Consider the following 144,179-nt stretch of genomic DNA (forward strand, 5'->3'; position numbering starts at 1 on the left):
TCAACTAGGTCACCCGGGCTTCTACCCACTTCTATCCATGTTGTTGGTTACTTTTAGAGAGCATCATTGTTAATCTTAAATCTATTCATCCATCCACTTTCTAAACCCGCTTAATCAGATCGAGGTCATATGCAAGCTAGAAGCTATCCCAGTAATCTTTTGGGTGCAGGGCAAGAACAAGTCCTCTACCGGGTGCCAAACAATCAGTGGTTGAATATACACACACACACACGTACATGCACACTAGGACCAATTGTCTAGTTCACCATTCTTTAGGCTATGGAAGAAGCATATAATATATAGGAAATGGCAAGAGGAGACAAAAGTCAATTGAATGCATATGATGAAGTGATAAAGTGCAGTGATTGTCATTGAGATACACAGCAGCCCAGCACACAGTTCACACAGTGAAATGTTTCCTCTGCATTTAACCTTAGTGAGCAGTGGGCAGCCGTAACAGGCACCCGGGGAGTGGGGACGGTGCTTTGCTCAGTGGCACCTCAGTGGCACCTTGGCGTATTGGGATTCGAACCAGCAACTTTCTGATTACGGGAGGGGAGCCATAACAGGCACCCATAACAGTGGGCAGCCATAATAGGCACCCGGGGAGTGGGGAAGGTGCTTTGCTCAGTGGCACCTCAGTGGCACCTTGGCGGATAGGGATTCGAACCAGCAACCATTTGATTACGGGGCCGCTCCCTTAATCGCTAGGCCCCACTGCCCCATCTATGAGGAAATGCATCTACAGCCCACTGCCCACTGGACATCTGTCAGGCTGAACAGACATTACAGTAATCACATCTTTAGATGCTACACACCATGGGTGGTTAAGTTCCAGTTATTGATGAGGTGTCCAGACTGAACTGAACAACCCACGTGGAAGAATGTCCATTGGGCTAAAGAAAAGCACAGAAAGGGCACGACTTCTAACCACACCAAAAAAAACCTGTCATTTTGAAGCATTTGGCTGATTTGAAGGAAGCGCTCATCTCCCCGAATCTCTAAGCAATGTTCAGAGACAATAAGGCCTTTCCGCAAAGCAATACCCCCAGGGTGCAACATTCAAATGGTTTGATAGCTGAAAAGTGCTTCTCTGTAAATGGAGTAAATTGGCAAATGCGAGAGATGAGATAAAAAAGGAACAGCGTGCTCTAAAGCCTTTAGAGATAAAGTCAAATGCTTAAGAAAAAAAAAAACAAGAAAACAGTCAACCTTAAAATGCAATAGGCCTGGCAGGGGTTTGCTGCAGAAATGAAGCTCTTATTTAAAATTAAAACTGAAAAAATCAAATCTTACTGTGGTGTATTTCAGGAGGGTCACGGTTCCGATGCAGAACAGAAAGAGAGCCGTGTTGGTAAGTTTCCACCTGTTTGCTACATGAACGAGAGCCGACCTTAGCCGCAGCACCCCATTAGCGTTTAGGGATGAAGAAGGATTGAAAATAAGGTCGGTCTTATCATCAGATAGCTGGATGACAAGAGTCGGCCCTAGTCGGTTGCTGTTCAGGGCAAACAATGACCGTCTTCCCAATTCATGGGAGTCGCGTTACCTGGTTTCCACAGTATTTCCACCGGAGTCATGTGACAAGGAGGGCAAATGAGCTCACGGACAGAAGACGCAATGTCTGTAAGCAACAGTTTATCATAGTTTACAGCACATTTACATTTACAGCATTTATCAGACACCCTTATCCAGAGCGACTTACAATCAGTAGTTACAGGGACAGTCACCCTGGAGCAACTTAGCGCTAAGTGTCTTGCTCAGTGACACAATGGATTTGAACCTGGGTTTTCTTGTTCATAGGTGAGTGTGTTACCCACTAGACTACTACCACCTATGTGATATGTAGTCCCTCAGGCTACTTAGGCCACTAAGTAGATCTGCTTTACTTTAAAACCCACATGTTTGGTCCTTAGCAGAGACCAAAGATCAGAGAGGTGTTGTAATGGTGGCCAAATTGGAAGGACCCAGTCAGTGTTCATAATAAAAGTGGCCACTCAGTACGAAATCGGCACTTGATATGTCATCAGTATAGGCATCTAGGAAATGACAGGTTGAAACATGTTCATAGACAGCTTTAGGACCATGACAAAGACAGGTGTCTCCTTCAGCATCAATTGCGTAGCCATCATACCATCACTATGCTCAAGAGGAAAGAAGGAATTCAGAAAGTCTGTCACCATGACTGCCACTTGCTCACAGCCATCTCAATGTCCGGTGTTCAGGACCATCTCACTTGATATGCCTGACACTAACCCCGGAGATCTGGAGAAATGTGAAGAAATTGTTCCTCCTGGGCGTTCGCTCATGGTGAGAATGATTTGAAATGCATGTGACTCTTGTAGGTAAAACCAAAAAAGTGACAGAGACAGACGTCGAGCCTGCGGGGGACGTCGGAGTTGAGGGCAGATTAACAATGCTGCGTCCCGTACTTTCAAACCACCACCTGCCTTCCTCTGCTGATTCCAGGAGTATAATGTGGCCTGCAAGGCCCAGAGCCCGCACTGCCTTCTGACGTCTGAGGTATGAATCCTTCAGCTTTGACCCTCCTTGTCACTGTGTAGTCTTTCGAGGAGGAGAGATACGTGCAACTCCGGTCCAGAAACAATGGACTCCAGTAGAGCAAGCCTGATTAAATTCATTGAAGGCTTGATAATTAGCTAATTAGTGGAATAAGGAGTGTTGGAGTATGGAAAATACTGAGCTGCAGGCCACTATTCCTTAAGGACCAGAGGTTTGAATCCTTGGCTAGGACAGAAAAAGAAAATCCTTTTCTTTGCAATAATACTTGATAAAACACAACATTTCATATGGTGCAAATCAATGGCCAGATGAAAGATCATGCCCCCCCCCGTATCCCACTACACGCGGCTAGACTTGGCAGAGCCACGAGACTCAATCAGAGTATTGCTAATCCGTGACCTTTGTTAATAACATTAGTGGGGGTTTGAGAGCCTTGATGTTGGACTTGGCCTGGTAAATGTGGTTCCCCCCAGAGGCCTCAGATCCATGCACAAAAAAAAAAATGTAAAAAGCGTTTTGATGAATAGTCTACTTATAAAAAAAAAAACACGTTGTGTTGTACACCATGGCCAAAACCATCATTCTCCGAGCGACTTAAGAAAATGAGTATTGCCTGGAGAAACTAATTGATAAGTAATTTTGGGCAATTTGTTTTGTAGGTTACACGTGGAGGAAATTAAAGAAAATGATCTGCTTACACAGTGTGTGCATGTCTGAGCTGCACATTTGAGCTTATTTTGGTAAACCGTTCCCATCTACCGCGTTTATTTCCGTCTAATATAAAAGCCCAGAAGGATTCCACGCGTCCTTCGTTTCCTCTAAGATCCTCTGTAAATGGGCTACCTGGATAGCATTCTTCGACGCCCTTTCTATTGTTGGTCATGGGATTATGGCATCATCACAATGTAAACCCTGCCATGATGTTTTGGAGGCATATTACAGTATTTTACAGTTACGGAGGTGCAGTTCTGATTTTACATCTGTGGGACTGAACAGATTTCTGATGAATTTCTATTTGCTAAAAAAAACTGTACGGATTAACGATGATGAACGGGCGTGGTTCCAAGATAGAGAAAGCCGACCTCTTCCTCGTTTGTTTCCGGAAGGCGGGGCGGGGAGGTTATATGTTATACTTATCGTTTGCTGAAACAGGTTATATTTTGCAATTGAGTCTTGCGCTTCCCTTATTTATATGAAATAATTTATATGACTGTATGAAATGATGGCAATATATATGCAGCGAGAGTTGAGCCTCTCAAAGAACCAGGCAGAATCCAGCCTTTTTTTAGGAGAAGTTTGGGGGCCGCTGCGCTATGCTGAGTCTCGGCCAGCCCACTCCAACTCACTGGCCTCTGTTCTTACTCTCTTAAGCACTGACTTCCTCCTTTTCCTACAGTCAATCGCTCCTTGCACCCCTGAGATGGACATCTATGGGCGCCTTATCTCTTTTATCACCTCATGTCTCCACTTTGTGGGTCGCTCTTTTACCTCCTTTTGTTTCCTCCTTCCCGTCCAATCCGAAATTGCTGAATGACCCGCTTAGCGAGATAACACGAGGTGCACTCGGTCTTTAGAAGCACGGCCTTTGTGGCAGAAAGACTCTTTCGGAACGGTCCGTCTCCACTCAATACTTTCCCTCAGTTTCGGAGGCACTTTGGAGGCGCAGGTTACGAACGGAACTACTGCAAAGACTGGTTTTCAAACTGCAACTTTTATTTTAGGTAGTCCTGTTAGTGTTTATATAGGCTATATTTTAAAATACATGGCATCAATAAGCCTCATCATCATAATCATCATCATAATCAACTTCTGCAAATTTGTTCTCATATTGAATGGAATAATATAAATTGCTTGAAAAATTCCCTTTTACAAAGATAATATATTTTTCTTTGTCCCAGTAAGTTTGTAATTCTGATTCATGTACGTACGAAAAGAGAAAATGGAGGATGGACAATGGAAACATGCAACTGGCTGATATGATGGACTGGAGGAACCATTCCAGTCTGTCTTGGCTCATTCTCCAGAGTAATCTTGCCTTTGTTTGAGCCTAAGCTGATGAACGCGGCCAACCTTAAAATCAGATCAAGATGGGTACGGGCAGCCCCTCGGAGCCGAGAGACGGGCCAGTGACAGCGTAGGCGGTGATCTGATGGAAGTCTTATTCTGTGCATCACATGTTGGCTCATTACTGCCTACGAAGTCCGGTCTCGGTGCTTATAATGCAACGGTCAAACCGACTGACGCGGACGGAGATAAATCATCGCTGGGAACCCCGTCCCGTTTACTTTCTGGTGATACCGGCCTCGGGACCTTTTCCAGCTGAAACCGTACGACAGCCAGTTGAGGGTCTTTCCTCAGTACATTTACATTTACATTTACAGCATTTATCAGACGCCCTTATCCAGAGCGACTTACAATCAGTAGTTACAGGGACAGTCCCCCGGGAGCAATTTAGGGTTAAGTGTCTTGCTCAGGGACACTATGGTAGTAAGTGGGATTCGAACCCGGGTCTTCTGGTTCATAGGCGAGTGTGTTACCCACTAGGCTACTACCACCCCTCAGTAAACTCCGGACTGTAAGAGAACAGCCCCAAGAGGCTTATATTTAGTGTCCAGATGCTTTAATCTCTTCAGAAACAGTCCCAACACTAATGACACCACATCTGCTGTGCTCCATGTTTACATTTGTTGTACTTGATATTAAAGCGCACGCCGTCGTCAAGAATCATTAATTAGCTTGTCTGCGGTTAATTGTGAGGGAAACCGATGATCCCACATAGGGGCTGTCTTCAGTAGAGCCTGTTCGCTGGTAACCGCCAGACTGTCCCCGTAGGGTGAAAACTATGCTGCTATACAACAGATGAGATTTGAAAAATGGAAGGTTTGCACATTTGCAAGATTTGAGTTGTGAAACGCAAGCAAACTTAATTTCACCCAAGAGCCTATTGGCGTGTAGAGTTTGGCTGAAGATTTTGAAGCTGTAACCAAGATGGCTGATTTATCCTTGTGTGCCAGTGTTTTCAAAGGCGTCTTCGTTTAAAAATTATTTCAAACGAGTCTAACATTAACACACGCTCACACACTCACCAAAAAAAAAAAATATTCCCTAGCATGTCCTATTCTTGACAAGTTTGGCCTTACCATGGCTCTTACTTTTGTAACTCAAAATTTAGGAAAGATGAATGAGAATTGTTGGTTTCTTCCTCTTAAAATAAAAAGCATCTGCCAAGTAAAGTAAGTAAGTAAGTATTGGCACATTTCATCCATTTCAAGCAGTTTTATGGGGACAGACAGATTAAAGTGTAAAGATACATATGTAAATATACATATTCTAGTCCAAAGCGATTAAGTCTAAGCCAAACAATAAATCTAGTTCTTTATCTCAAACATAATTAAAATCCAGTGCTGTGGCGTTGTGAATTACAGTGAAATGCACAGTGAAATGTGGGCTGAGGGAGTTGTGGGCCGCCATGAAAGGTGTGTGAGCAGTGTGTGGGGACGGTCCTGGGATCAAGGGGACCTCGAAGCGGCAACCTTTGGTTAGGTCAACCACTGCCCTGTGGTTGTCCAAGTGTGTGTGTGTGTGTGGTTAAATCTTAATTTTGTGTTCTGCTGACTCATTGAACGCGCCCGTTTCTGCAGAACTTGAAAGTGAAAGCAAAGTTCCCTTCATGATGTAGTTCATGTAAATCTCACAGATTTTGGTACACATCTCCAGGTACAAAAATGTTTTATTTGTCACGCCATTTCAACTAAATGCCTCGATCGAATGTCTGGTGTTGACCCACTGTGTTATGCAGTTGGGGGCAGCATTATAAACCACGCTGGGACATTTGGGGACGGGCGACCTCCACTTCGTCCATGTATAATGAGACAGGACATGGCAAGTGTGATGGACGACCTGGGCTTCTCCCCACACCACCAAACTGCTTCAACCTAACAAATGAAACCGAACTCTTATGAACTGTAATAACTCTGCAGTCTAATTAAAAACAGGCAAATATATACCAGACATTTCACTAATTTACATTTACCGCATTTATCAGACGCCCTTATCCAGAGCGACTAACAATCAGTGGTTACAGGGACAGTCCCCCCCTGGAGACACTCAGGATTAAGTGTCTTGCTCAGGGACACAATGGTAGTAAGTGGGATTTGAACCTGGGTCTCCTGGTTTATAGGCAAGTGTGTTAGCCACTAGGCTACCACCACCCAGTACGCATTTCGGACAGAACCCCAAATCCTGTGCACGTTTCTCTCCAACGGGCACAATAACTCAAATTAATAACTTACAAGGGGCAAAATCCGGTCTACTTCACGTACAGTCGGTCGAGCCCCCAAAGTTGGGCGTGGTTAACCGAGGTGGGTGTGGCCTATTACGGCCGCCACACGGTGTCCAGCCGCTGGCCCCCCAGTGTCGTGCGTGCGTGGCGGCCCCTCTTGTAACCTGATCCGACCCGCAGACCGCAGGCCGCAGACCGGCTCCACCCGGGCGTGGGTGCTGATCATGGTGCAGCATCACGGGTTCTCGGGAAGGACCTATATAAGGACCTGTGATATGTGTTTAAGTATATTTTTTATATCGATTTAAAACTGGCCATCTGTTGCGAACGGCCCTCTCTCTCTCTCTCTCTGTCCCTCCCTCGGTCGCGCGCGCGCCTCCGCGGAACACCCACCGCGCGCTCGTCGGTAGACGCTCCGCCGCAGCATCAGGACCGCCGGCGGCCAGGATGAAGTTCCGGGAGGACTCGGTCGGTGGGACATCTGCTGCACCCGCCGGGGCTCCGGACGCCGAGGACGGACCCCGCTGAACCGACGCGCCTCCCGTTCGGCTTTTTTTTTTTTTTTTTTTTTGAGGGGAGAAGCGGGACGAGGCGTGCGTGCGTGCGTGCGTGCGTTCGTGGGGGATCCGGGTCCGGAACCGTGGACAATTCTGAGTTCGAGTTGACCGGAGCAGGTGCCCTGGCGCTGTAAATCACGGAAAAAAGAAAGAAAGAAAGAACGAACGACAGACGGACGGACGGACAGATGGAAGGATTGACACCGGCTTCGTAAGTGGAGTTTGATCCGACCCACGTCGCGCCACCGTGATATTCCGGGCTGTGAAGTAGGAGGATCTGGTCGGATGAGAGGTAATCGGAGAATTACTCGCACTTTACTCTTCATCGGCCATCTCGGAATCAAATAACGCCGAACTTGAATCTTCTAGTGCTGTTATGTTAAGGAAATATAGAATATTTTATAATATGTCTATATTTTTGGAAATATGCCTACCACATAAAGAGACGATTTAGAAATGTTTTTAATGAAGCTATGCGACTCGTAGGCGTCTCAGATAAAAAAAAATCCACCCTCTTTCACCTTTAGCCGCCGTTTTGCAGAACTCTGGGCTGTGAAATGATGCCCGATATTGGGAACATCGAGCATCAATCACGTGGTGTCCTGTCGCTCCCTCCTTCAACAAGAGCTTTTATTTTTATATATAAATATTTTACGTTCCCGTTTTAAAGTTTCACGACGGTGTTGTACCTCCGAGAGTCAGGGACGAGGTATGGTTCGAAGAACATCTCATTCAATAACACACCTACACGTGGCAAATAACACGTACGTGCCCGGACTTTGTTCTAATTCGGTTTAATGGTGGGAAAGGGGCTTTCTGGGTAGTATGGGGCGCTTTGTTCGTCGTGCATTCGGCGAGGGGAGCGCCGGACGTCAGGCTGCGGAGCCCCGAATGTCTTATTCTGCGCTGCAGGTAGGGGGCCGCGCTGCGTCCTTGTCGCGGCGGTGAAACGGGCCACGGGCGCGGTTGCCAAGTCCGCTTAATGTACGCGACGTCGGGGGCGGTGGTTCTTTGTTACGCCGTAACGCGGCTCATCTCGTAACTTGCGTGGATCCCTTCTTTTGATCAAAAGAAGATACAATTCTTTTTTCTGCCTGCATGTTATCCAGTAAGCGCTAAATATTTTTTAAATAACGACGCGAAATGAGCGAAATGCATTGATTTCGACGTGTTAAACTTGTTAAACATGCACACTTCATATCCATTCGTTCATACAGGGCGTCATAGTCTCTCCGTGCTCTGGCTTTTTTTTTTTTATTATTTATTTCAATTCCGACTTGTGCTGGACGGCGCGGTCGCCGACGAGTTGCGCGACGTCTGCGCCCGTTTCTCTCGCGAGATCTGGCAACGTCGGCTTCTCCCGGTGAGCCGTGCGACATGCGCCGTCAGGGAGGTGCAGGTGGCCGTGTTGGCGAGCGATGCCACTGGCACCAAGCAAAACTAAAATGTGCTCGAATAAGCAATAATGCCTCAGGTACGATGTTCTCGTTGGAAACGAAACGAGGTGTGCGTGTTGGAGGGCGTTACACAGTGAACCGCACGTGGAAACGCGTCTCGCCGCGCCGGAGTAACGCTCCTGTCCCCAACGTGGCGCACGGGAAAGCCATCTGCTCGAGGAATCGCCATTCAGCTCCGAGAAGCGGCTCAGCTGGACGTTCTGGCGATGCCCGTGACGTCACGCGGGCCACCACAACGGGTCTAGATGGGTTAATATTGTCAGATTTAACAGTGGTTAAAAACACATCACTTTGTATAAATGACTTATCGATATGCTTGTCATACTCCTGTTATGTTATGCTTGTTTCCATTTGAAAATTGTAATCATGACGACAACTTTTCACTGAAAATTGGAGCATATATTCTAAAACTTGCCATCTTCACATCTACTGATGCCTTGCACTGTTTCTACATCACCACATCAGCGACTTAACATATCAAATACATGAGTTTTCCACACTGATCAATTGCACGGTCGGAACTAGCAATTAAAGAGATGCCTGATTGGACGAGAAGGCATTGTTACACACATAAACTGCACCTTGTTCCAGATTTTACGGTTTTGTCTTCTTACATTGTTTTAATGTAAGTGTACAGGATGTTGTGGTAATTGTACTGAGAGCTTAAACGGTTTATTACGTTGCACGCTGTTGTTTAAAATGTGCACTGGTTGTAGTGTAGTTGGTTAACAGAAGCATAGTCACATTATTCTTATAATCCAACAATTCTACCTGCATCAGCAGTAATGGGTTCATTTGTGCCCTGCTCTGAAGTAAAATATCATCGTGTCTCTTTGCAGAACCAAGATTGACTTTGATCGGGGTTTTTTTTAAACACCACAAACGTTTTTAGCGTGAGGTGGTAGAACCGATCTGGTTTGTCAGGGATTTGAGACTGGGACTGAGGTTCAACTTCCAACAGGACGATGGCCAGATTGACTTGTCCGTTCTAACACATTTATACGTTTCCCCTTAAACCAAAGTCCAGACCTCAATCGAATGAAGAATCTGTGGTCAGACTTGAATATTGCTGCTCCCAAGCGAAAACCATCTAAACAGGAAGGAGCTGCTGCGGTTTTACCTTGAAGAATGGGCATGAATCCCAATGGCAAGATGTGCCAAGCTCATCCAAAGCATCTTGCAGCTGCAGAAGGGGCCTCTAAATACTGACTTTAGGGCGGGGGAACAGGTTTTTTCTTTTATTTTCTACGGTCTGAAATTTGTTGCAAAAACCCAATCAATCCATTTTAATCCAGGTTATATAATCAATATAAAGCAGTCAGCGCTGTTACTGAGCATAGGCCATCTGACCTTGTCTTCTTAATACCTTGTTGTCTTCCCCAATGTAAAGAGGGAAATGGTTAATGGCCTACGCTGCTCATTAATGCACCATTGCAACCACTCCAGTTTTCTAACGCTGTTCATTAGGGCAGGGCTATATAACCTGACATTATTTACCACTCTGTCCACGATGTTTTATTGTGTGGAAAAGACGGGTGGTTTTAGTCAGTGGGCTCTTATCTGCACACAAGTTTCATCTTCATGCTATATTAATAATAACGCATAAATAAGGTTTGATCCTCTTATGCGTGATCGAAAATACCCACCCAGCGCTGCCGATTTAAAATGCCTATCCCCATCCGACCTTCCCGATAGAGCCGGCATATTTAATAACTTCAGATTTTCATTGGTTCCGCTCACCTCCTCTGGCCTCTACTCGGTCGTTGCCACAACGCGCATCCAGGCCGCGGTTCAGTCGGGAAAAAACGTGCCTGAGAGCCTCATTAATGAGGGCCGCTGATGAGCGCGGCCTGTAATTACCCCGCACCGAGACCACCGTCACGCCGGGGCTGCGGCGACTCGCGGCCGCGTCCTGTCCGCCCGGATTAAACAGGCTGCCAGCCTCCGCGCCACGAGCCCGCTCGGCAATTCCACTTTAAAAGCCTCGCAACCGAACCTCCGACAATGGGCCCGCGATCAGGGGCCGTGTCATTTTCCAATTGATCTCGATCAGGTCCGATTAGGCGAACGGGCGGCCTTGTTGGACCGAGAAGCGCACACACTGTAACAGAGCAGTCCAACAATCGGAGCGTTTTACACCTCTAGGAATGAATCAATCAGTAAATACATTAATGTGGGTGGTTGTGTCCTAGTGAACCTGAAGACCCGGGTTCAAACCCCACTTTCTACCATCGTGTCGCTCAAGCAAGACACTTGACCCTGAGTGTCTCCAGGGGGACTGTCCCCGTCACTCTTTTACTGTACGGCGCTCTGGATAAGGGCGTCGGATAAATGCCGTAAATGGGAAAAGCTAGAGCAGTTGCCGGGCCGTTTCCAGACACCCTTTTTAGTTGCAGGATCCCATTTTTTTAATTCCTACACTCGACTGAGCATTTTAAGGATAGGTAGACGCCGGTCCCACTGCGGCGAGAAAGTGCAGGCAAGGGGAGAATAATAATGGGCCGGACGAGTCTAATTCTATTTTAGTTTACCGTCTCCTTCTCTCTGTCAAACACTGATGACTGTTTCTACATTTTAAATATAATATTCACAGTATATATCCAGATTTAATGACTTGTCCCATTATAAAAAAAAAAAAGGCTGTTGGATGCTGTGGGATCTGGGCAGAGGTCCATTGGGCTTCTTCAGTGCAGAATTGGTGGGTGAGAAATGGGAAGAGGGATGAGAAGGTGGGATTCGCACTTCACACGATATTTTTGTGTCTGGGATTCTGTTCCGTTTCCCAAGCTGCAGAGTCCGCCAGGCCGATTCAGTGTAGTTATGTGCAGTTTAAAATGTTGTTCATCTGTGGGTTTTTTTTACAGCAATATTACGGTGTTGAGGCAAATTCCAAAACTGCTTCACTTCGTGACGTTCAGACATAAGTCCATTTGTGCTCACTGTGAGGAGTTATGGATTTTGGTAATTCACACTGAAATTAGTCATAGGGATAAATGATCTGTCCTTGCCCTGGTATACAAGCACGGGAGGGAAATCGACGTGTGCCTGACTTTGCTATGACAGGTGGCAATTCCAGCTGGTTAGTTCTGGTTGACCTGGTACATCATCGGCCATTTAGCTGGTAGCACATACACGTGGAGCTTTGAATTTGGACAGCTTTACAGCTCTGTACATTCTGGACTTGGCAAATGAGATCCATAGACGTTACTGCAATATCTGAAGGCAGACGCATGCTGCCGCTTCTGGAAGTTCGATTTGCTGTGGTTTCTGTCGGACTAAAATGAACCGGAAGTGTGGCTTTAGTTGGTTTTTGTCAACACATTTAGAACACAATTTTGGGAAGAGACATAGGAATGATTACAAGATGAAAAATAAATTGTGGGACCATATTTTTGGTATTTTTAGTGCAGCCAAATGGTCATGGATGCCACTCTGTACCACGGCAGCAGTTAATGCGATTATAAGTTATTTCTTGCCACATACTGAAGCAGGGTTTGTGTCACCCTTCTTTTTCGTCACCGTCCTGTTTTAATCAGAAGCCTTTCCTCACCGATGAAAAGCGGCCCAGTAATGTAATGATGCCACCATCCCTACAGTGAAGAGTGGTGGCGGTATCATTATGTGGCTTTTTTTTTCTTTTTGCCACAGGGGTCCAAATTTTGATGTGGTTGTTATCTTGGTCACAACTGACCATAAAACAGATTCCAGATTTTGGTCATTAAGGGAAAGGGGCCTTTTATCCAAAATCACAATGCATTGACAGGGACTTTTTTTTTTTTTTTTTTTTTTGCTTGGATTGCTCTGGATTTTGTATAAATGCAATATCACAATATTTAGGTAAATAAATAAAGGTTTACCTCTTTTAATTTTTCCCATATGCCACAAATAATGTCACAGAGGAGATAGTTAATGATGAGAAGAATTAAGGTGCATTTGAACAGGCACAAAAGCAACTGTAATTTTCATGACAGGTTTTAAAAGAATAAAATACGAAATATAGGGAGTAGAGACATCTGCTCTACTATCATCAGAATGCTTCTCATCACAAGAAGTGTGCAATCATTTTCCATGTGTGACTGACACCATTTTGTCTCTCCTGCAATGACAGCACCACAGCGGTGTTGTACCTGGGGATGCACTGGTTAAAAAAAAAACTCCCCACTCACAAATCACTGTAAACTTCCAAGGTCTTGTGAACTCATCACTTGGGAGTTTACATACGTAGGTAGTTCTACTACAAGTTAGGATGAAGTAAATAAGTAAATCCGAATATTTTGCGATTCAGCCTCAAATGTTAGAGAGCTGAATTCTGCTTCTCGGCTGTCACTGAGTACATATGGAAAATGATATAAAATTGTGTGTGTGTATATACACACACACATACCTACCGTCATACATACAAGGCCACGTCAGGTTTGGGTTATGAGATTTTTAAGACAATTGTCTTATGCACAGTCGCCTCTCTCTACCCTCTATTGTGACACCAGCGATTAATACCTGGAAGGACGCATTATAGAATAATTGCAGAATTAACATCCGTGCAGATCCCCTGAACTTCTGTCCTTCAGTTTATCATTGCGTAATAAACCATTCAAGGTCATGCTGTACTGCACTTTGATGATGGGCTAATCAACAAGGTCTTTTCTAGAGTGCTGAGTATTGAACGGTATTGCTGTTAGCTTACAAACAGTTTAAATAGCCAACTTCCAATAGCGTGCATCTTGTGTCGGTGCTTTTATTGAATCATGTACTTTGTTTAGGCCAAGGCTACGATTACATGGCCTCCAATCACCAATCTTTTTTTTTACAGCCATAGGTAAATGTATCCTGTCTGAGCAATCTGCATATTGCCGTACAGACTGACGTACGGTGACCTAAATTGCATTTATGGAAAATGACTTTATTGATTTGTATGTTTTTTTTGGCCCATAGAGTCAAATCTCCATTCAACGTTTAGTCAGAACCTAATTTTAATTTCAATTTGCTGTGATGGACAGCTCAGTCTTATCCATTTTCTCAATCTGTGTATCGCCAAAGCAGCGGACGTTTTTCACTGCTTGCGTTTAATTCGCCTTATCAGAGCAATTTGGCAGCAGCCTCCGCACAAATGAATTCCTCGTCTCAGGCCAACAGCGTTGAAATACAGCTGCAGGACGGGACTTCGGGGCTATTACTAATTCGCAGCATGTTTTCGTGCCTGGGAGCAGATTCCACGCCACAAGACGCCATCACTCGGAGGGGCGGGCACGTGGCACAGCCACCCTGACCAGATGAGCGCCAGCCGGGGCTTTGACCTTTACTGTCTGCGATATGTAGAACGCTGACAGCCTCCTATGATGCAATCGCCTTCCTCTTGAAAGAGTCAGATGATGCATCTCTGTGTGACAGGGAAGAGACGTAGTTGTCAGTCAACAGTCAAAAAAAAACACGCACACAAAAGACAAAAGTTGATTTTTATATGTGCACACAAATTGTACATGTTAAAAAAAAAATAGTTAGCGGACCCGTAGTCAGAAGGTTGCCGGTTCAAATCTCGATCTGCCAAGGTGCCACTGAGCAAAGCACCGTCCCCACACACTTCACTTTCACTTTCAAAAGTGTTAGATTATTATTTAATTCACATTTTAATGTAAACGGACAATGACATCCAATGCTTATACGGCACCACAAAAATATTAAATGTGTCAAAAATGTAACCAAATGTAACCAAACCGAATACAATTCCTTCATTTTATGTGTGTGGTAGTGTTAGAATTGAATTTGAATAGCAAACCCTTTTTCGTGGACATCACAAAAGGGAACGTGTAGGTTATAAACACTTTAATTCAGGCATTCTGAGGCACAAACTAATGAATTCAATATTCCTGAAATTCAATATTCCCCCCCGGCTCTGAGTGCCTTAGTGAGATGATGATTCCTGTCATTGGGGGCATCATCCTCATCATCATGATCCCAGAAGTGTGAGGTCACTCAGAACCACATTGTGGATTGATCTGCGGTGACTCTGTCCCCTAAAGAGACAACCGAACCTAAAATGTGCCACCGAATTGAGTTCCGCCACTGAGCTGTAAACATCTTCCCCTTTAATTCGTCCTTCTGTATATTGTATAAATTGGGATTAATATTGGATTTGCCACTTTTGTTTTTGCAAATTAACTGAACATTTACTTACAATTTCCCCTAACATGTTTGTTTTCTGTCATATTTGTTTCCTCTGAGAGCCATCTGGAGTTCCAGAGCTACTCGGATGCCCCCAATACGCAGCTTCCCTCACGCAGCCAGTGGCGGTTGCGTAATGCTTAATCTGCAACCATTAACACTCAGGCATCTTTTCTCCAGGTTGTTCGCTCAATCCAGCCTATCACACACAGCAGTTGGCTGGGCCATTAACCGGCGACCACCTCGTCCGTAATCCCCGCCTTGTAGCCGGCATAAATAGCGCCGTTTTTCCGCAGCCATCTGTCCCCCGCCGTGTCGCCGGCAGCCTAGATTATAGGTTCCGTGCAGACCTCCAGACTCACTCTGCCACATCTGAGTCAGGCCTGATTCCGGCGCTCTTGTCTGGGTGGCGAGGTGAAGTGGCGGTCAGGTAGGCCGGCGTTGGCGGGAGGCAGCGCTCTCCTCCTCCTCCCAAAACTGGCGCAAAAAGGCTCCCGTGGCAATCGACTCGATTTGCTAACAAATAAATATATAAAAAAAAGAGGGGATGAAAGGGGGTTCCAGCTGCTCCTCCTCGCACGTTTAGTTTGGCTCAGTGACTTATCTTACAATTTAGTGCAAGATTAATCAGTAGTAGTCCAGATCACGTCACTGCAGGGTCGCGGCATCAGCTTCATTACTCACTTGGCATTTGGGGGGGGGGGTGGATAAAATAATAAAAAAGGCTCTACCTGGAGGATAAAACCCCCTAACAGCATTTTAAATGACAGGCCTGATCATTTGGGAGGCTCCTCACATGATCGCCTGCCATCTCTGAATGTGAACCTGCATATTTATGAGAGCCTGCTTTCTAAGCCCGGGCGTGGTGTTAACATGCCACGCAGCCGCGCCGCCCGCCGGATTCCGAGGCACCTGAGCATGTCGAGGATCTTGGGTGGGCCGGTCTTTGCACTAGCCTAATGTTCCGCGACCGCCGTGGCTGTACCGATTCGGGCTGCTGCTGATCACCTTCATGCATAAACTTCAGATTGATGTGCGTCACAGTCCGTATGGAGTCTCTTGTGCAAGGAGTCACCAGCAAATATTTCAAATCTTCACTTTGGTCAAAACTTTCAAGCCAAAGTATAATCCGTTATTCCTCTTGAATGCACTCAAAGATGGTCAGTGGTTGTGGTGGGAAGGTAAATAATAGTAAAAGTGAAAATGAACACGAGACACACACATGAATTCGATGGGGACGGAATGATGGCTAGACAAGGACCGGAATCCACAAAGGACACACACACATACACATATACTCGATACGATCATTGATACAAAAACTGAAACACTGAACCTCTGGTAGCTGGAAATGGCTGCTAATGAAGGAATATCTGCATACAGGAAGAGAGGAACCATCAAAATACTGTTAGTCTTGAGTTCCAGTGCAATGCAGTGCAAGTCTGTGTTATTAGACAGTTCACCGATTTCAACAAATTTACACATATACACACAAGTACTTTGACTGAATACTTGATAATGCTAATAAATGTAATAATAACAATGAATTAAAATAGATTTTGTAGACAATTTCTTCTACATTTTTTATTTCTTTTTTCCCACTAGTGCAAACAAGGACATTTCATAAAAAATTAGGCAGTGTACAAAAAAATTGAAGTGGAAATTATGTCTGTAGAACCCATGTACAAGTAGACGCACTTATTTTTGCATTTATTTTTCTACCTGACAAGCAGACGAGTCCCAACATTTCTCGCTGCAGGTAGGGCGCAGGACCTCAACATGCTTCTTACATCAGGGCCATGTTACTGTATCTGCCATTTCATTATTCATATTCAGCAAATTTGGAGGAAAAATACATTTTTTGGGGGGGATTTTGGATCTGACTTTTTGTGGTTGTGACAAATTTGCTTAATGCGGCAGTTATCTCAAATGTCAATCGGCCCAAGATGAAATGGTTGTTAAAACAACACATCATAGAGGAATATAGCTCTGTGTTGCTGAATTTATGATGAGGCTTCACCGACAGTGCATCTGTGCGTCTCTCACAGTGTCTTGACAGGGACAGATGCGCACATGCCTGCTGTCCAGGACTCGTGGCGCTACACTCGAGCGGATCCTTGGCTCTTCGGTGAGACCCCGAGCAGTGCGGACAGTGGAAATGCAACCCCTCATTAAGCCAACGGCAGCCGGGCGTACTGCGGCTTTAATGCAACCACACTTCTGGCAAGAGCCGGTGGATACCTACGGCCACAAAGCTGAGGCGACGGGCGCCTCGGTCGACTTTGGGCCAGTGGTGGCCTAGCGGTTAAGGAAGTGGCCCTGTAATCAGATGGTTGCCGAGGTGCCACTGAGCAAAGCACCGTCCCCACACACTGCTCCCCGGGCTCCTGTCATGGCTGCCCACTGCTCACTCAGGGTGATGGGTTAAATGCAGAGGACATATTTCACTGTGTGCACCGTGTGCTGTGCTGCTGTGTATCACATGTGATAATCACTTCACTTCACTTTGATGTTACGTACAAGGGTTATTTATTTATTTCCCCCTGTTACCCGCCTTCACTGTAGCTGTAGCTGTTTATCGGTGTAAATGTCGCATCTATGTCCACGGCAAAAACATGAAATCCCTGTGGCACGAAAGACATGCTTTATGATGACAAGGAAGGCCATGCTGAAGTTTCTTTCTTTCTTTTTTTATCTACACAAAAGGCTGCTGTAATCACTGGCCGGTTCAAAGCCTTGCGTGAGGATGCAAATATTTACCAACGTGAATATTTAATGGACGGACTGTTTTATTCATGGGCCTGGCAAAATATGCATGCCTTGAGAAACAGCGGCCCGCTGTGCGTCAGTAGCCGGCGCGATAGCTGAGCACCGCAGATTATGACCCCCGTGTATGAACAAGGGGCTGTGCGCGTCTCGTGATATTTCCGCCTAACGTTCTCCGTTTATCTCACGCTCTTGACTCACATTAACCAATTAAAGGTCCGTTCCCCCTGCTGCAGGTCAGGGTTAAGTGTGCCGGACGGGGGCCACTCTCATGAACAAATCGGCGGCCCTTCACTGGTGTTTACTTACACACGTGAGCTGAGGTATTGCATTGTAGCATACATTTCTGGCATTTTCATGGCTAACGTCTTCATTCTAATTAATTGCCGTGGTAGTACCCTAGTGGGTAAGATACTTGCCTATGAACCAGAAGGTCACAAAGGTCCCTGAGCAAGACACTTAACCCTGAGTGTCTCCGGGCTGACTGTCCCTGTCACTACTGATTGTAAGTTGCTCTGGATAAGGGGGTCTGGTAAATGCAGTAAATGAAAATGTAATTGTAATGTAGTTTAGTTGTCCAGTGTTAAAAAAAAGTGATGGCCAATAAGTCGTGTGCACATGTGGGTTCAGAGAATTCCACTCCAGGAGTTATTATCTGGCACTCTTATGACCATAAAGGCTATTTCTTTTGAATGGGGATTATTGAACCCATTTGGATGATTACTGTGTTTAACTGGTGTTTTGTGAAATCAAATGTGTTGCATTGACATCAAAGTCAAAGTTTGCAGTTTGTTCTGCTTTGTCCTTCATTGTGCCAGACAGATAGACAACTTGACCATTTGCATCTGGTCACCCTTCAAAGAAACTGTCGCTGGTGACAGGTATGAGTCTGTTCTATTCGTCTCTGATAGTTCTTCTCTGGATCCAACCAGACACCTAATCTGTAGCTCATAGTGATTTACTTTAGGCAGATGCATTCAGGGAAGTGCATTTTAAGGTAGATGGGTGCATTAAGAGGTCACTATGTAATTAATTCAGCCAATGAGGTGTCCTGACTGCCTGCTCCTGTCTGACTCCTGCTCCATATCAGATCAGTTGTGATTACGACCAGTCACATGATCGCTCTGGACAGCGTCTTACTTCGCCTGGCCTCATTTCAGCCAGCTTGGGACAGCTGTCTGCTTGCCTTGCACTGGTTCTCACTGTTGATGAGGGCAAAAAGGCAAAAAAAAAAAAAGCGCCACTGCGGCCCATAGTGTTCAAGGTTGGGATGCCAGAAAGCTACGCTGGAAGCACATTCTTATCATCAGTGAAGTTTTCCGATTAGAAGAAATTGAGTATTTTGAATGGGAAGTTCAGATTCAAAGCATTACCAGACGAAAGTGATTTGCAATGTTACTTGTAAGCACCATGGGTCTGAGAGTAACGTAATTTCAATTCTCTGCATGTCCTGTACATGTGGCAGAATTGACAATAAAGCTGACTTTGACTTTGACTTACATATGTTTATTGAAGAAAAAGATACAGCTTTATTTAAGTATATTGCAATGTTCAATTTAATTTATTAAAAATTGTGTTTAAATGTAATTTTGTAATATTTTTTTTAACACAAGTGCAAGATTATTTTTGAATTAAAAGACATTAATCTGCACAAAGCAAACATTTGTCTACTCCTATGTTGATAAGAGTATTAAAAACAGAACGTTTAGGAAAGACTTAAAGGACGGATTAATGTGCGATTAATTGCGAGTTAACTATGGCAAACATGAGATTGATCACGATTAAATATTTTAATCTACTGACAGCCCTAATATATGTATCTAAATAAACCAGTTTATAACTTCTATTCTTCAGTGTAATGGATAATGGTAGTTTAAAAAAAAAGTGCTTTATTAAAGTGCTCTGACATAAAAGGGAAAAATGAAATTGCACAACCAAGACTTGTCATGGATTGTTTGATCTCGGTCTCTGATGTGGCGACCTAAAAATGTTTTATTCCAACGAAATATATTATTTAAGGAGCCAGACTCCGCGGGTTAAAAAAAAAAAAAGAAGAAGAAGACAAACAAAAAAAAAGGTTATTTACCTGCTTGGTGCTTGGTTGCTGCCCCTGACCATTTTTTTTTTTTACTTGGTTCCACGTTACAATTTATGTAATTAATATCTCCGCGCCTCTCTGGATTTCTTGTGCTTCAGGAATATAAGCGATTCGCATATCCTTCTCATATCTAGGTCACTTACACAAGCAGGAGGAGAGTTTTTACCCGGCATCACCTTTTTCCGGGCTGCATTTACTTTCCGCTGCATTCGGTTTTTGACAGTGAGTCCACAGTTCACCACCACTAATTATTTGAACCCCTGAAGTTCTAGAATTATGCCGTCGTGCCTGTGGCATCTTGTGTCTGAGAAAAGGCGCTAATGAAGGTGACGGCCGCGCCGCTGCCGGTTTATTTGGGGTTTCGTGTTGTAATGGCGTGGCACGTTCTGAGGGTCATGCCGGCTTCTCTGGTGCGGCGTCCCACGGTGACGGTTTTCCTGATGAAAACAAACGCACAGCTGGGGTCAAGCAGACCTAAGCGCGTCGCTCCATTAGGCGCAAAGCATGAGGCCTAAACATTTTGTTTTCTCTCTCTCTCTCTCTTTCTCGTTCCTTCGTTCTTTTACTCGCCGCACTGGAGAAACTTCAAATTGGCTCTTGCCTCTTCCCTTTAATAGGCTTCAGCCATTGACGGGTGAATAGAGGGGGAAGAATCCAAAAGAAAAAGTATTTCTCTTTTTTTTCTGAACGTCAAGACAACGTTGACAATGACAATGACAATGTTGGCTGCAATGTTCGGGGCAGTGGTGGCCTAGCGGTTAAGGAAGCGGACCCGCAATCAGAAGATTGCCGGTTCAAATCCCGATCCGCCAAGGTGCCACTGGGTTGCCACTGAGCAAAGCACGGTCCCCACACACTGCTGCCCGGGTGCCTGTCATGGCTGCCCACTGCTCACTCAGGGTGATGGGTTAAATGCAGAGGACAAATTTCACTGTGTGCACAGTGTGCTGTGCTGTGTATCACATGTGACAATCACTTCACTTCCTCCACAATAGAAGCTAATTCTACCATTCCTTTAATGGGGTAAGTGAGTGAAAGTGAGTGAAAATGATTAGTTGTCACACTGACACACCACAGCACATCACCCAGCGCACAGAGGTCTCTGCTTTTAACCCTTCCCCTTGGTGAGCAGTGGGCAGCCATGACAGGCGCCCGGGGAGTAGTGTGTGGGGACGGTGCTTTGCTAGTGTCACCTTGATGGCACCATGGCAGTTTGGGATTCAAACCTGTCACCTTCCGATTACGGGTCCGCTTCCTTACCTGGTAGGCCACCACTCCCCTCTAATGCAGCAAAATAATGACACTGATTACTTTCATAACGCACTATAAATATGATTATGATATTTTAAAAGAGATATCAGGACGATACTGTGGGTTTCAATGAATCAAGGTTTTCAAATTGCGAGCATTTTATAAAAGAAATAAATAGAATGTGCTAAAAGCTGTTGATGTTAAAAGCCATTAATTCAGTGTGAAAACACAATTATAAAATTGTAACTTCAAAATACTACTCAACATTGCAATACCTTTTTGTGATCTCATTGTATGGTGCGGTACTCTGACTGATTGATGTATCTGGACCCACTTTCCTTTGGACACTGACGGTTTTAGTTAGGCGAATGAGGATGTGTGCTAATGGAGTGGAGTGGGGTGGCAGGCAAATATGCGTCTCCCTGCCTGTTTCCTGTCTGTCACATTGGCTGCTTAGTTGTTCAGATGCCACTCACACAAATCCATGACCCTACCATGGCTCACCTCGCTTTTGGTTGCTTATTTTCATCTGTCAGGAGCCCTGGCGATGGGGTTGTTGAGGGCTGATCAAAACTTGCTGGAAATTGCAGGGGATTGTTGGATGGACAGGGGCCTGTAGTGATGACAAGACGAACGTCACATAGCAGGCCCGGCATAGTTGCTGATGAGTCCTGTCACCATGACAGCGGCTGGATGTGTGCCTGGCTCTGAAGGGGCTGTTACAGTAGACAGAATGGGCCTAAAAATCATCTGCCACCCTGTACCATTTTACATAGTGGCTCTCTGAGTCAGGCTCTTTTATTTGCCTTGTCTTTTCCAATGGTGAGTGTGCTCTGTTGCTCCTGATACTGGCACAACACCAAATTTATTTTAATTTTAAACTGATGAGTTTCAGTACAGAGTAATTCTCTAACCTCTAGGGTTGAGAAACAAAGTGTGTTCTCATCAAATGACAGATTCGAACAATGTGAAAGTGAAGTGAAAGTGAAGTGATTGTCATTGTGAAACACTGCAGCACAGCACATGGTGCACACATGGTGCACACAGCCTCTAGAAGGATGGTTAATGACTTTATGTGTTAGAATGATTACCTGTCGAATATAGCTTGAGTGCACCAAGGCGGCGGGACTAACACCATCTCCACACATGGCATTAACACTCCATTAATGTCATGTTTTTTTCATGTCATGGTTTTATTTTCACGTCTCAGTAAGGTGCTTAATTTTCATGATTAGAGAAAAAGCAGACAGATGGTCAAAGGTGTTTAAATGGTTAGACCACAGTCACTGCAAAATTGACATTTCTCAATACTTTAAAAAAAATGAACATACAGTGTTTCATTACTAAAATGATTTTATATAAATATATATACTCACACACACACACACACATACATGCACACACACACACGCCAATGTGTTTTCTTTATTTTCATGACCATTTAGATTCTCACTGAAGGCATCACAACTATGAATGAACACATGTGAAATTCTGTACTTTTTATATATATAAATTATATATATATTTACTAGGATTAGGTGTTAATAATCCCTTGATGACCAGTACGGCATGTCAATTATATATAGAAACTCATGTGTGAGAATTGCATATTTCAACTCATTATGTGGCAGATACACCCAGATGCCTTGCAAAAATGTAAATTTGAATTGAAATTAATTACAAACAAAACTCAATTCTGGCATACCACAGTGCTTAAATACCTTGGCTCGCTAGTATATTGCAGTCTACTGCTGCCGTTAGCAAGAATGCTGAGTTGTCATGCTTTTGTATGTAAGATTCTTTTGTACTCAAAGCCATTTTCCAATGGTGTGCAATTCACAGAACTTGCCACTGTTCAAGTGTGCTTGCGAGAAACATTGTTAGTCTCATTGTGTGAAGTCCCAGGGCCCATTTGAAGGCCTGGGAAAGCAGAACGGGGGCCAGATTTCCTTTCTGGAGGCGCTGAAATTACAGACAAGGAGAAACACAATTAGCCACAGAGAACAAAAAGCTGACACAAGGATATGGAGCCGCCTCCCTGCCAATGATGTACAGAACTCCTGTCCAGTCTCTGCATAAAGAGCTCAGCGAGTAGGGAATGTTGAGGATGTCATGTGCGAAAGAAGCTCTTCCATGGAGCGATATCATCCACGAATTCCCAAGTGGTTTTTAAATCCTGAGGGATGCAAGGAATAAAAATTGTAACAATCAAAAAGAAGTCATAGCGCTGTCCTGATTTAGCAAATTTACTTTGACACATGGGACAGTGTATATGTGCATGTGTGAGGTATTTCAGGACTTATGAAAGACAGGATCCCAGGAGACCCCGAGTAAGTGGCCCTCAGGGATGTAGAACAGGAGAAGGCCTATTATCTGAAAGTTTGAGGTTAATAGAGAGATGGTCGCATGAGGTTAGGTCCAATGTGTTGGACCATTTATCCCAGAAAGGAGACTGCCATGCCTCGCTGAACCGACTTCCTGTTCCTTGAAAGCAGGGAGTCCCCAAAGAGCCACATAGAAGGGAGCGGTGCTAAAAGGAACAGTGCGGCCTGCCAGCAGTCACAGCTCCTTTAATCAATGGGGAGGGCCTATGGGACCCGGGTGGGATCTATCGTCGTGCCACACTCACCCTGCGCAGGGTCCCTCCAGCTGTAAGTAATGCGCACAAATCAAGGGTCTTTTCCAGCGGAAGCAACGTGCGGCATTCCTGCACGTGTTTTCTCGTCAAGATTTGGTGGTTATTTTTGGTTTTTAATTAAGCTTGTTCTTCACACTTCAGCCCAGCCCATTAGAGATTTGGATTGAGCTTCGCAGGATCGCCTCCCCACTTGTTCTTTTCTCAGCTGGGTCTCTCACCACGTCTGCCAGTGGCCTAACAGTTTTTCTTTTTTTTTACTTCTTACCGAGTGCACAATGTCAAGAAGATCTCCACATGCCTGCCATGAGAATCAGGTTGTCAGTAGGAGTCTTACAGGGCCTCTGTTTTTCACGCTTCACATGCACGATCATGGCCAGCGGGGTCGTCTAAGTCTGTCATATGCTGCTTAAGAGGGGGTTCTGGTCCTTCGTGATTCCCTTCTTAGCAAAAAGGTCCTGGTTCAGTTCCCCACATTGTGAAAATTATGGAAAGAGTTGATAGAACTGAATTTCCATCTCCTGTCACTTTCCTGTCACGCAGTTTGTTAATCCTGTTCCTCGTGACTCACTGCATGACAAAAATTATTTTGGTCATCTGGTATATACAGCGCAGTGTAAAGTGTAAGAAAAAAAAATTGTGGGTGTGTCCAGTTTAGCTACTTTGAGAGTGCACAAAACTGATTTTGCCCCAGGGCAAAAGGGTAAAAATGGTTGTCCTAACCCTCAAAGTTTTCGGTGCTCATATGTAGCGTGAAGTGTAGAACTGAGAGTTTATCATTGCAAGGACAATCTGCAGTCAGGACGGTCTGAGAAGATGGCAAAAGCTGCTATTAAAGTGTTTCACCTGAATGCTAGTCTGTCCTATCATTAACTAGTTTTGATCTGTTTGAGTTGATTCCATCCCACAGGTAATCTGTGTGGTTTTAATCAGCTGGGTGAAGTTTTTGTCAAATGTATCTGGAGCATTTTAATTAAGGCAGGGACCTTCCCATTGTTCCCCGTGTAATTACGCCAGGCAGTTTGTCATTGAGTGATCCATATTGTGAGGAGGGGGCAACACATTATGCATGCTAATCACAGGCCTTTCATAACTCTTAATCACCATGGGTAATAAAAGAGCTTTTATATTTTAACGTGTTATTATTTGATAATTGTTTGAATAGAATGGGCTTTTTAAGGATTAATAAAGGAGGCCAGTCTGTCAAATAACGGAGCACAATTAGATTTAGATTTGAGGTTGTGTGGCCTGTGGTCCGTGGCGAAAGGCTGCCCCGCATGCCTAGTTAGTTAGTGCCTCATTACAGGAGTTTTCCAATTAAAATCAGCCTGAGTTTAATTCCAACTTTCACCTGTAGCCTTTTCTGGCAGACAACATGCACTCGCAATATAGGAGAAACACAGCGTCTGCACTTGGAGCACATTGGATATTCCATCCAGCCCTATTCTTAAGGCCACAGTCATGGGGAGACATCAGGTTATTCTTGGGCACCAAATCCTGCGAGGGTTACACACACTCACAATGTCCAGCTCAGCAACGCCTAAGCAGATTTGTGGTTGAAAACTGGAACAACCAATTGGAACAAACTAGATATAAGTAGAAAGTCAGTTTTGAAAATTTTAGCTTGATTCCCTTTGAGAGAAAGGACTGAGATTGTAGCTTTTCAGCCCAGGGGGGGCCTTGCGCCCATCTGGTACAGTTCACTTTGACTGATTCCTGCCTTCTGCCTGACACAGTGCAAGGTCAGATCCTACCGGCCAGTAACTTTTCCCCAACTGACTGAGTAGAGATCCCAGAGAAATGCTCTCTGAAGCTTTCTACACTGGGGGTGCTTGGAAAACCCACTTAAGCATTCAAGCTGCAGTGGCTAGAGGTTCTAGTGAGGGTAACCCAAGAACATGGAAATCAGATGAAGAGATGATTGCTCAGGAGAACACTGTGATTTCCATTGTGCTCTGTAGGGCGTATATTTCTCTTGATCCTTAAAAGATTGATACATAAAATGTTATTTTAGGACCTTACTTTTTTGTGAAGGTCATGGATATTGGATGTATTTTTGATGTCTGCAGCACATAATGAAAAAAATGAAAAATATTATTTTCCTTCACTGCGAATGTGACAGTACTCATGCTAAGGAGTTGGTGTGGCAGTTTTTTAAGTCACCTGGGAATCATGCTATGCACCTGCTGATATTTCAGTTCTGCCTATGGCAAGGCAATTTTCTGTGTGTGTGTGTGTGTGTGTGTGTGCGTGTGTGTGTATGTGTGTGTGTGTGTCTTGGTCGTGTGGTAAAAAACAAGATGCAGTCATCTGCAAAGGGCATTCGATAATAGGATGATAATCTCCAGAGTTAGTATGTATGCGATATGATGTATAATCATGCATTTGCATTAAAACTCAGCAGTCATGTGGTGTTGAGTCACATTTCAAGGTCTCTGACAGCAGAGATGAGAAATGATTGCTCTGTCTTCAAACTAGTTATTTATTTAGTAAAGAGCAAATCTATGCTATTTGTACCAGTTAGCTAGAGCCACCATGTGTGAAAAGCACAATTTTCACTCCCGACCAAATGCTGAAAAAAAAGTGCAATTTATTTATGGTTATTAATTGAATGGTTTACTAAGCAAATCCATGGCTGAATGAGGTCCCATAATATGTTTATGTTTAAAGCAATTAGCTGGAAATCAGTGCATCTTACCTTCACAGCACATATAAATAAACTTAAACTGTGCAATAATGATCCTGAGACTATTTATGACAGCGAGAGCCCAGTCATGTACATATGGAAGTGGTGTTGTGCAATTAAAAGATTATTATGACATTATACCTGCAAATGTGACAACCCATGTTTGACCACAGGAACTACAAGTGCATCTCGAAAGGATCAAATCTGTACAGTACAGGCCTGTACAGTACAGTACAGGCCAGTACAGGCCAAAAATTTGGACACACCTTGTGTTTTCTTTATTTTCATGACCATTTACATTGGTAGATTCTCACTGAAGGCATCAAAACTATGAATGAACACATGTGGAGACCTGGCCTCCACAATCACCGGACCTGAACCCAATCCAGATGGTTTGGGGTGAGCTGGACCACAGAGTGAAGCCAAAGGGGCCAACAAGTGCTAAACACCTCTGGGAACTCCTTCAAGACTGTTGGAAAACCATTTCAGGTGACGACCTCTTGAAGCTCATGGAGAGAATGCCAAGAGTGTGCAAAGCAGTAATCAGAGCAAAGAAACTAGAATATAAAACATGATAATCTGCCAATGTAAATGGTCATGAAAATAAAGAAAACACATTGAATGAGAAGGTGTCCAAACTTTTGGCCTGTACTGTATATTGCCAAGGCATGTTAGTTATAACCACGGCCATTTGAGTAAATTTGAGAGCTGGGAGCTGCAAATGAATGGTTTCACTTCACAGAAATGAACTACAAGTTGAAAACAGAATGAATCACACTCACAGCTTCATGCTGGACTGACAAGGATGTGGCAAAAAATAAAGTCTTCTGTTCTGCGGCACAGATAAAGACATTGTGCATGATAACACAATGACACAATTACTGACATCAGTAATCCACGTCTTTGAAGCTCGTCAATTGCAAGAAAGACCATTTGGACAGTGGTGTGGCACTTAGCCCCACACCTCCATGGTTGTGACTCTGTTGCATGTTCTCCCTCGATTAGTGCGGGTTTCAACCAGTTGTCGTTTAACGGCATGCACACTATTTGAATTGGGGACTCTAAATTCTGAGTATGTCTGTGAGTCCTGCGCCCAAAATCCGGGGACGGCAGCCACGACCCAGTAATACTCATCAAACTAGGTCCTCAGACCTCCAAAATCAATTTGGTTAATTCCTGACTAGAAGTGAATGCATGTATAAAATTTCAGAATTTTAAATTCCCCCACTTTTCCATGACATTCCCTGACCAAAAAGTCTAATTTCCATGACTTCCTGTATAATGTTTGGGTGCTGAGCAGAAAAGGGCATTTAAAGGGGTTAAAGAATTCAAAACTGCATTGACGTCATTGTGGTTGAATATCGGCAGCTTGGCATGTTGAATGGAACAAACCAAAACCTTGACTCCATCTCTCACATCCTCTACATGCAGGTTTTATTTTATCCCATTGGGTGAGCAAGTCCTTAAATTCTTACATTCACAACATTTATCAGACGCCCTTATCCAGAGCGACTTACAATCAGTATTTACAGGGACAGTCCCCCCCTGGAGCAACTTAGGGTTAAGTGTCTTGCTCAGGGACACGATGGTAGTAAGTGGGATTTGAACCTGGGTCTTCTGGTTCGTAGGTCAGTGTTTTACCCACTAGGCTACTACCACCCTATTCTTCATTTTCAAGCCAAATATCTTGAAATTTACACTTGCCTGGCATGTTTGGTATGTTAGAAAGTGTGGTGATGCATGTCAATACAGTCAAAATGTTGTCTCCCTTAGAGCGGGAGAGGTTTGGAGCAAAACAAAAAAAACTCTGGGAAAAAAACTGGGAACAAAGACACGTAAACACACATCAGGTTTTGGATACTGCGCTATACAAAATTCCGTGATAATTTCATGACCCTGAACCTTTAAAATCGAATTCCAGGACTTTCACTGACTTAACTGAAATTCCCTGATATTCCAGAAATTCCCTGACCCTGAAATATTGACATATTGCTGCTATTTGCTGGTTTGTCTAATTTGTCTCAACCAGCACTGTACTATGGGCCGGTGCACGGTGTCTATTGTCATGGTTTGTGTTGTGTGTTATTCCGATTGCACTTTCATATCTTGCACATTGCGAAGCTTCACAATCGCGTCTCTCTGTGTACTTGTATATGGTGAGATGACAATAAAGGTGACTTTGACTGAGGCTCCTGTTGACACAGTCAGGTGACTTCATTTCCCCTGTGAAGAATCCAACATGTTAACATTGGAAGCACTTTTGAATCACCTGTTCCTTCTAATAAAAAAGGGAGGAAGTTATTTATAGGCCAGAAAGTCTTCAGACAGTGAAGTCCACAGACTCCTGAAGGACCTGGGCCGTGAACTGAGATCTTCCCAGCACCTCCCTACTTTGGCCAGAGACAGATGTCCCACGTCTTCTCTCGGTGGCATTTTAGAAGTAGTGTTCTTTTCAGAGTTCAGTACGGTGCAAGTTGTGCACGTTGCTGCTGGCTGCAGGAGACCTTTAGCAGGTCCGCACCCTGCGCATTTTCATATGGATTACCTGTCAGGCGGCTGATCAGCCTGAGCAATCAGGCAGGCCGAGGAGGAGGAGGAGGAGGAGGAGGAGGGTTGGTGGTGCTACTGACAGTGTTGATCAGGGACTGATGAGATGCGCAGCGCAACACACACAAAGGCCAGAATCTTCAAACTGACACAGTGAGCTAACCTCAGGGGTTCGTTCAGTAGTGCAAGGTCAAGTAACGACCCTTTTGTAGGTTAAACAAATGTAAAATGGGGCAGTGGTGACCTAGCGGTTAAGGAAGCGACCCCGTAATCAGAAGGTTGCCGGTTCGAATCCCGATTCGCCGAGGTGCCACTCAGCAAAGCACCGTCCCCACACACTGCTCCTCCTGTCATGGCTGCCCACTGCTCACTCAGGGTGATGCGTTAAAGGCAGAGGACACATTTTGCTGTGTCACCGTGTGCTGTGCTGCAATGACTTTCACTTCAAATGCAAGTGATTGACAGCTCTCACACATGCTACTCCCTCGATCTGGATGAATAAAGCTATAGCGCTGTAAATAAATAGTTTTGGTAAATATATCTCTTTTTTAAATATTAATTCACGTGTGGTCTCCCCTTCATGTTACTCTTGCCATGAGCCAGGCAGATGTAACACTCAGTAGGCAAGACTTTTACTCTGCTTCTCATATTCTCATCAGCATTGCGTATCGGATAACCCTCAAAGGGGTTATTTTGATGGCAGATGTGCCACACGTAGAGTACAGATCTGACTGGTTTTTTTGTGAATCGCTGCAAGTGAACCCGAAACAAAAATGAAAAAATGAAAGGAGCGGAAAATATGTATGACTCATCTGTCACAGAATCAGATGGAGTGCATGGTGGACCGGCAAAGTTTGGGCCTAAAAGGGTGGCATTTATTCTGAAACAGTGTCGATCTCGATTTAAGGGGAGGACTTTTCACATCAAGTGAGAAAAAGAGAAGAAGCAGGAGGAGTTTTTTTTTTTTTTTCCCTCCATTGATCACCTCGAAAAACATGGATTTGACCCCCGAGTCCCCAAAGCTGTGAGCGAAAGAGCAAAAGACGGGCGGGCAGAACAGCACTAAACATTTGTTTTCATGGCAGTCTTTTTGGCCTGGCCTGTGGAGGTCGTTTGGGACTGGTCGGGATGCATTCAATTATTAAGTGCAGTTGCTCGGCCTGCGGAGGTGAGACCCGGCTCAGAGCACCAGCTGCACTCAACGTGGCAACCTTCCTTGAGCTAGACGGGGTGTGGCTTCGTACGCCGGCCGACTGCATTGCAGTGCGGCGGTCCTGGATTTGCCAGCTCTCGACGGGTGGGGGGGGGGGGGTGGTTATCAACATACTGTGGTGCTAATGATCCTGCAAATCACGTGCGCTCTCATCCCAGAGGATAATGTACCCAACCCACACTGAGGCGCCATCCCACCTCCCTCACTCATGTGCACCGCAGATGTGTGTCCTACACACTCACAGAATAGAAATGAAGAGAAACGCTACATGAGGCACATATCTAATCAGCAGACGAGATTTGAAGCCCCCATAAGGTGCCCATCAGTTTTTTTTATTATTAAATAGCGGCGTTATGGTTAAGATAATCTAAGTTACAAATGGTATGGAGATTAAGTATCGATCTCATCAGATATAACATGAATATAAATATATGACTGATGCCATACTGACATATATACAGTTACCTAATTAAATGCTGTGCAGTACGTGGGCAATATGTATGTAAAGATCTAAACATTTTATTTACAAGAGTAAATGTTGGCAGGGTTGCTGTGACCAGGACACATGTACAATTGCTGAGTGTTTGTATACATTTCACAAAATTGGAATTCAGGTTGATATCAGAGTTTTTTTTGGACGTAGGAACAACTTGGTTAGCTGGCTTCCATTGTTTTATAGCCGCTCGGCTTATGGCACACTGTCACGATGTCTGGACATGGCGAGGAAGATGGACGCATACACACAACGTCACGAGACAGGGGTTCAATACATGGTGGACAGGACAAGGTAAACATCGCCAAACAATGACCATACAGCGAACAGACACGATCAGGGCAGCTTTATACAATCATACACAGGGGAACACGATCAGGAAACATTACCCAGGACCAACATGAAACTCCAGATCATGACACACATGGAATGCAGACCTCACAACTCAGCATTCGGAGTCTGCGTGAGTTTCTTGTGAGGACTGCTAGTTCTGGGAGAACTGGGGTGCTGAACAGCACCTCTAAATACTGTGCAGGTGACCAGCAGAGCATTTAGACAACATCCAACAACGATTATTACATTTAATTTAGGACGACATGTTGAAATGAAAATAGATAAAACGAAGCATTTTTCTACTGTTTTAAGACAGATTTATCATGGCAGTGATGTATGTACCAAGCTACTTTATTTTCCAAGTTATTGCTTTACTACCCTATTTGCAAAAAAAGCAGGAGGCCTTTCAGTGCAATTTATACCTAAGTATAGTTCTACGTAGGCATGGACTCATCACGAGGGTCTATACTGAGTTCAAACTGGCAGAACAAAATGGTTTGCTAGGATAGTTTGAGTTTTATGACATGAGTTCAAAATCAATATTTCCTTCTGTTTTTGATCATTCAAAGAACCTACTATTTTCCTTGATGGCAGCTTTAATCAGTCTTGGCAATGTCTCAAACAGATTCATGAGGAGCCACCTGGGACACTGTGCCCACACATCCTGAGACCTCTTGTTGGCTGCTTTTGTCTTTCCTTCTTACTCACCTCTTTTGGTGTTTGGGGGTCATGGAGGACAGGTCATGTTATGCAGTAGCATTACATTTACATTTACATTTACAGCATTTATCAGACGCCCTTATCCAGAGCGACTTACAATCAGTAGTTACAGGGACAGTCTCCCTGGAGCCTCTTAGGGTTAAGTGTCTTGCTCAGGGACACAATGGTAGTAAGTGGGATTCGAACCCGGGTCTTCTGGTTCATAGGCGAGTGTGTTACCCACTAGGCTACTACCACCCTACCTGGGTCAAAAGAAAGAAGAGACCTATTGCAAGGAAGTTTGCATGGCCTTTTAAGTTCACAGTTTTTTTATCATGACACAAGCTTCTCATACAGCTACTTCCAGTTTTGACGAGCCTTGCAAGTGGTGCAGCAAGGATGGAAGAGCATTTCTGTCTCATGAAGCATGAAGTAGACCATGATGTTAAAATTCATGGTGCAGAGTGATTTAAATTTTTTACCTTGTGTGGTTCAAATAATAACATGATGTAAGTGAATGTGAATTGATTGTCATTGTGAAACAGTGCAGCACAGCACACAGTGCACACAATGGAAGGTGTCCTCTGCTTTTAACCATCTCCCTTGTTGAGCAGTGGGCAGCCATGACAGGCGCCCGGGGAGCAGTGTGTGGGGACGGTGCTTCGATTACAGGGGCGATTCCTTAACCGCTAGGCCACCACTGCACCACTGTATACATTTTGCTGAAAATCAGTTTATTTAGAGAATTATAATTATATGTCTGTTTTTTTTTTCACTGAGCAAGAAATTTATTTAATCCATAAAACAGCAATATTAATCAACATTCATCATCACTAATTAGGTTTTGCGTCTTTTGATACTGCCCATACATTAGTTATCTTATACTTGACAGTTATTGGCAAATTCAGAGTCCATTATATTATGTCATACTTGATATTTGTAAATTAATCTGGCTCCTCATGCTCAGAAATTACATTTCATTTTAAACAAATCAGTTTTCTACTGCTGCTGTATTGGCATAATGACATTCTGTATTTAAAAAAGGCTGTTTTCATTGCCCCAAAATCCTTATTTACAAAAGGTCTGCTGAGAAATTTCAGGTCTGCCAGGGCAACCAGTCAATCTTAAATTCCGACCTTGAATTGTGGTCAGCACAATCTTTGATTATCACATTAATCCACCTCATTTTCAGTTCTCCTTGCTTAATTGTTTTAGATGTTAGATGATTTATATACAGAGGTGGATAGTAACAAGTTACATTTGCAAACGAGTAGGTTTACAATACAATAGTTTTTACTTTTACTCCACTTTTGTGAAATAAAAATTGTTGCTTTTACTTCGCTACATTGAGAAACATTTGACTCGTTACTTTTTTAAACCGTCAGTATGCTTTATTTTTTATCCAGAGAGACACCGCCAGTAGATTCAGACGTAGCAAGAAAAATCACATGACGCCATTTCACCAATTATCCTTTTGTCACGACTACGGACTTACGGGGGAAGGAAGCGCAGAGGTCTGACATACTGGGAAGGGGGTTTTATTATTATTCATAAACAAACAAATACAAAGAAACAATGGCGCGGTGGCCGAAAACAGTTTAACATAAATCAAGAACTAAAACTAACCCGTAGGCGTGTGGCGATTGCCAGAACTCAAATTATAAGCAGTGTTACCAACTGAAGTTCACGAAAATGCCAGCGACCCCGAACGGGCAGAAACTTCCGGCATTTATGGGGCGTCAGGATTGGATTCCGGTGTGGAGCCCAGCTGCAGGCAATCCTGACAGAGCCCCCCCTCCAAGGGCTACGTCCTCGGAGCCCCAACAGTACCATCAGTGGAGGCGGCGGGGCGGACGGCGGCAACCACAGGGCTCCTGCCCTGCTGTATCCTCCCCTTGGAGGACCCGGTCCCTCGGGCTGGCTCCCCGGCGTGGTCAGGCGTGGCGGCCCCGGTCCCTCGGGCTGGCTCCCCGGCGTGGTCAGGCGTGGCGGCCCCGGTCCCTCGGGCTGGCTCCCCGGCGTGGTCAGGCGTGGCGGCCCCGGTCCCTCGGCCTGGCTCCCCGGCGTGGTCAGGCGTGGCGGCCCCGGTCCCTCGGCCTGGCTCCCCGGCGTGGTCCCGCTTGGCGGCCCCGGTCCCTCGGCCTGGCTCCCCGGCGTGGTCCCGCTTGGCGGCCCCGGACCCTCGGCCTGGCTCCCCGGCGTGGTCCCGCTTGGCGGCCCCGGACCCTCGGCCTGGCTCCCCGGCGTGGTCCCGCTTGGCGGCCCCGGACCCTCGGCCTGGCTCCCCGGCGTGGTCCCGCTTGGCGGCCCCAGACCCTCGGCCTGGCTCCCCGGCGTGGTCCCGCTTGGCGGCCCCGGACCCTCGGCCTGGCTCTCCGGCGTGGTCCCGCTTGGCGGCCCCGGACCCTCGGCCTGGCTCTCCGGCGTGGTCCCGCTTGGCGGCCCCGGACCCTCGGCCTGGCTCCCCGCCGTGGTCCCGCATGACGGCCCCGGACTCCCGTACCTGCACACAATAATCAGGGCCGCTCCATCTGGGTACGTGTGGGCCCTGTCTCCACATGTCCCCTCTGACACATCTTGTGTCACCCCCTGCACCGCGCAGGGAGATTGTCCCAGAGCCTCCGGCGACTGTTCCAGGCACCCCAGGCTGGTGCCTTCTGGGACTATGCAGCCCCTCTCACTGCCCGGCCCTGGTGCCAAGGGGGGGGCATTGCCAGACCATCCGGCTAGCCCCTTCTGCGTCCGTTGGGACAAGCAGGCCCTCTTCCTGCCTGTCCCAGCTGGGTCCTCATGCCTACCCGGGGGCTCTATGGCGCTCCACCCCTCTGGAGGCAGACGCAGGCCCATGCCTGGCCCGCCCTCCTCACTGGCTACCGGAGGACCCAGCTCCATCGCTTCCCCACCTCCCCTCCCCTCAGGAGGAGTCCCCAACCCGAACTGCACCCCCCCAAAAAATTCTTTGGGGGAGCACCCCCCCCGGCTGGACTTAGGGGTACCTTGGGGCTTGTCCACCTCGCCTTGGACCAGCACATTCGGGTCAGGAACCTCCTCCCTGGGGTTCGGCTCCGCGGCTGGGTCGCCATCTGGTGGACACAAAGAGGGGAAGTGGGGGCGACATACGGACACATATGCCACACAGACACACACAGACAGAGACAGACAGAAGAGAGGGTCGTCTGGCTCCCTCTCTGGGCTCTCCAGGACCTCCTCAGGGGGCACAGCCAGGATCTCGGGAGGAGCGACCTTCTCGTCGCCCACCAGTGCTGTGTCTTCTTGCCCCGGATCCTGACTGGCACTGGATGTGGTGGAGGGGCAGAGTTCGATCCCTGGCTCAGGCCGATCAAACTCCGCCCTCAGTCTCTGTTGGAAGTCCCGAAAACTCCTGTCTGTCTCTCCCTGCTGCCAGAGGGTTGTGCTCCAGCCCCATGCTGATCCAGTCAGACACGTGAGGATGGTAGTGATCTCGTCTGTGTCTGCTGCCCCACTGAAGGGTCCCGGGACAATTGGGCGGTCCCACACGGGGCTGGGCACGTCGCTGGAGATGGTGGTAGGTGTGTGGTGTGGAGGGGGGTGGACGTCTTCTCCAGCAGGTGTGGACGCTGGTGCTGCGCTGCCATTTTGCTGGGGAACGTCCGGGCAGAGGGAAGGCGGGTCGGCGACTGGAGCAGGAATGGAGGATTCCCTGCAAGGCAGTCCCGGCAGCGCAGTTGCTGGCTGGCGACCTCCCGTCGCCCTCTTCCACCAGCTTTCCTCACACTGCTGGGAGGGACGTGGGTCTCCACGGACCTCGTGACACTCCTGGATGGGCGCGATGGGTGGAGCCATCCCGGCACCGACTGCCCAAACGGCGTCATCCTGGTCGTCGTCCGTGTCAACCTCGTACCCCCGGAAGTCACATGGGTCATCACGGACGCCGCGATGATCTCGGACGCGCACGCTGGGCGGAGCCATCCCGGCACCGACCGCCCACCGAAAATCCACGTCATCATCGCTTTCGTCATCCGTGTCCTCCCACCGGTGACTCCAAGGGTCGTCCACCCTGCGGACATCCTGGACCCATGGCGCGATAAGCTCCCATGGGCAGTACTCTGGCCATTCGGGCTGGAGGCTGCCCACCTCCTCGCTGGAGGAACGCCGCCGTTGTTGTTGTTGCCGCTTCTCACCCCCCTGGAAGTGACGTGGGTCCCCACGGACCTTGCGACGATCGCAGACTGGCGCGATGGGCGGAGCCCAACTCTCGTCTCCCGTGCTCTCGTCGTCGTCCGTGTCGTCCCAGTCCACGGGGAGCCTGGCCAGCAGAGCGCAGAGTTCTTGGCTCAACATGGCGAAGATCGTGGGGGTCGCATCTTCTGCGCTCGCTGCCCAAGTCACTTCCTCGCTGCTGCCGACGCCAACGTCCTCGCTCCGCCCACTCACCCGCTGACGTTGTCGCTTCCGGGTTTCGCAGAGTTTCCCGGGGGTGACGTCATCACGCGGCGCCGCGTACCACGGCTTCTCGGGGAGAAAACGCTCCACCAGAACGGGCGGCGCGTCTCTCCCCTGGCGTCCGCGTTCGCCGCGCCGGGCTGCGTCCTTCGCGGCGTTTCTTCTCCTCTGCTTTCCACCTCTGCGCTTTTGGGTGGGTCGCTGGCATTCTGTCACGACTACGGACTTACGGGGGAAGGAAGCGCAGAGGTCTGACATACTGGGAAGGGGGTTTTATTATTATTCATAAACAAACAAATACAAAGAAACAATGGCGCGGTGGCCGAAAACAGTTTAACATAAATCAAGAACTAAAACTAACCCGTAGGCGTGTGGCGATTGCCAGAACTCAAATTATAAGCAGTGTTACCAACTGAAGTTCACGAAAATGCCAGCGACCCCGAACGGGCAGAAACTTCCGGCATTTATGGGGCGTCAGGATTGGATTCCGGTGTGGAGCCCAGCTGCAGGCAATCCTGACACCTTTGTATAAAAATACCATTATGCCACTATATAGTCTGTATGCTCGAGTAAAGTAATACTTTAAGAAGATATTCATAATATTAGTAGTAAATTAGCACATTTATGTTTATTTTTGCCTATCTTAGCTCTCTCTATGTGTGTGTGTGTGTATTTCTGTCTTTCCCAGTTTTGATTTTATTGCTGTTTTTATTGCTTTCCTTTGCTTAGCAGCTTCCTCATAGTTAAGTAGATGATTTGAAAGTGATGCTGAAGACGTTGAGAAGGAAGTGTAGTCTCAGAGGAAGAAGATCATCTGTGTCTGGAGCCAACCCCTGGCCGACCCTGCTGATACTGCCTTGCCTGGAAAAGAACTGCTCGCAGCTTTGTGGGAAGTTGTGGCCTGGGTGAATGCATAATCCAGGCTGCCTGAAGTCTGCCGGAGAAGCTGAGACCGGCTTTCAGCTCTCTTATGATATTTTCCAGCAAGCTCATTGGATTAAACAATGACTTTGATGGATAAAACTGCATGGGAGACTCATTGCCAGCCAATCTATGCATTAACGCAGCATTACAGAATTGTTAATAGAGATTAGCTCCAGGGAAATAACGTCTATAAAGTCTACATTATTAGCATGGAGAGCATCCAAAAATCTTTCCTGGCTGAGTGGAAGAAGCTCACTAATGCATAAAGTAAAATGTCAAGATGGGTGGTAGGAATTCTTTGAGTTGATAAAATTACATGTACGTTTTTTTTTTTTTGCAAGCCAACAGATGTACAGTAAAACATGAATGGCCACATCTTGATATCAACATCAGTCCATGCTAACAGACTAAACTAATTGTAAATTAGGGTAGGCCACCAGTTGCGGCCTAGCGGTTAAGGAAGAGGTCCAGTAATCAGAAGGTTGCCGGTTCGAATCCCGATCTGCCAAGGTGCCACTGAGCAAAGCACCGTCCCCACACACTGCTCCCCGGGCGCCTGTCATGGCTGACCACTGCTCACCTTAAAAGCAGAGGACACATTTCGTTGTGTCACCGTGTGCTGTGCTGCAGTGTCTCACAATCACTTCGCTTTAAAGCACATTTATTTTGACGTAGTTTGCCATAGCTTCGCATCAAATGTTTGATGCACGTCACTCCTGCTATCCTGCTAACCATTTAAAACTACTCAGCTATAGATTGATGAGTTGATGGCAGCAGAAAGCCTTCTTTGGGATTTATAAATGATGCCCAGTGGAATCAGTGGAAAGGTATTACTAGTTGCCACTGTGCTTATTGCACATTATGTTTCCTGTTCCTATTTCAATGAATTTACGTAAATTGCTGATTTAATTGCTGATTTAAAACTGCTGATTTAAAACTACTCAGCTATAGATTGATGAGTTGATGGCAGCAGAAAGCCTTCTTTGGGATTTATAAATGATGCACAGTGGAATCAGTGGAAAGGTATTACTAGTTGCCACTGTGCTTATTGCACATTATGTTTCCTGTTCCTATTTCAATGAATTTACGTAAATTGCTGATTGATTGACTATGGCAGCGGTTCCCAGTGTAAGGGGGTGCGGGGGACGTCTCTTGTCACCACGTTTTCAACCGAGCCTGCTAACATAAGCAATTAGCATGATGGAATCCAAATGGGTTTGAAAAATTTAGACACATAATAGTTTGCTTTGTCGTGATTGGTCCATCTCCATCTGGCCCAGCACAGGAAGTAAACAAATGCCAGCTCTGTTAATCATTATTAATTGCAACAATTAAGATGTGCATTTTTAGAGCCTTTACGCTACGACACTGTCACTTGTCTCTAACAGTGAAGCAGTTGCAAGTACATCATTCAGTAATAAGTTTAAGACTGTTCACAACTCCCTGATGGTGCAGCGCAGATCTGTCTAGATCCAAGTTCACAAGAACAAATGGTGCGATCTTGCCCTTTTCAACAACTGCTGCGCCACAAATGGACTGGGGATGTTTTGCTAGCCGTGAATATTACATTTATCAGCTGAAATGGCTGTATGAAGCCTCCATGCCCAGACTCGGGTTAATTTTTTGAAAAATGGGCTCTGCCTTCAGCTTCTTTCTTCTCACACTGGGGAGGATAATATCCTGCGAGATCAAGGTGACTTTTCAAGATCTAATGCTGCATGTGCCCTGCTCTTATTTGGCGTGAATCATACACGTCCAAAAAGAAAGAAAAATACATTTCTACAGTTTTATCCTGACCACAAATGAGAGTCTTATGACACCATACCAGGAAAAGCCAGCAGGTAAAGCCCGGATCTTTTTGATGGACAGACAGCAAGACTGAGCCATTCAGTGTGGATCTCTTGGATGGAAGATGTATTTATTTCCACAATGGAGATGAGATTTTTTTTTTTTTTTTTGCCAGACACCATTTTCAAGATTCAGCAAGTATGTGACATTTGCTAGATGCTACCTATATCTTCATCATGTTAAAGGTCACCCTTTATTGAAGATATAAAAGAGAATTCAGTTTAGCGTATGTGATGGTTCTTTATTATAGTCATTTTACTTTTACTGTATCTTGATGGCATATCTTTTTTCATGGCTTAACAGTGCCAGATCGATGCTCATTGACATAGGCCGACTTCTTGTTTATCTTCATTTTCGGAATTTAAGATTGCATTGTTCTTTGTGGCATTGTGTACTGGTTTGTAAAGCAAGGCATTATTTCTGTGCTAATGGCTTTCACTTTGAAAAATTGTAATTGTAGAAATTAGAATGGGCGCGTTGTACTCTACAGCTTTTGTTTTCAGACTGCAGGTCTCATGCTCCCTGGTTTAGTTGTAGTTTACAGCTGTTGGTTATTCAAATGCAGTGTGTTCATCATCATAAATATACTGAATGTTGTGCGTTTAATATGCTCGCTTGCTGTGTTACAGCATTGACAGTGAAAGACATTCAGTTATAAATAACATTCATTTTGTAAATATGACTGTAAAAACTGCAGTATCTTCATGCCAGTCCACGAAGGTACTGGGAGAGGTGGTACTCATTGTGGCAATTTGAGAACCACTGGTCTGTAATCCTGCATTCAATCCTGCATTTTAGGTACATGTACATATTGTAACCTGTTGGATTTGCGACCCAAGTTTGTGCTTGAAAAATCCGATACCGTCTACTGAGACAGATGCAAACACTATCACTGTAAACTTTAAAATTATACGCAATTTAAAAAAAAAAGTTTTTCTCTACTGGGCAATTTTTTTTTCTATTGGGCATTCCCAAATCAACTTCCTCCGGAGCGTGTTCATCCACATCAACATATGTGTGTTATAATTGGCCATTACAGCCTTTGTGTACACTCTCTTCCACCATTAGCATGATGATGTAAACCCATTTTAAAAATAAATGTAAGAGATGCCTACCATCTCTCCTGAACGTGGATGATGTGTATTATTGATGGAAGTGCTCTGTGCACAGGGTGGTCTCAGGTGCTCTCTGGTGGTCTCTGTATTCGTGCATAGTGGGACAAATGACTCTCGGGCCATGGACTCTTTACTAGAATTTATCCCTCAGGCCACGCCTTGTCCAAGTCTGTAAATAATAGTAATATGTCTAAGCTCTGGTAATAATCATTAGTTTGTCCATTATTTTAATATATGTTTTCCTCCTAAAACAGTCAAACGCTAAAAGTCCTAGTGAAAAAGAGACAAAGCAAGTATAGCATTTTTAGAGTTATAAAACTGCAAGAGAAGGGAGGAGGGAATCTTCAGACAAAGGCTTTTTTGTTTGTCTGTTTTGTTGTTTTTTATGTCCAGAAGTCTGCCCTGGTCTGGATTCCCACCTTTCTTAACACGCTCTGGACCCTGCGGTGTCGGGAGCTGCCTAAAGGTCTGACAGATTTAGCTTTTAAATAGAAGCCCACGTGCAAGCCTTTATGCCCAGTGTGATTAAATCAAGTCAGTTTAGTGGAAAATTAACCAAAAAAATTTTTTGCTGTGAGCAACAGTAAAAGTAGTCATCATAGGGTGCCTGTATAGCGATACAGGATGATCTCTCAATAACTTTTGCATATCTGGTTATCTCTTATAGTATTGTGACCCTGTCTTTTCAATAAGTAGTCATCATAGATCATCCTGTATCGCTATACAGGCACCCTCTCAATAACTTTTGCATATCTGGTTATCTCTTATGGTATTGTGACCCTGTCTTGCAAACCCTGTAACTTCCAATAAAATTACAATAAATATATAGTGATAAAGTGATAAAGAATAACTAAATCATTTTAATTAAAAAAAGGGGAAATAATGTACCAGTCTATTTATTTAAATTTACAATGTTAAAGGGCATAATTTTTCACTTATTTCAGCAGTTTCACTGCAACCCTACCCAGGAAAAAACTGCCACACCTTCAGCCATTTTAGATCGCAACAATCACAAGAGTTAATTGCAAAATCCTGGAGGGACTGAACAACATGTGGTATTGGTTTTATGTATTAATTTTGTTGAGTACGAGTACCAGCATGTAAATATAGTATTGGGCCAGAATGTCATTGTTCATTCATTGTTTCATCTTTTCGTGCCTTCCTGTATCCAAGATGATTGGGAAATTTCACACTCAACATTTCGGAACTCACACCGCACTTTGGAAGCCATTACAGTCAGTGTTGATGCATGAAAAATAAACAGCTTAGATGCAGACTTGGCTCTTTAGGCATTAGCTCATTATCCAATGGAACCTGGATGTCCAGAGCCATTATCGTGCTGAGCTGCACAGGTCAAAATGATTGCACACACTTTTTTGGGCTTATGAAGCAGTGTTCCTCCAGCTGGTCAGAGGCAGAGTCTTCTCCCCTTCAGCAACGCTCAGCCGATGCCCACGTGCGACTGTGCTTAATGTTGTATCTCCTCTTCTGTCTGATGGACGTGTAGAGGTCCTCTAACACAGTGCCAGATCTACCATGGCTGATCGTGATGACTGTCATTGCTCTTATTTAAGCCGGTCTCTTTCATTGTTTAAGCCACAATGCTACATCAGTTAAACAATGAGGTACTAGTGAGTGAAATATAATGGCATATCTGTAATAACATAACTATGCATCAGAACATTTATTATTATTGCAGCCTGTAACCTTACAATTAGGTAAAGAAAGCTCATTAATCATATAGGACCTATAGCAAACTGCCTAACATAATTTAAATTATGATGTCATTAATCCTTTGACACAGCTTGACTTCCTCTGCGCACCGACAGTAAAGAAACTGGCGAGAGCCGAGAGCCGGCATGGATTTAAGCATATGACACGCTCACGGCAATATTAGGTAAATATCAAAATGGGCGTTGGAATGATTGTTCACCCGTTTTTCTGCACGTTTGATAAACGAGGTTCCACTGTGTGTGTTCTCAATGTTGTTTTGCCCCCCCGTTGTCTGACAGTGTGCAGGACTACGCAGTAACCATCAGCACGATTCGCACAGCCCGAGGAAGAAGAGTAGCTTCAAATTACTTTCATGGCAAAACACTGCTGCCATTGTCATTTCTGTAGACTGCAGGCAGTGAAGTGCAATGGTGATTAAACACAGCCAGTGTTAGAAATATAATAACCAACTCACAGTTCATTGCACAATTTACATTTCATGTGAAATAATTCTCCGGCTTGCACACTCACAGTTCCTTCCATCTATTGGGAGAAGGGTGGCCCTGTATTTAAGGCACATGGATGTAATTACAGCATATTTGACCACCTTCTTCAGTAGCTGCTGTCTGGAGGTTGGTATAGACAACCCCCCCCCACCCCAAAGTTTAAGGAGATTAATTCAGCCTATACTAATGCAGTCCAGACAGCAGAGCTTTCGGCAGTTATTAGTAGGAGGCAAGGGAAAGAAAACCACAGCATGACCCACTACGCACAGACCAGTCCAGTTTTGTGTAAATCTACGTGTCTGAAGATGGAGGTCTGTGGACTCCTGACATGTAAACCATCTTCAGGTTTGGGTCGGAATGAGCTCATCGTTAGCTTATTGTGTTAAAATGTGGTGATGGATGAATCGCATTTGCATTTTTGAAGTTAAAATAGGTGTGGTCTTGTGGAATATTGTCTTTGATAGGCAACAGGCTGTGGTGCAGTGGGTGGCGTGAGAATTCATGAGAATCCAGCACCTCAATATCAGAGGCCATGGTTCCCTCTTGGAGAAGGGTGGCTTGCTCTTTTCAGGTCAGGTCTGAGACTCTGCATTAAGGGGAGGAGTTCGAGTATTTTGGTATGCTTGAAAAAAGTATACGTTTGAGGCCAAAGCTGTTAGCCCTCCTTAAGAAACTTGACAACACTCTTGAGGGCCGTGGTGGCCTAGCGGTTAAGGAAGCAGCCCCATAATCAGAAGGTTGCTGGTTCAAACCCTGAGCCGCCATGGGGTGCCACTGAGCAAAGCACCGTCCCCACACACCGCTCCCCGGGCGCCTGTCATGGCTGCCCACTGCTCACTAAGGGTGATGGTTAGAGGCAGAGGACACATTTCATTGTGTCACTGTGTGCTGTACTGCATTGTTTCACAATGACAATCACTTCACTTTCACTTTCATTTCTCCATGAAAATTTGAATTTATTATGTATAGAGTAGGCAAAATAAGAATGTCTTCTAAGTTTAATCAGGGTATTTTATTCATACACAAGAAAGGGAAAAAATGAGATATCCACAATTTTTAACCACTCAAAGAGCCATGTGGACCCGGTTTCCACAAAAGAGAAAGCATGAAGATAACAAGATAAAATGAAGACACTCCATATATTTGCTTTTGCTTATATGCTATGTATAAAAAATCTAGGCTAGTATGTTGCTCGTTACATTTTATTTATGCAAAGAAAATAGTTGCGGTGGTGGTGGGTTTGGGGGTTCGCAAAATCACCTGCAGGGTGGTAGGAGCCTAAGGGGTAAGACGCCGCTGAACCATAAGACACAGTCACAGGCTCAAACCCCACTTGTCCCTGTCAGTACTGACTATAATGTGCTCTGGATAAGGGTGTCTGTTATCTGCCATAAATGAAAATGTGTAGTTTAATTGTCCAGTGATAAAAATTATGATTGGCAATAAGTAGTGGTGTGTCTGGTAAATGCTGTAAATGTAATGTAATGTAAAAATGTTCGTAACTCTGCCAGAATGCTGTTTTATTACTAGCATGAATATGCGTGTAGAAACGGATGACGTGACGAATGTTTAATCACCCAGAAAAACCTGACTGGACATGATCGGGGGAAAAGAGGAGATCTGGCCACCCTAACTCTACACAACATACTTATCGGTTTTAAATTCATCACATGCAACTCATTAAACACTAAATATTACAAACAACTGTTTACTCACCCTATGAGGTGTCAGAATTTGAAACCCTGCTCTATTTGAACAAACTGATGAACTGCTCAGAGATGGCAAGGCGGGGTGGTGGGCATATATTCATACAGCATTTGTGACTCATATTTTGAGGGACCAAAAAAATTAAACTCATTTAATTTTAATGTTAGAAGGTCACAATAATCTCCAAATTTCACCCGCCACAGATTCTCATTTGGACCGATGTCTGGGCTCTGTGCAGGCTACTCCAGAGCCGTGGTTTTGGTGTTCTTGAGGAACTGCTGGACTAATTTCGATATGCTTTGTCGACATTATTTTAATTTTTCATGATGCTATACACCCAAACAAGGCTTCCGGTGCCTGACGATGCAAAACAGCCACACAGCCTGATGCTCCCACCACCATGTTTAACTGTGGGTACTGTGTGCCTGGAGTTAAAGGCCTTCGTCAAACAAGGGCAACATCCACATGCCCAGACAGTTCAAGTTTAGTCTCATCAGACCAAAGCACAGACTTCCAAGACTCATCTTCACCTTTCAAATGTTCACGGGCAAACCTCAGTCTGATGTGCCGAGGTTTGCTTCTGTGTCTCCTTGCACTTGACAGTTACAGCAGTGGGGCAGTGAAGGGCTTGGAGATGGCAGTGTAGCCTTCCCCCTTGGCCTGAGCCTCTACTGTCTTCTTTCTGAGCTCCAGACTTTGTTTCCTTTGCCTTTGGCCTGGTGAGTAACACTCGTCCCTCTCATGTGTTCAAGTGCCCTCTTCCTTGGAGTCTTTTTATGCTGATTGAATGTTGTTAGGAGGCCAATTGACTGCACGGGTGCGGTTTCAGAGATGATTGGTTCATTACTGTAGATCTCATGGGGCTCATATATTTGACCACCACATTGTTTACTTTGATATAAAGCAAGCCTAAAAATTGTAGTTTATATTGCAAAACGTGCCAATAGCTTTTAAATAGTACAGGTGAATGTTAGATTATATCAAGTTTCATCAATGCGGTTAACATTTAGAAGAAGTTTATGAATGTTGGCCTCTTGACATGATCAAGACGAGAGAGGAGCCCACCAAAAAGTTTTTTTGAGCATGTCCCATGGAGTGGAGACCCCAGGGGATCCGCTGGAGAAATAATTGCTTGGCTGTCCTAGGAGAGCCTCCAGTGGCTGGAGACTATTGCCGTGTAAGGAATATCGTGTTTCCTCGATTTCAGATGTGCTCAACAATTTTTCGGGGGAAATGATGGTACCATTTCATTCCACATTCTAAACCAATGACCAGAAGCTCATTCGAAAGAGGACACCTGTAGAAGTGGAAGCTGGTGCATCTGTTGCAGATATGAACAATCAAGCCAGATTTGGATTTCCATCATCACAGTTGTCCTGGTGTGCTTACTTGGCAATGGGGCGGTGGGCTTATGTGTAGCTGGCAAGTGTCACAGACGGCCTGAAAACAAGGTCAATAAACAGAACGTGGAAGGGACGCCAGCTGCTGAGCCGTACGTGTCTTCCTCCCTCTTTGCTATATGAAAATTTTTTGTGTTTCACCAACCTGATTCAAGCTGCAAAACGCATTATGCAGCCTTCCTATGCATCACGCATGCAAAAATGGCCTTTCCGACTGGTCATAGAGGTTTACAGCAAATGAAGGCATTTAATTCCCATAAGCAAGCCCCTTTTCAATCGCCTGGTTCATCGGTTGAGCTGAAGACTCTTGTTGAGCCTGATAATGTGGAATCCTGTCACAATTTAACCACAGTACGCTGTGCGCGTCGCAAGGCTGAACTCCAATTAGAGCCTCCCCTGCAGACGCGGCACAGACGCGCCGGCGCTTATTCCTCCCAAGCCAGAATCCACATGGAGGACTGGCCAGGCCTGGCCACCGTCACGTACAACGGCCGGCCAGGAGATACGAGAAACACTTTATCAACAGTTTTTTCATCAGTATAGCTTCAGCCCCAAAAAGTCAGGTATCGATATACACACACATACACACGCATTCACACATAGACACCGACAGACGCACACGAGTTCCACAGCTTGCATGGCTTCCTGTGCAGTATTGACCCTGTCAGTAATGAAGCGATTTGGAGGGAGAGCCACGACTCGGCTGACTGCCGTGGAGCTCCAGCTCAAAAAAGACCCTCTCAGCGGGCCTCGAGAGCTGGTGGATCGGAACTACCTCGGAATGGTTCCGTCAAGCTGGGATGAATATTGTAACCTTGAATGATCTATTTTTGTGTGTGTGTGTGTGTGTTACTTTAGCTGCAGAAAATATGCACCGATGCAATGTATTGACGATGGTTGAGATATAATGAGCACTATGTGGTGGGTCTTTGGTGAGCTACAGAGATTACAGGACCATTTTTAAAGAGGAGCATGGTGACATGGCCAATTTTGCTAATCTGTTCCGACAGAACCCATCTGAAGGAGGGCGATGACACAAAGCCAATGATAGCGCGCCAGAAGTTAGTCACGGCGGTGACAAAGATGAGATTGTTCTCACCGGGGCAGCTGGACTCGCTCAGGGCTGCGGCTTTCGGTGGGGAGGAGGGTGGCGTGAATGCAAATGTCGGATTCGAGCCGCCTCGCGGACAGGCGGGTAAATTGTTGTTAATGCTGTGAGGCAGTGGAGCATCAGAAATTACCTTCATGAGATGGTTTTCTTTTTGCTATTTTTTAAATTTATTTTGAAGCATTTTTTTTTTACTAATAAAAGAGAATAAAATGGGTTCAGTGCGTTTCCAACTGTGTTGCTTGGAGCTGTTCAATATTTATTTTCTCTTTTGTTTGAGTGAGCGAGTTAGAGCATTTCATTTTTTGTTAGCGAGTGATCATTTTTAACATTTGCCTTTCATACTCATTGCACTTAAAAATGAATAAAAAAAATAAAGATATTGGCTTGCAAAGTGTGAAATGTGCTTAATGTGTCATTAAGATGCACTTATTCATCTTTATTTACAACGGCTTGTATGGGCGTCATTTGTGAACTTCGAACCCCCTGCCAACAAACAAAATTCTGATGTGACTGAACAATCATCAACTTATAGAATCCAGTATTTTTCTTGTTTGTGGTGTGTGTAAATGTGTGTGTGAGTGTGTGTGTGTGTGTGTGTGTGTGTGGTGTAATGGATGAAGCATGTCTTTACTGGAGAGGCATCCGTAGGAGGAATTGCTAATGTTCAGACGCAGTGGAGAAAATAAGTAAATATGTGAATAAGTAGATGAAATTAAATTAATAAGTTATATATTTTTCGAATGACATCTGCCGTCGACTGGCCATTGCTGCCAGAGGAGCACCATGCAAATGAACTGCGGTTTTCCAGCATTTTGTGCACGAGACGTTCAAAGCTCAGAGATGAAAAACTGCTCGGCAGAGCACCCATGGTGAGGTCAAACATATAGAAATCATTACACACATAACAAGAAGAAGAAGAAGAATATAAATAGAAAAATCTCCACTGATCTGACTTGCATCGGCTTAAAAAAAATAGAAACAGAATAGAACAATCTGTTGAATTCCGCAAGGATGTATGACGGACATCAGACACCAAAATAAAAAAAACAAAATTTTCATCCTGGCGTAGAAAATACGTTAAAATACGTTATATCTGGCTAAAGCTGTAGCGCTGTCACCACAGACGGAGCCGGGCGCCACTGGGACGCCTCCCCCATCGCTTGTTCCAATTTTTCGGGTGTCACTTACGCGTGTTAGATAAGCACGCAGAACTGCGTGCTTTTCCGCCGCGTCCTTCTGTCACCGCTAAACAGTCTTTGGATTGCTGCTGCTCACGAAGGGAAACCCAACAAGCTGATGCGCTTGCTTTTTCCCTGTCAACCCTGCAGGCGGATGGCGGGCCGGTTCCTGGAGCTCAGCCCAGACCCTCCCGAGGTTATGGACGAACGCGTCCCCGACTTCCACGCGCCCGGCGTGCCTCTCTGCTAGCCCGGACAAGGGTCTTCATGACTTTGCCTACCCAGCCCGCCAGCAGCAGATAGAGGTAGGTGACCCCCGAAACTGAGAGCATTGGGGTATAGAAGTGATATGTGGGTGTTGACAGCCGTCCAGTCAAACCGTCCCGGACAACGAATCACTCCTGACAGTTGGATCGCCCTGTGTTGGTGTCTAACATCTCCGACTGTTTTCCAGCTAACATGCAGAGAGAATCTGCTGGTCATGTCTGACCTCCTCAGACGAAGAAGAAGAGGAGCTTGTCATTTAGGGATCATCTAAAAGTGAAGTGATTGTCACATGTGATACACAGCAGCATCTAATATGCATCTCTGCCTGTTCTGTTCCATCGAAAGGCCCCTGTAGACCATGCACTTCAGAGCATAATGAGAATTACGATATCTCACCTTATAAGAAGAGGTGACACTATTGAGCCTTTTTTTTTATTATTAATTTGACGGATGATAAATAAGATTACTTTGAGATAGGTTTCATTTTCACTACATGAGATACCAATCTGCAAACACGAAAGGACCTCTCTCATTTCATGAGTGAACTTTGAGACCTCTTATTTTAATCAATGAAACAGGATTGCACAGTATGATTAATTGCGGTGAATTAATTTGAACTAATTTTATTATAACACAGAATGGGAATAAGATGAATGCTATCACTGCTTTGTACAGCTGGAAACTCTCCCAGGGTTGGGATGAAACTTAGGTCCAGCATTACTAACACAACGATGTGGGTTCATAACAAATATTTTCTAACATGTTGCGTATCATTGACATCTGTAGACTGGTTTATTTTCACCTGTTCAGCACAAAAAGCCCCCAAACGCCTGATAACATGAAACAAGACTGTATGTTCTGTAGCAGCTGGGGAAAAACATCCAGTTGTACCCGCATCTTTAACATGACACGTGAGACCATGGACAGAGTTCATCAAAGTGTGATAAGACTATTTTGGACAAGCTGGCATTGCAGGTCATAGGTCATATGCAAATGTCAAAGTCTGTTTCAATGTAAAAGAAGGGCTTCATGGCAGATGTGGCATGGGCAGTCCTTTAAAAGTCATCAAGTGAAGAACTACACATAACAGGGTAGAGAGGTTTGCTGTGGGTGGAACTGATGTTATCTTTAATTGCTGCTCTACTATGAATGGTGATTTGATACGACCCAAATATACAGAAATCATATATACAGATTCTTGTAATGCTTTTTGTTGCTTACAAAAACACACAATCCCCAGACATGTTAATATTATAAAATTTTGCATGTATTAATAAATCATTTTTTCGTATGTTTTAAGTGAAACTGGCCAAGTCCAAGCAAAGCATCAGCATCTACATTTTAATGCCCTTGTAAAATGTTGGCAGACGCTTAGCGGGGATGGTCAGCAACTTGTCTCCGTTCCAAGGCCGTTGCATGGGACATTTCACACGGCAGTGGCTGCCCGCCAGACAGCGAGTCTCCATTCCGCCGGAGCTCCAGCTCCCTCATCACGTGGCAGAGAAGTGAACCTTTCAGACCCTCAGGGCTTTAAAAAAAAAAAAAAAGAAGGAGGCTGCTGACCCTTTACGCTTATGGCCCCAGTCTTTTTAACTCATGTGGCAGCGGCAGCACTGGCCCCATGTGACCGGTCTGGACCGCAGAACGGCCCTGTCAGTAGGTTGGGCAGAGCATCTCGGAGCTTCTCACAAGCCTCTGCTAAGTAGGGTCTCAGAGAATAGAGTTGCTTTAAGGCTGAATCAAATCTGTATTACCGTACCACGGTGCTCGGGGCACCGATTACAAATACCCCCAAGACAGCGATGAGGAGGCGCCATGCGTTCTTCATATTCTCCTCTGCTGTTTACACTGAAAATGGAATGAGACCTTGAAAAATATCCTTTCTGCTGAAACACCCGGGAATTTGAGTCGTGTAAAACGATGGCGACTCGACGGTTAAACGTAGGGTATGAGTAGAGGAGATAACGCCAGTTGTCATTTTCACTCTGTAGTTTCACATGACACTTGAGGAAAATGTCGACATGGGGGCGCATTGGCAGACATTCTGGCCCGACTGGAAAGCGGCAGTGAGGTTGGCTGGCTCACCCTGGCGTGAAGCCGCTGGATCGGTGCAGGGGAGCGACGCCCGGCAGCACCTGTATGTTTAGGAGGGGCGTCCTGAACAGGCCAGGGTCAAAACCAATGAATCCGTCCATCTGGATCCCAAAGCAGCGACGAGAAACCGGGCACAGGCTGGGGTCTTTGCCGGGGAATCAGTTAACGAATTATTCTGTTAGTCGGTACTAAATGGAATTTACCTGGAACCAAAACCAGACCAGGCGCTCCACACCGGCTCCACAAATGGAATCAGTGGCATCATCTGCGTAACCACTCGCTCACGATCCATAACCACATCGTCCATTTCCGGGACATCCTGGGGTAGAGGGTGCGCACACCACCTTTTAGAGAAGTGTGCACTATGATGTATATGTATACATGTGCTTTTGGCATTTCCCATCTCAACAAGGGGAGTGGCCTCACAAAGAATACCTTATTTGGAAATGTACGGAACGTACAGAGCTGTAAAGCCGTCCAGTTCACCCCTTTACATCTTTGCTGCCAGCTACGTAGTCTGTTATTTAGATCTGTGATGAAATTGGTCAAACAGATAAAGAATCGTACTAACAAGCAAATTGAGACCAGTAAGACACACCCTGGTCAATAAATCGATTTCCCTTCCGTGCTTGTTTACCGAGACAAGGACAGTAGTCCAATTGAATTAGCCCAATTTCCAGGGCCAGCTATGACCGTAGCTTAACTGACCTGTACGCAGAGACAGTCTCCAAATTGTGGCCTGCTACAGACCAGACTTTTGAATCGTGTGAAAACTAGCATTCGGTCTTGGTGATTGCGGAGTCAGCAAGACTGTGTACTAAACAGCGAGCATCGTTCTAGTTAATTAGGCAGTGTGTGACATGCCATCTTTCTGTCACCTCATTTTGTATTTTGTTAATGTCATCTTCAATCACCTCTTCACACGTGAGCTTCTTACTCTAAACATTAATCCAGTCCAATTTATTTAAATAGCACATTTAAAAAAATAAAGAAACAATAAAACAGAAATTTAAAACATGAAAGCAGTCATAACAATAAATGCGGAATATTCTTCAACATGGAAGGGGTGGAAATCTATTCGGCCTCTAAACAGAGACAGACACAACAGGGATACAAGCAATCTGAACGCAACATGATGCAGTAATTTTGTCATTTTGTAAATTAAGTGAAAGTGAAGTGATTGCCATTGCGATACGCTGCAGCAGAGCACACGGTGACCGGAAAAAAAATGTGTCCTCCGTCGGCCATGACAGGCGCCCGGGGAGCAGCGTGTGGGGACGCTGCTCTGCTCAGTGGCACCTCAGTGGCACCTTGGCGGCTCGGGATTCGATTAACCGGTCCGTTTCCTCACCCGCTAGGCCACCGCTGTCCCTTAAAGAGAAGTCACCATGGAGATACCGGGGATTGAACCCGGGACCTCTTACATGCAAGGCACGCCCTCTACCATGCCCTATGCCCTCTGACACCATCTGCCACTGTGGCACAGCTGACACTTGGTTAAGTAATACAGTTACTTTTTTAGCCAGAGAACAATGGTACTTAAACAAAAAAATAAATCACTTTAAATGGTGTTTTAATTGTTAAAGACTGTGGCCATTTTTTATTTTTATTTTTTTTACCATGCATACGTATGGTTTGACAACTGGACAACCAGTGCTTTATAATGGCCCACGCTCTCCAGTAGACCTGGATAAAAACCAAATATTACTAACACGCGTGCTGCTAGAAGATGGATCTTCGGCGCGCTTGCTGTGATGTAAAACGGCTCATTTCCGGCAGCTTTCGAAACGGGTACATAATCTACTCATCTCTCTGCAGAGGCGATTCTCCTGGAGTTTGCCGGATCCACCGGCGTGCTCGCTCGGTGCGCCCCTTGTTATGTAGATTTAGTGTTTTTTGACAGATTTGCTGAGGGTAAGAAAGCTGCAGAGAGGAGAGCTTTGTGGTTTATAAGTAGCATCGAGCCGTTATTGCCTTGGATTTGATTTGTTTCTGGCGAGCGGCAGGCCGGTTTTCTGCAGTTGGCAATTCAGCAGTCTCTGGGTACCTTTACAGTGCAATTTCGAACATGGAATCAACTCTTTACCATAGAAGTGCGAATTCGGCAAAAAAACAAGTAGTGTCAAACTTCAGGTGTGACTAGAGAGTTGTCTGACTTGCTTATAGTAAACAGTATTGTTCTATTAAATATTAATATTGATTAGTATCATATTTAATCTGAAGTGTTGATGCAGGGCTTGTTCACTAGGGTCAGAATTTCCATAATTAGATTAAAATAAGAGAATCCGCTTGGTAGTTATCTGCAGGGCTTTGTCAACACTTTGACCTCCCTTGTCACGTTATTCAAACTGTACCTGAAACATTTTTCCACGTGGTAGGGTACATTATTTCGCCATCAGGGAAATCAGTTGCCAGAATCTTGACTGGTATTGAAATTTTTATTCGTTTTGGGGCTACAGAAGCTCTTCAGTAGCGCTGAAAGTAATTCTCACATGTCCCAGGGGAACCGCGTGGCCTAATGGGAACATGGAAGTGGCCTAATGGGACAGACACTCACCTATGAGCCAGAAGACCACAAATTCACAGGTTCAAACCCCACTTACTACCACTGTGTCCCGGAGCACTTAACCCTGAGTGTAACTACTGATTGTAAGTCACTCTGGATAAAGGCATCTGATAAATGCTGTGAATGTAAATGTAAATATGAATATGCATCACACTGCAGTAGCTCTTGCTTTGGATCGGTCAGCATGAGCCTGACTGCATCAGAGAGCCACCCAAGTCCCCACTGCTGGTGCTGCATCCCACAAGAGACGCTGTGACCCAGCTTTCCGGCAATCACAGTCAGCATATGACAAAGTCACTCAAATCAACAAACACTCACACTCACTTTTTTTTTTGGACTTCCGGCACATCGACTTCAAGGATAAAATCTGCCACCCACGCTGTCCCACCCACTGGCACGTGCCATTATAGAATCACCTGTCCTTTTTGTCATAATGTTATGTTATGTTATGGTTGGCCTATTATTCCACTAAACAAAGCACCGTGTCTCCCGAAGCAGATAGAACTGATTAGCCCATTGATAAGAATACCCCACCCTCTCCCTGCATCCTTTCCTGCGTGCTCAACGAATAATTATTGCCACACACAATAAGACACAGTGCCAATTTAGCATGGACGTTTTCATTTGCTTTTTTTTTTTCATAATGCAGAAAATATGTTAAGATGTCAGCTGTTTCCTCATTGAAGCCTTCATTGTCCTCATTGAAGCCTTCATTGAAGTGTCTATTTTTTCGGTACACCATTCTTTTTACCGTATAAGCCATGCAATTTCCTCTATTACAGCCATACCATAGGTAGAACATAATGGTGTCTGAAAAGGAGATATTGAAAATTTCCACCCACCTGTAATTGACGGACGTGAAATCCAATTCCTCATTCATTTTGGCGACTCTGCACGGTCTAATAAAGAATTAAACTAATATAGATTATTCTCCCAAGTGTGGTATTCATCAAAATTTTACCGTGTGAATACTTCTCCATATGCATAAAATATGGAGCAATACAAAATGTACACAGGCACGAATTCGCTCGGAGAGATTTGATCTGTCAGGCATGGCACCGATGCAGCCAGGGGTAATAGCATCGAGCGTAGATACGGAACGCGGGACGAGTCGCGAATCCGGGACCGTGAAATACCGCATTCAAAAGGCTTCATATATCTTTAAACAGTTTGTCTTATCACTTCAAAGGGTGTAGCCTGTGGGGACAGCTGCATGGCATGATCATGAATGTCGCTCTGTTGGCCCCCCCGCCTACCAACTAGGCCACTGATTTCCTTTTTTTTGTTCTCTGGAGCCGAAGCGGCAGCTGAATAGAGCGCCGGTTTGAGTGGCGCTGGGCGAAGTTCGCTGCCAGACACTATTTCTCATTCACCGAGCCGGCAGTCTGAAGGCTCCCTCATTAGAACCTGCTGCGATGTGTGACTGGGGAAGTGCAGGGGCGTGTTAAGAGCGCAGGGATGGGGGGGGGCATCTTTCGGAGGGCTGTTGTGTACAGTAAATCGATGAGGCCAGTGGTTTTTAAAGGCAGTGCATAATCTTGTGCACTCAGGTCTGTTCGTGTTGCTTTATTAAGCACGCTGGGCTATTGGGAGCATTGTGGTTCTCAGCCTACTTTTGCTACATTATCATTCTATAGGACTTGCAGCTTCAAGAACAGATTGTCCTAATGTTGTGGCTCATTTTACAACATTTTCTTCAAGGTTTTGGTTCTTCATATCAGTCCTAAAGAAAAGAAATACTTACATCAATACTTACAAGACCTAAGACCTGGTAGTAGGTAACATCTATGAACCAGAAGACCACAAAGTCCCTGAAACTGCTGATTGTAAGCCACTCTGGATAAGGGCCAGAAATGTAAATGTAATTCATTACAAATTAATGACTACCACTACCAAGAGGAGTTTAGACACTATATCTTATGTCAGTGATCGTTTGCCATTGTCACATGTGCCAATGGATTATTAGATTACTACATATCACCAAATGCATATTTCTGTTTCAGTCTGTTAAGGAAAAACAAAAATTATCCTGGTTGCTCACACGAGAAAATAATGGAACAAACAGTAAACCATATTTCATTGAGGAACACAATGGGCAGTGGTGGCCTAGTGGTTAAGGAAGCGGCCCCGTAAGCAGAAGGTTGATGGTTTGAATCCCGATCTGTCAAGGTGCCACTGAGGTGCCACTGAGCAAAGCCCCGCCCCCGCCCAGGCGCCTGTCATGGCTGCCCACTGCTCATTCAGGGTGATGGGTTAAATGCAGAGGACACATTTCACTGTGTGCCCCGTGTGCTGTGCTGCTGTGTATCACAAGTGACAATCACTTCACTTTTTCACAATAACTGGCAACAACGCATCACGTATCAGTATAAGCATGTAGAGTACATCATGATCAGCACAAGCTTTAACGTAGAGCCAATTATACTGTTCTGTCCCATTCATCGTTCCAGGGACAGTCCTCCTAGAGACACTCAGGGTTAAGTGTCTTGCTCAGGGACACAATGGCAGTAGGTGGGGTTTGAACCTGGGTCTGCTGGTTCATAGACGAGTTACTTACCCACTAGGCTACTACCACCAAGTGGTTGCATAATATTTTCTGAATCTGCTCCTGTAGCCTCTGTTAAAAGTTCAATAACTTCACTAAATGACAAAGAATATTATATGTAAAAGTAAAATCCTAACTTTAGAGTTGCCAACTTTGTTTCAAATGCTAATGAGTCACCATATGCTACATGTGAACTTGATCCACTGAAATGAGTTAATTACACAGAAGGTGTGTGTGGTGGCGGCTTGGGTGTCTAAAATTGTCACCGCTGAGACGAGATTCTCTCACATGGCAAATGTGCTAATCAATTTTCTCTTTTTATTGATATGCCGGCCTTTCATGTTTTGTTGTCAAACACAAAAATTTAAACCGGCTTGTTCTTTCTCATTTTGGAATGCTTTGTGGGCCCATTAGATGCAGTGGTTTCTGCAGCGAGGGCTATGATCTCGGCGGTGTTCAGTGGCCGCTGCGCTGTCTTGCGGCGAAGGCCGGCGGGAGGCGGGGCTGGTCGCTCAGGCTGATTCACTGTCGCACAGCGAGGCGCTTTATCTCTGCGCTCGCAGTCTGACACCAGCCTTTGAAAGGCTCAGAACACGCATTCCCTGTACAAGTTACCGCTGAAGCATAGCCGCATTTTGGAGTAAAAGTGATAATGCATTGTCCGTGTGTTGTTTCTTTTGTGGCTTTTTTAATATATATATATATATTTTTTTTGTTCTTTGCGTGGGTGGGTGTGTGTGAGTGAGTGACTGAGCGAGTGCGAGTGAGCAAGGCTTCACAGCCAATTTTCTTTTTGCTCAATTGCATAACCATGCCAATGACCAGACAAACATTTTTGCATGTTTCAATCTTTTCATGTTTCGGTCTTTTTACTTGACATTTGCACACATACAAACAGGTTTGCACATTGTTCTAGAAAAATGTGTTGAGATTGTCCAGGATGGTGGAGCAGCAGATTTCTGTTTTGGTAAAGGTCTGGACGTCTGAACTTGTTCATTTTTTGTAGCATATTTTCTGGCTTGAGGAACAACCGATCAGTCGATTTTTATTTCTGCAGTGCTTTTTACATTATAAAATGGTACAGAAGAAGCTCACGTTAGAACAGTTATCAAGGCCACTTGTGAGCAAGGGAACACTCCCTGAACAGAGAAAAAAAGAAGGAATCAAGGCTCGGAAAGGGGAACCCATCTTCTTCTGGTCAGCACTGGATTACGTTGGTCTGATCATGTTCATTGAGATACATCCCAGAAATGCTGGCATAGATGGATCATTTTACTCCAGTTATGAATAATGTGGTAACACTGCGGGTAGTTTATTAGAGTTCTATGTGGCTATCAGCAGATTACTTTTAAGGGTTGAAGCAGTAAGGGTCAAATGTCATGAAGTGGATAGTTCCCGGGAATCCACACTGCGATTTCTTATTTTTCCTGAGGTCCTGATTGTGGTCACCTGTTGTGTGTATAAATGTTTCCTTGATGTGTCTCATCGTCCTTCTGTCATCTGTCATCTGTTATTGTTTCATGACTCTCGTCATTGTCTGACCCTGTGCATATCACTGACTTTGCTTCTGAAAGGAACAGAATGCTTCATTTTTGCAGTGGTTATCCAGTGGTCAATGGCTCTTGCAAAGGCTGCTTTTATACCCAGAGAGGCGCCTTCTTCTAGGGCACACAGGTAGTCAACTAGCATTCACATTAGTGTCGTTTGGATAGCTATGTGAATGCTAAGATTAAAAATACGGTTTATTTTGACATTAGAAATGCATTGCTACTACCTAAATTCTAAAATACTGACGTGAACAAATTGTTTGTCTTGCAGAAACAATGATGACTTTCATGGGAGGAAGGGGGCTGAAAACTTTTGCAAGCCACTGTATATCTCTAGTCCCAAAAACACACAGCTGAAAGACACAAATGTTTAAATGGTTTAAAAAATCCAACTTTTACAGTGAAAAACAAAACGAATAGTGAATCCCATTTGTTTTTTTGGGTCCCTTAGGTGCTAAACAATTTGTAGTTGTGCAGAGAGATCTCACACTTATCCAGGCCAAAACTGATAGAAAAAAATGTGTAACTAATGTCACTCTTTGCACTGCAATGTTTTCACATTGAGAACAAATGCTAGAAGCCCTCAACACTTTACAGAATGACAAAACCCAAAATCCACCTCCTTAAACTGCTCTAACTTCCTGGTCAGCAATGGTTGCTATGAAACAAACCCCCTCCCTGTGATCATGCTGAGACGTCCGATCCAGCCAATAACAAACTAACACGCCTCACATGCTGAGAAAAGCCCCAGCTGGTCCAGAAGCTGTCTCTTTTTTTTTGCAAAACATCCTTATTCTCAATTTTTTTTTTCTCAAAACGGGCCTAATGAGGTGTGGTGGGAGATCCACATGAAACTTGGACCTTATGGAAGAGAGAAGTCTGTAGAAACTCTGTCAGCACTAATGCGTTTTCTTTCCGTCTGCGTGACTGAAGACAGAAACCGAGCGGCGGTTTACTGACATATTACAAACCGATTGTGACAGACAGATATGAAGTACCAAGGAGAAACTCAAATGGGCCCATTGTTGTGATTAATTGTTGCCTTAATGGCAGTTTATTAATCCCTGCCTTAATGGGAGATTAATAATTCCCCCTTTCTCCATTGTAACTTGAAGTCATTCTGCCCAAGATAAATGATCACCGTTGACAGAAAAATCCACCTTTCAGATTAGTTCTGAAACTCTGGGTGGGGGAGACAAAGGATCCAGACGTACAGATGGTGGGTCTGCTGGTCTGGTCAATGACCCACACATAAAGCCCAAATCATGTCATATTGGATTACATTGTTCAGATGCACAGAAATAGGTGGCTTTAGCCAAGATAATTGCTCATCCAGCCCACACTGGATTTGGTATATTATTAAAAGACAAAACCTTGCACTGTATTTCCACACTGATCTTGTTTGCATGTAAATAAGGAACTCAAAAAGCCACATCTGCCACAGTCATCATACTGCATAATAACAGATTGAAGTAGATTGCACCACCTTAAGAGTTGACAATAGAAAAAAAAAACATTGTGGCCTTCTTTGACATTGTAATGCTTGATTAAAAAAAAAAAAAAAGGCAATTCTACATTAATTTTTAAAAATCAAACAGGAATTTTTGTTGATAAATGTGAGATGTATCTTTAAATCTGCTTTACATGTGTCATACCACGGGGTGAAAAAAGAGGAGGCATGCATGTCAACGTATCTTTTTTAACAAACGAACTGAAAACGGCGCACTGGCCACGAGCAGAAAACAAAACCTGTAGCTACACACAGTCAGCATGAGCGTTGGCAACGCAGGACGACCTGTGCTGACCAAGGTGCGCTGGTCACCCGACCGGGACCCTCCAGCCTAATGACCGGCAGCTGTGAGTGATCAGGACCCAATAATCAGGTCAACGGGTGCCAGCTGAACGCACTGGGCGTGGCCAGCCGGTACCCGGGCATCCCAACCTGCTCCGCTGCTGTTTAGCGTGTATACATATGCATATGTTTACTTAGATTACTGCATATGTTTATTTAGATCGCATATAAATGCACGTGCGCATGATCACACCGAAGAGCTGTTTCACTTTCGGCCAACAGGGGTGAAAGTTGGACCGCAGTCCCCTTCCTTCCAGTCACATGTTCAGCCCAATGCGGGCTGAACAGGAGATGACAGTTCCTGGTCAAACTGCTCTGATCACAACATTGCAGAGTCCTGGAGGGACTGATTGTTGTGGCGACGTCACATGACAGGCTGCTTCTTGCTACGTGTTGGCTGTGAACAGCTGGTTAAGGCATGCATCGACTATTTTCCTTGCGGAAGCCACTTCTCAGTTTTAAGTTTGTTTTATTGCTGAAGCATATCTTGCATAATATCCACTCTCATTCTTATCTTTAAATAGCAACAGTTATAACAAACACCAAGCACTGGATTATATATCTCAATCACCACAGATCCCAAGAACCTCATTTCATTAAGGTTTTATTGTTGCTGCAGTCATGCAGTAAAATGAACAGGTCAATTTTTGTGTAATCTCAATAACGCACTTGCTGTAAACTGTGGAACTGATGAACTAGAGTTTGACTCCTTCGTCACTTCCTTGATGTTCTATTCCCATCTCGACATCGAGGGACAATGCTAAAGACTTTTTTTTTTTCTTTACCAAGCGGAGCAAGTGCACAATCTTGTATTAACACAGCAAGTGACAGGTCGTGTCATTATCTGTCATCCATTCTCATGATTGATAACTAACGCGTAGCTTTTCAATCGTTTCTGGCTGTTGTGGGAATTTTGCAAGGTGAGCAGCGAAGGAATGGAGGTTACCTTTCATTTTACCCCTCATCTTAGACGGAGAGGAAGTTCAGATCGATTCAGTGCACTTTAGCCTCTCGAGGCCCCACGACCACTGCAGTGGAGGCAAACTATCTAATCCATCTCCATTGTGTTGTGGCTGCAGGGAGGAAGGAGTTCAGTTTAACCGAAGCTCGGTGCGGTCCGGAGACCGAGCGTGTAAATAAGTTCAGGGAGCAGCCTGGTCTCTCATTTAGCTTGGGCAGGCCGGGGTTTTATCGGCCCCGTTTTATTCGAGCATGTAATGCTCCCCACCACAGAGCTTCACAGTTAAAAGAGGATTCTGGTCCAAATCCAAATTCAATTTGTGATACTTGGAGGACAGTTGGGTATGCTTAGCATCTTTTTCTATAAACAGATCAGTGGTGGTGGGGACCGGAGATGTTCTGTAGCATGTTGCACGGTGCCTTGAGCAATGTTTACAGCATCTCCCCCGACAGCTCTGCTTCCTATACGCCACACTGTCACATACCACCACATGATGTTCTGACTCTGCGTGACTGTGGATGTAGAGATTTGATGGGCTTCCAAAATTGTGTTTGCAAAACCTACTCTTCACTATACTATACTACACTATACTATACTATACCTTTTATAAACAGTTATAGGCATATTGGAATCTTTGAACACCCACTACCTCTCCAAGACTGCTCAGATATTACACTGGGCACTGTGCTCTCATGGTGGTGATTTATTCAGTCCCCTCACATCCCATGGTCAAAATCTGACAAATAGAGCTGGTCTAGCCAAAAACACAATCACTTAGTCACTTAAATATTCTGATAATGCATCTGCGTATTTGGGTTGGTTACAGACATTGATGGCCATAGCAGAGATTTGTGCATTTGTGATTTGCACATTGTGATTTAATCGTGACACGAACGAGCTTTGTTACAAGGGCAGACACCAGAGGTGAACAGACTAGGCAGGGGAAGAGACAAGATCTTATTTTTTATTTTAAGTTGATATTTCAGGAGATATTGCATGTCACAAAGTCATGGCAGATAAATACTTAGCATATATGTTTATTTAGACAACCAACTCTCTTTCCCGCTCATGTAGATTCCTTCTCTACAATATCAGACAAATCCGTCCTTATCTGTCAACACAGGCCACCCAGATACTGGTTCAGTCCTTAGTAAACTCCCTTCTAGCTGGTCTAATACAAAATGCAGCAGCATGACTGATCTTCAACCTTCCAAATTCTCCCACACCACCCCTCTGCTACGTTCCCTCCACTATCTCCCAGTAGCTGCACGCATCAGGTTCAAAATACTGATGCTGGCCTACAACGCCAAACATGGAGTAGCACCATCCTACCTCACAACCCTTATTACACCTCGCACTGCACCTTGTATACTCCGAGCCTCCAGTACTGCTCGTCTGGTCCCTCCATCTCTGAATGTAAAAGGAAGACAGTCATCTAGACTCTTCTCTGTCTTGGCCCCTCGGTGGTCAGAACAGCTCAGTCACTGAGCACTTTCAAATGGCAGCTCAAGACCTTCCTCTTTAGAGAATATTTAGATTAACTTATAACGTTCTTATTGTCTAACATATGTATTAAATCTACAATAGAGTGAATAAAAAGATTGTATTCATAGGGGTCCTAGTGATTGTAACATGGAAGCATGTTGAAAATCACTCTGGATAAGGCCATCTGCCAAATGCCTTAAATGCAAATGTAAATTGTGTGTTTTGGTAATTATTTTTTTATGATTCTTGGCTGAAATTATGAGGTATCTGCACATTTATTTATGTGAAACATTGACAGGCATGGGTTTAAATGGTCCAGAATTAGGAAGTATCATTTGTCAAGACAACACCATGGGCTCCTCCCATTTATGTTTTTAGCTATTTGTTTAGGTAAATCCTTAGGATGCTTTTACCCTTAAACCATAACCTTAAAATTGCAAAACTGCAAGGAGTCTCTACTAAAGTTGTACCTTTGTGTATTCAGAGATTTTATAGCATTGACACTAATGTGTTCTGAAGCTTTTTCATTTAAGTATCCACCATTGTCTCAAAGCATTTGAAGGGAGTGAACTGTAAATCATTAAGTGAAATAAAAACATTGAGTTTCATATGCACTGAAACAAAATTTGGGGTCCCTAACATTGTATTAATGCAAGCAGCACAGCTCACACTGAGTATTCTTTCTCCATTCCTTCAAAAATAAAAAGGCTGAAATGTAGTCTTTATTGCATGCGTGTGTATGTGTACATATATTGACTTCATCAGCTCTCCTCATTTTGGCAATCAACAGCTGAATGGTGAGCCATGTAATACTGTATAATGTGCATGGGTGCAGAGTCTGGGTGGGTGGCATTGCATTTCATGGAATTTCATGAGAAGGGATGCAAAGGCACAAATCGCTGTTCCGTTCTTTTATTAAATTCGCAGCAGACAAACAAAAGGCCTGTTAAACGGTCTATGACAAATCCCATGCAGACCGTCGTGCATTAAGTTGCAAAGCCGATACCCGTAGCCACATAAATAATGTCATAAATGGCGATGCACATCAAATGCGCAGTCTCAGTGTGAGCGCACAATTGATGCTCAAAAGGCATTAGAGTGGCATCAGCTGATGCATCACACAGTGTCGCTGGTGCACTGTGGACTACAGTGTAATGTATATTTTTGCTTTTTCACTTTTTTTTTTGAGACAGGGATGAAAAATAGAAATATTTAACAATGCGATTTACTGCTTTAAAACCCCTTCTACCCAACAAAAGGGAAATTTCTATGCACTGGTAAAAATATGTTATTACTTGTTATGATCATTATACACCCATCAACTCCAACCAAACTGGGCTGACTCTTTGAGGTTCTTGCCACCTACCCAGTCGTTTGATTCCTAGTTATCCTTTCCCTGACCACTTTTGTTAAATACTGATGGTTTTGTATGATTTAAAGGTAGACAGTAAAAATAATGCATCTACCTACCGTTGTGCTGTAAATCAGAAAGGAAAAAAAAGAACGTAATAATTCAGTTTCAGCAGTATATACCCCAGGGTCGACAGCTGTTGAGAAACCCAGGACCTATACCCGGGTCCTCCATGTACCTGAGAGTCAAGTGTTAGTTGTGATGGAGAGGGTGTGATTGTGAGCAAACACAGATAAGCGGGGAGTGAGCTGGAGTGAACGGCAGAGTGAAAGACCTTGGCAGAACAAAAGGTGTGGCAGCACAACAGAGGCACAGAAGATTGAAGGCCAGCTCAAACCGGGAGGCAGACCTGGGGCTGCTTGCAGCAGAATATTGCAGGCGTAACAAATCAGGACACATCATATAACAGCAGGAGGTTTTTGTTTGATTTCTGTTTTTTTTTTTTTTATACAACTGTACCAGATTATTCAACATTTGCACAGATACATTTATAATGGTGATTTACCGATTGTACCCAATATTCTCACGAAAGCATTAAATGTTTGTGCGTTTCTGAGAACATGGAACAGTAAAGAATCTAAGTTAAGTGTGCACTTTTTCTCCTGCACCACACATGGGAACAAACAATTTGTCATTCCTTGTAAATAAAAATAACATGTGCAATATGAATAATGTATTGTAACCTAGCAGCTGAAAGCAGGGCCATGGTCAGGGAGGGAGTGTAAACCTGCTTAATAGACAGGCTGGTTTTATTGATCCAGATTTCTAGCCTCCATGATAGAAAAAAAAAGAAACACTAAGCCCAGTCACGCTTACATAAATCTTAAGTCCCCGATAACCAGTTAAATTCATATTCATGAAAAGAGCAATAGTATCATTCTCATTATAATTGCATATAATACTGGCATTATAAAACGGTCATCTCGAAGAACATTATATGAGTGGGATGGAGTGGATTAGGGCATTAGGAAAATTGCAGAGGTTACTAACTTCCCCTCGAATTCTTTCTGTCACCGATTATGAATCAAATAAAATATTATGCACTTTTTGAAGGGTGATTCTCATATCCATCTTGAATTGTGGTGAGTGTGATGATTTGGGTTGGGGAGATTAGTTCTATTTGGGATTATGAGATGCGTGACCCTCTCATTCTGTTTCTCTTTATTCAATGCAGATTTGAGCGCTAAGGGATGGAGAGGCTAGTCATTCCCCTGCTGTTGCTGGCCGTGCCAGTGTCAGGCCAGCTATGCCCCAAGCGCTGCATGTGCCAGAACCTGTCCCCATCGCTCGCCATACTCTGCGCCAAGACAGGTCTGCTGTTTGTGCCTACGGTCATAGACCGGAGGACGGTGGAGCTGCGCCTGACCGAGAACTTTATCACAGCCGTGCGGCGCCGCGACTTCGCCAACATGACCAGCCTGCTCCACCTGACGCTGTCACGAAACACCATCAGCCAGATCATGCCTTACACCTTCGCCGACCTCAAGAGGCTACGGGCGCTGCATCTAGACAGCAACCGCCTCAGTGTGGTCACTGATGAACACTTCCGAGGCCTGACCAACCTGAGGCACCTCATTCTGGCCAGCAACCAGCTGCACAACATCTCTCCCCATGCCTTTGATGACTTCTTGGGGACACTGGAGGACCTGGATCTTTCCTACAACAACCTGGTGGATATACCCTGGGAAACCATTGGGCGGCTCACCAACGTAAATACGCTCAACATGGACCACAACCTCATTGAGCATGTGCCGCAGGGAGTGTTTACAAACCTGCACAAGTTGGCACGGTTGGATATGACATCCAACAAACTCAAAAAGATTCCCCCGGATCCATTGTTTCTACGAATTCCGGTTTATGCAAAGTCCAAAGGTTCACCTCTGTCCTCACTGGTGTTGAGCTTTGGGGGGAACCCACTTCATTGTAACTGTGAGTTACTCTGGTTGAGGAGGCTTACTCGAGAGGACGACTTGGAGACCTGTGCTTCTCCTCCGGACCTCACTGCAAAATACTTCTGGACCATACCAGAGGAGGAGTTTATCTGTGACCCACCTGTAATTACACGCAGGTCCCCAAAGACCTTTGCCATGGAAGGACAGCCTACTAGCCTGAAATGCAAAGCCAATGGAGATCCAGAACCGGACGTGCACTGGATTTCACCCGAGGGCCGTCTGATCTCCAACACGTCCCGTACTCTGACATTTAGCAATGGGAGTCTGGAGATCAACATCACTTCTTTAAAGGACACAGGCACATTCACCTGCATTGCCTCCAATGCTGCGGGAGAATCCACCGGCACTGTGGAGTTGGTGGTAAACCCCTTACCCCACCTAGCTAACAGCACCAATAGGGTACGGGAGCCGGACCCAGGGCCGTCTGATATCCTGACGTCGGCCAAGTCCACCTCAGCATCGGGCAACGACACAAGGACACAGGAGAGAAGGGTGGTTCTGGTAGAGTTGACCGTTAACTCTGCCTTGATTAGGTGGCCGCCCCATAATTTCCCTGGAATAAGGATGTACCAGGTGCAGTACAACAGCTCCACAGATGACACTCTGGTATACAGGTGAGTGTATGAGGTTACTCAAATACTGCTTGTGTGTTTGCTGATGCGTGCATAGCACCCAAAAACTGCGAGTTATACTCTAGACCTGAACCAATTAGTGGAGAAACTGATTTGTTGCGTTGTTGTGGGCATGTAATGATTTGGGTTCAAGGAAGTCATTACTCATTTTGAATGATCACCTTTACCAAAAGACAAATGAGTGAATATCTTGCGGAAGAAAAGGTGTCAGTCCCTGCAGTACTGGAATAGAGCACAATCTGCAACTGGGCGTTAAAGTGGTCCTTCTGTCTACACTAATGAGCCGCAAGATTAAACTTCTAAATCAGCTGAGACCCATCACTCCCATTGACATCTCATTGTCCATTGACACTCCCATTGACATCAAATCTTTCCAAATTCAGGACGTTGTCATTTGAGGCTTCCGAAAACTGTATTAAAACTGTGGGACTGAGCCAATCTAGCCTTCAACTCCTAGGCACATCAGTGAGACATGAGCATACATGTCCCTTTGTCCAGTTCACCAGTTTTTCTTTATGGACAGATAGTTCACCATTGCCCAACACCATCCCAACAGGTGACATTGTGACAAGATCAGTGTCATTCCCTCACCAGTAAGGCTGAGAGATTTTGAGCCGTACTGATTTTTATCGCAAATGTTTTTTTTTCTGATATTAACATATAATGCTAAATAACATGGACATCACATCTAAGTTTTATAACCAGTGAAATCTAAATATTGTATACGTTTACTAACATGTAACATACCTATGATTTTCAGCCCAGTTTTTGATACACGTTAGAATTGCCAAGCCCTACTCAACATTAAGCTTTTTTTTTCTTACGTGAGCTGTTAAGTCAGGCTACTACCACTGTAGTAACATCTATTGCAAACTCAGACTATCATTCAGACTATCAACTTAATTTGATTTGATGACAGCTTGGTTTAATTTTTAAATAAAGAATTTCCTCCTTTGTTATGATACAAAACATAAAAAATATTCATATTTGTTGGAATACATATACAGTGCACTTGAAAAGTATTCACATCGCCTCACTTTTCCGTATTTTATTACGTTACAGCCTTTTTCCAAAATAAGTGTAAGAAGTTTAAAACCACCATGACTCTTCCTAGAGCTGGCCAACCACCTAAACTGAGCAATTGTGGGAGGTGACCAAGAACCCAATGATCACTTTGTCAGAGCTGCACTCTGCCTTTCAGCAGGACAACGACCCTGAGCACACAGCCAAGAGCTGAAAGGAGTGACTACAGGACAACTCTGTGAATGTCCTTGAGTGGCCCAGCCAGAGCCCAGACTTGAATCCGTTTGAACATATCTGGAGAGATCTTAAAATGGCTGCGCACTGACGCTTCCCATCCAACCTGATGGGGCTTGAGAGGTGTTGCAGAGAGGAATGGGCCAAACTGGCCAAGGATAGGTGTGCCAAGCCTGAGGCATCATATTCAAAAAGACTGGAGGCTGTAATTGCTGCCAAACATGCATTGACAAAATATTGAGCAAAAGCTGTGAATATTTATGTACCCATGCTTTCTCAGTTTTTTTTTTATAAAGTTGTAACATAACAAAATGTGTAAAAAGTGATGCGCTGTGAATTAGATATACACTAATCAGCCATTGCATAATGACAGGTGAGATATGTATCTCACAAAATCACTAACCTTTTCATATTCCACTAGTCCTCTGTGATGTTTGGTGCGGTATCTGGTACTAAGCAATCAGGTGGTGCAACCATAAATTGAATATGTCATTTCCAGACATCACACATAGGTTCAAATGGATTGAGTAACCACATCATGGCATTAATAACAATTATTCTGCTGATAGAAGGCATTGTAATCAGAGCATACAGTCTCCATGAAGTGATGTACTTCTTGAACAGCAATGTTTAGGTAGTGTTTTAAAGGGCCCATATTAATGCAGGACAGTGGCATCATACTGCTACCACTGAATCAACGTCAAGGATGCTATGGTGTCATGGTAACAAGAATATTATTTACATTTGCATCATGTTATGGCTGATCTTGAAAGTGAAAGGATCATTGTGATACACTGCAGCACAGCACACGGTGACACAACGAAATGCTTTTAACCATCACCCTTACTGGAGAGTGAGCAGTGGGCAGCCATGAAAGGTCCCCAGGGAGCAGTGTGTGGGGGGACGGTGCTTTGCTCAGTGCCACCTCAGATTGGGATTTGAACAGGCAAACTTCTGATTACGGGTCCGCTTCCTTAACCACTAGGCCACCACTGCCCCATATGTTAGCATTGTATGCTAACATATGTCTGGCGATACCTTTTGTCATTATTATAGTTTGGCTTCTACCAATAAGGTACGCTTGCCTATTCTGCTCCAATATTTATTGACTTAGATCAGATGTTACTTGAGGGACGTGCTTTACAGTCTGTCCAAACATCAGCCTCAAGATGTCATTTGTTGACTCCCTAGGCTCCGTACTCAACACATGCTCTAATCACGAATGATTATGGAGTAAGTCATTTTAATTCTCAGCAATCTCCATTTGGAAATATTTCAGGAAATATTCAGTTCATATTCAATAAATGAACCAAAAAAATGTTGAGCCATTCCCAGATGCTGTAGAAACTTGCAGTCTCTCCAGTTATAATGAAACATCAGTGACGGCTTGGGGACAAATTTGTATTTTTATCTGCAAGCCACAAATGGACCAACTGACAAAGCTTATTTTTTACAAAAGAACTCCATCAGATCCATTCATGCCATATTGGACTTGCACTCACTCTCGGCCAGCGTTGATGATAATATTGACGAAGCTGCCACATGGCTGGATGTCACAGGAAATCAATTTGACCCCGACAGGTTTCACAAATACCACACCAATCATCCGGGGTACAGACTGGGCCCATCTGACTCACTGGAGTGGGTTTGATTCTGTGATTCACTGAGCTCAGTGGGCGCTGCACCTGGGGGAAGAGAATAGGCACTTCCAAACACACACTCTACTTTTAGACCCCGCTATTTAAATCACTGGTGTGTGTCTGTGTGTGTGTGTGTGTGTGTATGCTTTGTGTTGGTTATGTAGATGGTCAGAGAGCAGTACAAATTCAGTGCATTTCCACACACAGTTTGGTGTCAAGTTTTGGTTATAGCTCTAGTTGGCAATTAAATCAGACTGCTGTCATAGTCCCAGTGTACAAGCATGGGCGAGGAAGCAATTTGATTTACATGATCTGTCTGTAAGGTAAGTTGAGAAGTCTTGCACTTTTCCCAACAGCACCATGTTGAGTGGTGAAGTGGACATCTTGAAAGCTGTGGACAGTTTGCATGTGCTGTACACTTTACTTGAGATGCACGTTTTTTTACAGTACTATCCAAAGACAGATTCCGCTTCAGGGTCAAAGCCCAGAGATGGAATATTACAGTTGAATATTGCTGTTGAATCTGTCATTTGTTGACTCTGACTGTTGCTTTGGCTCTCACCCAAAAAAAAAAAAATTGTATTGTGAACTGTATTGTAAAATACATGTAAGCATGTTTGTCAGACAGAAACTGTGCTAAACTAGTACAGTTTCAGTCTGACAAACATGCTTACATGTATTTTACAATACAGTTCAGGTTTAGTCTAATGCAATTATTATATCTTCTTTTCAATAAATAAACTGATTGTTTGCAAATGACCAACATGAGCATCCGATATCCTAATCCTGGATTTAACGTGAAGCCATGCAGGAGGCGACATTTAAAGCTGACATAAAGCTGATATTTAGCCAAGCTAACGTACCTTGTTGAGCAACTAACTCGCAGGTATTTAGCTCAGCTGCAACATATTTGCATGCTTTCCTGTAACAGCGTGTTGCTATGGAGGAAATAAGGCCACTTGGATGAAAGGCTGCACAATTAATTGATTTTTAATCACGATCAAGATTTTGGCTGCCATGATTAAATTAAGATGATCGTCAGTGATATTTACATTTGAATATCAAAGTATCAAGTACTTTCTCAACTAATGGTCAGCCAACCACCAGGGGGCGAACTAAAGCCTAAACTGTATGAACGGCAACCTCAAATTGTGACAAAGATCAGAATGTGGCAACATAAATATAATGGCCCATTCAGCCTTCCAGCATATATATATTCTATAGTTAGTTCACTTATTATAGTTATACTGTTGGTGCGTTACAGCTACCCCCACCACACATGAAAGACACAGGTTCTGTACCGACACCTCTATATATTGTATAGTTAGTTCATTTATTATAGTTATACTGTTGGTGGGTTACAGCTACCCCTACCACACATGAAGGACACAGGTTCTGTACTGACACCTCTATATATTGTATAGTTAGTCCATTTTCTATAGTTATACAAGTGGGCTGTTGGTGGGTTACAGCTACCCCCACCACGCAGGAAACACAGCTTCTGTACTGACACCTCTATATATTGTATAGTTAGTTCATTTATTATAGTTATACTGTTGGTGGGTTACAGCTACCCCTACCACACATGAAGGACACAGGTTCTGTACTGACACCTCTATATATTGTATAGTTAGTCCATTTTCTATAGTTATACAAGTGGGCTGTTGGTGGGTTACAGCTACCCCCACCACGCAGGAAACACAGCTTCTGTACTGACACCTCTATATATTGCAGTTCTTGACAGACCTATACAGAGCATATGCTCTGTGTATGGACCTGCCCTGTCTATAGTTTATTTTTTTTCAAACAAGCAGGTTCATCTTTCATCCAAACATGGATGCTCATCTTTCATATTGAATATAAAAAAAAAAGTATTTTCATAATGACCTGCCTTCAGTCATCTCTTAAGCCAGAAAATGTTGAATGGTTTTACTGGTTTTTATCGCAAAAAAATCTTTAGGCTTGTAGTACGTTTCTGTTCCTTTTTTTCTTAATTTGTTTGCACTTTATCATTGTACTCTGCAATTGCTATTTATTTTTCTTAGCCCTTTGTCTTAGGTAAATTTTATTTTATTTTTATTTGAGATTTCATTTTGAACTGAAAGCCTTGTTCACTTACTGGTGGTTTAAATCAGAAAGTGCAATAAAAATGTGTTTTACCTAAAATAATGAACAATCATGATTAATAATCGTAAATACAATATTAATACAAATAATCGTGATAAAAAAATAAATATCGTGCAGCCTTACTTTGAAATGAATGCATACCAAAATTCTGGTGCAGTAGGTGTCTCAATTGTGCAATGAGGTCTCTGGATTAAAAACACAAAACCTACCCCTTTAGATTATTTCAGGAAAGCACGTTGCAGACAAGAAAATGCACTCTGAAACTGAACAACCTACTCATTCCTGGATTCTCTGGAGATCAAGACAAAAGGAATATAAAATGTGTTTTCGGCACCTCGCAGTGCCCTTCTGTGTGTGTGTGCGTGTGTGTGTACAGTGTGATTCCAAGGCACCAGAAAATTTGAAAAAAAATAATCTCTAATTCAGGGTTCTTGCTGGAGTTGAGAATGCATTCTTAAATATTAAAATAATCTTGTTAAAATTCACAAATGCATTGGGGGAGGCAGCAGAAATTTTCATAAAAGCAATTTATCCATGTTATCTCTCTGTTGCGAATGGCAGTTTACAAGTGTAAACCGAGCCAGAGGTTGGTCAGATTGATATGTTCCTCAAAGGGACACAGATGGTTGCCTCAGCATGTTCCTCATTGTCATCACTGTTCATGTAACAGCTCTTGGATGGTTTGCACAAGTGCTTCTGAAATTTTATTACAAGATAAGGAAGTACCTTGTATACGATCACAGGTGTATGTGTATGTGTGAGAGCATCAATGGAACCATCAAGACTTACACCAGCACCTACAGGTGAAGCTTGTTGTTTGTTTAACTTTTCTCATACATTATTTCTGGCTTTTTTAAATCAGCAATATTCCTTTAATTGATAAAAATTGGAGGTAATGTAGCAGTGTGCAAATTATCAGGTAACATTATAAGTATTTAACAACAATACATCAGGGACCATGTTCAGCAGTGGCTCATCATGCTGTGCATATTGCACTAGATTTGTGCAGATTTGCTTCTCCTGCTAGCCGGATCTCTGAAATCCATTCCTGGTTTGCTTGCATACATTTCCAGACATCCAGTGGTAATTATTTAGCTCGTATGTCAAGGTCAAGTTGCACCATGGTTGTTAAGGTTGCCACTAAATGCCGATATGAAACACAGGAGAAAGGTATCTTGGTCCCACAAAGCCTCTACTGAGTATTTTGTTTATTTTATGTTGACCTGCTATTACGGATTGAACCATGCACTCATTTTAACATGATTTACTGTTTTAAGTTTACTATATAGTATTTTCTCCCATTGTATTTTAACAGAATAAGTTGTGGGCAAAACACTTGATACGGGTTGCCAGTCTGGCTTCCCTCATCGCAGCGTCCATATTTGAAGGAATTGTATGTTTTTTTTGGGTCGCTGTTGAGTGAGACATCAGCTGCATACTATCGCACTTCCTACGTTATGTCTTTATGAATAAGGCTTGTTGTATGAACAAGGTTGTTGTATTAACTTGGGGCAGCATTGCTGGATAATGCATACTGAAAGCCTAAAGAGCACAGAAATGACATCCTGCTTTTTTGGGGGTGGGTGGGCTACTTTACTTTTGTAATAAACAGCTTTCTGTTTTTACGTGCTAATAGACATCATAAAATGTCTATTACTATGAAAGAAAATCGTGTAAAGGTTTGGTTTTACCTTTTGTCCAGTTTTCTGACCTTCCAGTCAATTATCACCTTTTTGCAGTGCCCACCCTTCTAAGCTTACATTTTTCGGGCACATAATCTCAAGAGCCCAAGCAAAGGTTCATCTGTCTTTTTTGATGTGATAGTGATAAAATGCTATATGTCAGCTGGTGTATGCAGTAAACTGTGATGGTGTGAATGTGTTGGAGACATGCGGCTGCAGTGCATTTAGATGTCAAAGGAGACAGTGTTTTGACTCATTGGGTTAGCCTGTGTGGTGGGAGTGGCACTTGTTATCCGTGCAAGGGTTGCATGTAGACAGGATTGTAGGGTACCTTGTCTGTGTGTCAAAACCATGTATACTCATGTAAAAAGTACACTGAACCATTTGGATTCATTCCTTTGGTAAAACACAACTGGACAAATCTTGACAAATCAAGGTCAGATCAAAATATTTGTTCCAGTGTACATTGTCTTGGTGTGAAATTGAATATAGCTAGTTATGCAACAAAACATTTGCATTTATGCATAATAAGAAGAAATTGTTTTAATTTGTCAAATGTTGTGGTTCATTTTTTTCCTAATGCAACTAGAGTACAGTCATGTAATTCTGAATCAAAATATAAATAATGAATGTTATGATACAAAAGAATAATGCATTAACATAATCTTTAAACTGTGACGCTGATGCGATAAAGTGCAGTTTGGAAGAATTGCCCAGAGGCTGGAGGACATTACATGTGCTTTGCAGGCATCATTAGTCAGTGTCTGATGCAGCAAGGATGTTCCTGATGTAAATAGACTTCATCAACTCGCTTTCTTACTTGCAGAATGTGCGATTATGGGAAGAAAAACAGTTTATGAACATACAGAGTCTCACAAAAGTGAGTACACCCCTAATAAGTAATTTATTACATGCTTGGGACAACACTGAAGATACAACACTTTGATACATGTCAGTGAACATCTTGTATAACTGCCTCTCAAAATAACTACACACACAACCCCTTAATGGTTAAATCGCTGGCACCCAATTAGCCATTTGACCTCTTTGGTGTCAGAGGTTGAAGGTGTGGGGGGTCAGCCTGTCAAGCTCAGACCATACACTGCACACTGCATCAAATTGGTCTGCATTGCTGTCGTCTCAGAAGGAAGCCTCTACTAAAGCCTGCAAACAGTTTGCTGAAGACAAACAGACTGAGGACATGGATTATTAGAACAATGTCCAAGATAAACGTATTTGGTTCAGATGGTGTGAAGTGTGTGTGAGAAGAAGAGGAGTTGAGGAGAAGAAAGATGAATGTGTCTTCACTAGTCAAGCATGGTGGTGGGAGTGGGCACCACGGTTTGGGGCTGCACCAGTGCTGAACATAAATGGCAACATTTACTGTGACATTATGAAGCAGATCATGGTCCCCTGCTTTTGGAAACTGGGCCGAAGGACAGGATTTCAACATGATAATGATCCTAAAGACGACCACTGCCTTGCTAAAGAGACTGAGGGTAAAGGTACAAGCAAGACCTAAACCCTATTGAGCATCTGTGGGTCATCCTCAACCAGAAGGTGAAGGAGCACAAGGTCTCTAACATCCACCGACTCAGTGATGTCTTCAGGGAGGAGTGGAGAGAAGATTCCAGTGGCAACCTGTGAAGCTCTAGTGAACTCCATTCCCACGACAGTTAAGGCAGTGCTGGAAAATAATGGCCACACAAAATATTGACACTCCCTTTTGTTGCCAGCAGTTTAGACATTAATGGCTGTGTGTTTGTATGTTTGCTGACCCCTCAAAATATCTACTGTTATTCAGTGTAAATGTTATACAGTGTGGTCTGCAGTTCTTAGTTGGATTGGATTTTCAATAACTCATACAATCACAATTGGCCTGCTGATATTTTACATAAACCATTATAAATATGTAGATTTGTCTCCTATCGTGACTTGTAGTTAGACAGTAGAATTTGAGGTCTTAAATGTAAGTGCATTTTTAAAATTTTAAATGCTAATATAGGTCTTAACCTCCTAACTTGTTATGTATTTTTTGTACCAAATATTACAAATTATATATTTAGGGTTTTAAATCAGGGTATATCACACCATGTTCAGTGCTGGTGGAAATGGTGGAGTACCGAGATATCCAAACATTTTGACTATGTGAAGTTTTCCACTGATCCATTTTGTGGTACAGAATTAGAGCAAATGTTTGAAGAAATACATTGATAAAAAATGCAAATGTACTTTACCGGATGCTCCCTTGAACAGTGACCTCAAAAGGTTTTACATTAGGGCTCTCAAGCCAAAAACTTGAATTTCCTAAAAACTGTGCTGCCTCAGGGAAGCCTTTTGGTGCCATTTTGAATGCAGCAATTACCATGTGGAATTGCTATTTCTTTTTAATCAATGAGTCTCAGAATGAATCTGTGAGGACATTTCTTCGCTCAGCTTGTGCAAAGTGATTAAAATTCAGACCTCGCTTTAAACGCTAGAGCCATTCGATGGTCCTCCTGCTTAAGCAGCCCTAGTTGAAATGGACTGGAGAGTGCAGAGGAATCTCTTTGATGCTAAAAATGAACGTAAACGTCCGTCACCCAAGTGATTAATCCAAGCAAACAGCACTGAGGGGTGCAAACTGAGTGTGAGCACGGCGGATCTCCATCAGATGTGATTAGCAGATGCCAGGGGGGGGGGGGGGGGGGGGGGGGCAGGGCCTTATGTCTCATTCGTCACCAATGACGTGGGTGTTGATTAATAGCCTTCACAGGAAGGACATCTCCAAAGTTTCAGACTATCAGCTTCCGAGCTCGACACTTCAAACAAGGAGCAGGACAACAATATCTCAACAAAAGTCCATTAAGCCTTTTTAATTGTAGTCAAAAGTTGACGTATCGCATTGTTCTGTTTTTATGTGAACTTCACCTCTGAGGTCTTAGATTCCAGAGTGACTTTTGGTAGCTATCAATTGCCACTAGCCTTCCTCTCAGTTGTGTGTGCATGATTAACAAGCCACTCATGAGTGGTAGGACATGGGTACACAGTTTAGCATGTTTGCTGGCCCTTAAGCCTAAACTAATTGGATTACAGCTTTTACAAGTTGCCTGGCACTGTCAAAGAGCACACTCCCAATGGAAGGGTGTGTCCAAAGGAGGGATCAATCAAATGGATGCTCCGTGGATTAACAAAAAAAAAAAATGCAACTCTCAGGATATATGAAATATAAATAAATATTCCAAATGTTTTTTTTTTTGAGGCACTGAGCTGTGCCCGACATCCAGAGTGGCGAGGAACATCTGTTCCAGCTCGAACACTAATCCTTTTGCCTCGCATCTTGCTCAATGTTTTCATCATTCCTTCGCCTGCCCCAGATCAATTTTTAATTATGGGCGTCAACATCCACCCTTTCTTCATCCCGTGCCTTGTCCCTCCTGCTCCACCTCCCCTCCAAGTCCATAAAGGGAAGAGTGTAATTGAACTGACGGGATTCAACCACACAGATACAACGAGTGTGATTCTATGTGACAACAGGTAGTGAAACATGCATTTTTTATTGAATGTCATCTTCACAATAGCGGAAATAATTGTATGATGGCATACCCCTGCTAAGAGTAATTAAGCACTTTCCACCATGGTCATACCGGCTATAAATATACTGGCCAAAAGTTTGGACACACCTTCTCATTCAATGACCATTATCTTCATGACCATTTACGCATCAAAACTATGAACGAACACATGTGGAGTTATGTACTTAACAAAAAGTGGAGCCCTGGCCTCCACAGTCACCGGACCTGAACCCAGTCGAGATGGTTTGGGGTGAGCTGGGCTAACAAGTGCTAAACACCTCTGGGAACTCCTTCAAGACTGTTGGAGAAGCATTTCAGGTGACGACCTCTTGAAGCTCATTGAGAGAATGCCAAGAGTGTGCAAAGCAGTAATCAGAGCAAAGGGCGGCTATTTTGAAGAAAGTAGAATATAAAACATTTTTTTGTTAGTTACATAACTCCACATGTGTTCATTCATAGTTTTGATGCCTTCAGCGATAATGTAAATGGTCATGAAAATAAAGAAAACACATTGAATGAGAAGATGTGTCCAAACGTTTGGCCTGTACTGTATATATTTAATATTAGCAAGGTAAATGTCTGAAAACTGAGTTTTTTTCTGAAGGAAGCTTTCCAAGCTGGAGTGATCACCGTCAGGCAAAATAACATCATTTGCATATATGTTTGTTTTTCATGCTGAATTAAATTTCCCTGGAACACTGGATGTTTAATTTTGTATGCAAAATGTGATGCAGTGAACTGTCACGATTCGGCAAAACAAACAAATGTTTCTTTGTTGGTCTTTGCAGGACCCAGAGGATTTGAGACGTAGTTTCAGCCCGTAAAACCCCTTGTTGTATCCAAGATCTTGAGGTTTCACACATTGAAACATTAACAGTGATCGTGCGTCGCGTTATCCTCTCCCTGAATCCACTTAAACACCCCAGAGCTGGCAGCGCAATTGGGCACATCAGAAGAAGCCATGCTCCACGCCATACTTTCTCGCCGTTTATCAAATCTATTGATCCGTTGAGAGGGCGAGGAGAGATTTATGCCGTCTGTGGTCTCTGTCATTTGAACAGCGCAAAGCACTCCCCTCTACTCAGAGGAAGTCTTTATTGCTTTGCACAACTCCCCTGAGCGGGTTGAAGAAATAAGAAACATAGTCTTTCTGCACAAGGCTTATAAAACGCTGCATATATGGAATAAGCGTTGCACTGCCTTAAAGGTTAAAAAACCGTTCTTCTGTGAGAGCTGGACTCATTGATTTGTTTAGAATGGGGTGGCACGGCCATCTTTGAATTCCAGCTGTGCCTCTCTCTGTCGCGTCTGGTCAGGCGCCTCCAGGAACATAATCGACTCGTTGGCTGGCGGGCCAGAGATGGTTGAGGGTAATGTCCCCATCATAGAAAGATCAACTTCTTTCATCAATGCAGGGGCCTATGGTGTAATGTCACATGTGGAGCTGGCCTTCGAGCACCTGGATTGTGACATTATGATGACTCCATTACATTACAAATTGGTAGGATTGAGATCAATGCAGTTTTTATGCACAGGCAATCGTGGGAAAAAGAATTCCAATTTGGACATTTTCTGACAGTAACACATGCAAATAGGCTGATTTAATTTACATCTTAAAAAGCACCATGTGATGCTGCTGCAAAATTTGGGTGCAAATTTGTTGTCATGTGAACACATTAGAATGTGCACATAAAATTATCTGGATGTGTTACTTTGGATAATTTTGCAACATCACTGCCTCTATATCGTTCATATTTTTTATGTTATACTTGACACATATGGCATTTTCTAAAATGGATGTTGCAATTTATGAAAATGATTACTTTTTATGTTTCCTGAGAAAATGTTACACTTTGTACAAAGACTCAAACAATTTAAACACGCCACTTGACAACAAGAGCCCTCAAAAAAATTCAAGAGATCCGGAACAATATAATAAAGTAGGGTTTTAATTGCCAATTACTGCCCAATACTCGACCACTAGGTCATTGTGAGTGTGGAGCTGCTGCAGGTCAAGTTCCACACTCCTATCATCTTAAACCCATCAAAAGGCACAAGGTGCATCTGCCAGAAACAGCACCCTCACACAAGGCTTCCAGGCAAGAAATCCAGAGCCATCAGAAGGAATAAATATTCAGCAGGCAAAATCGGCATTGGGGAGCCTGCCTGGCCACTCCCACAGTGCGTTTGCCTTTAATCGTCACGATGCATCTTGCAAGGACTGCTTGCAGTGTCTGCAAATGAAGATATGACTCCTCACTTTGACTTCTTTCCATTGTGATTGCTTTCACACATTTTATCCGTTCCAATTAAAGGAAAACAAGATCAGATGTCCAGATGGAGTGAAAAGGCTAAGATGTTGCTTTTGGGCAGACGGGTAGACTGGACATTAACTCAGAGCCCTGCTGCGGTGGATGGATATCAATTGCGAATCTCACACTGCATAGAGCAATTAGCCTAGAGGAATAAATACAGAAATCCATTTTTTTTTATATAAATACCTTTTCATTTTAACACGGGACGGGATTCTTCTGCCGCTTAAGCCCGGAAAATCAGGTGAAGTGGCCGCGTCGGGGCTGGGATATGTTCAACCTGTTTAAATGCACGCAGACGTGATGTTTAACCAAATGTGACTGCTGCTGAGTGCACTTCACTCCTGGGCCGACTGTCAAGTGTCTGCTGTGTGGGTTAATTTGGCATCCTCGTCCGCGTTTGGTGTCCTGAGCAATAAAAAAAAACAAAAAAAACAGAAATATAGATATATGCATATAGAAGGAACCGCCTCCCGCCTGCGCTGGTGTATAATTATATATTCTGCCACTTCGCCGCTCTCCATCACGCGCTGTTCTCCAGTCAGTCAGGACTGCTCTGTTTTGACAGATGGCCCTCATCTGTATGATGCTCAGTTTTGTGTACGGTAAGTGGCTGCGAGGGAGACTTTGTGTACCCACGCCGGGTGTTTTTTGTTCACTTTGATTAATGTACGATCGCGTGCCAACTGCCAGCCGGGCGGAATGAAGTGCCCAAGCGGCTCTCGGCCCTGAAGAGTGGTGATGGGCGCGACAGCCATCGAGACCATATCAGCTCTTAAGAGTGATGGCCGAAGCTCTGACCCAGGGTGACAGCTGACAGGAGCGCGTCGTGGCGGAGGGGGTGGCCCCCCTTCGGCTCCCACCAGTGCACATCTGGTGCCTGTCGGCCTCCGGAGTCCTGGGCAGGCCTCTCCCATGTCACACCGCATTAGCTTCTGTGGTTACACTGGCTCCTAACGGCGTGGGCTGAGCCTGGGGGAACGCAGGAGATTCTGTGTCCGTCACGAGCCCGCCCGTACCAGTCCTCTCCTGCTCGTCCGTTCGCATTGATGTTTCGGAGCTAGAACGCAATTACGCTCGAATCAGGCTGCCGCTGCCAGTGTATTGCCGTCAGAGTTGGCGGCATTTCGGGTGGGGGCTTCTGTAGACTGCTGCTAAATGCTGAAGCCCCTTTTTACCTGAAGGGAAAGGGCCACAGCGAACCTTATTATTTTTCTTCTTCAGAGATTAAGGAAAGGGAGAGAAACCAAGCTTTCGCATCTGCAGAGGTGAACCAGAGTCCTATAAATAGAAGCATGCAGACGCGCTACAGCATCCACAGACATTATTACAAACAAGCATGCATGCATACGTACAGTAGCCTCACATTGTTGTATATATTTAATGATATCTTTTCTTGGGACAACACTGAAGATATGACACTCTGATTCAACCTGTACACTGACTATTTACATTGCATAACAGTCTAAAATATTATTATTTTGCAGCACTGCCTTAACTGTCGTGGGCATGGAATTCACTAGAGCTTCACAAGTTGACACTGGAATCTTCCTCCACTCCTCCATTATGACATCACTATGCTGGTGGATGTTGGAGACCTGGTGGTGGATGACCCACAGATGCTCAGTAGGGTTTTAGGTGTTGCTTGGCCAGTCCACTACCTTTACCCTCAGTTTCTTTAGCAGGGCAGTGGTCCTCTTGGGGTCGTTATCATGTTGGAATCTTGCCCTGCGCCCCAGATGAGCAAGGAGGTGATCATGCTCGTCTTCAGTATGTCACAGTACATGTTGCCATTTTGTTCAGCACTGGTGCAGCCCTAAACCCTGACATGGGGCATTTAAGGAAACAGACCCGAAATCAGAAGTTTGCTGGATTCGAATGCCGATCCGCCAAGGTGCCACTGAGCAAAGTACCGTCCCCACACACTGCTCCCCGGGCACCTGTCATGGCTGCCCACTGCTCACCAGGGGTGATGGTGGAAGCAGAGGACACATTTTGTTGTGTCACCGTGTGCTGTGCTGCAGTGTTTCACAATGACAATCACTTCACTTTCACTTCACACTCCAACCACCATGCTTGACTGTAGGGAAGTTGTTTACACATCAGACCACAGGAGATGGTTCTAGTAATCCATGTCCCTACACATTTTCACCCTGCTCCAGATTGATAAAACCTGAAGTCAACTGCAGTTTTTTTTTTTAATAGACTGAACCGTTGTCTTTTCAGATCGCTTGGGTTGGTGTGCCCGTGGTTTTAACTCCCACCATGTAGCGGGGATTTAAAATACAAAATGCAAGAAGCAGAATCAGGAATATTTGCGTCAAGCGCTTTGCAGTTTACCGGTGAAGGTTTGCCCTCTCTGAAGAGGCCTGGGGTGTTTAAAAAGTTAAGCGTTCATCAGTATGTGTGGACAGGACCAGCCGCTGAGGGAGCAGTAAAGGAGCAGAGAAAAATACATCTGGGGAACAAGAGCTGATCTGTAACCCAGTCAGGTCCAGCTGTCCCTCTGGACATTATGCGGGGTGTGGGCTATGCTCAGCAAGGCAGCAGATAAGGGCAGGTTTTGAGGAAAGAGCAAAATGAGAAAGGTTAGTGTGGGACACTATGGGATGCTTTGAAGGAATAGTTCAGCAATTTTTTTGGTGAATTGCCAACTGCATACTGCGGAAATTAAATGAGCAATTTAATTTTTTTTTTTAAATATTCATAACAATTACTACTATTGTCATCACATGTTTCCAATTTTTTTAATGAATGATAGGCTGTTTGAAACATTGTATTTTAATGCAACATACATTAAAACATAAAGCATTTTGTATGTTGTTAGAAATATGTATCTTCAATACATTCTATTCTCTTTAGGTTTGATACCTTTCAAGTGTTCTTTTCAAGTAAGTGTTCATATAAGACTGAAAAGACTTTTCAGCATAATGATGAGAAAAAAAAAAACACATGAAAAGGGTCATGGGGCTATTCACCTGCACACAACGAAATGTGTCCTGCATTTTACCATCACCCTTAGTGAGCAGAGGGCAGCCATGAAAGGCGCCCGGGGAGCAGTGTGTGGGAACGGTACCTTGTTCGAGGGGACCTCAGTAGCACCTTAATGGTTATGGATTTGAACCCGTGACCTTTTTGGTTATAAGTCCATTTCGTAAGACGTCAGGCCACCATTCCTTCTTTGACCATGTTCACACAGAAGGATTTGCAATCTCTAATCTTCAAATTTTGGCTGGTGAACAGAAATTAGATTTATTGTGTTGTCTGAAGTAAGCAGTACAGATGCGTTCTGAATGAACAAACTAAATTACATATTTTGCACACCTACCCAGTACACCTTGCACGTGTGTATTTGTATAAGGGATGGCTGTTCTAACGACAGCAGGCATTCGTGGAGATCAGGGATTTGCTGAAAATGGCTGAACTATTTCTTAAAGGACCAGCGAGTCTATTTTGGATTAAGCAGTTATTCTGATTGAGCAACCCAGGAGCCTAATGCTAACCTAAAGTTAGTTAATGGTTTCGTGCCTCTCACCGAACTGGCCCATCCAGGCCTTACGCATCCAGGTGTGTGCTGCACGCCGATACTTAGCGGCAATGCTTCCTTCGGAGTTAAACAAAAGTCTAATCAGTGTGACTAATTTCCTATTCATTAGTTCCAGATGGTTTTGTGGACAGAAGAATTACCGATATCTTTACCCTATCTGTATACACGGCAATTTAACTCTAATCCACATTGTTAGAAGGGCTGTGGCAGCTGTAGTCAGCCAGCACAGATACAGAGGACGATCGGCTTCCTAAAGCATTTAGTTTGTGACAATCTATATGGTAGTAAATCTTGTGGGATGTTCACACGATTGGTCAGATGTAGGGGAATAGCCCCAGAAGCTGTGATTGAATTTCTCTGTCTATATTGAGTTGTGGAACTGAAAAGAAAATTGCAGGAAAACTGCATCTGAGATCATTTTCTGGACATGTGATTGTGAATTCCATTTGATGTTGTTCGACAAGGTCCTAAGAAAACAATCTGATGTGTATATTTTGGGGCTTTATGAATGGTTTCGGTCATCTGTGCATACATCAGAGCAGTGTAGATCCATTTCTTTTGTGCAGGGATCATCTGGGATCGACCTGATATTTGGTTATCCCGTATGGAAAGAAAGTAAGAATGTTACACACTAGAATCATATAATATTTAGGCTGACTGTTGCGTAGACATGCAAAAATGTCTGTGGCCAGGCTGCGCATTGGCACAGTGTTTGTCAGTTTGAAACACAGCAATGGAGTTTGCATGCTGTCCCTGTATTGCCGTGGGTTTCCGCTGCATTATCCGGTTTCCGCCCACCATCCAATTGGTAATTCATTTGTAACTAAATTTGTAACTAAATAGTGTGCATGCTCAGTGGGTTCCCAGGATGGGCTCCAGCTGCCACCACCCTGCAGGCACCTTGACGGAATCCAGTCTTAATCTCACATAGAACATGTGTTGTTGATCTATAAAATATATAAAATAATATTTTGCGCCTTAATAATAATCCAACAGTGATTCAAATAAGTAAGATTATTCATTTAAAACATGGGGATACTAATTCTTAGATTAATTGTAATGAGGAAAGCATTATAATACGATGACGAAAACAAAGCAAACCAAATTGTTGTGGAGGAACGGAAGTAAACAGATGTAGGAATAAATGTAAAAATGCCCTGAACCACCATAAAAACCAACATAGCCATAAACTAAATAGGACACCTTGTGTTTTTTATGTGTATTCTGCCTTACACTTGTGCGTGTGTGTGTGTGTGTAGTGTCATCTACATGTTCTTACCCTAAAAATAGCCACGCACTGAGATCCCACAAAGAGCCAGAACACATTAGCAAGCAACCTGCCAGGAAGACGCATGGCTTATTAAGTGTGTATTTCTGCGTTTCTGGGTGCCGGGAGCGAGCGAGAGGTAGGGGGGGGGTCGATCGCCGCCTCGCCTGAGGGGCCTCTTTAAATCCAGCGTGTCGCGGCAGCGAGATGAATAGGGCTGCGCCCGGTTTTAAGGTGGCAGACTTGCGGCTGGAGGTCATAAATGAAACGAGATCGCTCTGTGTGCCCAGACATGTCTGAAGCCGCGCGCGCGAGCCGCTTTATTAACGAGAAGTCGCTTTCTTGCTTATGGCCGGATTCATGGCCGCCTTCTGAAGCGTCTGCACATGCTAAGCCTACGCGACTAGAAGAAGGGCGGCCGCAAGGATTCGCCCCCCCCTTTATTCCTACTCCCTGTCAGGTGGCCAGAAATGACTGATAGAATAATTTAACTGTATATATATAGATATATACTGTATATATATTTGCGCCCCTCATGTGCAGAATCACAGGCCTGTGCCCAAGGGCCCAGGGCACGTCAGCGCCACACTAGCCAACTTTTCGCAGCTGCTTTGGAAGCTCACCGCGCATCAATAATGCAGCCGGGCCACTGCACTCTGCAGCGGGCAACGGCAAAGTGATAAATGCACCGGGACTCGTTTCGGGTGTTCTTCTGACCCAGCCAAACCTAATTTATAGGTCCCTCCGACCCGTGCTGAGGCCCAGGCTGGCGGGGTCCAACGGTACGTTTTGCTTATTTACCGGCGGGGAGGGGCGGAGAGACGGGTGCCGGCAGCCGGGCGGAGGCTGAGAGTCGCTGAGCGAGGAGGAGGAAGAGGCCGAGGCTGGCATCTCAAGCAGCCCGGGGACGGCCCGCATACGCTGAGCTGAATGAATAATGCGGGCAGCCGCGACACCCCCTGCCCACCAGGCCTGCCAGGAGCGTGACCCTGCACCACTCCTCATCCAGCTCGCCGGAAGGATAGCGCTCGCGGCGTCTACATTAACGCGTTAAGGCAAGAGCGAATTCCGCAGAGATCTACTTTTTGAAAGACACACAGACAGATGATTACGTTATGTGTAATTGTGCGCAATTATGTGTAATTAAGTCTGAGGTTCTATACCTCAAGGGGTCTAGACATGTTCAGGGTTCTCACACTCCAGTTCAAACTGAGCACAGTCATATAGAATAAGTAAAAGCTGTCGTGGAAGAAGGCTGCGGATGTGACATTTCTTTTTTCAGTAGGAGAAATTCATTTTCTGTGAATTATATTTTAATAAACTAGTAAACCGTAGTTATGTTCATGGTTAGGTTTTTTTTTTAACAATCAGAGAGCTAATTAGAAATCAATGAAGGAAACTATTATTTTACAAGAACCACAGTTGCATCTGTAAAAAATCCTTTTTTATTCCAAAGTGGAGGAAAACAACCCCGCCCCCACTGGAATGTGGATTATTAACTCATTTTACAAATATGTCGTGAATATGTATATATACATAATATAGTAAATGATAAACTCCTAGGAGGAGTCAGGGAAAAATGACAACTGCTTGGGTTGTGGGACCAGAATACATTTTGTGCAATACCCACAAACCCCCTGGTGAAATATAAGCCCTGCAATCCAGTCTCGTCACCAAAAACAGAGCCTGCAGATTTAGAACTGGGATTACGCCCGGAGATCTTGTCCTAATCTATTACGAAACTGTCCGAGGTGCTTAAACGCAGCCCTTGATGCCATGTTTGCCTCTGACTCCACCCCTTGCGGTCAAAAGTGGTTCACGGTGATACTGCGGTCACGTCTCGTTTCGTTGATTGACAGGAGTTGGGACTGATGTCATCCAATGCAATCACTGCAGCGCATTGCATTTTGCGAGACACACAGCGAAAAAATGTCCACACGCGCCTCGTCAAAGAGTGACATTTAACCTGACTCTGTTTCTCTTCTTTTGCCAAGTCTTCCTCTCAGAATTCCCCGGCAACATTATCATTTTGATCATTTTCCGTCTCGTTTCTCTCATCTTTTAGCACAAGTCAAGCCGCGTGGGACACTGCTGAAAATTTCAAGTTGGTGCCCGGCTGGCACGAACGAGCCTGAATCATACGACACGTGCAGAGTCGAGTAGCCGTCCCCGTCTCCGGCCGCGCGCTCACTGCCAGTAAAGCCTCTTAGGAGGGTGGCACCAGAAGCGACGAATCTGAAGATCCTCGTTGGCAGCCTCGTCCGGTACGCGGGGAGGCTAGGCTGTGATAAGTAAGCCGGCGGATGGGGCGCCCCACCCTGGACGACGACGTCGGGGACGCTGCGGCCTCGCATGCCGCCGGTTTTTTAGGTCAGAGTCTTGCCGCTGATTGTCCAGGAAATCGTCCGGCCCCTTCTACATGAAGGATTATACATTAGTCATGCCCCTGGATCAGGGAATAAAAGACCACAGCGTACCCAGGGGACGCACATGTACAGAATCTGTACATGTGTCTGCGTGGGAGTAAAATTTCAACACAGAATGCATAGATTGGCTGCCGAAGAAATGTAATTTGCAGTTGAAAGTTTGATTTTGGGACATGTTTTCTTTACAACCTTTATTTGGAAAATAAAAGACCAGAAGTTCATCCCAGCAGCAGCCTATCTTATCTCATCCCAACTTTTGCGTCATTTCCCTTTTTCGTGCTCTTTATTTTTCCAACAGGGTCATCTCCATAGCACACCGGTTGCATGTTCGTATTGATCCTCTCCCCTGGACATGAAGATGTTCCTGCTTTTTTTCCCAATAAACAAGCATCTTTAGTCTGTGGTTGGTGTCCCTCATGGTTATATGAGCTGTGTGGATGCTTTTACGAGCATAGTGGATGGGGCAGGTTTGCTAGTCAAGTGAGGTACATGAATAAATACATGAATGCATATTAATTAAATAGATCACATGCACACACGCACACACAAAAAATGCATAATCTGCAATCTTCTCTCCTCCCGCTTCTGTCTTCCGTCTCCCTAATTTCTAAGAATAAAATGTATTTATGTTGCCATCAGGAGAAATCATGTGATCTGTGTTATGTTCATTTCAGGACCAGTCAGATTACTTATTATTAGCGAACAAGAACAAAACAGTTCTGAAATTACCACCAAGTTTTGTTAGTAGCCTGCTTAAGTTTAGGTGCCTTTTTTTCCCAACCCGTGTCTGTTAACTAGCCAGAATTAGAGAGGACGGCATTCAATTAAAATGAACACTGTTTTCATTTCATCAGATACTTCATTTGCAGGATTCAATAAATCAGGTTTAAATGTAGAAAACAAACAAACTGGCACTTTCAATTTGCCGCTCTGCATCTCTCTCCAAGAGAATAATTTGCTTCTCTATGCACAATGACTCTCGTGCTCAATTACTGATAATTTGATTTAACGCGCACGTCACAAGACGAGTTCTGTCCCTTTCTAGCTGGCACGTTCTCTGGGAGATGCTTTTTTTTTTTTTTTTAAGGCTTTGAAACAAAATCAAAGTGCCTGATTTCTGATAGACCAGACAACTTCAGCTGCCAGAATTTTGATAGCTTGTGTAATAGCATGCGCAAAGCAAACAAAAGAAGAAGAAAAAAAGGTTCACGCGCAGATCAAGGGATCCTTTGTTGGATCCGCATCGCTGTAATATATCAAGGTTCTCCTGCAGTGGTGGGAAAGTGGGAGGGGGCCGCACCGGTAAAGTGGAATGAGCAGGACAGAGAGACGCAAATGAGCGCGCTTCAAAAGTGCCTTTAAAGTGAAGAGACTGAAAGGTGTAACCCACTCTCTCTTCCACGAGCCTTAATGGGGTCCGACCTCAAGACACCGGTGACTGTCAGCTGCGTTATTTCCCCGTCCTTTGACCACATTGAGTCCTTATTAAGGGAAAAAAAATGTGTGTGGTTCAATCTGAACCTCAAATGACCTTTTGAGGTATAGTATTTTTTTTTTTTTTTTTTTTTCTGGAGCAATAGCGCAAGATTTAGTAGTGCTGTGGGCCTGATATCCATATCACCGAGCTATAAGATCTCATGTCTTTTCACTGTGTGACAAAAAATCATGTAAAATATCCGTGCATAATTTATTCATGTGTATTCCTATATTTAAAGAAATACCTAACAGAGCTTTCAAATCATGTATCATTATGCCTTGCATGTGGCATAACAATTACAACATATAACATGAATAATATAATACGTTGCCTGCATTTTAATCATCATGGGTTGTACTCTTGTATTCTTGAACCAATGTAGCCACCCATATGGTAATTAATTGTCAGTGGGGTCCCATTATAGTATAGTATAGTATATTATAATATAGTATCATTAGCGAAGGGGCAGCGGTGGCCTAGCAGTTTGGGGCAGTGGTTAAGGAAGCGGCCTCGTAATCAGAAAGTTGCCGGTTCGAATCCCGATCTGCCAAGGTGCCACTGAGGTGCCACTGAGCAAAGCACCGTCCCCACACACTGCTCCCCGGGCACCTGTCATGGCTGCCCACTGCTCACTCAGGGTGATGGTTAAAAGCAGAGGACACATTTTGTTGTGTTACTGTGTGTTGTGCTGCAGTGTTTCACAATGACAATCGCTTCACTTTAACTTTTACAATTGCTTTTATAACTTAAATGTTCTACCAGATGATCAGTTGCTTCTATATATTGTTAATGGCACAAGCACTGCTGTATTATTAACATTAGATGGTCATTTTTAATATGAATTTTCTTTCTCACAGTGCGATGATCGTCATGGGAAACTAGGCTTGTAAGTGAGAAGGCCATGCTCGATTTTTTTGCTCCATGGAGCGCATGCAAATTAATTATTGAAATGTGAATATCTCATCCAGATTAACACATTACTACATGGAAAAGGGGCAGCGGTTAAGGAAGCGGCCCAATAATGGTGTGGTAGTAGCTTAGTGGGTAACACACTCGCCTATGAACCAGAAGTAATCCCACTTACTACCATTGTGTCCCTGAGCAAGACACTTAACCCTAAATTGCTCCAGGGGGGGACTGTCCCTGTAACTACTGATTGTAAGTCACTCTGGATAAGGGCATATGGTAAATGCTGTAAATGTACAAATGAAAAGGCCATACAAGCCTTTTTACAAGACTGCTTGTAAGGCCTTCCTTGCTTTAAAAAAAAAAAGAATTGGGGGACAGGAGGGCAACTCATTCCTGTGATCCTGTGTCCCAAACCCAGATTCGAGCTTCCTAGAAAAAAAGTGCTTACAAAAAGGGAAGTAAACACTTCCATGAAAATGTAATTCCCTCTGTAATCCTCTTCAAGATAATATTTTCCATACCTCCTCACGCTTCTCTGTCTTTCATTATACATCAAAGCAGGAAATTGTTCAATACTGATATTATTACTGATGGTTTTTACACATAGGAACACAGTGCATTAGTTTTTACTAATCCCTCTTTATGCTTCAGGATTTGTTCAAATGACTTCCGGAACAGAGAACTAAACTGTAGCAGTATTTCTAGGTAACAAAAGGAACAGACATTTCTATCTGCCTCTAAGGTATGTTTGTCTCTAGAACTTTGTGGGGCAAAAAGAGAGAAAAGGATTGTTTATTTAACCAAATTTTGATCAGACGCAGAAGTATACTTTCACAGCTCTCGATATCTGTCTGCACAGCCTCCCTCCCTTCGTCAGCCAAGTCCAGATCTCCGGCAGCAGGGCCATGTGTCCCCCCTCTCAGTAATGACTGATGTATGATAACATTCAGCGTGGTATTAATATCGCATGCATCCAGCTAATTGCTCTTAAGTGTCATCTGCGATGATTCATTTGTGCCGTTTTGTTAATGCGACACCCGCATTATGTAAACATGTGATTAACACCGTGCGCCGTTTTACTTCTCATCAGACATTTCATTTCGTACATAGACGTCCACAACAGTTGAAAATGATGAATATCATTATGAATATTATATGTTCAGCCATTGAGGGATTATTATTGCTTAACATGAGCTAAATGGACTGATGCGTTCGTCCCTCTTCAGCCTAAAGGATTCGGTACTAATGAGCAATCCACATATCACAGGCTTGGCAGTATCCTCTTCTATTTATGGCTCCGCAAACACTCAGCTGTGTCTGCTGTACATGTGGGCGTGGCAGCATCCATGTCTTTCTGCCTGTCCTAATTGCATGTTTGTTGCATTTCATTAGTCATTTGATTACCATCCTTCATGTTTTTGCTAATGGAGCATTCCATCCAGAATCAATAACTTAATGGCTCATTCTTTACTGTGAGCAGAGTGAAAGTGAGCAGAGTGAAAATTAAGCAATTACGGTCAATATAACATTCATTGCAAAAAACTGTGTAATGTTCGAGAGCAGCTGTGAATCACATGTAAAGCACATGATATGACAACACCTGAAATGAAATTATGAGTATTTTTCATGCAGTGCTGCACGCTAAGCACGGGACTTGTTTGATGCTAATTTAGCATCAAATGGATTGACATAAATAAACAAATGCAACAAGAAAGAAATATCATCTTTAATGATGTATGTCCATGTCATGTGACAGAAAGTTGCATGCATGAGAGCTGTCAATCAGACTCCTCCCATTTTAAACTCAGTTTGTAACAGCATCACTACAGATTGTGTAGAAACAAATATAGAAACAAATACGTCACAAAGATGATTTTTTTTTTTTTACCTTGGACATGAGATTTCATTTTGAGGTAAAATATGTGAAAATATGGAACACACCATGAAAGATTTGTCAGACAGTGCAAGGAGGGGTTTTAAAATGTGCCTTTGAAATACTAGTTGAAATACTCAAAATATTTCTATGTTGCAACCATTAATAAATCTAAGACATCAAGACAATGCTCAGTTGTAAAATTGTTCCTCTTGACAGACTGCAAAAAATGATCTTGGAAAGGGTGCAGATTTGTCTCAGAAATCCCTGCAATGTGATACAATCACACTAAATATTTGCCCAATCATGTCCAATCAGTCCTGAGAGCAGAGAGCAGCAATTCACCGATATTCACATCTCTCCATATCTCTGACACCCGCGGCGTTCAGATGAAGTGCTCAACCTGAATGGATGACGTCGTGCCTTCTTTTCCAAAAAAAAAGTTTATGGGCAGCGGAAATAATAATTGCTGTGGGGTCAGGGCTACGAAGTCTGTTCTGACAACAGCTCCAGTGTCCCCCGCAAACACAGACAACGGCCATACACTTTCATTTGACCGATGCTACGTTTATTCAGCGCCGTAAATTTCAGGTAAAAAATCAATTTAATGTTTCTCCAGAATCGATCCCGACGCTGGTCAGGTTGATGGATATTCAGGTTAACTCCCTGGTTCCTTGCCAGGAGAAATCACTCACGGTTTCTGTAGCCATATAGGTCCAATATAGCGCCACAGGCAGTGCTGGCCTCATACAGTTTGTTAGCATGTTAGATGATTGCTTAAGGTCAACAATGATGCACAGGTCATTACGAAGCAGACGTGGAGCTTAATCAGTTGCGGTCCTAGCTAATTAGGAGATGTTCATTTGTCCTGAGAAGCTAAAGCAGCACCGGTTTCTACTACTGCTGTAATTGACAGTTTTTATGCCTTCTGATTTTACACTGCACCTCTTCTTGTTTTGCCAGAATGATCCCATCAACCAGTCAGGACTTCCTGGTGAGGGACCTGGTGTCAGGAAGGGAGTATGAGCTCTGCGTGCTCGCTGTGTACGACGATGGCATCACCTCGCTGACGGCGACGCAACAAGTGGGCTGCATTCAGTTTGTCACTGAGACAGAGTACAGCCAGTGCCCTTCATTGCACAGCCAGTTTTTGGGTGGCACGATGATCATTATCATCGGTGGCATCATCGTGGCCTCCGTCCTGGTCTTCATCATCATCCTCATGATCCGCTACAAGGTCTACAGCCACCACGGAGCTGAGTCCGGCAAGCCTGCCACCATGGCTAACGTTAGGTCTCAGACTAACGGAGGCCAGCCAATGGGGCAGGTCCCTCGCTCGGGCTCCAAAGTTACAGAAGGTCAGGAGGACCAAGGACTGGGCTTCCCCACAGTGATGAGCAGCAGTGCTGCGGTTGCTCCCACCAGCAGCCTCAAGGAGGCCATGGCGCTAGTGGTGGACTGTGAGAAGGCCATGCACGGGTCAGAGGGGGCAGCAGAGAACACGTTGTCCCCAACACAGAGGCGCCTCTCCAGGACTTGTATAGAGCTCAAGAGGCAGCCATCACTGTCCACCAAAGAAGCCACAAGTACAGATCCTTCAGGAAGTAAGTAGCATTATTTCCAATATGACATTGGGGTACAGGGACATTTACGACATTTATCCAGAGCAACTTTCAATCAGTAGTTACAGGAGACGCTTGGGGTTAAGTGTCTTGCTCAGGTACACAATAGTAGTAAGTGGGGTGTGAACCTGCGACTGATTCATCAGTGAGTGTTACACAATAGGCTACTACCACAGGGTAATGTGAAACTTGAGATGTTGGAGCAACTAATGACAACAAAGACAACTCTGGACACAAAGAAAAACTCCCCAGAAAAACTCCCCCTCTTCAGAGAGGGACCCACTTCCAGGGTAGCAAAAGCTGCAATGTTCCTGTTAACAATGGGTTAACAAGCGTCAAATAGTCAGTATAGTCAGTCCATTATCAGTTGTCTTAATTCGCTATGAGAATGAGACATGAAGTCTACTGTGACATCGCGACCATTTCTTACATCTTATATGAGGTATTTTTAAAATATTTTAAATTTGTTGTGAGGATACATTATGTTGAGAGGGTCCATAAATATATGAAAGTGAAGTGATTGTCATTGTGAAACACTGTAGCACGGCACGCAGTGACACAACAAAATGTGTCCTCTGCTTTTAACCATCACCCTTGGTGAGCAGTGGGCAGCCATGACAGGGGAGCAGTGTGTGGGGAGGGGATTTGAACCGGCAACCTTCCGATTACAGGTCTGCTTCCTTACCCGTGACCATTGTGAGTTTTTGTTTCTTATGTATAACTTTTCCCTTAGAGGTCCTTGGCCTATTAATGTTTTAGAACCACTTTACTATGAACCTGTACCCTAAAAATGTTTTTAGAATAACATATTTTAATAGTTTTATAGAAAAAAAGACAGTGTAAATAGAATGCAATAGTACACACAATCTGTTTACTCCACTCCGCCATGTTGGATGTTGACTGAAACTAGACATGTGACTCTTTGCATTGATACCATGTATAGCAACATCTGGGCCAAACTTCATATTTTGTCGTTGCTGCTAATATTTGTTTATTTCTCCCACAAAATCTCAAAACAGTTATCATTGATTCATCATAACTTCCCAACCCCAAACCTCTCAACAACATTTCTGACAAAATCACCATTTTCTTTTTTCTTACTTTTCTCATCTTCTTTAATAATGCATTGTATCTTGCTAAATGACTGTAAAACCCTCTTATTAGGTTCAATTTAATCTGTGAGTTAGAAACTACCCCTTTTATTGTCCATAAAAAAAATAAAAGATATGAGGATTCACTGGAATATATTTGTAACCTCCAGCCCACGGCTAATGTTCATGTATTAAGGTGCCTGATGCCAGTGCTAAAAAGTTCAGTGCTAAATGTAGGCACCTGAAATAAAGGCCATTTTACCCGACTCAATTGACCACATCCAAGTATGTCCTGAAGAGCTATTTCAGCATAAGGAACTTAGATAAATTGCTCCAATCAAGTAATTGCAGTTTCTGGGCCAATAGGCCTTGAAATCTGAAGGCCTCCTGTAAATAAGTAAATCGATAAAACCCATTAATTCAGGGTCAGGTGATGCCAACAGAAGAGCTTCTGTCTGCTCCCCGTTGATGACATTGGCTGTGCACGTCAGGCAAATGGATTTGAGGGGAAATTAAAGGCGATGATAAAGCAAATTGACCAGCTTAGCATTTGGTTTAAATGAATAATTGGTCAAGAGACATGGTTCAAGTGGTGCCCTTGTAAAAAAAAAAGTGGCTTATTGCCTTCACCACAATTTTCCATGATGTGCCCTGTTATACTAAAGCATTTCCTACGATATTGAAAAATTATCCTAATATTTACGTTAAAAGTTGAGCGCAAAAGTCTATGCCAATACTCATGTTATTCTGATGATTAATGGATGAAATTATTAATTGTTGTAATTTTTGGGCCATTTAGAAATGGCCTTTGTTTTCCATTAAACAAAAAGGTTAGAATTTAAGAATAATGAATGAAGAAGAATGAAAAAAAGGTTTGAAATATTTATATAGTTTAACAACTGATACTAGATACTGTGATTTTGTGACTAATGTGATTTTGGCCAGTTTTATTACTTTTACAAATCAGTGTATCAGTATTGATTATTTTGGTACAATGTCAAGGGGCTGTATCTTTGGCAGTCAGTGAGTTGGGGCATTGGAACCAGGAAGAATGTTGGAGCATATAAATCAGAGCAAATTTGACAAGGGCCAAATTGCGATGCCATACAACTGGGTCAGAGCATCTCCAGAACAGCAGGCCTTATGGTGTGTTAGCTGTATGCAGCGGTTAGTAGATTCTAAAAGTGGGCCAGGGAAGGACAATCAGTGACAGGGTCATGGATGCCCAAGGCTCATTAATGTGCACAGGGAGCAAAGGCTAGACTGTCTGATCTTCTCACAGAAGAGTTACGGTATTGATGAATAACATTGTCTCTTAAATCATGTGGATGGCCAGCTGTGTGTGTGTGTGTGTGTGTGTGTGTGTGTGTGTGTGTGTGTGTGTCTTTTTTCTTACCTGGGAAAGAAGACGATGAAGTTCTTCACATGATCTGAATGCTGTTTTGATTAAAATCCAAGAATTAGAAGTATGAAATAAATTAAGGTAGTAACCTTACCTCCACTTTCACCACAATGTTGGGACTTACTGTACAGTACAGGCAAAACGTTTGGACACACCTTCTCATTCGATGTGTTTTCCTTATTTTCATGACCATTTACGTTGGTAGATTCTCGAACTGAAGGCATCAAAACTATGAATGAACACATGTGGAAAACACAAGGTGTGTCCAAACATTTGGCCTGTACTGTATCTTGGTGCTAAATACCACAGTAAACAGTTTCAGTAAACTGTTTTGTGGCACAAGGGTACCTAAACCATGTTAATAATGTTGTGGCTAATACGTGTTTACAGTCTGTATTGTATGTGATGTATACAGTGTGTTTGGGCATGTATTGCAGGGTTGTGCTTTTTAAAGGGTAAACTTCGAGGTAATGCTTTATAGTCTCATCGCTGACATTTTGGCTCTATGTACCCAGCACATTCATTCAGTGGAAGCAGCAATCTGATTAATTTGTTGTTGTTTCTTTGCCACAAGGTTGTGCATCAACGTCCCACGTCCCGCGGTGATGCTAGCTCATTGACCCCCAGACCTTTTTGAGAGGCATGTCCCTGAGTCGCAATGAGCGACGAGATGGCTTAGCTCGTCCTGTCACTTAGGCAGCTACACTAATCCCTCACGTCTATCTCTGTCCTCCCACAGGCACAGTGGCGCCTCAGGTCACCGACGAGAAGAAGGTTCATCGGGACTGGAGCGACTTTAAAATTTGATGACTCCTTCTGCTGCCTTGGCAAGAGGCAGCCATCATGCCCCAAAGAGTAATGGCACCCTTCGCGTTCCATCACTCTCCAGTCATCCGCTTTGTAGGGGGGGAAAAAAAAGAAGAATAAAAAAAGCAGTTTTGTGATGAATAGAAGAGATAGTGGAGTACAGTCACAGTGACTGCCACTTATTCGAAACATTTTACACACTGCTGAGCTCGGTGACTGCCAAGTCCTTGCAAGTCCTGTCCTGTGCATATGGCAGCCTACTCTGATCTAATTGCATTGCCCACTCACTCAGATGTCATTTTCTACATCAACTGTGTGGGATTATCTAAGACCACAGCAAATAGCCTATCATCAGTATTAAGAGATTTAAAACATATAAAAAAAAAACAAAAAAAAAAAAACATTTTAAGTTCACTGGAAGTGAAGCAGTGGAGTTGGGATTGGACCTTTTTTAGTTCTTTTTGTCTTCTCCAAAACATTTCTGGACATTTCTCCTTCAAAGGATTGATTTTTGGCACTCTGTCTGTGGACTCCCCCGCCGATTCCATCGGGACTTATCTGAGGACTCACTTCACAAATCAGTGGGAGAAGGGGATGTCCATGTGTCCTTCATCACTTACTTTTGAGGATAAAATTAAGTTGCCTTTCCGTCCCTCTTGGCCAAGAATACGTTCCTGCAGGCAGATGCGCCGCACCACCTGGATGATGGTGAACCAACAGTGGGAATCTCTTGGCAGGTAAGTGGTTGAAGGAGTGCTAAGGAGTGGAATCCACTGAGGTCAGTTTTCTGTTATTAATAAAAAAAAATTCAAAAGCTGATATGATGTCAAATATGGAGAAATATGAAGAAAGCAGCCTGTAACATAGCCAATCCTTTAGAACAATTTAATCCGTTAATGAGATTTTCGTTCATGGTTTATATAGCCAAGCCATCATTTCATGCATGCAGCCTGTAGTTTTGGCACATTCTACTTTGGGTAGTAAAAAATAGCTAAATTACCTCTGCTTATCTATTATTTGGTGGCTGTCCAGATAGTTGTTAAAATGACTCTTAGCCAAAGTCCTATTTACGCTGCCAACTTCAGCCTGCATTGCTGAATCACTGTAGAGTACAGTGTCCTTGAAAAGCTCAGTTCCTATAATGAACAAAGAATCTGTTCAAATGGAAAAGTGATATAGTGAAATTGGTTTTACTTTGACAAGGAAAAAAAAAACATTCTCCACAAACAATTCAGTTTATTTCTGACTAGATATCACTGCCTTACAGTGAATGCACAGGCTACATGGCTTATAGACCCATAAAAAGAACCACTGATATTCATGTTTTAATTCTGGTTTCTTCAATCCAAATCAGTTTGACTAATAGGTTAGGATAAATCACTAGTTCGCAGGTCTTGAAGCCTTAGAGCTGAAGAAGCCTTGTTGAAATGTGTTCAAGGTGGCACGTTTGTCAGGAAACAAACTTCCAGACAGCTGCTCCCTAACTGACACATGCACATACAGTTACGTAATAACAATGAATAAGAGGAGGCACATTGCAAATTCATTAAACAACTCCCCTCGTAAATATGGTTGCAATGTTTAGTCCAATGTATGGACTAAACAGTCCAATGAAAGGATCCCATATTCTATAAAAGGATCTGACTCTGTCCTGCCGTACACACGTTAGATTTCTGGAGGGGGGGTTATCAGATATCCAGTTCAGCAGGATGTGTTTTCTAGCACAGAAGGTTAACGTGAGGTACAACTCTTTGGTGTATGTATCGGTAAGAGACCAGTGAGAAATCCCAAGCAGCATACATTGTGGTTCACACTTCAATTTCATAGAAAAGATTTCATAGATTTCATACCAGACCACAAGCAGTGAGTGAGACTGCCGATCTTTTGCATTAAAGGTAGTGTCATGCTTTTGTACAACTACATGAATGTAGCAATCACAGATAATAAAAAAAAAACTTTTTTCCTAAACCATTTATTTATTTATAAAGCTGAAAAGTGGCATAAAATATGCCATTGAAAAGTATTTACTGTTATGGTCACCAACATATTCCATCACTTCAGTTAAAATAAAAAGTAGCCTTGCACAAGGAAAAAACAGCATTTTCAATGACCCTCTTCCTGAGTACCAAAAAAGGTACAAAAAAAAATAAAGAACTTACTTCCAGAGGTTTCTTTAGGTTGGATGTGGAGTCTTTTGACGTTGAGAGCAGCTTGGTTGCTGGCAAACAGAGTTTGTATTGCATGGTCAGATTTCGCCCATCCCTTTTGTTCTTTAAATGTGAAGTGGTTTCAGACTAAGAAATGCATTATTGCTTGGCCACTGCTGGCTCTGTTGTGCTGGCTCCGGGTCCACCAACGTTAACAGGACACTTACATTAGAGCCGCTTATTACGTGTTTTGTTTGGGTTTCCGGTGTTCTGACGATTTATGTTGCTTTGTCGGTGCTACCATATAGGGTTCCATTTAAATTTGTGCATTTCCGATAATGGTCTAAATCACAAAATGGCACCAATACTCAGTCCATATGTACTGCAAGAGTATAACGATCATGGTGTAATAGTGAATTAAATCATATTTATTTACAATTTCAGGGGTAGCATAGATTTATGGGCGCTGAAACGGAGCGCAAACTTGAGGGACTGCACATGCGCAGATCTGCTAGGTAGCACAACTCGATAGGCAGCATTTCCGACAGAACACCTGTGTTATGCGTGGTCCGCACAGCATAGAATTACCAAAATTAGACAGGGGATAGCCTAATATATGAAACAGTAACTGTATTCCGATTATCACTCATTTAAACGGTAACTGTAACGAAATACAGTTACTCATATTTTGTATTCTAAATACAACACTGACTACAGAGTTCACACAAAAGGTCAAGTTCACGAAAATGCCGCCGCTGCCAACGGGCAGCTGCATGGCGCCTTTAAACTCCTGCCTTGATTGGCTGCTGCTTGAGATGCACCCGGGCCCAATCCTGACAGAGGGGAACAATCAGCATTAAACGTAAGACTCTGAGAGGGGTATATGTGGACTCTATGTAAAATCTTTAGCTGGATTGCTCTAACTTTGTTACAGATATTTAAAGTTCTAGCATTATTCCATGCCTGCTCCCAGTTGTCATCAGAGTTAAGTTCCCTTCACCAAACTCCTTTCAGATGCAAAGCACTTGCAGTGCTTTACTCCTTAAGGAGGCTGTAGAAGAAACTTATTGAACATCCCGCTAGCAACCTAAAAATATGCTGCTCTACTGCTGAACTACTTTGGTCAGAGAGAATTTTGTTGTCTCTTTTAACAAAATCCCTTACTTGCAGATACCGGAAAAACTCTCCTTTTGAAACCTTATATTGTTCAGTTAATAGAGTAAATGACATAAAAGTAAATCCATCCATCAATTCACCCAACCTGGAAAGCCCTTTTCTGGTCCAGTCCCTAAAACTGGGATCAGTCATGCCTGGCAGGAAGGCTGGGTTTTCACTTATCGGTGTGTAAATGGAAGAGGGTTGATGTTTACCCTGTAACCTTCTGATAATCTGCAATGACTGTACAGTGCACACGGTAATGGGGTGAGGACACACATTCCTTAGGGACTTGAGCTTTCTAACGAACGGGGTATCTTTTTGAGATTAGGTTCCGATTCATGGTTCTACACTTGTAGTTCAACATCGACATTTCCAGCCACATCAGCTATAAAAAGGCAACTGTTTTCATAAGTTTTTAATTAAATTCTACTTAGAATTTAATTTACTTTAGAACACTTACAAAAATAGTGGTGTTAGAGAAAGTCATGCTGACATTGAAAGTGAATCATGATTTTTTTTTTTATTTATTGTGCCGATAAAAGTAGATTCATTATATTGCAAGTATCCAGAGTGACCTTCGTTAGGCTGGCGCCCCGCCCTGTGTCCAGATTTCAGATCGGGATTCAGCAGTCATGAATAGTATGTGAGGGAAGGAATGTAAAGGTGCATTTTGATCTGAAATAACTCACGAGGCAACGTCTCTCGGTGCCTCTTCTGCTATTTATAGCTCCAGAAAAAGGCATAATTCCGAATGCCCAGACAAGACTATTTAAATTACGAGCTCGGTACAGAGTATGGTGGAGTGAACCAATAAGCTGGAGTGAGGGTATCTGCAGCTGAACCAGAAGAACAGAGTGGTGTACGTTTGACAGAGATGTTGAGGCCTGCGACAGGAGTTCTATTTGACAAAGTGTCGAAGAAACATCCCGGTGATGGATGTGTGGTGGAGCCTGACGTTTCGGTGTGCTCTTCCCTTTTGGATGTGTGAAATGAGGGGATGGAGCTCATGTCCCCTTAATTGACATGTTTGACATACTGGGTCATGTCAGTGATGAAATTTCTATTTTAGTAAAAGCCATGTCACTGAGATGATGCAAAGACGACATGAATAATTGATAAAGTGCTGATGTTTCTTCATGATTGGTGACACAATATTCATAAACAGGGTGGTGTGGTGTCCAACAAGTAGGTTGATGCAACAGGAAATACTGCATCCTCTGGGAGTTTTACAGTAAAAGCTTTCATATGCATCCAGCTTTGCTAGTTGCTAGTCTAGTTTTTTTTTGGAGAATAACAAGCAAAATAAAGAGGGACACTGACTGAACAGACAGTGACGAAGTCACTTCACAGTGACAGCCATGGATTAGAACCTACGATCGATGGTAACCCCCTTTCTTTTTTTTTTGCAAGAAGAATGAAGCGTTTGCATTGATGCTGAATATAAAGACGGAGTAATAATGAACAATCCAACGATTTGTGTCTTGTCCAGGTATTGATCCCCAACACTTCTCTGTCACAGGTGACTTTGAATGAAGACACTAGTTTGTGATCTGGACAAAGCACAGCGAGGGAGGACTTCAAGATGGATTGTGTTTATTTCTTTTCAGTTTCAGCACCCCACAAACAGCATCGTTCATGTTTAACTGTCACAGCAACCGGGTCCTGCAGTACCTCAATCTTAATCTGATTGGACCATAGAGAAAGGTCTTCCGTTATAGACGTCTTTAACGGCGTAGCTGGGAAAGTGATGCGTATATTTTTTTAAATATGCTCTAACTGTGTTGTGAGAGAGCGAGGACCAAATCAGCGTACATTTATTAAGGCCGTACACCAGCACTAATTAACCTTTCGCTAAAAAACAGCTCAGATAACAGCTACGCTGAATGCCGGACAACAATTTCTGTGCCGTTTGATAAGAACAGGATTTGTGAAAAGGTCGTTGGAGGCATTTGTTTTGCTAATGCGGCTTTGTGTGACTTCACGGATGGGTGTTTAGGAGAAAATGTACCTTTCGTGTCAAGTGATTGTCACTGCAGGGCTCTATTTAGCCTCAGAGGTGTGTTTGCTGTAAAGGTCCCCTGTATGAAAATGTCACTTAGGGGGATTATTTAACATTAATACGAGTTCCCCTAGCCTGTCTATGGTCCTGAAGTGGCTAGAAATGGCGATGGGTGGACATTCTGCTTCACCGTTCAGAGAGCGGTAGCTCAGATGGCCAGATCTGGAATTTGTCCCTTTATGTTGTCATAAGGGGAAAGGTTACCTCCCGTTTCCCATGCTTTTTCTGCGCAGAGAGTTCCCCGCCCCTCCCCTTAAACATTATGGCTTCCAAATGTGCGAAGCATTGCAGTTGCTGAGTGATTGGATGTGAAAATGAGCACAAATGTATTTTTTTTGTTTCGTCACACAAGATTCTGAAGAACAAGTGGATTCTTTTTTTTTTTTTTTTTTCTGAAAAAAAAACGCAGACACAGCGTCCTGATATCGGCAAACATTGTGGTTGGTGAATGGTGTTGTTGACGTCATTTCCATGAATGTCCCCTCCGCTTCTATCGGCCGCTCTCCTCCTCGTTCTGCCTTGCTCCTCCTCATTAGCATTTAAAGCTACAGTCACCAAAAAGGTGTGTCCTGGGGAAATCTCATTGTGGGACTGGATCAAAGTGGCTGTAATGCTGCACCAAGGCTGAATCTTAGAAAGAGACTTCAGATACAGTATTAGGGGACACTAAGTACTATATAAAATTATGTCAGGGGACCTATTATAGCAGAATATTTGGCTGTTTCATATGGTGTGTGTGGTGCATATGCTCTTTTTTGTCCTAAGTTGCTGAACAATATTTCTGACGTTGTGTTGTACCCAGAGTTCTTCAGACTATTTTAAATAGATTGATGAAGGTTTATTGATACATATTAACAGTTTTTTTCCTAATTACTTTTGAGGAAGCCTTTTCTCTGAAAGCTGTACAGATGCATTTCTTATTGACATGCTTTGCTAATGTAGCTGTGGCCTCATAAGATATCATCAGTAGTCAAAAAGTTTTATGAGGAAATAATCAATAATGAAAAATAAAATGTAAGCCTCAGGAAACTTTAGGAAATGAGGACATGTTCTAATTCAATTGTAATTTCATGCAGGTGGCTCCATTTCAGCACTGAATTTTGTTTTATATACCTCATGAATAAATTAACTTTGTCTAAATTAGCTCTAAGGGCAGTCGGCTTATTGTTTTTAATAAATGGTTGAACCTCCCGGTAAATCAGTTTCTCGCATTTCGCTATAGACTTTTTGCCTCTTCTATTTTTACAGCTCGAAGGTTAAGGTGTGAACTTCCATACCAACTGCAAAGTGTTTTACTTACTGTCATTTTGCTGTTTTAGTAAAAATCCAAATCACATTCCAAACTGAGATGAATAACCTCTCCACACTAATCAGCGCCCTTTATTTCCACCTTATATCAGGCCCAAACCTTTTAGGTCTGACACGTAAAGCCTCATTTCTTTGGCAATTAAATGATCATTATGGTGCTAATCTGTACTCCATGCTGATGAGTCTGCTAAAAATTGCTTTCTGCAGCCTCTGTGGCCGATGAAATGTCCCCGGCACCCACAGTTTGTTGCTGTTCACATCCACAGCCAAAGGGTGGAAACGGCCCTTCAGTACTGAAATTGACAGTTTTACAAAGAATCGCTTTGGCTTTGTAACTTTGAAGGGGATGGATATTTTTGAAATTTAATTGCCTCAGAGTGTTTTTTTTTTTCTTCTGCTGAAACACATATTAAGCAGAAACAGTGAGTATAATTACTAATAAGGATGCATTCTGCTAAAAGCCTATGGGCTATATTTGCAGATGGCACAGTTAGACCTTGTTCATGTAATTGCCGCAGTGTTTGTTATAAAAGCCTAATTATTGTAAAAAGCCTAATTATATGGGTGCTGTTTATGGGATGGTGTAGGTACAAGGGTGCTAAATGAAGGTGGTTGTGGCATATTGCTTTTTTTTTGTCCTCTCTCAGCGGATTGTTCGACTTTCTCCTGCCCAAAAAGCCTGATTGAATTTGGCTCGGTGTCACTTGAAATAACGGCGTCAACAAAGCTGTGATAGAAAGTGGTGTCTCCCCGCATTGCCCTCCTGGAAGCAGCCAGCCAGACTGCAGGATTGCTGCGATGGACCCCTGTTTTATTAAAGAGGTGGACCGATTCGCAGGCATCAGCATTCGTCCGCTGCTCCCCTCCCGGGCTTGCTTAGTGTCTGCGGACAGCCATTCCCACTTCATATATCAGAACCGTTCTGGATTTAATTGTATAATCAATAGCCCTGATGAGAAGCAAGGTGCGGTGTTATGAATTATAATGAAAGCTGCGGAGAGTGCCGAACTCCGTAATGAGATTCTCTTTGACCTGTTGCTGATTCTCAATTTCTCGTCCTCATCTCATTGAATGGTGGGGTTACAGAGCTGACCCCCATTGTTTAAATAACTCCTTGAGATGGTGACCTTTTAAAACACATTTTGAAGATGGTCAATTAGGTTTCATACACTAAGGCATGCATGTCTGGAAAATTTGTTTAAATTAAACCTTGACCTCAAGTTTGTATCAGTTATAAGTGGATTTGAGCAAATGCATAACTGCATTAAGGTTTATAACATATTCCTGTCAATCTGGATCATTAGTATTCTAAGAATGTACATGATCATATGTAGCATCATATTATCTGCAGTAATAATTATAATAAGTGATAAACTAATTATTGACGGGCAGTGGTGGCTTAGCAGTTAAGGAAGCGGCCCTGTAATCAGATGGTTGCCAGTTCGAATCCCAGTCTGCCAAGGTGCCACTGAGCAAAGCACCCCAGCATCTCTCTAAGGGTGATGGGTTAAAATCAAACATTTTGTTGAGTCACTGTGTCATTGTGAGACACTGCAGCACAGCACAATCACATCACTTTCACTTTCATTATGGATACTACATATTAACACAGAGCTACCTACCTACCAAGGAAGGTAGATAAAAGATCGGATTACTTTACAGGAATCTGATTATATACGGAGAGCGTCCGCATTCTAACTGAGGTCATGTGACAATTTATATAGAGCAAAAGTGGTAAGGTACATAGAGTAAATATTACACAAATTATACATAATTCTGGTGGCATGACCGAAGTTTGTGAACTTTGAGAGAAACATAAAACTTTTCAGACACAGACAGATTTTACATCCCATCAATCACTCACCATGCCTTCTCCAGCAACGCTGATGTCCATCATTTCTGTGCAAGGTGACCCAGCACTCTGCATGGCCACTGCTGCATTGTCCAGGACACATGGTCTTGTGCCCACTCCAAACGTTCACGGCCGTGTTTTGGTGTCAGTGGAGTCACCTGCAACGGTCATCTGGCATTTGAGCCAAAGCGGTGGAGTCGGTTGCAAATGGTTTGTCTGGAAACCCCAGTACACCTCACATCTCGTAAAAAGGCCTGCAGCTGTGTGGCTGTTGTACATTGATGTCTGAGTGCATAGGTCCTTAGGTTCTGGTCAGCATTGCGGTCTGTCACTCGTGGGGCTCCACTCCTGGATCTGTCATGAGCTCTGCCAGTAGTTCTGTGTCTTGATGCAAATCTGCTGATGACACTCTGAGACACGCCAAGTTCACCAACATCTGACTGCCCGCTACCAACTCGAAGGCGCGCCATGGCCAGGTGACGCTGCTCGTCCGTTAAGTGACGTTGTGTGTTCATGGCTGTTTGAATGATGAACTTGGAACGACTTACTGACAATACCAGCTACCCACAGAATGTTGAAATTGATGCCAAATTGAGAAAGGTTGTCTTTAGGTATTAGCTCCGATATAAGGCACACCTGTACACAAGAGAGACCATTCCATTTGCCCCCCTATCCCAAAAAATGTCTGAAGTGAAACAAACACAGTATGTATGACATCCACAGGAAGTCTTTCACAACATGCTTAACTTATTGTGAGTAGTGTATATATATATATATATATATATATATATAGTAGGGGTCTTAGGAATTTGAAGGGGCTAAAAATGCAACAACCAAGAATACTCAAAATGGACAGTAAAGCACACACAGGCCTTCCGAGTATTGCTTAGCCCGCACTCTCTGTGAATGTGAGAAATGAACGTGCTCCGTGCAAGCAGGTGTGTGCTGAGCTTTGATGATCCTGACCACAGCCATTTTTTAAAAGGCCCTTGCTGTGTGAGAGCGTGCCAGTGGCTGCCTTGTGGCCAAACGCAGCCTCCCCACACATTCATTTGCTCTGCGGAGGCCAGCGCAGGCCGGCCCTTTTCCTAGCAGGAGTCTTTAAATGAATCATACCTGACTTGGAGGCTGGATTTAGAGAGACCGATTCCTGATTTCTTGCCCAGTAATATGTTTAATGGGGCATCAACTGCTGAAAAGGTGTCATTTATAAAGCCTATTGTACATAAAGTAAAGTGTTTAATGCACCCTTAGGGGCTTTAATGAGATCATTCTTTAATACTTTTACTAGAAGCATTGGCATCTCTTTGATGTTTCAGCAACAAATTAGCATTATGTATTATATCCAATCATTAATTCAGCACTAATCATTAATTCACAACCACTTAATTACACAAGCATGATACGTTTTCCTGGTGTCAATCCACACATTTTCTGCTTACTGTGCCTTTAACCATGGACCCAGACCATAGAACATCACCTGATCAGATATGTTTGGTGTTACACGTTTCTTAAAACAGTGGTGACACCAGCTTAGTGGACTGTGTGAGTAGTAGGGGTGTAACAATACTAGAAAATTGTTGAGCTGTGGTCCAATTTGTAATTTTTGTTTATTCATTTATTTGGTTTACAGAAATGCAGTCGACTTTTTTCTGTGGAGCAATTATACTCAATACACATATTATGGTGCAACAAGCATGTCCCCAAATCCATTTTTTTGTAGTTGTATTGTATTTTTTTAAAGGAATGATTTGGATTGTGATGTCCTGGTAAAGTTCCAAGTGTTTGGCATACCTGTTAGGGCTTCAGTGGGTTGCAGAGGTACTGTATGTTAATCACGACTTTGCCTTCTGGAACCTTTGAATTGCAGTGTAGGTCTCAGTTCGTGTATTGTCACAGCCCTACTTGGTAGGAGTAGAAAGGGAACACTGATGGCATGCTATAAGTTAGCAGCTGCTCAGTACAAAGGTGGTTCACCACCCAACGGGTTGTCCTGTGCAAGTGTCTCTAGGGGGACTGTCCCTGGAACTACAGATTGTAAGTCTGGATAAGGGCGTCTGTTAAACGCTGTAAATGTAAATGAATTAAAAGGTAGAGATTAACAAATACTCTCATTTTCAACATTCCTGCTGTAGTCTCTGTACGTGGAAGGGACACTTTGACTATTAAAGTAGCTGGCAAGCATATGATTAGTTGTCATTTAGACAAAACAGACGATCAAGTCTGCTGATAGCTAGCATGCTTTAAACATGATCCTTCACTCAGTCACAGACCAAGTGCTTCCAAACAGCAGACTAATTGCACAGCTCAGCCATTCTTGTCTCAACATCTGTTCCGACTTGCAAAAGCATCTGCTCGTGTTAGTTTGCTCGGCTCTCAACATCATAATTTTTCTTTTTTTATTATTGTTTTTTTATCAGAAATGTTGTCACTATATTTAGACTTATTGTGAACCGTTTATGAATCAAGTTCGTAATCTTTCCAGGAAAGATTTAGGCAAGCGGTTGCTGAAACCACTACTGACACTACATATTTGATTGCACTGCACTGACAGGCAGGGCGTCCAGTCACTTGACTGATCAATCACACACTGATGACGCCCGCTATTCTTGTAGGATTTCCAGAGCCAATCAAGCGTAACTAGAGCTCAGTGTCTCAGCATGTGCCAGATGATGAACATTTGTATTGGTGCTTTGCACACTTTTTATGCAATGTTTCTGCAGACGACTGCTTTGTATCTGTATCATGCTTGTTGACCTCAGTGCCTGTCACTTTTTTAAGATTTTATTTAGCCTTTCTTGTTGAACTCTTGTTGAACAAAGTTAATGGCCTGTTGGCTGTTGTCCACTAGTGGCTGCCCAAGAGTTTTCTTAGTTTTATTCCTATTATAAATATATATTTTCCGTACTAGTGATTTGGACAAAAGAAATTTGTATGGGAACAAAATAACATTTTTAGTGAGAGTGAAAGAATTTTAATAAATGAAAATAAACTAAGATACACGACTAGGTGGCTGAAAACACACAACACAGATTATGTGGAGGTCAATGCAAGACAACGGAGTGAAGAAAAACTTAAATAATAGTCCTCATTAGAACTTACACAGGGCACATGTGTCAGGGACAACAGTGAGCTGGTGCCACTTATGTGGCCAGGGACACCATGGCCTCACAGGCAGGAAGGGAATATGCAGAGCAAGTCACGATTAGATACACTGAAACAAGCAAACAAGCCAGTTGGAGCTGTACAGTATAGCTGAAAAAAACGTCACAAGTAAGTTACATTCATGGTCTAATCAAGTAGGAATAAAATGGCACCAATTACAATTTATTGAAATTAATGCTTTAAGTGAGCCAGTCACCAGTTTTGCCAGATTTCTAAAAATAATATACTTATCATTTGCAGACATAATATGTGCATTTATCTTTTTCATAATGTAAATGTGATTTTTTTTTTGAAAAAGCTAATTAAATTGATTTAATTTAAGTTTCATTAAACGTGTATCACCTTGACCTTCAAATAAGATTACTTTTTACTCCAAAACAAGATCTGGTCTATATAATATTGTTGGGGGTGGGTTGTCTTATTCAGGATTGTCAGTAAATTGATACATTTCGCATTGGTAGAGTACAATGCAGTATTAAACATACTCAATATATAAGTACAGTATGCGCATTTTTTGCAGTACCTTTTCCTCCAATTCACTGCATTATAAGTTTTGTTTTTGCTAAAAGTTTGCCTGCATCACTAAGCATTGTACAATGTTGTGTCAGTTCCCATGTTTTGTTGTTCCCCCCATTTATATATATATATATATACACACACACACACACACACACACACACACACACACAGTTATGTGGCATTTTTTTTTTTTTTTTTTTTCTTCCCTGGTGGCGAATAGTGTTTTTCTGCCTAATAGTAAATACAAAATGGGTCAATAACACCTCATGCTCCATGTCAACAGCCTAGTTTTCTCTCAGATGGTGCTAGCATACAGATAAGTGGGATCGTGTGTCAACAAAGTCTGTCTGGATGTTTAGAGTTATCACAGCAATATAGCAATTTTTTCATATAAGAGCTACTGCAGACGGTAGTGTGGCTAATAATTTTATACTGTCTGCATACTGATACTTATTTGTACACATATGTAGTTATCAATTGCTTTTTTAATATGGGTGAAATGGTCCTCTTTATAATTATTTTCATTTTGCAGTAATGCGCTGTGAGGAATGCAAAATGCACGGATTTTCAGACATCCTACATTCTGCATATCACCTTTGTTTTGATCCTGGTTGTAACTTTGCCATTCCTCTTTCTCTGCAGGACTGTGCTGTGTTTTGTCCATCCTGGACATCCATGAAACCTTGACGGGATGAGACACGCCACATGACTGTATTTTTGCCATCCTCATCCTCCTGTTATCTTGCTCTTATCTGTGCTGCACAGGCCAGCTTCCGTTCACCCAGCAAAGACTGAAACTGAATATGTCTGGAACAATAATACGCCGATAAGAAGCCACGCCCTGGAGTGTTTACCTTTTCTTTTCTTTTTATTTTGACTGTCGCATTTTAATTTGTTTTTTCCTTTTGTATCTGTACATAACTTAATTCCAAATCTTATAGTTTTGTACATGTAATTTTTATGGTGTGTGAATTTTTATATAAGAATAAAAAAAAAATATGTTATTCAAATTAAAAAACAGATTCCGCTCTACAGTGATCTTCTTCTTTATAATGAAGTCCCACCAGGCCCCCGAATAATATCTAATGACATCTCCTCTGGCATCCTGGCTCGCGTTTGCAACACTGCGCTTTCTCAGCAGAGCTGCTGAGAGAGGATCTCTTACAACATGAACCTGATAACCCACGCTGCCCTGATGTCGAGACACAGATATATGGACACTGGACTCAAATTGCTTTAGCACTGAAGCGCTTCCAGTGGTTGGAAATGAGGTTTTAACCGTCATTTAGTTTTCATTTGAAAGCCGCATTTATCAGCTTTCAGCTGGTCCTACACTGCTTTCCATAGGGTGCTATGAATCATCAGACGCCCTTTGACAAACCTATAACCTAAAATATTATTTTATTTCTTAGAAATGGTTTCTATACAACAAAATATGAGCTATTGGATTGTGTTGTAGAGGCAAAATGGCCATAGACCGGAAACTCCGCTATTGTATGAAATTAAACACTAAAGCATTTCATCAGTCAAAGCCACAACCAAAGAAACTGTCATGATATATTTTAAATGGACTTTCTCCATCTATACCTTTATACATCTTGAACTTTTGTACAAGCCTTGAAAATAATAAGATCTTTCATTGTATTCTTGCACCTGGACCACTAGTTTGGAGCAGTTCAAGGACCAATGTTGCGATGCCAGATATTACTAGAAATAAAATAATATTGTATTTAAATTAAAACAACCTGTCAATGAACTGAAGAACTCTTTGCAGGGTAGATCCAATGAACTCCACTGCCAGCAGATGGTGGAGAAGGACATAACAAACCAAGGCAGCAAAACCAGGAAACAGACGGTGCCAGCGCATCCAGCAGTTTTTGACAAACACACAACCCAGACAGCCGGAATCTTTGAGCCGCGTCTGCATTGAAAGCCTTCTGATCCGGATATAGAGCTTCTAGTGTGCTGAGCAGACAGGCCAGGTCTGAACCAAATTGTGGTTTCAGCTCAGTGGTTTTACAGGTTTGGACCGATCTTGTGTTAAATGGACAGCAGGAAAATATATGTCTGGAGTTAAAATGTCTCAATGTCCCAACATTGATCAAGCTCATTTTTATACTGTTTAGGAGTAATCTACATATGGATTAATCTGTTTATATATTATCTAGCAGACAGCTCATAAGGACACTGTGATATCATACTGGAGAACTTAACCCTTCCCTCCAGATTTGTGTCCATATCATGTCCAGATGGCCATGAAAGGGCTCATACAGTGGATGTAAAAATTGTCCACACCCCTGAAAATGAAACCACAATAGCTAATGTCAAAGATTTTCTAACCTTTAAAGTAACCTACAACCTTTCCTATAAAAAAAACAAGCTGATTGGATAAGGGTACACCCCCTTACACTAATACTTTTATATCCAGCATGTTTTCCAGACAGTTATTTTTAAACAACAGTAAAACATGATGTATTCCAAAATTAACCATAACAAAAAGAGACATCCTTGGAGATGTCCCATAGGACATACAATACTTGATTGTTGATTGCAATTGTTCAAAAAACACTGGAAGATGCAGAGTCTCTGTAATCAGCAAGATTGTTTGCTGTCGATGGAAAATGGCCAGTGGTCACACTGCATTCCACTTCAGTGTCCATCCCAAGAGTAATTTCCATCCGTTAAATCATCTGTAAGACCTTATTACATAGATCATAAAGTTGAGTATTCAGCTATATTTCCATGTGGCAGATGATCGATTGGGCCTGGTCTAATCAGAAGTGTTGGAATATCGACGCTTTCTTGGGCTCCAAGCTACTGGAATAAATCTGCGGATGACTGCAAAGGAAAACACTGATGAAGACATGAAGGAAACGAAGACTAATTTAGCTCAGATAAAATCAGTCACAACAGAGCCAGGCACTTGTGAGATAAGGAACATTTCCACAATCAAGTTTATCAAACATTTCAAATGGTGCTTTCTTTTAAAATACCTTCTGAGCAAAAATATCATCAATATATCATCACATTTATTGGCTTTAATATTATAAAAACGCAACTGAATTGTTTCACCATCCAATACAATAAAAAATGTGACTGATGATGCCAGATACAAATAAGCTTTTATTTACATACAGTCCACACTCAGACATTGATCTCCCACTTGAGAAATGGTAGTTTCCAGAAACGTGAGGATTCCCTAGTTGACACTGGGCAAACTGATTTGTTGTAGGGAAGCAGTGGAGAGGAATATCATCTGAAGTCCACTGAAGAACCACACGATCTCTACTAACTTTTAATGTTAGGATTCATTGCCATCTTAAATAGGTTTGATGGCCGCAGTCATCATTTGCAAACCTTAGGAGGTTAACCTGGGTCCTCAAGGTGCAGTCATTGTTGTAAAGGGAGAAGAGTAGTGGGGGGAGGACTCTTCATTGCCTGCTGCGCCCTGCCTTTCAGGAAATTGGTGATCTACTAACAGCTAGCAGAGAAAATGGTCAGTTGGGAGCATTTGAAGAGAGAACAACAATGGTGATCGCCGAACTATAGTCCTCAAACAGTATCCTGTCATGACGGCCATGGTGTTGGAGGATGTAATTGAGTCCCATGCTCGCTGCATCATCCACCAACCACTTTGTCTGGTTTGTAGACTACAGGGAGTCCAGTAGGTGTTCTGTGATGTGCTTCGGCTGTTCAAAGCATTTTTACAGTGACAGGACTGTAATCATTTAGTCCTGTGATGGAAGGGTTCTTGGAGACTGGGGTGATGGTAGAGCATTTGAAGCAGACACGGCCTTCACACAGCTCCAAGGATCTGTTGAGTACATGAGTCAATACAGGAACCATCTGATTAGCACAATGCAGGTTCTTATGTTAATCCGAAAATTAATTAGGTAACTATCAGATTGCAGATTCACTTCATGATTTATGTTTGGTAAGAACCTGAGCTCATGTATTGGTTATTGACAATTCCCATCACTATTTGCATTTGCAAGATTAAAAACATACAATCAGGTCCAATATGTTTTTTTCTGTTGTAATTAAAAAGACAGCTATTTGCAAAACTCATGTAATGTTATGCTGTCTTGATAGTTTTGTGCATGACGTTTGCATGCTCTCCCTGTGATGAACCTCCAGGTTCTCCGGTTTCTTCCTGCCTACTGACCCTGAATTTACGATCCTGTCCAGTCCCCCCTAGCAAGCTCATTGACATGTACATTCCTCCTTCCTCTCACGTCCAGCCTTCTTGATATACATTTGGATTGAAAATAGGATCGCCCCAATCGAACCGTGCCCTGCTCTCTGTACTGCGCCTAGCGCCAGGGTTCCTTTGTGTTGCTCTAAAATGTTTAAACAGCATGAACGTTCGGCTGATTCTTATCTATGAAGCTGAGATAAAATTTTGTAGAACATTATATAATTTAATATGCTGACAGGAGAGGTCTGTGCTGACAGATGCGTTAACGTGATTCATGTCTGACTGTCAGTTGACATTATGGTATGAATGAGGAGGACTGGAGTGTGATCTTCTTACTTTCTTCCTTAATTGATTGTCTGTTTGGCAGTTAATAATGGCCCTTCCTCACTGCCCTTTACTCACCAGTGCTCCTCAGTGCTCCTCACCATGGCTGATTTGTTGGGAGTCCCATTTCCCCAATGAAATTGGGTCTTGACAGGACTCTGGACTCTTCCTTAGAATCGTAGATTACTTCACATAAATTGAGCTCTGTACCAGGCCGTGTCATATCTGAAAGGTCAAACTTTGCATTTGTAACCTCAGAAACCCTGCAGCCATTAGCGCTGTCTATTTGCTGCAGTTTCTTTGATGGATTGGTTCTCATCAATACCATCCCAGTGAAAGCAATTTTACTTAGGTAGATCATGCCTTCTCATTTCATTTCCTTTCTTTTTTCTTTTCCTGGGAAAGACCTTCAATATGGCAATCTGCAGGATCTCTGTTGTTTTTCCTCATCATACAGAATTCTCTCACGTTGTCGTTTGCACCATTAATCTCCTGTTAATGAATTTCCTTCCCCGCTGAAACAACCTTATAAGGACTTGATGCGTGTCACTTGTGGCGAATGCGGCCACTACCTGGTTCCTCTTCAAGCCAGCTAGTGTGCAGCATGGAAATCTAAATGATCACGCTTCATTAGGTGAGATCGCAGAGGAGGCAGAGCCGCTTAATTGCTCTGCTTTAAGTCTTTAAGATGAATGCCTACCAAAAAAAAAAATGAACGCCGGTGCTTGGTGAGTTGCGGCAGAAGAGGAGGAGATGAAAAAGGTCACGAGGAGTTGTCCGAGTGTCTGGAATCCTGATTAACAGGATAATATGCATGCAGGGAGAGGAGAAAGTATTTTTAAAATATCAAAATGTGATCTGCGTCCGTGTTGCAGTGCTGTACATACTAATTTTCATTTTCCACAGGAATGCAGCATGTGTAAAGCTCTCCAGGGGTGTATTCCTGTCACACCGGTGTACAGAACAGTTGTAAGTGGAAAAAAACTGGGAAGTGTTCACCCCTTTCTTCTCCTCCCATTTTTCCCATGTTTCTGCCTGCTGTGGCGCGGTGGGAGACAGAGAAGCAAAATGGCCTTCAAAGTATTTCAGCGGCACCAGTGGATCAGTTCAGTTTCAGGCCAAGGCTTGGAGTGTCAGAAGCCCGGCAGGAGAGCAGGCGTTACAAATCTCGGGAATCAGGCAGCGGCAGGCTGGGTTTGATCTTACGGTGCCATGCATGTTGAGGGAGAGGAAACTGGGCTAGCAAGTTTACACCAGGTCTCCTCCCCATGGTTGAACGGTGGAGGGAAAGGAATGATGATGGCTGGATGGGTTGCTTGGAATGGTTGGTCATTTTTACCTGTATCATTGCACAATAAACACTACATCTAGGTTATGGTCACCATCGGCTAGGTCATAATTACAGATTTGCAATACAGATTTGAAATGTCAGCCTATGTACACATGGTGATGGACGGTTAGTGCCTTCTAGATTTTGTCATGTTTAATTTTTCTTTTCCAGCGTCTTCGCTATTTCTAATTCAAGACAATGCCCCTGTGTGTAATGTACTCTGTTACAGAAAGGCAAGCCCTTTATACCTCGTATGGCCACATATGAAGGGAAGTAATAATGCATAACAACACAGACACATGGCGTTTTAAAATCCAAGGTGTCGTGATCTATAAAGCATTTGCATTGCAATATAGCAAATTGGATTGCCTGAAATACTACCTCATTCAGTGTAAAAATCTTCAGATTTTGTAAAGAATTCCATTCCATAACCCAAACTCAATAGCAAGACATGAATAGTGGGAGGTGCAATTAAAGTGCTAGACAGTTAGTATGACGATACAAAGCTCTACTCAGAAACAATACTAGCAAAGCAAAATTTTTTTTGGTGTGTTGAATCAAAGAAAATATCTAATAACTCTCATTTCCACACAAATTATTTCATCTGCTCATTCTTCAAATGACAAACACTGGAGTCTTTCAGCAAGTGCGAGCCCAGGGTGCTTTGACTTACTAGTTCCCCTATAGCCTGCGGTGTATTAACACAGATAGCCAGACCGCACATAACATCGGCTGATGGGCTCTGATTCATTTGTTCTTGAACTTGGCCTTAATGCGAAGAGCACTTCCTTGATTATGTGGTCATTGGGGAGCAAGGGTGGGTGCAGACTGGCAGCTAATGCAAGGAGGCCTTGGGAGTTGCATTATGAAATCAATAGTGCACAATGGCTCATGAGACTTTAATGGCGGCGTTTCAGAGGTTAGAGTCGGATACCCTCACCATCTGTGAAAGGGTTGTGTGGCTCAAATGGATTTGCTATGTTTGTAATGGCTATGGAATGGTGGGGGCTTTAGGGAGGGTCAAAGGATTGCTTCAGACCACAAAAGCAGAAGCAGAACTTTGGTATAAGTGAAGTTACAGTACAGTACTTTAGCATGTGCCTGTATATAACATTTATTTATAAATATTGTATTATTTAATATCACATTGCATAATATAATTAATATAATAGTTTGATCCTTTTGTGTCTATTATATCATTTTACGTTATATTATATTTATACATATGCTAGTTAAGACACATTTAAAGTAATAATTATTATATTGGATTCTTAATGACATATTACAATATGGTATCAAATCATATTTTTAACAGGGATAAGAAAATATGTATTTTAAATTGATAATAAAATGTAATTATTTTGTTCCACATCTATTAGATGAGCTTTGAATAAAATTTCTCTGCAGACTACTGCAGATATTCCATAATGGCATCATTTTCCAGTATTCAGTATATCTTTTTGACAGGCCTCTGTAAACAACTAAACCATCAAAATCAAGATGGACCATTAAAACAGAGCCTCTAAAGAACATGTTGACACATCCGGGATTTATACCTGACCTTGATATATGGTGTCAATCTTTATGGTGTGAGTGAGCATTACTGGAGTGTTAACATTTGGTGTTTCCCCCTTTTTCCTTTAAACAGTCATTTTTCATAATAAAAATGCAGTGCTGTCAAAGAATGTAATGCTTCTACACAGCAAACAAGACCTGAACTCAGCCATATATAATTCTTTTCCTTTGGGCTTTAGTGACATGCAGCGGATTGACACGGCAGCCAAGAGGAGTGACACGCAAGCCTTTTATACCTTTTTTTTTTTTTTAAATGTAAGCTTCTCTTATTTGCCATTTCCTGAGCCAGAGAAACAGCCCTCTGACTGGAGCACTGATGCACTGCGTGACCCGTGATGGGGTGGCCCATTCCGTCAGCGAAGAAACGGCAGCATTATTCCCAGCAAACGACAGGGGAGGCTGTTCTAATGCTAAAATCAGACATGCCAACCTTCACGGTTGGACGATGCAGATGCACCACGCCCGTTCCTCGCTCCACGTCTCCACACTCTGCTAGTGGCCCAGATAAGGAGAGTGTTTGAGGAGGAGAACAAGGCTAATCCCGGGCGAAGTTTGCAGATTGCACTGGGAGGTAATTGCAGTGCCCGCGAGTTACACGAGGACACCTTAGATTTGGAGGACACGGCACAAACAGCGTCCCGGGCAAAGACGGCGGAAGCCACACAGGCCTCGATATGGTGGTAATGAGGTTTGTCCTCACACTGCTTATTAAAACCACATTGTTCGTTCACGATAGCCACTCAATACTTGTTGACAAGAAGTATATCTTACACATTATGACACAATAAAAAAAGAGTGAAAATAGCTAAGAAATAATAACAATAATTTAAATGCATGCACGTACATTATTTCAATATTTTTAGTTCAATATTCTTGTCCTATTACATTGTAAGTGAAAGCACAAGGTCAGTAATGAATACTGATACATTTTTTTCCCCTTCATGCAGTGCAATTTACCACACATAGCGGATAGACTGCGGACACAGTATTAAATAAATATGAGGGAGGATCCACTCTGTCCAGTTCCTTCCCAGCGGTTGCTATGCCAACAGGTTCAGACGAGCATTCCCACTACCTGAAGACGTAGCCAAAAATCTCCGCAGACCATGGCTATCGCTCCCCGCCAGCTGATTAGAGGCGGTAACTCGACAAGCACAGCCAGCATCACAACCCTGCCTCCTCCCCCGGCGCACCGAAATTCCCTCGGACTTCATTACGGGCCTCATTACCCACTGTCAATGCTATCTGAGCAGCGGCGTCCACTCCGCCGCCCGTCCTTAGCGCGCTGGGACGCACTAATCAAACCAGCTTACGAGGCGGCAAGGCGGCTGCTTCATCCTGCGCTCATCAATCTCAGGTATGATGGCCCTGCCTGGCGGATTGATGGAGAATACGCCCTGGAAATGGCTTCTTGTGTTTTTTGTCTCTACAGTAATTAGCCTCGACAAACCAGTGGTTGCGAACAGAGCATTAATCTTTTTTCTTTTTTTTCCCTCCTCCCTCCATCTTTCCTGATCATTTATTTTTAACATGAAAAGAACCTTGAGAAGCCAGTCTCAGCTGGGGAACTCTTAGAAGAACATAGCAGAGACAAACCCTGTGTACCAAAAATCATTTTTGTTTTCTTTCAGCTGTTTCACTTGCTGTTTTATTGCATGTCATCCGTTCTTCTTTTCATCACAGTAAAAGAATACAACAACATGGAATATGGAATGACATGGAACTGTCATTACAAGAAAACAAAAAGGGAACTTTTCCATTTAATGCCATATTGGTCTTTATGCATAACATGATCAAGAATAACTCTGAAAGGTTCAATATATGATCCTGAAGGGTCATAAAAATATACTAATGTATACTAATAGTTAGGACTCTTAGCTCTTTTTTTCAATTTGATGCAAGAGAGATGGCAAATTGGCATACATACATGGAAAAATGTTAAGTATGAGTTGTACAGAGAAAAGTAGAGCTTGGCTCTATTAACTAAAAAGTCACTTATTAGTAGCACTGCTTATTCAAACAGACAGGCTTTTTTGTTCTTTACACATGCAAATCAGTTAAATATTAAATCGAAATCCACTCACAGCAGTCGTTGTGTAGCAGTCCTGTGTTTCAGAATGAGGTAAGGCATCACAAACATATTTAAAAAAACCTTTTCTGAGCTTTTTGAGATTCTCTCCCTTCCCAGGATCAGTGAGAGGTGTAATCAGCCACAAATGGTCACTCGCATATTCAAATCTCTTCTTCTTGATGGAAATGTGGCTCCACTAAAAGGTTTTTCTCTCAAATTAGCCTCCATTCTAAATGGAACATGGTTCGAAGTAATGTGGCATGAAGAGTCTGACATGCTTTTGTATTTGGTAAAAGTTTTTTTTTGTTGTTGGCTGCAATAACCGTTTCTTAATTGTGAAAAAAATGTATGAATGAATTCTTCATCAGACATGTGAATCATCCTTAATTATTTTTTTAGAAGAGACAATAATATCAATGATATCATGTCCTGCTGTTCTACCACCATCAGTTCGGCACATATTAGTCCTCTTGTACTGTTTAGTCCTCTTGGACTGTCTCTGCACCTTGTTTTGTGTAGAGATTCAACACCTTCGTTTTTCATATCTTTGTCAAATGCCAACTTCCTGTGGGTCAAATGTATAAAGGATGTTCACGTGTGGTAGCGGGGGAACTTTTTTCTCAGCTTCTTTTCCATTGGAACTGGTCCTTCCGGTTCTCGAGTCTTCTCTCTACCCATTTCTCTCCTGGATCAGGTGATGTCTCTGAAGCTTGGTTCAGGCTGTTCTGTCTTTTTCTATATTTTCCTCCTGTCTTTCATTTTGGTTTTCCCTGTAACATTGGTACCTTTTTTACATACTATATGTACATGTAACTGCAATAATAATTTACTGGGGTTAATAAACTAGAAACTGTTCATCCTTTTAACCTCTATTGTGCCACGCCTCTTTCTGCTAGGTAAAAGCAAGTTGAAGTGGTTTGAATACAGTGCTTTTTTTCTAGAGTTAATAAAGATTGTGAAAATGAGTCCTATAATAGATGTAGATAATAGAAGTGTATCTTCCAAATTTACAAAAATAAACAGATGAAAAATATTATATGTACGTTGGAGAGGAGGAAATAACCCTATCTACTACTTAGTTTGAGTGTCTTTATTTCTGCCACCCAGAAGATAAATTTGAATTTTGAATTATTAAATACCCACACAATATTACTAAACTGCTGAAACAATATGAATTGCTGTGACATTCTTAAACGAAAATTGGATTTCTCAACAAGCAGTTTTTTTTTTTTTTTTTTTTTTTAACCAAAACCTGTCTGCAAACACTTATACCTAACACACCATTTTCACAGCACTGTCAGCAGGTGTCACACATAGGATCTCTTTAACATGCATGCGCCAATACACACGATTTTAAGACTCTCACCTTTCTTTTTTTTCCGGAGGGAGGACCCCCTACTTAAAACTGTTGGCAAGTATACATTAAAGATGCACAAAGCAGCATTGCCACATTGATGATCTCTGGATAGCAATTACTCTGCTTACCTGATAATTTAAACGTCACCTATACAGTGTGTGGTTTAACAGCTGTTAAATGAGTGTGTCAAATAAGAGGAATTATACCTTGCTAGCCATTGGTTTTTAGTAATGTTTGCTTCAGCGATATCATAAACCTCCATCCACCCTCTGTCACCCAACCCCAGCACATTTTCTTTGCAGCATGTGGCAGCAGGTTGACATCCCAGGACCAGTATTGTTGTGGGTACAAAATTGCCCTTATAAAAATCACAAAAAACGATTTCCTGCGTCAGTAGCATGTCTTGGTCTTTGTAACTATCCCATGAGGAACCGTTTTCTGTTATTTCTATCCAATATGCACCCAATATGTCTCTCATTGCTTTTATGTCCATTATTCTTAGATGGTAGAACATTTCCTTTTCTTAATGCATTGTGCAGCAATGCCATAAAACTCTAATGCACGTCATATGAAAACATTCTAATATTTCTTCCACAAAAATACAGAGTAGGTTCTGAAGCTCTGCCATTTAAAATCCATCTTCCCACAACGTTGTTAACGTTGCAATCATTAGACATAACATATTATCAACCTTATTATGAAAGGAAACAGGTATTTGGAATAATAAGGCCATTATATATTTTAAGTTGGTTTCTAAAATAAATTCAAACTACTTCTGATGGTTAATGTTGTTTTTTTTTTATATATATTTCTGAGTATATTTATTTATATATAGTGGTAGCCTATTTCATATCTTGTTTATATGTTATAGAATCCTGTTTTTTTAAATTATATTGTATATTGCAAATGGCCAATCAATCCTGTTTCCAGCTCTCCAAAATCAAAGGCACTATCCGTATTATCAAATGCACTGAATGGAGTGCACACATCCGTGTGCTAGGCGGAACGTTATTGAATGAGACAGGGCCTTAAAAATGACTTCTGTGAGTTACGCAGAAAGCCTTGGATTGACTGGAAACATAACAATATATTTCCACTTTGTTTTCGCTGGATAAAGGCCTGGGAAATGCTGTGAATAACAACTTTCCTTTTTTCCAAGCATTTTCATAAGGACATACATAATGCCCTTGGACACTTTTATTTCACAGCTAAACCTTGAATGTGCTGTTTCCTCTGTTGACTAGTGAGCAGTTTGGTGAGCAGGCAATAAAACTTTCTAGCAGCTGCGCCAAAGTGCACAGCCAAACATCTAAAGACAGAAGTGAAATAAAGAATACAGGAAATTAGGAAGGCCCTAGACATCCATGGCTCTTTCCGATGAGTGATAAGCGTCAGTCGTCTTGGACTCCTCAGGCCATGAATGCTTGCATCTGACTCAAGGCGAGTCACTCTACCGTGGCAGCAAAGGGACATGGTGTTCACAGATCTCATGCCTGATAGACCGGAAGAAGTCTCCCCAGAACAGACAGAAGAAATGAAGTTTGAACTTGACTGAACATTGGTTTTATTCATGAGATGCCTATCACATTTTTAAGATCTTATAGATCGCCATTCTCTCTCTTTGTCTTGATATGCTTAACCAGGCTGCTTGAATACTTTCTTGGCTCTGCCTATAGTAGTGCTGTTTTGATGTAAAACCATGAATTGCAATGATGGGTACATCATGTTGTCAGATCAGGGAAAGAGGATAAGGCACATTTTACGAAGAGAGGGCTCAGCGAGGAAGTCAGTGACAAATTCAACAACTGGTTGTGGACTGATTTGAGAGACTTTGGTGCAGAGTACAGAACTGCAATGCAAGAATGACAAGAATGGGTAGTCAGCATCTCCTTTATGCATTCCTAAAAGTCCATGGACATTTTTACTTTGATCAGGATTCATGTAGGATTCATGTTATTGGGGCAAATGTACAGTTAAATATGCTGTTACCCTTTATATTAAACTAAATTAAATCATAAGAAACACATCAGCACTGGTGATAATACTGATGCTTGCTTGAATTGGCTGAAACAATGTCGTATAAAAGTTATCTGCTCTGGCTCATTACCCCAGTTTCGGGGGAGTAAAGAGACCTGTAGCAGACTCATTTATGTAAATCAATGGTTGTCAGAGTGATGTTCAAAAAATAAAGTTGGTTTTTATTAATAACTGGCCAACATTTCGGGGGAAGCCTGGTCTTTTTGGACAAGATGGCATCCAGCCCAACTGGGAGGGTGCTACTCAGAATCAAAAAACTAATCTTGCCAGAGATTAGACCAGGTGGCAGACAGACTGGCTAAACTGAGCAACTGCCATTTACACATGCTCGCTAAAGAAATTAAAAAGTAAATGGCATCGAAGTAAATTGATCGTATTCTGAATAGCATGGAAGGAGAGCCTCCTTATCTATAGGAAGGCTCTTAGTGCTGCTCGATCGACATATCTGTCCTCTTTAATAGACAAGAACAAAAATACCAGGTTTGGCCACGTACCAGGTTTGTTCAAAGTAGAAGGTTAAAATCTTGCTACATCTTGTTACTTGTCCTGTTTGATCTTAGTGCAGCGTTTGACACTATTGATCTCCTTGACATGTTAGAGAATGTTTTTGGGATTAAGGAAATAGACCTCTCTTGGTTCAGGTCATATTTGACTGAGCAGTATCAGTTTGTGGACATTAATTGTGATTCGTCTTCACAAGTGGAGCTTGGTGTTCCACAGGGTTCCGTCTTAGGTAAATTGCTATTTTCCTTATACATGTTACAGTTAGGTCACATTATTAATAAATGCAGTATTAATTTTCACTGCTATGCCAATAACACACAGTTGACACACATTTATCAGCAATGCTGCTAAACAGAATAGAGAATGGTCTGAAGGACATTATACAATGGATTCTCACCAACTTTCTTCTGTTAAATCCTCATATGACAGATGGTCTTGTACTTGGGCCTCATGCAGCCAGACTGACTGACTACATCATAACTCTAGATAGCCTTTTTATCCCACCAAGTACAGAAGTACGTGATCAAGGTGTCCTTTCTGGTGCTGGTCTGTCAATCGATTCTCATGAAGATAATATCACTAGCATTATTTAATGCTAGTGAAATATTGCACAGATAAGAAATATGATCTCAATGCACAATTTAGAAAAGTGAAAGGTGAAATTACTGCAATGCATTACTGTCTGGATGCTCTAGTAGGTGCATGAGTAAACGGCAGCTAGTTCAGAATGCTAACTAGACCCAGAAAGTTCGACCACATCACACCCCCAGTCTTACAATCAATGCACTGGTTACCCATGAAATTTAGGATTGACTATAAAATCCTACTTTTGACATATAAAGCACTTAATATTCTCATCCCGCAGTACCTTGTAAGAATGGACATCACGGGAGCCTGCTTTTGCCTTGCATAACAGATGTCTGCAGGGGGAGGTGTGACATTCCTGTGTCGACGGTTGTGGGTGAAGATTCGACACCCCGGTTTTTACATGCCTTTTGTCCGACGTCAACGTGTGAAGTATCAGCCGTCAGGACCGCCCACCCTCTTTGTCTTCCCCAAATGGGAGGCACCGGGGCGTGACATCAGAAACAACAGGTTCTGATTGGTCAGTGACAACTTCCCATAGGCCAGTGACAACTTCCTGTAGGCCAGGGGTATAAAAGTCTGCTCACATGTGGAAAAAGGGACCTCTGAGCTTTCCCCCTCTCTTTCTCTTCTCCCTCTTTACTCTTTCTTCTCATTTTTATTTTCTCTGTAACCTTGGTACCTTTTACATTCAATATTCACATGTAACTACAATAATTATTTACCGGTGTTAATAAATTAGAAACTGTTCATTTTTAACCTCTACTGTGCCATGCCTCTTTCTGCCAGGTAACATTAAGTTGGAGTGGTTGAATACAGTGCTTTGTGTACACTCTATTCTCTTCTCCCACACCACATGGTCTTTTTTACAACCTGAATGATCATTTAGTTAGTTATAATCTGCTATGCCACTTTGTTCGAAGGGTGCGGGGTCACTACTGGTACCCAAAGTACAGAAGGTCACAGCTGGGAGCAGATCCTTCTGTTATTGAGCTCCACAGTTGTGGAACAGCTTGCCGGTCAGTGTTCGGGACTCAGACAGTGTTTAAATCTAAACTAAAAACACACTGTTAAAATCCCAGACACAGTGTCAATTATTAAGTCTATGCATTTCATAGTCACCTAATCAAGCACAGTCAGTGTTCAAGTGTTCAATTCACCTTAGTTAGGCTGTCCTAGTTAGGGTACCAAAGTACCACTATACCATGTATTTCTGTACCAGTTGTATAATGATCCTCAACACTGGAATGCCGTAGTGTTCTGAGCCCAATGCTGTACTCCCTGTTCACACACGACTGTGTGTCCAGACACAGCTCCAACACCATCATCAAGTTTGCTGATGATACCACCGTTGTAGGCCTGATCAGCAACAACGACGAGACGGCCTACAGAGAGGAGGTGAGACTCTTGGCAGAGTGGTGTCAGGAGAAGAACCTCTCTCTCAATGTCAGCAAAACCAAGGAGATGGTTTTGGATTTTAGGAGGCAGGATACAGCTCATCTTCCTATCTACATCGGAGGAGGTGTGGTGGAGAGGGTCAGCAGCTTCAGGCTCCTTAGGGTCACCCTCAGTTCCGACCTCAAGTCCTCAGAACACACAGCAGCGGTCACCAAAAAAGCCCACCAACGACTCCACTTCCTCAGACGCCTAAAGAAGGCTGGGGTATCCAACTCTGTCCTCACCAGCTTCTACAGGTGCGCTGTGGAGTCCATCCTCTCGGGCAGTATCACGTCATGGTACGGCAGTTGTACTGCTGAAAACAGCCCAGAGGATCACAGGCACACAACTCCCAGCAATAATGGACATTTACACCACGCAGTGTCTCAGGAAAACAAAGAGCATCCTGAAGGACCCCAGCCACCCTGCACTGTCACTTTTTACTTTCCTGCCATCAGGCAAGAGACTCAGGACAATTCACACACGAACATCACGATTCAGGAACAGTTTCTACCCCAGTGCCATCAGGCTATACAACACATAGTATGCACTGCACTGTCACTTAAATTATGCACAATCACTTTCTTATGCAACTTATATATATTCACCCTTCTGTGACTTATTATTTATTGCTGCTGCACTTTGTCTTCTATGTCTTCTAGGTATCATGTTCTGTCTACATGGGAGAGGTTTTCAAGTAAGAATTGCATTGTGTTCTGTACGCTGTACCTTGTACATATGACAATAAACTTCACCCTCAACCTCAACCTCAATGCCACCATCTGGTGCTGTTTCTGTTTGTACTCTCCGAGGCACTGAATCAAGCGCCCAGACCACCTCCAGAGTCCAATGAAGAGACCACCAGAGGGATTGTGGTCTCTTGCAACAAGCTGCTGACAAGACGACTCAGCATGAAGTGTACCTGAGGGTCACCACAGTCACCACCACTGTAATGGCTGAAGCTTCAGGGATCTTCAAATGGACCAGCAGCATTATAATGGACGTGAAATGTACCTCCAAACATGGACAGATGCACTATACTGCACATTTTTTCAACCACTACACTTTTTTCTTTTCAGTCCAACCCTGCACTGACAAAAATTGCAGGCTCACTCTACCCTGGAAAGGGTCCCTCTCCAGATCACTCCCCAAGGTTTCTTTCTTAGTGGATTTTTTTAGGGCCTGTAGTGGAACTATAGCCCATTCAGATGTCCTGTATGTGATTATGGGCCAAATAGGAAATAATTGATACAAATAAAAAAAATAAAAAAGATATTTAATTTGAAAAAGGAATGGAAGTGCTTTCTTACAACCACATAGAATCACATAGAACCTTTTAAATGCAATGCAGTGTGTGCATTAAGACCATGACAGAGATGGCTGCAGATGCTATTATCGTATTTCCCATCAGTAACTATTTTCAATTCAGTAGGGAGAAAAAATGGCCTGGTGTTTCACATGTAATTTGCCTTCAATTACACTGCAGGCCAAATTGTGGCATTACTACAACACTGGTAAGGGCTAATCAACACAAATCTTCATAAATTATACACATTTTGAAAATGTACCATTAAAAATAATAGAATTATGAATATACAACCCAGCCACTGGGGTCGCATGTGACAGTTTGTTTCTCGTGCCCGTCCCTAGCCCGAGTAACCAGAGGTTCCGCTGTTTTCAGGGCAAGGAGTGGTGGCTTTGTTTATGCCCATTTCCCTACCCTCCGTGTCCATCGTCTCCATTCCCCCCTCGGTCGAGGCAAAGCTTTTAAAAGGCAAAGTAAAAAGATTTCCCTGCTTTACACTGTTTTAAAGAGTTCTATTGGATGCCTTAAGGTCACAAAACTAATAGATTCCATTCCTGCATAACTTAATAAATCCTTTTAACACGTCATGCAGTGAAGTAGCAAAAGGCACTACAGGACTGATAACGCTAACATAAAATGTGGCAAAATGTGAGTTTCTGAGGAAATACAGCTTACACTGCCCAAAGGCTTTTTCACCTTTTTTTTATGAATTATTACTGCCCACTCCTGTGTAAATATATGCTCTTCTATTGAATTCCTGTGTGTTGAAATGAACTGCTTGGTTTACAAGCTGCACTTCATTCACATCAAAGCTTCCTGTGACTAGCTCTGCACTTAATGTGTTGATTATAGTCACATTATTTTTTTGACAGTGCCTTAGACCACAGAAAGTAGTTCAACTGTGTCTGAAGTTCTAGCCTCCATTGTACTGATGGTTGCAAGAAAAAATTGGAAAAATTAAGATTACATTTGCATTGTTAGGACAAAGCAAGCATCGTTAATTCAGTGCCAGAAGGCTGAATCCTTGATTATCTTCATAGTCAAGGTCAAAAAGGAGTCAACTTGGTCCATGGGACATATAGATGGAATATGGTCTTTTAACCATAAAATGGTAAAGCGTAATTTTACATAATGTCTACTACTAAATGTAGTTGTTGTCACGTAACGCTCTGCACCAAAATCACGTAATGAGTCCAGTTGGTCTTCAGCTTACCTCAACTTGATTCAGTGTCCAAATAACAAAGGTATGAAATTATATCAAAGCTCTAGTGTTTGACAAGTGACTTTGACTTTGACAAGTGTCATCATATGTGGCCTCACGTGAGGTCCTAAGCAAATGCTTGCTTTGCTTACCCAGTTGCTGTTGCCCCAGGAATGCAATTACTTGTGCATACTGTACAACTCCACTTCAGAGACATATAATGCACAGGTCCTCTTCTCTCTTGGTAATGTCGCTGATTTATACATTCAATTTTGAAGAAGCGGGCACAAACACACTCTAGTCAATCAAGTGGAGGTACTTGTGCATTATCTTATCAGAAGGTCATCAATCAAAGAAAAGAAAAAGCCAGTATCACAATGGAGCAGCATGGGGCATAATAAATATATCTGATAGCATTTGTTTCTGGGTGATTTAATGTTACCTGCTACCTGTTTACACAAGATGGTTGTCCACAATGGTGTGGTGGTTAGTGACGTATCCTCCAACCTCCAGGCACACTAGGTGGATTGGCGACTCTGAATTGTGTGCATGTGTGTGTGGTATGTGTGTGTGTGTCTGTGTGTGTCTTGCTGTGGGCTTGTGGCACTTACTGCAGGGCCCTGCTGCCAGTGTCCTGGGATGAGCTCCAGCAGCAACCAGCCTGAGTAGGGTTGTGGAGTAGAATATCTAGGCACGTTGGATAAAGATTTACCTCTTGCATGGGTACAACATATGAAATACATTTCATAAACTTTCTATAACTATACCATGAAAAGGCCATTATTTCCATACTGGTATTTTGCTTGTATAATCTGTCTATTTTAGACAGTTTTGAATCACACTGACCTCATATCCCCACTGTCCAACTGAAGAGATCCTTAACCATCAATTCCAAAATGTTGTTGCAAGTGGACATATGCTCATGTAATGTTTCTAATAATTTCTTGATTATTACTTAACCATTGTCTTAAATATTGTTTACATTTTATGTATTTTATACATGTCACACAGAACACAGTGGGGACTCATCCAGGACAAGGCTCGCTCAGATATACACACACTCATACACACACACACAATTCTGTTGATTCAGAAATATATTCACTGAATAAGACGAGTGACTGTTGAAAAAAGGGTATATATATGTCTACAATCTTGTGTACAGGCATATATTCTGCTTTCTAGGTTGCTGCTACCCTTTTTTCAACAGTCACTCGTCTTATTCAGTGAATAAATATTTTCAGGTACATTAAGCTGTGGAACGATTCTGGATGTTATAGCTTAGCATGCTTAGCAGAGTACACTCTGTTTGATATGAGAACATTCAATCTTTTCGCTATGTCTGCCTCCTTTGATTTGGTTATGCTTCTCTCCACCTTATCAAACAAGTGGGCCGGGTTGGAGAAGCAATGTTCCACAGTCCAGATCAAATTCCCCCCATGAGTGTCATTCCTGCAAGCCTCCAATGAAAGCAATAAATCATGGTAACTGGTAGATACTGAATGAACTTTTAAGGTATCTGAGTAGTATCCAGCCCAGGAAATAGCATGATAAAAAGAGAAGGTACGCTAAAATAAAATTAAATCTGCTTCTCCTTAAGGAATCTTAACTGCTTCGCAAAAGGGACAGAAAAAAAAAAAAAAAAACAGCACTTATTGTTTTGCACAATGACGCTTTTTATAGCTGGGGACAAGTCAGATAAACAAAGTCATTCAAGGAAAACAACACAATTACAGGAAGCTGTTAAAGTGCATCATCTCACAGCTGATGAAGCTGATGCATCTTGGTCCATGAAAATGGAGGCAATGGGGCAAATACAAAGTGTTCAAGGCATAAATTGGTGTTTATCGCGCGACTTTTGACCAACTTCTTTATAAGTATAATCTTGTTACTAATTGTGCTACTGTGCCTGATCTAAAGCGGTTTTGTATGTGCGTCTAGAATAGGTCAAAGTCAAAATGAAACTACTACTAGCAGAGTTGCTGAGGTTGTGCTTCTGATATATTGATTTTAATTTAGCTTAGTTTTGGTCAGGTTAAATATTTTTGTTAGACCCTGTCAGGGTTGCAGATTTTTGGGCAGCTCAGAGCACACACACACACACATTATTCACTCACACACTCACATCAATTTAGAGTCGGTTAGCAGTGTGCATGCCTTTAGGCAGGAGAAAGAAGCCAGAGAGCCTGGAGGAAACCCACAGCAAACCCGCAAGATGTTTTGGTCACTTTTGAATGCTGGCAGTGCTTTCACTCTAGTGGTAGCATGAGATGGAGTCTACACCCCACACAAGTGGCTCAGGTGTAGCTCATCCAGGATGGCACATCAATGCGAGCTGTGGCAAGAAGGTTTTTTTGTGTCTGTCAGTGTAGTGTCCAAAGCATGGAGGCGCTACCAGGAGACAGGCCAGTACATCAGGAGACCGTAGGAGGGCAAGGACCCAGCAGCAGGACCCCTACCTCCACTTTTGTGCAAGGAGGAACAGGAGGATCATTGCCAGAGCCCTGCAAAAGGACCTCCAGCAGGCCACAAATGTGCATGTGTCTGCTCAAACGGTCAGAAACAGACTCCATGATGGTAGTATGAGGGCCTGAAGTCCACAGGTGGGGGTTGTGCTTACAGCCCAACACCATGCAGCACATTTGGCATTTGCCAGAGAAAGAACAACAAAATCGCTCCTGGCGCCTATGCTCTTTGCAGATGAAAGCAGGTTCACACTGATCACATGTGACAGACTTGACAGAGTCCGTAGACGCTGTGGATAACATTCTGCTGCCTGCAACATCCTCCAGCATGATTGGTTTGGCAGTGGGTCAGTAATGGTGTGGGGTGGCATTTCTTTGGGGTGCCACACAGCCCTCCATGTGCTCGCCAGAGATAGCCTAACTTCCATTAAGTACTGAGATGAGATCCTCAGATCCCTTGTGTCACTATATGCTACTGCGGTTCATCCTAATGCAAGACAGTGCTAGACCCCAAGCAGCTGGAGTGCGTCAGCAGTTCCTGAAAGACGAAGCCATTGATGCTATGGACTGGCCCGCCCGTTCCCCAGACCTGAATCCAATTGTGCACATCTGGGACATCATGTCTTGCTCCATCCACTGATGCCACATAGCTCAGGCCTGGGAGGAGATCCCTCAGGAGACCATCTGCCACCTTATCAGGAGAAGGCCCAGGCGTTGTAGGGAGGACGTACAGGCACGTGGAGGCCACACATCCTACTGAGCCTCATTTTGACTAGTTTTAAGGACATTACATCAAAGTTGGATGAGCCTGTATAGTGTGTTATTCCACTTTAAGTTTGAGTATGACTCCAAATCTCCATGGGTTCATAAATTTGATTTCCATTGATATTTTTATATGGTTTTGTTGTCAGCACATTCAACTATGTAAAGAACAAAGTATAACAAGAATATTTCTTTAATTCAGAATGAAATATTTTATTTTTGTGTACCATTTATATTTTGGCCAGTGTACATGCCTGTATCAGATATCCCACAAAAATAACCTCTCATATCCGCAATCACACACTTAAACCGAAAATTCTTTACCTCTGCAGGAGATCGCTTTCTGCCACCAAAAACTATTTTTTTATCTTCAAATGGTAGATGCAGTGATCCCGTGTGAAGCCAAAGGTGTGCGTGATATGAGTCTGTCTTTTAAAATGAGGTCTGTTGTGAAGCTTTTGTTTTGCTCTCAGTCACACAGAAACCAGCAACCATAGGCGAGTGAAAGTTAAAGCAATGTTTCGTCCCTCAAGCCATTGATTACTTTTCTGACCCGGATCCCAGTATGATGAGCAGTATCGAACAGCACCGTGGTTCCAATTTACTCAGGCCTATAGTGCATGTGGAGGCATTTTAGGAAAACCAATAAACTAACCTATGATAGGTGGAAGAGAAACTCTTTTTGCCCACAAGTAAATGAGGACCCCAGGGTATTCTCAACATAGAGCTGACTGGAGGGGTCTACAGAAAAGCAAGTTTAATTTTTAACCCCAGCTCTTTTAAGCAAATGGTACAGCTAAGCAAAAAAATTGCCTTTACAAAGCCATGATATATGTGTATAATTATTTTGAAGTGGTCTTGATTTTTTGCCTGACCTCAACAGCAAACACATTTTTACTCATATCCTGATACTTGCGATTCACTTCAAAGTTTTACACTTAACCTTTAAATCGATACTCCAGTAGGGCAAAGTGTGGTCAAACCTTGTTTTCTAGGGAACTGTAGAAAAGAGACGCAAGCAGGCACTGTACTAAAAACACTCATCTGCTGTTACCTGGTTGTTGTGGTCAAAAAGTAAACTTAGCACCCCGGAGAGCTGGGTTCAATGCCAGGTGGGGTGACCACTCTTTTTCCTCACTACATGAAGAGCATGAGCACAATTCAAGCTGAATAAGATACAAATAACTGAACATCACACAAGACAACACCCCCTTTTTAAGATTAATTACAAGACACTATAGCAAAAAGTTTAATATTTGACGGCATCTACCACTATTTAATTTATTTGTCTAGACCATACATTTTGGACCACAGTATGCTTCAGGAGTATGTTGAAAAAAAAAAGCCTGCCTGTGTGGTAATACGTTTTCTATAATGTATTAATATGTAAATCCAATTTTCATTGTTATAAACAATATAAATTCAATATATGAAATAATCCTGTCAAACATCAATAAACACAGTCATCATAGCCTGTGAATCTTGAACCCCAGACAACCATATTTCTGTGAGCCGCCATCTCAGATCATGTGATTTGTTTTTATGCGGTTGGGTCAGGCCATGCTCTTGATTCACCACCCAGCTCTAAACCTGCTGTAATCGGAGAGAGAGAGAGATGTGAGAGCCCTCGGTCATTTCAAACCGGGCTCCCCGCAAGGTAATAACCATCTATTTCATTTTGGGCAGGGCGCTCTTATCTCTTGGTGGCTAGAAATAACACAGTTGCTAACAGATGACGCCTGCACTGTGTCACAAACAGTCACAGCGACGCGCCCGAGTTTGCCAGCTAATTCCCAGCAATGATGGAAGCAGCGTCCAGCAAATCAAAATGCTCATCCCGAACAGTCAATCAAACGACAAAAAAATGTCTTTCTGCATTTTGATCAGTCGAAGCCTGACTTCCTTCCTGTTGTTAGCCAAGTTTGGGGGAAATTCATCACAGGCTTTTACCGAATTGTATTTTTTTCCACCAGCGCAAGGACCCTGTTTTGGGGAAATGTTGGATTCTCTGGCTGCTGCACACAAGTCCCCTGTGAGGTGTGGGGTGCACTGTCAGGAGCCAATTCAACTAAAAAAAAAATCACATTATTTCTCCGGATCTCTGTTTTGTGACGAGATGACTGGTTAAATGGGATCATCTGGGATTTTATTGCCTTTTTGGTTTTTATGTGTGCATGTCATGGTTGAAGAAATTGGCATCAGCTAAGAAAATGGGCATGTCTATTTTTAGTGAATGCTGATTTAACTGGCTTAGCATGTGAATCAGTCTGTCTGCTGCAATTTTTAACCAGCGCTGCAGAGATTAGTTAGTACACCTAATCAGATCCTAATTAGCTATGTAAAAAAGCTATTTTATGTGCTTTTAGTGAAATGATGAAACAGGAATCATATTGAAATTAATAAAAATGTTAAAGTGAAGTAATTGTCATTGTTAAACACTGCAGCACAGCACACGGTGACACAATGAAATGTGTCCTTTGCTTTTAACCATCACTCTTGGTGAGCAGTGGGCACCCAGTGTGTGGGGACGGTGCTTTGCTCAGTGGCACCTTTGGCAGATTGGGATTAGAACCGGCAACCTTCTGATTACGGGGCCGCTTCCTTAAACACCATTTATCTTTCAGAATGGCAAAACTATGTTATCAAAAATAAATTAAGCCTCAATGAAGCTTTTGCATTAAGAAACTTGTTCCTAAGCAACACCATTCGAGAAGCAAATTGCATGTGATGCTGAAATGCAAATAGGCAGAATATCTAAGTGACTTGAAGTGCATTAATGCCACTAGTTTAATTTTTGTTCTAAAGCTTGTTTAAGTTGTAACATCACACCTCATTATTTGTGCTTGTATTTGTGCTCCATTTGTGCTCCAAATCTTATCCTAATCAGACCTAAGAGTGTTCTGTCTTGGACCCATTTTTCATTTATATTATAAGTATATATTATCAATACAATTTTGTTGGTTTTCGTTAAGGCAACATTCCTGTGTATTGAAATAGAATTACACTGTTGGTTAATCCAAAACTGTGCACCTTTATATATGACAATTCTCTGTCTTCTATCTGTATTCAGTCGCCTGATATAACCAGAGCACTGAGAATTGCTTGGTGTTAAGCACTTCGATCCATTCCTATCGCCATAAAATTCTGACTGAATAAGGGCAGCTGGCAGTGCCTCAGTGAATGCAAATGCAGCTCAGAAAATACAGCAACAAAAGGTGACAACAGGAAAGAAACAGTGCTGAGTGCGAGTGATTCAGAGGTGCCATCTTGCATTCATCAATCCTGCCAGCTGAATAGGAAACCGCAGCTACTGTAGCTTAGGTGGCCAGGGCTTTGACATGGATTGCAGAGAGCTATGTTATTATTGGACAGTTTTTCCCAGAGGCCTACAGCAAAGCCCCCCAGCGCCTGTCACATGCTGAGCCAATAGACCTCACACATGCCCACCTTGTCTCATGGCTTATTCTCAAGGAGGCAAAATGACAAGACTGTTTTATAACTGACAGCTGTTATGTGAATTGGACAGAGGTGACAGATTGGGTAACTAGTGACCACCTAAAAAATGTCATCAGCATGTGTGTGTGCATGTATGCGCAAGGCACATCATAGTGACCTTTTAATAAAAACATGTACAGATGTACATGCAGGGGATATTCACATATCAGGAGTGACAGATAAGTGAGGGGTGGCACAGCGTAAATATTGGAACACTGATTACACGTGAATGGAAAACTCATGGGGATCATTTGGGCCAGGGGCCCCCAAAACGGCAACTGTCATGTCGCATGGTGTATGAACAGCACCTAGGACCTACAAGGCTGTGAGATCTACCAGATGCCCTTACCATGAATGACCAGGCAAGGTTGATCACGTCCCAGCAGGAAACCCAGCATCGTGCTTTCGCTGCAGCCTCTGTGATGAAATCCCCCATTGTTGCTTTGGCGATTTCCAGCCTAGACAGAGCTTTAAAAAAGGACTCCCCAGCAGGTACCCAGAAGCCCAACTTCATCAGTCTAAGCATTTCCACAATTCTACAACGCCCTGGTATTTTTCAGGATTCGTTCCATGAGCCTCCTTTACATCTATTATTCTGTATAATTATGGTGTAAGGCACCACTTATAAAACCAAAGGTGGAACCGATATTGTGCCAACCTTGGAACTAATTATTTGTTAGAAATGCATTTATCTCTTCTCAATATACCTAGACATACAAAGGCAGGGTACAATAGAATTGCATGAATTTTAGGAGTTTCCAATTTATTAATAAAAGTAAATTGCTATTGCAGTGGCATGGAATTCCCACGTGTAAAATGGAACCAAAGGTTCTCATTGAGAGAGAGGAAAACAAGCCGAGGGAAAAAGAGCTCCAAGGACACACTGAGGACATTCTTTATACAAGAAAATGAGTTGCCACAAACCAATCTCTGCACTTCAGGCCATTTACTGACCCTCTGGACACCAGGTGATAGTCCGGGATTGGGAGGGGGAGGCTACAGCTTGTAGGCTTTAGATTTTCGACATGTAAAAGCATGGAACCTGCATTCCCCACCTTACAAATAAACTTCTAGCCAAGTCACCAGTTTGTTTACTCACCATGTGCATGACTTCACCTCTCAACAGCTCTACACATTTCATCCTGCAATTCACCTTCTGTTCATTGTTCTAACCAGAGCCTTCCGCCATAGCCATGGGTCAATGCATGAATTTTTTCAATGATTCAAAAGGCAGAGCAACATTCACAGAAAGCTTTGCCAAGAAAAAAAACCTTGTGCTCAGCTGAATCACTAAAACACAAACAGTGCAGTGTCAACTAATCGTGAGGGTCTTCCTCAAAAAGAGCAGGGTCTTCCAGTCCCCTGACCACCCTACCACTCTGGGTAAGACACTTGACTATGAACCAGTGTCTCCAGGGGGACTGTCCCTAAAACTACTAATTGTTAGTCGCTAAGGGCATCTAATAAATGCTGTAAATGCAAATGAAATCTACCTGGAAAATAGCAACCTTAGTCTACCTTAGTCAATAGCAACATTACATGTTTTTTCACTCAAGAACACAAAACAAAGAGAAGAATTTTAGTTATTTTAAATTTAATACACATTTCAATAATAATCTTTAATAATACATATACATTTAGTTGTGAAATCATATAGTTATTTTGACATGCATACATTTTTTAACTCACCTTGCCTGTCAGCAATATTCTCTTTACTTTATATTTATTCTGGGTTATAATGCACTGGGTGAGGAAAAAGTAGACATCAAATCCAATGGCAGGAAAGTGAGTAATCACGTAACTACGTAAGACGAACACAAAAGACCAGAGTTTAGTTACTGTCACAGGGGGAATTCGATGACGCACTTGCAGACATACTTTGGGCGTGGGGATAAGCCGTCGTACCGGTAGAGGACGCTGGGCGAGCGGGGCAGGAGGACCGGGGGCGCCTGGCCGGCGAGGAATGAGGAAGTAATGGACGCGCTGCAACGCAGCGGGGAGTCAGTTCGGGATCTTTGGGAAGGACCGGGGCAGAGGAGAACCGGAAGACGGCGGGTTTCAGGATGGTTCGGGATCTTGGACAGGACGGGTGTTGGTCTTGGGCGGCAGGAAGGTAGGGGAGCATGGAATCCCGTCTTAACCGAGGGGTCAGGTAGGTTCAAGGTCAGGGGCAGGAAGAGGTTGTAGTCAGGAAGTTCCGGTCGGGGTTCCTTTCGTGGTTTCCAGGGGATCAGGCAATTCTCGAAGTCGTGGGCAGGCGAAGGTCGTATTACGGGAATCTCAATTATCATAGGTCGTGGGTGAGAGAGCTAGCGTCTCTGGCGAGTAAACTCATACAACTCATTTAACACATACAAAGAGCGGGCGTGTCTCCTTGGTGTTACCTCCCTTTTATACTTGCCACCGCCCGCTTCCATTTCCTCTTCCGGGTTGCCATCTCCCAGGCTGGTGAGGTGCCCTCTAGCGGGCTGGAGGCGCGTTGGCCATGACAGTTACGTTTTGAAGCGTGCGTTTGATGACATTGCTGATATTTTCATACTGTACTGCCCGTGCATAGTCACACAATACTACATTATGGTCTGAAGCTACCGTATTACACGTCATATAACTGGAAGACTGCGGTAAGGATCACAGTAGTGGCCTATGTGTTTACACCAACACGGAATTGTGCCAGAACTCTGTGCTGGTCTCTACATTTACATTTACATTTACAGCATTTATCAGACGCCCTTATCCAGAGCGACTTACAATCAGTAGTTACAGGGACAGTCTCCCTGGAGCAATTTAGGGTTAAGTGTCTTGCTCAGGGACACAATGGTAGTAAGTGGGATTCGAACCCGGGTCTTCTGGTTCATAGGCGAGTGTGTTACCCACTAGGCTACTACCACCCTAGCTACCGTCTCTAGCTACTGTTCATCACTGGTGACGGAGTTTGTGACTGTGAGATGCAGACCCTTCTATTTACCAGGGGAATTCACCTTGGTGTTCGTGATAGGAGTGTCATGCAGATGATCAATCTCAAGTCAGTTCTCCCTAAAAATGCACTAGATCAGGAACATTACAGTTTACAGGAACATTACCAGTTGGAGCCCCGTTCCCATCTCGGCCAATCAGACCGTATCAAGGTTATGCTAATTCAAGCATATAGACCACTCATCAGACGCACAAAATCTGTTCTGAAGAAGGTGAGAACCTGGCCAGCAGGAGCCATTTCTGCTCGTCAAGATTGCTTTGAGTGCGCTGACTGGCAAATGTTCAGGGAGGCTTCTACTAAAGGCGACAACACCATCAACATGGAGGAACATCAGCGAACAGCTACATCAGCAAATGCACTGATGATGTCACAGTATATCCAACCACAGGATTCAACTGGATGACTGCTGAGGTACGTGAACTGCTCAAAACTTGAGACTCCGCGTTCAATAAGGGTGACAAGGTGGCCCTAAGAACAGCGAGGGCCAAACTGTCTCGAGCCATTAGAGCAGCAAAATGTGCACACAGGCAGAAAATCCACAGCCACTTCCAGGACAGCGGTGACACACGGCGCATGTGGCATCTAGGCAGTCACAAACTGTGGACTAAAACCTCTGCCTGTAACAGTGGCCCCTCCCTACCAGATGTGCTGAAGGACTTCGACAAACAGAACAACGTGACTGCGATGAAATCCAACCCTCCATCCAGTGATCACCTGCTGTGTCTAACCAAGGTGGAAGTGAGGAAAACTCTTTTCAGAGTTGACTCATGGACGGCTGCAGGACCAGACAACATCCCTGCTCTCACCAGCCTCTTCAACATCTTCATCTGAGAAGTCCTAAGTGTTGGGTCTCAATGACGACCGTCCTATTGCACTTACACCCATCATGTTAAAGTGCTTTGAGAGGCTGGTCATGAAACATATGAAGACCCTGCTGCCCTCCACCCTGGACCCACTGCAATCGTTCGAACCACTCCACAAATAATGCCATCACCTGCATCTGACCCTCACCCACCTGGGCAATAAGGACACATATGCACTAATGCTGTTCATAGACTTTAGTTCAGCATTCATCACCATTATTCCTCAGCACCTGATTGAAGAAGCTAAGCCTCCTGGGCCTGAGCACCTCCCTCTGCAACTGGATCTTTGAATTCCAGCATTTCCAGCACCACCAAATTGAGCATTGAAGCTCTTCAGGGGTGTGTGCTCAGTCCAATGCTGTTCCCCCTGCTGACCCACGACTGAGATGCACTGCTCCATGAACTTCATCATGTTTGCAGAGAACACTGAAATAATTCTGACCAGCTGCATCACTGTCTGGTTTGGGAACTGCACCGCATTAAACAGCAAGACCCTACATCGGATAATGACGACAGCACAGAAGATCATCAAAGTCTCTCTTCCCTCCATAATGGACAGTTTCCAAACATGCTTTATCCGAAAATCCACCAGCATTGTGAAGGACTCTACACACCCCTCACATGCACTCTCCACACTCTCACCATCTGGAAAAAGGTACCGAAGCATTCGGGCCCTCACTGCCAGAGTGCAAAAGCTTCATCCCACATGCCATCAGAGACCTGAACACTCAGGGACTTTCCTCTTTAGACTGACACACACACACACACTCTGCCTCTTTTATTTTAAGAAAACAATACATATAATTGCACTGTTCCATATTGCACAGTGGAATTTGCACTATTTTGACCTTCATTATTTATTTCACTAGTTTAGCGCTGTCTGTCTTCTTGTTCTCATGTTTGTTGGGCTCAGATCTTACTCCTTCACTGCCTGTGTTCCATGTTTGGACTTTATGTTGCCAGGTTTGTCAATGTCGCACATGTGCACTTTATGTCAGCATGTAACTTTGTTTAAATGTTACATGTAGCACCAGAGAAACATTGTTTCATTTCACTATGTACAGAATATTTTCAAATAATCACTCATTCGACTTACAGAACTGCTTGTACATAAAGTGGGCTGCGGCAGATGAAACTCAGTGCAGGGACAGGGCAGGGGACAAGCCCACCACAGGGTGCACACACACACACACACACAAACACATACCATTCTCTCACAAACCTGGGGACCACCACCCAGGTTATGGGACAGTAACAATACAGGACAACACCAGAGCTCCTTGTGAATTTTCTACGTTTCTCTACAGAAAATATAAAGTAAGTACAGCTTGTAAGTCGCTCTGGATAAGGGTATCTGCAAAAGGCTGTAAATCTTATGTAGATATAAGTAGCATGTACCAGAAATTAATGCCTCTGATTTGGCACAAACTAGACAATAATTACTTGCAGTAGGCAGCCATAAAAATGCCCACATTCCCTCCAATTGTCTGGGCCATAAAACAGGGTTCCGTCTCGAAATGTATCATGCAGCTCATTACCCTTAGAGACGGTCATTTGATCATTATTAATAGGTCAGAAGACAGCATACCTTCATTCAGCCAGAAAGGGTATTCTGTTCAGCCTGCTATTCAGCTACAGAGTCAGATATGAGGGTGGTAGTAGCCAAGTGGGTAACACACTCGCCTATGAACCAGAAGTCCCAGGTTCAAATCCCACTTACTACCATTGTGTCCCTGAGCAACACACTTAACCCCCTTAGTTGCTCCAGGTGGGGACTGTCCCTGTAACTACTGATTGTAAATGTACAACACAGCTCTATATGGCAGGCATTAGATACTGTACATACACATACAAAATCACAGACATGTACTGTACTGTAGAGAATTTATTATCTTCATGTTATTAAATAACATATCATTATCACTGGCGCATGACAGGCAAAAATGACAGACAACAGGATCACAATATCATAATTAAATTCTTACCACTTTTATACTCTGAAATGCGGAAGATCATCCTCTGCTAATTCATTTTTAATTCAGTCAGTTTGAGATATTTAAACATAATGTCCTCAAGGTGTCCCTGTAGCAACTGGAACAGTCACAGTCACCTAACGAAATTAGGCTGTATAATTAGGCCCTGATTATAGTCTCAATGATAATTGTGAAAACAGAGAAAAAAAAAAATGCGTGCGCTGAACTGTTCTACATCTATCAGAGATGTTCCTAGTCAGCACTATGCTGCAATATTTCCATTTATTCTAATTCATTGCCTGCACTGTCTTACATCCCCAATTCATATGAGCTCTGGGAACAAGAACGAAGGAACGATAAAACATGAAATACGGACGAATAAAAAAAGAGATTAATGTGCACCCCACCCTTGGTAGACTGGATTCCATTAGTCACAACACCTACCAGTTTGCCATCAGGCATTGCAGCTTTGCCGCAACTGAAATGCTGTAGTATCTCATAGCGAGGGGGTGATGTGGGATAGTGCTCAGCTGACATTTGCTTCATGTTTGACTAGGAATGACTGAAGCTGAGGGAAAAGATGTGTGTGTGTGTGTGGGGGGGGGGGGGGGGTGTATCCAGGCTGATTACATTTTGCACCTTCTCACCTGTCAGATTGCAGTTCCCAGTCGCAGGCATCAAGCTGCCGGCGTCCTTATCGGTTGCATCCAAACTCTTGTGTGCTGTGTTCATAACTGTATCATGAGGGCTGGTGCATTGCTTAATCCTCATACCCTGACTGTGAGCAGGTATGCATTCATTTTCTTCCAGGAGAGGCTACTACATATGCTATATGTGCATACGTTATGGAATTCTCACTATGGTGAATGCTGCAGCCACGTAACAATGAATTAGCATTTTCAGTCCTACGCAAATATCGCAATTAAATAATTTTTACAGTACTGAACAATTATTTTTTGTTCAGTAGAGCAGTTTAGGACATTTATTTGTTGTATACTAATATATATAATATTAGAAATCTTTACAAATATGATACACATGTGGATATTACACTGGAACAGTGCATAATATAAGTAAAATGCATAATCATCAGTATTATCCAAACATTGATTTATTTTTTTGTTTGCACTGTACATGTTTTATTGTTATAAATTGTTGCTCGGTGCTTGTGCTCTCCAGGACTTAGATCAGCAGGTTTAGGCAATAGATGGATATGGCATGTCTTATTAACTTTGATAGGTTACATCTCAACTGCACATCAAAAAAAAAAAAAAAAAAATTCAATATCACTGACCGGGCCTAATAAAAGGAAACACTCCCTCTGCCTCTTCTTGATCCCCTCTGTGTGATTGTTTGTTAGTTGAGGCGGTGTTACCTCCTGTCACTGCTCATTTTATGGTGCCGTTTCACAGTGCATCAGAGCTGAAAATTGAGCATCTCCTTATGCTCTGTGCAGCATTTGGCGGAGAACCAGCTATGCTTCCAACAGGTTCAGATTAACATCTTTAGCCACAGATTCACGTTGCCATTGGAATGATTTTTTTATGTTTTTAGGTAGTCTAGGCATAGTTTCGGACTGAAAAGATGCCACTTTGGGCTAGTTCGTGTTAGAAGGTGCCATGTTTCCTTCGTTCCCCCCAACACTGATACCTGCATTCTTTTTTTAACATTCAAAGGAAATTCTGTCACATGACAATTTCCATTAAATGGAAATGGAGGCCCCAAGTGTGACAGCTGGTGTCAAAACTGCATAGGCGATGTGGTTCTTTACATACGACAGGTAGGTTGTATCTGTAAAGAAGCAATGTTTTGAGGTTACAGCTGTTCTTTCGGAATACCTGGACAGAGCAAAGGGAAGCAAATGAAGTTAAAGTAATAGCTGTTCTAAAGTTTGTGGCTCCCTGACTAGTGCTGGCAGCAAAATAATTGAAAAGAACTTGACATGCCACACTGCACAATTACACAGTAACTCACTATTTCTCCATTTTGCCAGAAATTACATAGCAATGACAGAAAACCCATTAAGGGGGCTGAGTAGAAGAATGCCCTAAACTTCCTTGCCAACAATTTTCCAACACCTTCCCAGGCAGTTCAGCAACTTCATTACATTAAGCTTGATGGGGGAAACAAGTGTCAGACAACTTTCAGCTGTTGGCTAATGAGACCACTGAGTACTCCTTGAATAATGGGAAGTCATCCAGAACAGATACATGCACAGTGTTCAAAACAGAAGAAAAAAGCAGATAAATAACCAACTCACAACCAACAATCTATCATAAAACGAGAGTTTTAGCAAAACATTGCTTCTGGTGCAAGAAGACTACAAGGTCACTGCTGTTGGATAATCGGGACATATTTTGCTTTGTTGGGAACCTTCCTTATGTTAAAAACTTTAATTTAGTACAACTAATTTAATATTGATAGAGTTAGTTTGATGCAGATTAAAGTTGATATTCACCTGCACATTTGCCCTCATCACGTTTTTGAGAATGCTCTACACTGGTGCTAACTAGCTCCCAGTTGCTGCTGGGGTTTGTCCTGGCCATGTTGCATCTCACTTGGAGATTACCAGGTAATGAACTTTGGGCCAGTGGTGGCCTAGTGGCTAAGGCAGTGAATTCAAATCCCAAACCACCATGGTTCCATTGAGTCCCCCTGACTAAGCTCCTTTAATGAAGGTTAAATGTGTTTGAATTGGTAACACTGGTTAAATAGGTGTATCAACGGGCGAGTTTAGGGACGCACTTGCAGGCATGCTTGTAGCGGGGGGGACAAGCCGGTGTTTGGCCAGTGAGAGGGAGGCAGGAGGTAAGTGGGAATGGGAGTGGAGCAGTGGACGCGCGAGGAGGGAGCTCTGGCTCCGAGGGGATGAGGCCGGGGTGAACCGGGCTGGCTTGAGGATGGTCCGGGAGTGTGGGTTGAATGGGAGGGCGTCTTGGGTGGCATAATAAGGTATTGTCGCAGCAAATAGGGCAGGCAAACTCAAGGTCGAGGACAGGCAAAGGTCATGGTCAATGAATCAGAATCAGTCAGGCGTTTGTTAGGAAGGCTAGCATCTCTGGGAAGAAAATTCAACAAAGAGCAGGCAGCCCCCTCCTGACCACCTGACTTTTATTCTTGGCCCTGCCCGCTCTCATTTCGGCTTCCGGGTCGCTGTCTGATCTAGCTCCCTCTGGAGGTGGTATGTTGGCCATGACAAGGTGAAATATGAAACTATTACTACTGTTGCTCTGTAAAATTAACAGCCATAAATGGGAGGATGGAGGGATAAAGAAGATGTGGGTGAAAAAAAAGTTAACCTCAGATGAAGAGGTGTACCAAGTTTCATGTCAATATGTAGAATTGGATAAGGGCATCTGCCAAATGCCTTAAATGTAATAAGTTATAAGTAAATATGATAAAAAAAATACTCAGAAAGATGCATTTGGACTGTGGTGGAGGTGAGTGGGATCGAGACAGTAACGCTGACGGCATGACAGAGTGAGACTGAGAATTGTGGAGAGCAGAGAGAGAAACATCATGAGTGCCAAACGCAGCATAACTGATAAGGATTGTCCACGAGCACTTGACAATTCTGTGTGTCAAGACGATAAGAAAATGACTACAGGTCCAACACTCTCAGGACAGGAAGAAAATAAAGGAACACGCTTTCTCCACAGTGTTTCTGTGATCCAGATTACATTGCCTTGTTAAAGAGTGGCCTGTGTCCTGGCATCCTCATTCACACTGCTGAATAAAAGATGGACCTCAGGTCGCATGAAATAAAGGAACCGTTTCATCTTCACCGCCCGTTGAATTAACACATGTACTAGACAGACCGATCTTGCTGTAAACACTATACCTTACACTGTACCTTACTTTTTAAAGCAGAGGAAGCTTTTTCTTTGCAATGTTTCCCAATTCCCTGCTGAAGCCACATACAGTAGTGTGCACACCCTGTTAAAATGTCAGTGGGACACAGTTTGTCATTAGATAAACCATATTTTATATGACCTGTAACCTCGGCCAAAAAAACAAGTGTTAAGGGGTAAAAATACCAAAAATAAACCATTTTTTTCTCACATCTTGGAGCAAGCATGAAAGGCATCATTTTACTTCTCAGACTGAGAACTTTCCGAGATCAAACCCACTCATGTTTGAACACACCTGCATTATTTCCAGAGAGCTAGGAATGGAACGACCATGAAGAGGTGATCCCCAGTGGCCTCTGTCAGTGCAAAGTATGTCTTTCACTTTTAAAAATGACCTTCTGGTTGCTTTCAGTGGGAGCACACGCCTATTTTACAGCCTTTAGAGAGAAAACCTTGGGCTCCTGAAGGGCCAAGCCAATCTGAGTGTGATACGAGTGGCATTAAAGTTCCACTTGCATTGCTTTGATGATTGCTGTTACAGTGTGATAAATGATTGTACCAGGCTGAATGTTTTAGCTTTGGTAATATTAATGCAGACTGGACCATAAGAAAACGAATTTGATTTTATAAAGTGTTCTTTGCATGTCACGACTTTGTCAAGGGTTGAAGAGGAACGTGACCAGGATGGGTTTGGGAAAGAGGTGGTGAGACACACAAAGGCTAAGAAACTGTACAAGAGTGTATTTATTTACAGTGAAACTATGTACAAGTAACCAAATTCACCACAAATAAGCACACACAATATGAAGGCCTAACAAAAGGAGGGTAGTATTAGGGCACAACTAACAACAGACCAATGCAGGAGCAACAAATCTTACACACTTGCTTAGCAAAGTAACGTATCAAACCACAGGGCAAGATCTCTAGCAGTCTTCCTGAGCCCACAATAAGGACTCTTTTTATATGTCAGCGGTAGATGGGGCCAAAATTCATGGATCTCCTTCCACCACAGCAGCCTAAAAGAGACAGACAGACTCACATACACACAGAAACACATGTGAAAGCCTATGTCTCGACGACACCGATACGTGACATGCTTTAAATAAATCATTTAAGACTTTTAAGTCTAAGACTTTGGTTGAACAGCAAATTTCATGCGGATTTCCACACAAGAGCCTTTACAATGTAGGAAAGAAGAGTGGAAAAGGTGCAACTGGAAACAAATCAAATAATCTATGCTTGCAGTAGTGAACATTTGTTAGAAATTCCAAAGAAATTCATTAAAATTAAATGAAGTAATGTGTAAAAAGAATTAAGAGCTAAAAATAGCTAGGAGCAGAGATTCTAAATGTTGTTTACCCATAATTCATTGTACACACCCTAGGAATAATAAAGAAGCCAGTGTCAGGGGACCCGAGTGACCTAGATGGTGTGTACTCTGCACATGTCTGATATGTATTTCAAACATTTCTCTGCTGAAGGATTTGAAAAAAAAAGTGTGCTGTGGGCTACTGGATCTGATTACTGGTCTGCTCTGAAGGCGAGTTCGATGTCTGATGGGTGGTGAATAAAAAGACACATCACTTCATTGTGATGACTTTTACTGCAGATTATAACCATATCAGGAACTCAAAACAACAGCTACATGGATTGCTGGTGTAACCCCGGTTATCTTGCCTTGGAGATTAGTTTAGTTTGAATATCGATCACATGTTGAATAAACTGTGAAAGAATGGACACGCACACACACATTTATTCATATTCTCAGAAAGAAAACCTTTCATATAAATGAAAAAAAAGAAAGGCAAAAGTGCCGATTGTGTTTTCCTGAATGTGACTGAGACTCAGGTGATATGGGTGATGTGAAGTTCATGTGGTCAAGCCGAGCCAATCAGAAGTCACCAGTGACATTACACAGTTTTGGTGCAGGTTTCTCACTTTTTTTTCCTTTTTTGGAGCTGAGAACAAGACAGCTGCTTGCTGGAGTTCGCAGCACACTCCACACTTACAGGAGTCAACCAGAGGGAATTGAATGGTTGAACGAGGATATTGAGACAGGAACAACTGTAGGTACATCAGGCTGAGCCAGTAAATTAATGAAATTAGTGTATGAATAGTGAGAAATGATGTGATAAACGTATATGAACACCCTAAATCGGAAGCAGGACTGGCGTGAGCGGTGTACGTCATAGTGACTGTATGTGTGAAAGAGACTAATCTCTGTTGAGTGAGAAAGTAGCAAGATCATTACTACTAGAAAGTAGCAAGTTCATTACTACTAGAAAGCTAACAATGACTGCTGAATATGTATAGTAAGTTGTTAATTTCATGTGTTTTATACCGTACATGGTTCTCACCTCATGGGTTTGCTGTATGTGTAGTTTGTGTAGCTACAAACATGACACAAAGGGGATATTTAGCTATTTATTTGTTTGACAATTCATGACAATTCTTGACAATTCATGTTTATGAATATATGCATGTATATTTTGTTACTGGGAATAGTATTGTAACCCCATTTTGCCCTACATAGACCGGGTCTATTTTTTTTTTTCCAGTCTGCAAAATCTGAGGTCTGCACATAGACTCTTCTGGTGTGATTGCTTCTGTTCCAATTCGGTGGAGAAAGATCACAGTAGTTGTGGTGACCAAATTGGAAATAAGCTAACTGTGTTATCGGCACCCTTTTATGTTGGGTTTGGGGAATGGCCCAGTACCGCCCAGTACCCAAGTATAACCATTACCGTAATACCATTGCTTCTGTCCATTGGGTTGCAGAATCTGATGCTCAAAAGTAGCAGAAGAATCCAAGATAGAATGATGGCATGTCAACATATCCTTTTAACCACAGGATGGAATCCATAGCTGGACAGTTCATCAGTTCAGTTCAGATGGGGCTGAAGGCAGAAAAACCCAGTGGGCTGGCATAACAGCTGAGAATGTGAGGTGGGCTCCAAAATTAGCATTTGTGGAGGCATGCTTGTTGCAGAAAGTGTCTGAAGAGGATAAGCTGTGAGAAGTGGCCAGATTGAACAGCTAGGCCTCCAGACAGTCTGTCCCAGAAGAGATGGATAGAAAGGAGAGAAAATGAAATGAGGAGAGAAACCTTTAAGCCGAGATGTGGAAACTTGTGCAAATTAGCTGTGGCCTGACTCAATGAAAAAGTTTTTTAGTCTAAACTGAAAGTCCAAAAGATGTTCTATATCATGGGGGAAATCTACTTCATTACCACATTTAGTAAAGGTGATTTACACATTTAGTATTGGTAAAATACCACAACATATCTGAATATGTTGCTTTAAAAGGCAATGTGATTCATTTGACAGCTTGTCCTCATTTTACTGAGAACATTGATAAACCATACATTAAAAGGTGGAAAAGTTATTTATACTCAGTTGAAGATGGCCACGATGCCTTTAAGCCAAAAGCTACAATAAAACGTGATAATATAGCCCCATGCTAACTCTGCACAAAGTCTAAGTCAGAACCTTGAGGCCAGCAAACAAGTTTTATGTATTTAAATGCACAACAAGATCACAGCAGTGGCATAACATCGTATTGGTTAAATTGATTAATTTGTCATCATCATAGTATTTCCCCTGCTCTCACTCTCAAAGAAGACCACTCAACATAGGGTAGAGAGAGTCAGGGTACTACTTTGTCCCCACCTCTCTGGCTGAAGCTGCAGTTGTCTGTCAAGATAAAGACGCTCCAGTTTGGATTATTGACATC

The 144,179-nt window shown here is 43.1% G+C and overlaps 1 protein-coding gene across 3 annotated transcripts; it reads left to right on the forward strand.

Annotated features, from left to right (window-relative positions):
- Positions 1-7,386: 7,386 nt before the first annotated feature.
- LOC114769681 (leucine-rich repeat and fibronectin type III domain-containing protein 1-like protein) lies at positions 7,387-107,102 on the forward strand. 3 transcript variants are annotated; one of them, XM_028962903.1, is made up of 6 exons: positions 7,387-7,654; positions 47,777-47,931; positions 63,529-64,920; positions 89,973-90,613; positions 93,864-94,668; positions 106,782-107,102. In XM_028962903.1, the coding sequence occupies exons 3-5, from the start codon at positions 63,545-63,547 to the stop codon at positions 93,929-93,931; spliced, it is 2,085 nt and encodes a 694-aa protein (XP_028818736.1). In that variant the 5' UTR covers positions 7,387-7,654; positions 47,777-47,931; positions 63,529-63,544; the 3' UTR covers positions 93,932-94,668; positions 106,782-107,102. The 3 variants fall into 3 exon arrangements, with proteins under 3 accessions (XP_028818736.1, XP_028818737.1, XP_028818738.1); XM_028962904.1 differs by having other exon boundaries at positions 7,387-7,573; XM_028962905.1 differs by lacking the exon at positions 7,387-7,654 and adding an exon at positions 8,215-8,274.
- The last annotated feature ends 37,077 nt before the right edge of the window (positions 107,103-144,179 follow it).

The sequence above is a fragment of the Denticeps clupeoides genome, chromosome 19 (genome assembly GCF_900700375.1).
Source record: "Denticeps clupeoides chromosome 19, fDenClu1.1, whole genome shotgun sequence".
Lineage (NCBI taxonomy): Eukaryota > Metazoa > Chordata > Actinopteri > Clupeiformes > Denticipitidae > Denticeps > Denticeps clupeoides.

Excerpts from the sequence above, each read along its gene's own strand:
- LOC114769681 (XM_028962903.1), top strand. The coding sequence starts at position 63,545 with ATGGAGAGGCTAGTCATTCCCCTGCTGTTGCTGGCCGTGCCAGTGTCA. Across the intron at positions 64,921-89,972 it reads GATGACACTCTGGTATACAG|AATGATCCCATCAACCAGTC; the intron begins GTGAGTGTATGA and ends TTGTTTTGCCAG. Across the intron at positions 90,614-93,863 it reads AAGTACAGATCCTTCAGGAA|GCACAGTGGCGCCTCAGGTC; the intron begins GTAAGTAGCATT and ends GTCCTCCCACAG.